This window comes from Beta vulgaris, chromosome 9 (assembly GCF_026745355.1).
Source record: "Beta vulgaris subsp. vulgaris cultivar EL10 chromosome 9, EL10.2, whole genome shotgun sequence".
Classification (NCBI taxonomy): Eukaryota; Viridiplantae; Streptophyta; class Magnoliopsida; order Caryophyllales; family Amaranthaceae; genus Beta; species Beta vulgaris.
In genome coordinates this window covers 37,909,023-38,053,201 of record NC_079210.1, presented here as the reverse complement: position 1 = coordinate 38,053,201, position 144,179 = coordinate 37,909,023, and the positions used below count along the sequence as shown (strand labels likewise).

General features: G+C 34.8%; 9 protein-coding genes and 1 long non-coding RNA gene across 14 annotated transcripts in view; 6 read left to right on the top strand and 4 right to left on the bottom strand.

Moving 5' to 3' along the window:
• Positions 1-3,015, top strand: part of LOC125493501 (uncharacterized) — a 3,023-nt gene extending 8 nt beyond the window's left edge. Inside the window, exons 1-2 of the mRNA XM_048636903.2 lie at positions 1-1,371; positions 1,828-3,015. The exon at positions 1-1,371 is cut by the window's left edge and continues 8 nt beyond it. Coding sequence (XP_048492860.1) covers positions 99-1,371; positions 1,828-1,886 — 1,332 coding nt within the window. The 5' untranslated portion in view covers positions 1-98 and the 3' untranslated portion in view covers positions 1,887-3,015. The remainder of the gene's footprint in view (positions 1,372-1,827) is intronic.
• A 12,047-nt stretch (positions 3,016-15,062) lies between these two features.
• On the top strand, positions 15,063-24,328 carry LOC104903688 (anoctamin-like protein At1g73020). Its single transcript, XM_010691779.4, has 16 exons — positions 15,063-15,646; positions 16,730-16,799; positions 17,043-17,158; positions 17,424-17,550; positions 17,622-17,722; positions 17,816-17,907; positions 17,999-18,103; positions 18,213-18,482; positions 20,993-21,125; positions 21,216-21,329; positions 21,420-21,490; positions 21,624-21,754; positions 21,903-21,985; positions 22,070-22,177; positions 23,694-23,852; positions 23,946-24,328. Exons 1-16 carry the CDS (start codon positions 15,464-15,466, stop codon positions 24,075-24,077), a joined length of 1,995 nt encoding a protein of 664 aa, XP_010690081.2. The 5' UTR covers positions 15,063-15,463; the 3' UTR covers positions 24,078-24,328.
• A 35,064-nt stretch (positions 24,329-59,392) lies between these two features.
• Positions 59,393-63,605, top strand: LOC104903687 (GTP-binding protein YPTM2). 2 transcript variants are annotated; one of them, XM_048635800.2, is made up of 8 exons: positions 59,393-59,552; positions 61,117-61,189; positions 61,947-61,994; positions 62,079-62,126; positions 62,203-62,274; positions 62,565-62,720; positions 62,798-62,915; positions 63,355-63,605. In XM_048635800.2, exons 1-7 carry the CDS (start codon positions 59,539-59,541, stop codon positions 62,888-62,890), a joined length of 504 nt encoding a protein of 167 aa, XP_048491757.1. In that variant the 5' UTR covers positions 59,393-59,538; the 3' UTR covers positions 62,891-62,915; positions 63,355-63,605. The 2 variants fall into 2 exon arrangements, with proteins under 2 accessions (XP_048491757.1, XP_010690080.1); XM_010691778.4 differs by having other exon boundaries at positions 59,394-59,552; positions 62,812-62,915.
• A 1,109-nt stretch (positions 63,606-64,714) lies between these two features.
• Positions 64,715-66,759, bottom strand: LOC104903686 (60S ribosomal protein L28-1). The gene is made up of 4 exons (XM_010691777.3): positions 66,602-66,759; positions 66,343-66,498; positions 65,559-65,719; positions 64,715-65,004 (listed from the first exon to the last, which is right to left on the bottom strand). The coding sequence occupies exons 2-4, from the start codon at positions 66,488-66,490 to the stop codon at positions 64,864-64,866; spliced, it is 450 nt and encodes a 149-aa protein (XP_010690079.1). The 5' UTR covers positions 66,491-66,498; positions 66,602-66,759; the 3' UTR covers positions 64,715-64,863.
• A 1,945-nt stretch (positions 66,760-68,704) lies between these two features.
• Positions 68,705-75,841, bottom strand: LOC104903685 (hypothetical protein). The gene is made up of 3 exons (XM_010691776.4): positions 74,797-75,841; positions 70,589-71,532; positions 68,705-70,096 (listed from the first exon to the last, which is right to left on the bottom strand). Exons 1-3 carry the CDS (start codon positions 74,994-74,996, stop codon positions 69,111-69,113), a joined length of 2,130 nt encoding a protein of 709 aa, XP_010690078.2. The 5' UTR covers positions 74,997-75,841; the 3' UTR covers positions 68,705-69,110.
• A 1,495-nt stretch (positions 75,842-77,336) lies between these two features.
• Positions 77,337-78,457, bottom strand: LOC125493208 (uncharacterized). Its single transcript, XR_007269725.2, has 2 exons — positions 78,011-78,457; positions 77,337-77,518 (listed from the first exon to the last, which is right to left on the bottom strand). It is a non-coding gene; the product is annotated as an uncharacterized LOC125493208 (long non-coding RNA).
• A 12,066-nt stretch (positions 78,458-90,523) lies between these two features.
• Positions 90,524-106,871, top strand: LOC104903684 (uncharacterized). Of its 4 annotated transcripts, none has more exons than XM_048636696.2 (12): positions 90,524-90,707; positions 90,996-91,061; positions 91,173-91,240; positions 92,769-92,802; positions 92,957-93,026; positions 95,388-95,445; positions 95,727-95,855; positions 99,839-99,930; positions 102,056-102,146; positions 104,091-104,169; positions 105,626-105,676; positions 106,613-106,871. In XM_048636696.2, exons 1-11 carry the CDS (start codon positions 90,701-90,703, stop codon positions 105,664-105,666), a joined length of 735 nt encoding a protein of 244 aa, XP_048492653.1. In that variant the 5' UTR covers positions 90,524-90,700; the 3' UTR covers positions 105,667-105,676; positions 106,613-106,871. The 4 variants fall into 4 exon arrangements, with proteins under 4 accessions (XP_048492653.1, XP_048492652.1, XP_010690077.2 ...); XM_048636695.2 differs by lacking the exon at positions 106,613-106,871 and adding an exon at positions 105,839-106,208; XM_010691775.4 differs by lacking the exon at positions 106,613-106,871 and adding an exon at positions 105,768-106,208.
• A 426-nt stretch (positions 106,872-107,297) lies between these two features.
• On the bottom strand, positions 107,298-112,440 carry LOC125493384 (uncharacterized). Its single transcript, XM_048636697.2, has 4 exons — positions 112,349-112,440; positions 111,750-111,830; positions 110,444-110,517; positions 107,298-107,833 (listed from the first exon to the last, which is right to left on the bottom strand). The coding sequence occupies exons 1-4, from the start codon at positions 112,430-112,432 to the stop codon at positions 107,758-107,760; spliced, it is 315 nt and encodes a 104-aa protein (XP_048492654.1). The 5' UTR covers positions 112,433-112,440; the 3' UTR covers positions 107,298-107,757.
• Positions 112,441-117,470: 5,030 nt separating this feature from the next.
• LOC104884961 (zinc finger BED domain-containing protein RICESLEEPER 2-like) lies at positions 117,471-119,812 on the top strand. The gene is made up of 3 exons (XM_048636824.2): positions 117,471-118,279; positions 118,441-119,672; positions 119,768-119,812. Exons 2-3 carry the CDS (start codon positions 118,761-118,763, stop codon positions 119,810-119,812), a joined length of 957 nt encoding a protein of 318 aa, XP_048492781.1. The 5' UTR covers positions 117,471-118,279; positions 118,441-118,760.
• A 6,602-nt stretch (positions 119,813-126,414) lies between these two features.
• LOC104903678 (uncharacterized) lies at positions 126,415-134,619 on the top strand. The gene is made up of 11 exons (XM_048636182.2): positions 126,415-126,504; positions 127,069-127,344; positions 127,459-127,542; positions 127,731-127,861; positions 127,948-128,045; positions 128,637-128,725; positions 128,811-128,907; positions 132,309-132,481; positions 132,589-132,659; positions 134,011-134,122; positions 134,290-134,619. Exons 2-11 carry the CDS (start codon positions 127,075-127,077, stop codon positions 134,437-134,439), a joined length of 1,275 nt encoding a protein of 424 aa, XP_048492139.1. The 5' UTR covers positions 126,415-126,504; positions 127,069-127,074; the 3' UTR covers positions 134,440-134,619.
• Positions 134,620-144,179: the final 9,560 nt, after the last annotated feature.

Here is a 144,179-nt window from a genome sequence, read left to right as displayed (position 1 = left end):
ATTCCTTTATCTTTTCAGCTTTACCATCTCAAAATATTTTCTTTTGTTCATCATTTCATCCAATCTATAACATTTAGTGTTATCTTCCCCTAAGAATAATGGCCATTTACAACTTGGAAGAAACTCCAGATCTTTTCATTACTCCAAAATTTTATGACAACGAGTTCGAATATCGAATGGAGCACATAAATGAGGAGGGAGATCGAAAGATAATTCGTTCCATAGACCTAAGGAAAGATAAGTTGATCATACATGGAACAGAAATTAAAGAAACTTGTTTTAAGAGATTGTATGATTCTCTAATTTTAAGGCCAAAGGCAGGAATTATATACGTAAACTGTGATGGAGCATGTTATTTTCTTATAACTGGGAAGGGTTGTCATAGGACCATTCATAATGTAATCTTTGATTGGTCTCCTTTTGGAGTAACGGTACCAAACTCTGTCAATAGTTCTTTAAAACAACAATTTGAGGAAAAAGAAAAGATAATTGATCTATTAAACCATCAACTTTCTTCTACTAAGGCTAATTTGAAATCATCAATGGAAGAAGTAGAGGAGCTCAAGGAACAAGTTTCAACTTGCAAGAAGGAACAAAAAGATATGGAAGTCAAATTGCAAGAGGCATGTCAACAAGTTGCTTTGGTTGATTTTGAGTTAGAACTTTACAAGATCGAGTTGGAGACATACAAAAAAAGTGAAGAAGAGTTGTTTGATCAATTATTTAGCTGTAAAGCTGAAAGCCGTAAAATAGAATTAGAATTACAAAAGACACGGGATCAACTTTCTTCAGTTGATTTAGAGTTACAATCTACTAAGATCGAGCTAGAAACCTCAACCAAAAGCGTAGGAGAATTCGCGAATCAACTTGCTACCTATAAAAAGGAAATTCAAGAATTAGAAAGAACCCTAAAGAGAGTAGAGGAAGAACATTCTTTAAATAACCTTGAGTTAAGGTCAACTAAGAATGAATTACAGTTATCAAACAAACATGTAAAAGATTTGGAGGAAATGCTTTCAACGTATAAAAGGGAAAATAAAAATATGGAAATAGAAATACAAAAGATACAAGATCAATTTTCTTTAACTAATGACGAATTAGAGTCCACTAAGACAATACTAGAGTCCTCAAGAAAACAAGTTAAGGAGCTGAGAGATAAATCTTATAGTCATATGAAAGAACAACAACATATGGAAGTAGAACTACAAAAGTTAATTGACCATCTTAGTACAATTAATTCTGAGATTATATCCACCGATCAAAAGTTGGACCAACTCTTAGTTTCTAAGCTATGGTTTGAAGTCAATGATTATCATCAATCTCAATCAAGCCCACAAGGTTCTCTGATTGTCAATTCTTCATTATTACAAGGTATGTAACATAATTGTTTTTCTTCGCCATTCAAAAAAAGAAATAACAAGATTTTACTTTTAGCTTTTTTTTTTTTACATCTAATCATTTTAGTTTTATTATTATTGCAATAATTCAAGAAATTTTTAATATATAGGAAAAATTAATATGAATAATCTTAAGTTTTACCGGTCTCCTTAACATAATAACAACTTGAGATTATTTCATAATAATCCCAACTTTTGAAGGTACCTTCTCAAAATAAGATAAATTATTCTCTATACTAATTCATTTTAGGTTTATAATTATATTGAAAATTAATAATTCGGATTATTTTGAGAAGGTCTACTCAAAAGTTGCGATAATTCTAGAATAATTCAAAATTAATATTATTTTGAGAAGAGTGGTAAAAGTTAGAATTATTTTATATCAATTTTTCTTTTATAAACGACTTACAAGTTTACACAATGTTAGAAGATGTTCAAGAAGAAATGCCGATTGATATTGCGGAAGAAGAAAATAATTACTATAGGTGATCGATCTTTGTTACGAGATGGCCACTGCACTAACTTATATGCACTTACATACTCTATTACAATAAATTAAAGCTTACGTTCTTTGAAACTTTTTATTTTGTTGATTTTCTTTTCGTGTAAAGTATTTGAAGATGCATGATGAACATGTAATAAACATATGTTTAATGATATATGGATGCGATCTTATGGCTTTGTTTGTAACTTTTTTTTTTTTTTTTGACATCTAATGTTTGTAACTTTTTGATCCTGTTTTTTCCTTAGCTTAAAAGTAGGAACTTTTCTTCTCTGATGTTATCATCAGAAATATAGTATAATATACATTTTTGTACCAAAAACATTATAAAGGTAGATGCAACATACATCATAACATGCATGCAAATAGTGCTAGATTAGGATGAGATAGTGGTTGTGTGAGAATTGAGATAGTAGTTTCTTATCCGAATTAGGTTCCTTCAAGTGATTTTTCCTCAAGCACCCATCTTTGGATTGCAATAATTATGATTTGAGCAAATCCTGACCGTTCGTGGTAGAATGAACTTCATACTTCCTTGTAAGAACTTGAAATAATCTCCCCTCATAAAAAAAAAATTAAAAAAAAATAAAAAAAACTTGAGATAATCTTGTTCCTCCCCACCCTTCCTCCTTTCTTTTCTCATTCTTGCATTATTGCTACCCCTCTCTTAATACTACCTAAACTCATCCTTATTATGAAATACTTATTCTTCTGACCGACTACATTGCTCTATATATATTACAAATGTCTTGGGTTTATCTGATATAAATTAGATAAGTTGTACCGATTGAATTTGATATTTGTACACCGAACAACAATAGTGTATTGATGCTGGCTTTTTGCTTGATTGATGAGTTTGTTTTCTTGTAAAATGATGTGTTTGCTTTCTTTGCCATCCTCAAGAAGAAAATGTGTAATAATGAAATAGGTCACTTAACGTCTTTAGAGTCATATTTATTTGGTCACCATAGAATGTCACAATTATGTATTCATCACAAATCTTTTTTTGGCTAAAATATTTGCAATTTCTAAACTATAATCAACAAAACATGTGGATAATTAATTACATATGAAATGCACTTGTCACTAGTTTACAATCAAAACTTAATTGCTCTAATCTGGTCTGTAATAATTGACATTAACGATTGGATGTTAGCTATTAAAGTTTGATGTCAAAATAGTTTTTAAAAAAATTATTTTTGCTAAAAAGAGTATATCTATCTCTATTATATAAGGAAAGGGGGAGCAATGATGTCCTCTTTTGAAATGCCTATTTTGCCCCTTTCCCTTTCCCTTTCTAAATTACAAAAGTAATGTCAAAATCATAATCGGCACTCAAAAAAAACTACCGAAAATTAATTTATAACACTCACTCACAAATCACTTAAAGAAGAAACTTTACAAATCACTCATATAATTGAGAAAATCACGTTATAAAAATCACACAAATCACTCAAATAATCAGGAAACTTTATTAAAAACTTAAAATTAGCATACAAACTAAAACTAATAACCTAGAATGTCAATACATACAAAAATATTTACTTACAAATCACTATTCTCAAGAACCATTCACAATTAATGGTGGGTCATGATAAAAAAAATAGAGGTGTATTTGTAGTGAAATTAAATTTAGAAATTAGACAAGGAAAAAAATTATTTACTTTTTTATAGTGTTCCCTATATATAATGAAACTTTTACATATATTTGGAACTTATTTTTTCTATTATATAATAGCGATTAATTATTAAGGTAAAAAGGTTTATGTAAAATATCATTCAAGAATTAAAGTACAACATATCTCTATTTTATAAGGGAAGGGGGTTGCTATGGTGTCCCCAAATGAAGAGACTATGTTACCCCCTTCCCATTCTAAATTACAAATTCACTTACAAATCAAAGGGGTTTCAAACAAAAATACAAAAAATATAATTATAACAATCATTCACAAGTCAACTAAAAAAATTGCATAATTTATGTTATGCAAATCACTAAAATGAGAAAACTTTACAAAAACTTAAAAATTCACTTACAATCTACAACCTATGAAAAAATTGACTTGAATCAAAGTGTCCACTTTCTTTACAATTTATGAACTACTGTACTTAATTCAAAAATCAACTAAAAAATAATAATATTGAAAATCATAAATAAATTCAATAAAATTTCTATATTGTCCATAGAATTTAATTTTGAAAAGTAAAAAAAAAAACAAAAAGATTGGTGTGAGACTTACGTGACAGAAACTAAACCAATCAAATTTTGCAACTAAAAACAATTATACTTAGTGTGTCTAATGTTCAAATTTTGACTTATGCCGAAGAAAATCAAGTTTCTATTTCGAAAAAATTCAAGCACGCATCGTGTGGAAAAAAATTCTAGTACATATATATTAAAAAGCATTATTAAGTAAGTCTACACGCCACGTGACATGGTCTTTTCAACATGTATAGTATTTGACCATATAACCTCAATTTAACACAATAAAGTTCTAACCAATGAATTATACAACATTATACTATTCTTTTGACATGAAAAGATAAATAACTCGAGGCATTATCCAAACCTAATAACTATTTATATGTTTAAAAGTTACTCTAATCGCCAATGTATAGGGTGTAAGCGGACTGTAAAAAGTCCAGAGTCCAGCACATGTCCAGTCCAAACTTGTCGGATTGGACTGGATTGAAACTTTTTTTTTACTGAACTCGGACTCAAATTTTCGGGTCCAAATATTTTCCCATTCTCTCGCAATAATACAAACTTTTGCCCGTTCTCTCGCAGTAATACAAACTTTTGATTATTTTTTAATAGTACAAACTTTAGGCCAAAATTCCTCCAGTAGGTCAAGCTGACTTGTAACCTATAAAACAGGTAAAAAAATTACAAAATGATATTTCTTCTTTCTCCCTCCTCCCCCAACCCCCCACCCACTTGAACCACATCAGCCCCACCCCACAACCACCACCCCCAAAAACCACCAAACCTAGCCACCCCCTCCCCCACCCCACAGCCACCACCGAAACCAACCCACAGCCACCCCCTCGAAACCAACCCACGTACCCCACCCCCGAAAACAACCAAACCGAGTCACCCCTCCCCCACCCACAACCACCACCCCCGAAACCCCCATAGACCCCACCCCCAAACCAACCCACATGCCCCACCTCGAAAACCACCAAACCCAGCCACACCCCCCACCCCCAAAAACCACCAGACCCAACCATCCCCCTCGAAAACCACCCCCCTCCACTTCTTCACCCTTGAAATACACAAAACCCAGCCACAACCACCATGAACCCCATCCACCAAACCCTATCAACACCTTTATTTTCCCTATCTCCACCTCGAATTTGGAATTAGGGGTAGTGCGACTAGGGGTAGTGTGAAGAATTAGGAGAAAAAATAGGGTGCTGGTGTCGGCAGCGTCAGAGACGTTCGCGTTGATGCTCGTTGGTGCTGGTGCGTCGTGAGGTGTGGTGGTGTGGTGTGGTGATGGTGTGTCGTGAGGTGAGGTGTGTTGGTGTGGTATAGACGTATGGTGCGGTGTAGTCGTGCAATGGTGTGGTATGATGCGATGTGTTGGTGGCAGTTGTGGTTTCAGGATGGGGAGGGGCTTCTGTGGAGGTGCTGGGGGTGACGAAGAGAGAAGGTTGGGCAGGGTCAGGGGTGGGTTCGGTGCGTGAGGGAGAAAGAAAAAAAAAGTTTTTTTTTGTTTTACAAATTTAAATAAAAAATTAAAAAATCAACCAATAAGCAAGCGACACGTGTCCTAGGAGAGTGCCAGTTTTACCTGCACCAACAAGTTAGGAACCGGTCATGACCTACTGGAGGAATGTTGGCCTAAAGTTTGTATTATTAAAAAATAATCAAAAGTTTGTATTATTGCAAGAGAACAGGCCAGAGTTTGTATTATTCCAGTTAAAAAATCCTAAATAGTATTTTATATATATATATATATGGTTGGGATCCAGTGAGAATGAGTCCTTATGTGAGAACAGATTTATGTTCAGAAATACACAACACTTTTTAGAACATATGCAATACTTTTTAGAGCATACTTATTTTTTTTGTTTTAGAACATATACAACACTTCTTAGAACATATGCGACATATTTTTAGAACAATAATTTATGAAATATATGCTATGATTTTTAGAACATGAACACGTCTTTTTACGTAAGAACCTAATCAACACATATACACATATTAATATATATACATGTTTTAAAATTTTCAAGCTTATGTCTTAAATTATTTCAAGTATGTTCTAAAATTATTTTAAGTCTGTTCTTAGTTTTTTCAAGTATGTTCTAAATTGTATTTAACATGTTCTAAATGATTATAGGTACATCCTAAATTAATTCCAATAAATTTTAGAGCATGTACACCATTTTGTAGAACATATACACTATATATCATATCATATATAATAACTTTTAGAACATATATAATACCACATATGCAAAATCACAATGTGAGGCAAATTCATCTTATCCCATCTCAACAAGCTTTGAATTTATTGCTACTTAGCAATAACTAATCATCTACCATATCAAATTATCAAAATCATGTATCATCAACACAATTATAGCAATTATTTTAGAACACGAATTTCCAAAGTTTAGAACATGAAATAAAAAAATTCTAGAACATGAAATTCAACCTAAATAAAATCGAACTTCAAAATTTTTGATAAACAATTCGTTAATCTTGGTAAGAACCTTTGTTGAATTCATGTCAATTTGCTGATTTATATATGAAGAACATTGTTGAATTTTATTTTGAATTTGGTTGAGTTTATTTGAGGAGAGCGAATAGATATTCTTGCGTAGTGAAAATGATCATCTTCAAAAAAGAGCACAAACATGAATTCAATCTCAATAAGTTGAATCTTTTATGAAAAATTTCATTGCACTTGTGAAAAACTTGATTGAAGTTGCACTTGGAGCTTCAACTAAGTCTACTTGAGGAATGATAATTAGTCTTTTAGAGGAGAGAGAGATGAAATAAATTCGTAGTTAATGAATGCGAGCTAAAAAGATTGAATTTCAAAAAAATTAATGAAGAATTTAGTAATATTTGTGAAGAACTAGGTTGATTTTGAGTTTGAGACTTGAATTGAAGATATAATTCAGAACATATCACTTAATTTAAAGAAAATAGGATGTTTTCTCACATAAGAAAGTTTTCTTACATAAAGGAGGTGTTCTCACAAGAGCCTTCCCACATATATATATATATATATATATATATATATATATATATATATATATATATATATATATATATATATATATATATATATATATATATATATATAGTTTAAGTTCATATTAGAACCACCTTATTATGGTGAGAATGTAACGCCCCGACAAATTTACATGACCTTAATCGTCAGCGGAAGCATAACCTAATCCTGTGGGTTATGACCCACAAATAAAGTAATAGCCTAAAATTGAAAATTCACTATACAAATACTCATCGTATAATAATACTTGTTTATCCATCATACAAAATATCCTAAAACCTCATAGAATCATACATAATCTCCATAATGCAGTCTATCAGTGATCCATAACTGTTCTTCCATACCTAAAACATAAAACAAAACGTCGTGAGCCAAGGCTCAGTAACATACTACTCTAACATCGTAAATTCATTTCACATCATTTTGGTTAAAATATAGGGAGGAGAGAATAAGTAAAACATTTCACAAATATATCATAGTAGGTTACATTATCTTCTTTATCATGTTCATCATCATATATCTTTTACTTTGGTAACTTGGCTAGTACAAGGGAAGGGACGTCTCCCCAGAACATAGTAACATCATATATGGAAGGCAGCCACCCGAGGACAAAAGCCCTCACTAACGGAAGGTGGCGTTATTTGCCCAGAATGCGCGGTGCCACCCGAGGACAATAACTCTCACTAAACGGAAGGTGGTTAACCGGCCAGAAGGTACGTGCACGACCCGGGATAACAGAATACTTGCCAAGAACCGTCTTTCACTTGAATTTATCATGTTTCATTGGTTTTAAGCATATCATCATCATCGTGAATAATTATATTCTTTCATTTCATAACATAACATCATCATCGTCATTTCATAACATAACATCATCATCGTCATTTCATTAAGGTCAAAGCGGTCATTATAACGTCGTAAAGTCCCCTTAAAGGTCATTTTTTCTTAATCGTTAATAACTTTGCTGAATTAAGGTGAGTCTTTAACAACCACTTAATGAAATAACTCATTTAGCTATATTTTTAGAATTAACGGAACATTAAAGTTATATTACTACATATTATATAACCTTTCGAAACATAACATTATTCTAGTTCATAGTTAATAACTAATTAGTCGTCCATTAATAAATTAATTAAGTTTAAGTTATAATAGCTCCATTAACATTAGTTTCATATTATTTAGTCATTTAAAACTAACAAGTCAAGTAACTAAATATTATAAGTAAACTTAAGAATTGGTGAAGTTCTCATAACTTAAACTCAATTATAAGCTTAATGAATTATTTTTAATTAGTTTTAAACAACTCAACTAGTTTAGAAATCATAAATTATAACCCAATAATAGATTTTAGTAAATAAGTTAGGTGGTTTAACAAAACTAACTAAATCAGTCCACTAAAACTTAATATATTAAAGCAACAAGATTAACTTAAATGACTTAGCTAAGTAAATCAGATTATAAGCCCAACATTATACTTAACTTAATAAATTAAACTAACATGACTTAATGAAATACTAAATCAGCTTTAGTTTAACTCCATTAGCCCAACATAATAAAATAAATTCAGATTTGTAAACACTTGAGTTTAGTCCAAAGATATTCTCCTAGGCCCAAACTAAATATTAACTAAATAAGAGAAATAAACTTAGGCTTGAATTAAAAGCTAAGGAAATCAGAAAAATAAAAAGAAACGTCACCTCTGCTACTAGGAGCAGGGAAGACAAAGCTGCCAGGCTCTGGCGAACGGGGGGGTTGACGGTGACGTCTGGCGGCGGCGGGAAACGACGGAAGCGACGGCGGAACGTCGGCGGTGATGCTGCACACAACCGCAAGCGACGCGCGAAGAGAAGAGCGCGAGGAGGAGAGAGAATGTGCGGGTGCTGGCGCCACGGATCTCCGGCGAGCTGCGCAGGTGGCCGGCGAACTACGGCGAGGCCAAGAGGAGGTGCAACGGATGGCCGGCGCAGGTCTGGCGTCGCCTGAGGTGGCCGACGGGGGGTGTCGAAACAGAGGAGAGAGAGAATAAATTTGGGGTTTTCTTTTGGGTTTCTTTTAGTTGCAATTTTTCCGGCAATTATAGACGGAATTTCTTATTAGAGAGAAGAGATGACGAAGGTTGTTGTTGGTGTGTTCTTGGTGTTGTATCCATGACTATTTATAGGGAAATTTGGAGTTAAAATCAGTGGTTGGGAGGAAGATGGTGAAGTAAATAATCTGATTTTGTGAACTTGAGGAAGCTTTGGTGAGGATTGGTGATAGATTTGTCTGAAGAAGAAGAAAGTTGTGATTGCATGAGTGACAAATGGACATGATGGAGTGAGGAAGAAGACACCATTAGGGGGGGATTGACCATAGCTTTGTTTTCTCTTTTCTCTTTTTATTTTGCAATTCAAAAATCAGAAATTTTTCCATACTAACACTCCTAAACGTGACTTAATGAAACTTTGGGTGAAATGTTCATTTTGTACTTTAAGTGAATTATCAACTATGTTAGCCTTCTTGTTTAACTCATGAAATCGTAAATTATAAATTATCGTCACTAGTATATTAATATTTTTAAGTTGGGAATTTTTATATTCGTTTTTATTAAACGTTACTTAATTAGTGAAACTTTAAGTAAAATATAATTTAACTACTAAAAAAAATTAATTATTTACTTAAACACGTTTAAGTTTCCAGGATATTACAGAGAACCGTGAGATTCTCTCATTTTTCCTCATTTTACGAAGATTTTGCTCATTTCACAATATTTTGGCTCATTTTATTTTTTTGCTCATTTAACATTTTTATGCTCATTTCGCAACATTTTTCTTCATTTTATGTTTTGCTCATTTTACATTTTTTCTCATTTAACTTTTTTATACGCATTTTACGTTTTTCTCCTGATACATTTTTGTTCATTCTACGTTTTTGATAATTTAATATTTTCTACTCATTTAATGTTTTTGTTCTTTTTTAACTTCTTTTTGCTCATTTTAGGAAGTTTTTGCTCATTTTAAATGTCTCATGATTCTCACCGTAAGAGGGCTATCACTATAACGCAACCCATATACATATATATATATATATATATATATATATATATATATATATATATATTATATATATATATATATATATATATATATATATATATATATTATATATATATATTATATTATATATATATATATATATATTACTCCCTCTGTGTTTTATAACAATCATTCACAAGTCAACTAAAAAAATTGCATAATTTATGTTAAGCAAATCACTAAAATGAGAAAACTTTACAAAAACTTAAAAATTCACTTACAAACTACAACCTATGAAAAAATTGACTTGAAATCAAAGTGTCCACTTTCTTTACCATTTATGAAGTATTGTACTTAATTCAAAAATCAACTAAAAAAAATAATATTAAAAATCATAAATAAATTCAATAAAATTTCTCTTTTGTCCATAGAATTTAATTTTGAAAAGTAAAAAAAACAAAAAGATTGGTGTGAGACTTACGTGACAGAAACTAAACCAATCAAATTTTGCAACTAAAAACAATTATACTTAGTATGTCTAATGTTCAAATTTTGACTTATGCCGAAGAAAATCAAGTTTGATCTATTTTGAAAAAAATTCAAGCACGCATCGCGTGCAAAAAAATTCTAGTAGTACTATAATGCAAGTGGGTCCTTTATAATTAAATAATAATATATCCAAAAAGAAGAAATACTTTACTGCACAACTTTACACTAAGGCAAAAAAAAAGGAGGGAAAAAGACGAAAGTTTGTACAGCAGCATGTACCCCATGAACTTATGAAAAGTAATGAAACTAAAAGTTTCATTTTCCTTCTAAACTTAAAATTCAGAAATCTCGACTACATATACCCCATGAACTAATCCCATACCACTTGCTGACTTAGAAGAAAAAAGAACATAAAAAATATTTTTTTTTTAAATATGGCATCATTGTCATTAGAGGCCTCATGGCTTGATGAAAATGTAGAAGGTGAAGACTGAAGCATCTGCCTTTGTAGTGTCTGCTCAACAACCACATCACGGGCCTAGGCACAGCAATGAAAAGTACCAAATCATAGCTAAATGGCTTCTAAGTCAGATAGTGGTTGGAAATCTTCCATGGGGGGCGAAGAAGAAAGCTGCACAGAAGATCAACGTTACCACAAGCACCATTTACAGCATCTGAAAAAAAAGCCATGAATCAAGTTGCTCAAGGGCAGCCCATCAATGTCAGAACCAACAAACACAAATGTGGAAGACAGAAGGCAAAGGTCACTCTTCATCAGGTATCCTATGTACCTTTATGTCAAATGACAAGTTTAAAAGTATTAGCTCAAGCACTTGATTTGCATTACACAACATTATGGAGGATAGTTAAAAGGGGAGATTAAGACCTCATACAAGTCCATTAAAACCAGATTTGGACATGAAGAAAAAGCTAAGAAGGTGTATGTGGATCACTAGTTTACTTCAAAGAAACACATTGTACACAAACCCCCACTTACATAAATATGAGAAATGTTGTTCATATAGATGAGAAATGATTCTATATGACACAAAAAAGGATCAGAGCATATCTACATCCAAAGGGAAAAACATCATGGAGGAAAAGTAAAAACAAAAACTTCATCCCAAAAGCTATGTTCATGGCTGCATTTGCAAGACCAAGGTGGAACCAAGATGGTTCTTGTGCATTTGATGGGAAGATTGACATATGGCCTTTCACAAAACAAGTTCCAGCACAAAGATCATACGATAATATGCCTAGGGGAACTCTAGAAACAAAGCCCATTGATGCAGTAATAAAAAATGTAATTAGAGACATGTTGATAAACAAAATCATTCCTGCCATATCATCCGAGAGAAATGGCCAAATGACCTTAGCAAGGTCATATACATACAAGAAGATAATACACCATGTCACATAACCAATGATGATCCAGTATTTCAGCAACACGGACTACTAGATGGATTTGATTTTAGGTTGATATAACAGCCACCAAACAACCCAGACATGAATATTTTGGATATAGGTTACTTTAGAGTACTTCAAACATTGCAATGCATAAAATCACCAAGAAAAATTGACCAACTAGTTGATGTTGTTAATGAGTCATGGGAAGAACTACATCCAAAGACAAGTAATGTATGGATGTCACTTCAATTCTATCTAAATGAAGTTATCAAAGTTTGTGGAAATAATAAATATGATGAACCCCAAACAAAGAAGTCACAACTTGAAGATTTAGGGCAACTGTAAGAAGAAGTTAGTCCATCTGTTGAAGATTTTCATAAAGCAATTCCATTTATTGCTGAACAAATGAATGACAAATGAATGCTAGAAAGTTTTTGTGAAGTAAGAAAGTTTTTGGGAAGGCAGAAAAGTTTTTGTGAAGCTTTTGTGAAGAAAATGTAGTAAGCTTCTGTGAAGAGAAAACACACAACTTTTCATAAACATTTTGAAAGCATATGCATATGGTATATATTCTGCTTGGGCTGTCACATTTTTATATTTACAAGTCCATCATGCATGTCTGTATTTATTGAAATCAAGTCATCATGTTACTTAAATATGGAGCATATCAATGATCAAATGAACCTCTCACATATTTGGTATAACACAAGCATAACCCACTTGACGAATCAAGCTTTATGCTATTGTGGTGGCTACTATGAGCAGCATCACAGAGCTACCCATAATTCTAAGTAGGATACACGCAGTTAGCCTTACTACATTTGATTAAAACAATAATGGCGATATGCAACTCATCATCATCGCAGGCACCAACATGGCTCTAATCGAAGACTACAAGCAGTCATAACCACATTCAATTTCATTTCAATAATGATACAAACATAAGTTCATTGAGAAACAGAGAAACACGAAAGCCCTAGATCAACTAATTAGCAAAAACTACATTCAATTTCATTTCAATCATCATACAAACATAAACACTAACTCTATAACATTTCCAACAAACAAAGATATGTATCACTACATCATGCAAACATACTCCCTCGAAAAAAACAAAAAAAAAACACAGAAAAAACACGAAAAAAGAACGAAAATAATATTAGCAGCAGCAAAACAGATAAAACAAAAAAACAGACATTCAATTTCATTTCAATCATGATACAAACATAAATTCATTGAAAAATTGAGAAACACGAAAGCCCTAGATCAACTAATTAGCAAAAACTACATTCAATTTCATTTCAATCATCATACAAACATAAACACTAACTCTATAACATTTCCAACAAACAAAGATATGTACTACTACATCATGCAAACATACTCCCTCGAAAAAAACAGAAAAAAACACGAGAAAAGAACGAAAATACTATCAGCAGCAGCAAAACAAAGAAAGCAAAACAAAAATAGACATTCAATTTCATTTCAATCATGATACAAACATAAATTCTTTGAAAAACAGAGAAACACGAAAACCCTAGATCAATTAATTAGCAAAAACTACATTCAGTTTCATTTCAATCATCATACAAACATAAATATTGACTCTATCACATTCCCAACAAACAAAGATATCTACCACTATATCATGCAAACATACTCCCTCGAAAAAAATAGAAAAAAACACAAATATGATAGTAGGGGAGAGGGTTGTGGGACTGCGGAGGAAAGGGAAGAGGAGGGGGGTTGTGGGACTGCGAGAAAGGGGAGAGGGAGGGGGTTGTGGGGGAAGGGGAGAGGGAGGGGGGCTTCGGTGGGTGGTGGGGAGGGGGTTGCTGAGGTGGGGCGACTGAATCCTTGAACTTAGGTGCGGGGGAAGGGGATGGAGGGTTGTGGGTTGTGGGTCAGTGGGGGAAGGGATGCGCGTCTACAGGTGGGGAGGGGGGCAGGTGGGATGGTGGTGGTGAGTGGGGTAGTGGAGGAAAGGGATGGGGTGGAGGAGGGATGGTGGTTGGGTGGTTAGGGTTAGGGTTAGGATATTAGGATTAGAATTAGGGTCAGGGTTAGGATATTAGGGTTAGAAATAAGATTAGGATTAGGGTTAGTTAACTTGGGTTAGGAGGGGATTAGGGGTTAGTGACTAACGGACGTTAACGATGTTAGTCATCAAGGGCAATTTGATGTATTTTTTTTAAAGTGGAGGGTATATGGTGAATTTGGAAACTTGAAAGGGTATATAGTGCAAAAAAAAAAATTTGTCATGGGTATATGGTGAAAAAACCGTAATTTAACTTATTTTTGTTGAAAATAACTTTTAATAAGTTGAACAAAACATAGCCTTAATTGAAAAAACTCTCAACTTAAACTATTATAGGACATTGCTACACAACCCACCGGGTAGACAACCCACTACTAATAGAGGATTAAAAAAATATTAATTATGTTGAGTTGGATTCCATTACCACAATCCTCAGCAAGTTTTTATTAATGGTGGGTAGTCTACCCGATGGGTAGACAAAGTTTTTTCCACTATTATAATGAGTTGTCACTGCATGTATTGCGTGCCTGTAAAACTAGCTACTCGACATTACGAAATATCACAATGAAAAAATTATCGTCGTACGCATTACGTGCTTAAAAAGCTAGTATAATATGAAAGATGTATGCGACTTATGTTATGGAATGTATATAATGAGCTTAATTTTTCAAATTCAATTACGAGAAAACGTTGTGAATCATTGAATCTAAATCGAAAAAGAAATATAATAATCGGACTGGATTAGATTCGAATTCGAGAAAAAATTATCCAATTAAACTAAATTCAAAAAATATTTAGATCAGTATTGAAAATTTGTTAAAAATCCACTCACACAGTCACACCCCCACCGCCTACTAACATGTACCTTGGTGGATGGACTGATGACTTAATAAGCATGGGAACTAAATTGCTGACTCTTTTGACTTGGAAGAATTATGGTCATTGCATGTTGCATCGCTAACTGTCTTCCCAGCAAAAAGGCCGTTGCACCATTAAAAAGCCACAGCCCCACCACGTGTCTTTCTTCCTTCTCCAGTCTCCACCTTCTTTTTTTTATGTGTCAAATTCAAACCCAAAATAACATCAATTTTCCAAAATTTATTCTTTTGCCGTTCCAAATCTCTTTTCCTACATCAAAATCTGTGCGTTTCAACAATTTTTCATGTTTATCTCAAACTTACCCACATTGCCCAATTATATATTCCATGCAAAATCTTCCTCAATTGATCCAAGATTTCGACACCCATTTTCTCATCAACCCCTTTAACAATATGTCATTTCCTCTATGATTTCTCCTTAAATAAAAAGATTCATTCTTGGAAATTAAATTTGGGATTTTCTGGGTTTTTGGGTTTTTGAAAATGAATGAGCTTAGCGAAGAAAAACAACCTGTTTTTGAGATTGCTTTAGTGTTTTCAAAGAAAGAAGAAAAAGATGAAGAATATGAAGATTATAATGAAGTTATGGAAGTTTTGGTTGATCAATTAAAGAAAACTGGTTTGTTGGTTGAGACTGTTCCTGGGCTTGCTCATGAGTTTATTAAGGTTAGTATTTTTCTTATGTTTTAATTTTGTATGATTCTTCATATATAACAACATTTTCTTTTTCTTTGGTGTATTCTTTTTTTTTTAATTTGTGTTCTTGTTTATTTTTATTTTAGTTGTAGTAGTTGACCTTTCTTGTTATTATGCACAAGTTTCGTCTTCAGTGTTTGATAGTTTTGTTTAATATAAAAAGGATTTATATATATATGCAGCCCTAAGGAATATGTTCTTGGTGTAGGAACTTAACACAAAATTACGCATCATGGTGTAATATATGATCCGAACTAACTATTGGGCAAATTAAGATAATCATGTTGTTGTGCCTAATTCCTCATATTCTTGAAAACTATTTTGTATAATGTTACTTCTATGGTTAATGGTATTATAGATTGGGATTTAGAATTGTTTATGAACTTGTAAATTGGCTTTTCTATGTGTTTTTGTGATATTGAAAGACTTTGAACAGTCTAGACTTTGCTCTATTGGCTGAGAAATGGTCTAAATGTCTGAATTTACGGCCCGTTTGGTAGTCGTTAATAAATTGCGGTAATGGGAATGAATTTTAAGTGTAATTTTATTAGGAAAGCACCCTTAAAATCTCCATGGGAAGGTATTTTTTCTCCATGGGCAAGCAATCTCACCCATAAACTTGTGTTTTTGTCTCCAAGGAGAAGCAATTTTCATTATCACTCATTACCACCTACAAGGTGGTATTGGATGGGAATGAAAATTCAAGAAGGAAAGTGGACACTTTAGGATAAATTAGCATTACCATGGGAATGGACAATGATATTTTTCACAAATTTACACACAAATTCATTCCCATTACCACCATTTATGACCAACTATCAAATGGGCCGTTAGGGTATTCAATATATACTAATAGTAGCGAGTTCTAAATCCGATATGGTTAGTATTGAGTAAGCACTAGTGTTTGAAAATGTTTGCAGAGACAATCTACAATGTGTTGCAATATTAGTTTCTAATTTTGATTATGAATGTGAATGCCTATGTATGTTCCTTGTATATCATTGGGAAATTAATTTGGCAAGGGTGTGTTAAAGTTGGATGTTACTGTCTCAGTTGGCAGCACCTTTGGAGGCCCTGGGTAAGGCTGCAGCAGAATTGCAGATAAGAAAACGAACAAATATCGGTATTAACCCTATCTAGTTTCTTGTTCCATTGTTACATGTTATCTTTTTTATATTTATATGTTCTTTTACCATTAGCAACTCTGAGTGACAGAAAAAATGAGGAGGGATGAAGTAAAGAACACTAACAATAAGTTACATTTCTTTCCCTACATCTTGCCTCAGCCACTGGATGGCTTTATATGGCTTTTTTCGTGCTCTGAGCAACACTACATGGTAATTTTGCTTTCTGATATGTTTCTCAGGAATGGACTTGGCTTTTGATTGGGATCAGGTTAAGGCCTTTGCAAGGCAGGCTGATGGCTCATTGTTTAGTTGGTGTGAACGACATCATTGCTATCATCATTTGATTCATGGAATAGTAAGCATTCTTCTGATCCCCGAACTCTTGTTTTTGTCTATGAGAATTCTATTCCTGGGGGCCTATTTTGCCGTTTGCTTAACCTTTTGGTTGATCTGGACGCGTTACTGTTTGCTAGTACTCAGAATTATCAATTATGGCTTATTAAGTGTGCTGAATTTGTCCTTCCATATAAGTGATGATCATTCAGCCTTTTGACCATGATTTCTTGTAAATATGAAGTAGTTGCTCTAGAAGTAATGGGTTACTATACCAATAATTGCAGGTCAATAGAAGTAAGTTGGCTGTACCCCTTAAATATGGCAGCAAAAAGTTCTACTGGGAACTCTGGGAGCCTCTTCTCCAGAGACTGGAAACAGAAGGCATTCTGAAAGAAGTATTTCCTTTGCATGGTATGATAAGTGCCTTTATTCCTGGATTTCTGCGTTTTCAGTTGAGCATGACACGACCTTTATGAAACCAGATGAACAGAAAAAGAAGGAGATGGTGAGCAGTTGGGCATTTAACATTTGGGATGTCACAAGGCAGCCAATTGATGACATATACTTATACTTTGGGACCAAGGCAAGTTGAAGTGACTCTAAAACTTGTGTAATTTACTTCAGGCTTTCCTTTTTCAGTTTTCTGAGATTCACCAACAGAGCCCACAATGTGCAGATAGCAATATATTTTGCTTTTCTTGGAATGTATACTCAATGGTTACTCTTTCCAGCAGTATTAGGGATCGTCTTGCATTCAGTTGACTTTGGGTGGGTGCCACTTTCGTAAATTATTGCCAAGTTATCAAGTCTTTCGTTACTTTTCGGCGGTTTTGCTAATAACTCTTGTGTCTTCTCTCAGATCGCTGCAGTTTCTGGCTCATCCAGTATTTTTCATAAGCATCATATCATGGGCTGTGTTCTTCTTCCAGTTCTGGAAACGGAAGAATTATGCTCTTATAACCAGGTAGGTTTTTACAATGATGGAGTGTCAAAAGCATTATCTTTATTTTCTACTTTCTAATGTATTTACTGCTTCAGAAGTATCACATCTTTACTGGTTCTTTATCATCCAGATGGAACATCAGTTACACAGTTGGAACAGGACCTGGACACAAGATACTTGGAATGGATCTAAACTCTAGGCAGCATCCCTTGGAATTTGCAAAGAAACTGGAAGCAGATAATGCTATAGAGAAAGAAGCATATCAAAGATATGAATGGAAAGGACGTCTAAAGAGGATCAGAAATGATGCTGTCATTATTTTGAGCATTATTTGTCTTCAGTTGCCATTTGAGCTAGCATATGCGCATCTTTATGAAATAATTGGATCGGATATCATAAAGTAAGTTTCCTTTGTCTTCTGTTTTGATGAATATTGAGTGCTAATAATTTGTAATCAAGGCAGTCTGCAAAGGCTTCATTACGCGTTGAGGTAGTACATGATAAGCTTAAAAGAATCGTAACTTGATGTGCACCAACCCTTTTTAATTTCTTCGATATATGTCTTCGAAATGTTTGTTGGGTCACGTCAAAAATCCAAATGCAGATCAACGAATAGTACATTGATTCTTAAGATTTACAAACAAAGGAAATAAGGATCCAAAACACACAAAACTATTAACTAAATACATGAAACTTAGTCCTATACTGTTAAATACATGGATTATTAGATATAAAGATAATAATAATAGCAGTCGTATCCACAACCTGGGGGTACAATTCATCTCCATCTTGGACATCCTTGCTTTCAAGTGTGCCTTGGTCCAACCTTCCCTCTTCATCATGGATTATCAATTTTGTTGGACCAATAGATATCAAATCGAACCATCGCCCAGTCCAAGAGGCTGGTGATACCCTTCAGTTTGATTTTGGACTGCTAAGCAGTCAGGTTAAAACTGAAATCTCGTGTGGTGCACAACTTGAGTTTCTAATCCGCTAAAATCTTTACAGCATGTTCCTTCCTCCAAAGTTGATACAAAATTATGATTTTTAAGCACCCTTCATGAATTTCAGACGTCTTCCTATTTATAGGGGAAAAAAATCAAATAAAACTAATCTTTAGAAACTTCGAAGTTAACAGTACAATAATATGTTGCTATCCCTAAAAAAAACCTTGCTGAAGGCCATACATTACCGTCAACAATGTTCATTCAGCAGCTGTTGCATGACGAAGCGTATACTTCTGATTACATATTGAGACATTAATCGATGTCCACGTTCTTGCTATTAGAATAACTGGTTTATGTTTCATAAAGAAGTTTGTGAGGCTTGATACCATAATGGAAGCCTTTATCATTGATGTGGAATTTCGTTTGTACCCACCGAGTGTCATTGTGAGGACTCGAAGGCTGGAGTTGTTCAGGAGGCAAGTAATGTTTATACATGGGGTCATTGATACTTTCTTCGATGAGAGGCAGAACAGGGGGTCCGGGGTGATGGTGTTTACTTTGAGCGAGAGTAGACATTTTTAGTAGAGGGAATGTATTAGGTAAGAAGAGAGAAAATAGGTAGAGAAGAAGACTAATAGGAGCAATAGGATTATGTTATTTGTATAGGCAAAGAGGAGACTAATGGGTGCAATCGCAGTTTGTGGAATTGTTGGAGCCTTGGAGGCAATAAAAGGAGACTAATGATGGATAGACAACAGGGGGAATTCTTTTTTCTAACAATTCATGAAGTTAAGATAGGTCCACTAATTCATAGACGATTAAACTTCATCACTTGCACATTGGGCTAAGGATCACAACTAAAGAGTTGTTGTCGAACACCCCCTGTTTTTGTCAAGATCGGTCCACTAATTCATAGACGATTAAACTTCATCACTTGCACATTGGGCTAAGGATCACAACTAAAGAGTTGTTGTCGAACACCCCCTGTTTTTGTCAAGTAATAATGAAACCATTGACTTAGAACATATGTATTCTACCGATAGAGAGTGGATTGTGAACACACACTTTAGCGCTGACTCCATGAATTGTGCATTATCCTACATGACATCAGTGACTATCACAGGCTTCCATCTAATACTTACTTTTGCTATGGTAGTTATTGATTATATGACATTGGTTCTTATTTAAGGAGCCGTAGTAGTCCCCTCCAAAGCACCCTTCAGTTTGTCTGTGAATAAATTTATCCAATGCTTTTCAGTCCGGTGCAAAAGCAGATTGATCTTTGGATACTGTACCAACTGAACAGAGTGAACAGACTCGGATCACAACTCGATGTCTGTATTTCCGATTGCTAAGTCAGGCCAGTCTCTCAACCTACCAAATTTCCAACAAGCAAGCAAGTCAAATCTGAACTATTGACATATATATATACCTCTGACCCTGCTGCTTTGTTGATGATGATTGCCTACTCATAGATCACCGACATCAGTACTGGTTTTAATTTATCGTATTACAGATGAAGCTTGAGGTTATCATAGATGAAGTATTTGTCACTAGAATGGGGCACCAAAAATACAATAACCTGCAAAATATACTTGTGCAAGTACTCCTGCAAAGAGACATGAGTGCATGATGTTTGCGTAATGCTACCGTAACAAGATATCACACATGTTTGATAGAGACTTCTCACCTTCTCTTTCCTCTTCTGATCTTTATGGAACTTTTGCATAATAAGTACTATTGCATGTTACTTTTTATTTTGAGTTATCTGTCATTCCTTGGACATTTCTCCACCTTGGAAATAGTTCTGGATTTGCTACTAGCTTTTTGTGGATAGAGTTGATTTTTGTTAAAAGAATTCTTTTATCCCTTTGACGTGTCATGTGGAGACATACTTTTTGCTAATAACAGCAATGTTGCCACTAGAGTATGTATATAATCGTTCTTCTTCTTAATCTTATAGGTTTGGGCTGACTGCTGTCTATCTACTTATTATCCAATATTTTACACGAATTGGGGGCAAAATATCTGCTGATCTCATAAAAAATGAAAACATCGACGACAAAGAGTATCGAGCCGATAGCTTGATTTACAAGGTGAGTGTGATTGATTATGCATCAGTATGTTTATTCACTTAGGGATACTGCTTCTTAATCGAGAATCCTTTGTTGCCAATTCTTTTGCAGTTGTTCGGACTTTATTTTATGCAGACATATATTGGAGTTTTCTATCATGCTCTGCTCCACCGCAATATTATGACACTTCGCAAAGTTTTGATCCAACGCCTAATTGTTTCAGAGGTTGACATATAAAGATATTCTGCAGCAAATATAATATTCGTCTTCCACTTGAAAGTTATGAATGTAATCATCCGGGTAACGTGTTTGCAGGTTTTTGAGAATCTGCTTGAAAACTCTCTCCCATATCTTAAGTACAGCTATAAGAAACATGGAGCAGTTAGGTGAGCTTTCATCTATCTCTTTCTAAAAGAGGAAGTTGTAGGTATCATCTTTGCAGTTACTTAAAAAGTAATTTAAATTAATGCTGCCATCAGCCTTTCGTTTTGATGATGCATCCCTGTTAATGTTATCAAGGTTCAAGAAGAAGCACGATAAGGGGTCATCAAAAGGGAAGGTAAAGGTCAATTCAAGAGTAGAGAAAGAGTACCTGAAATCTGCTTACTCTGCAAGCATTGGAGGAGAACTTGAAGATGGACTTTTTGATGGTAATACTTTCCCCTCATAATATTGGGTCAAAAATATATTTTTTCAAGCTTATCTTTTCAGTAGTTGATTGGCTTACTACCATAGCTTTCGAGGCATCTAGAGAAAATCTACTCTGATTGTAGGACTTGTACTGTAAACTTGATGCAGATTTCTTGGAGTTGGCTCTGCAGTTCGGAATGATTATGATGTTTGCAAGTGCATTTCCCCTCACATTTGCTTTTGCCGTTGTGGTGAGTAGCTTATAAATAATTAATTACATCAGTTCTAAGTTTGAGTATCTAGTTTGAAGATATGACCAGTTGTGGTTGTTGCAGAACAATATTATGGAGATCAGGACAGATGCGCTGAAGTTGCTTGTCATGCACAAAAGGCCTGTTCCTCGTGCTGCTGTTACAATTGGAGCGTGGCTGAATATATTTCAGGCAAGCCAGCAAATTTTCAACTCTTTTGTTTTTGCTAAACTGATCGATCCCCTTTAACCAATATTTTGGGGAATAACATTACTCCCTCTGTCCCTTATTGTTTTCCCCATTTCATCTTTGTACCTTTATAGGAGTTTGCTAAGCGGGTAGATAATTTTTTGTCTTTTTGCATATGGGATAGTAGATAGGGATTGTGAGGGCAAGAATCTTTAAAAAGGAAATGGAGCAATCATTTAGAAACAAACCATAATGGAAATTGGGCCTATCTTTTAGGGACACATGGATTAGTTTCCGTCTTCATTGCTTTTAAAGAGTGAGTTTGATGTATTTAAAGCCGCTAGTAAAAATCCGAAATAACTAGTTAGAATAGGCATGAAGGAGCTAAATAAGCCACTAAGTAAATAGCGGGGTTCAAAAATTAAATTGACTATGATCTTATATTAGATTCTTTATTTAGGAAAGAGAATTTGGTGTGAGCCACACAGTAGATAGAGCTCATGGTAAAATTCCTTTTGCCATTGTTGGATGTCTCATAATACTTCACTGTCTTTTTTTAGGTTGGGAGTTGGGACCACATCTCAATTATAAATTTATAATATATTAGTACTCAGTATCCTCGTTTACGTTTACCTTTCCCTCTTGTCAATAATAGATTTCCAATATTTTAAACCGTATCTACTTTTTTTGTCCTCTCCTCGATATGATATACTTATTCTGTTATGTCTGAGTTGCTACATTAAGGGAGGCACTTCAGCTAAGGTGAGGATAGAGAGACTGTGAGAGATATATAGGGCACCCATGTGATGAGGATAAATCTAGTAGAAAAATATCCAAAATAGGTGATGTTGCTATTGGATTGAAACATCAAAAAATAGGATGTCCCGCAACGAAAGAGAAGGGAGGAAATATCCTTCAAATGATTTAATATTCTACCTCGTAAAAAACTTTGTGCCTAAGCAAATGAATACTGAATTATGAAGGAGGGAGGATAATTTTATTGTGTGGACCCGTTCCAAATATGAAATTGGGTAGAATATATTGAAATAACCCAAATTAGAAATGGGTGAAGTTATTGAATATGGCAGGAGTAATACTTAAATCCTTGATAATCTTTCCGAGAAAGCTTCCAAGATGTGGGTGCCACACTTCTTCGAAACTATAAGAACGGATAACTCAAAAGCAGATCAAGAAGAAGATTAAGAAGGAAAACTGTTCTTTGATTGGTAATTGAAAATTGACAGTAAAATAAAGATAGTAATAGCTGCCCTTCCCAAAACTAAACTACTAAATCCTCCAATATTTTCTTGATATCCTCCTCTTCTCACCTCCTCTGCTTACAGTCTATTTGCCTTACTCCCCAAGCTGACATAATAACTAGTGTATATTACCAAGTACCCCTGCCCTTCCCCCCTAGGCTAGTCTATATACTAAATGAGTTTTTCTTCAGCTTAATTTGAATTTGTTTGTTTTCCATTGAGACGTAGTTTCTAATTGGATATAGTATCTGTAATTACAGTTTTTAATAGTGATGTCTATTTGCACCAACTGTGCACTTTTGGTTTGCCTATATGACGCGGAAGGGAAGTGGAAATTGGAGCCAGGGCTCGCTGCGATTCTGATCATTGAGCATATCCTCCTCCTGATAAAGTTTGGCTTTTCCCGTTTTGTCCCTGAGGTAATTTATGGTGATTTATGACTAATTTTGAGCAAAAGCATGAAAGCATAGGTTTATTAAGTAAAGAAACGCACATTTGTACAACTTCTGCAGGAGCCTGCGTGGGTAAGAGCACGTCGTGTGAAGAATGCAACGCACACTCAGGACGTGTCTAGACAACTATTGAGGACCATTTCTGGTGGTGAAAAGATGTTCAACCCGGCAGAAGCAATTAAGGAATCTTAGAAATGCTTGCTTTTGTACATTGGTATAGAAAAGTTTTGTTAGGTTCCCTTGTATATGGTACATAGTTTACAGAAATATCCCCGCCATTGTGTGCCGTCTCTGTATCATATGTTAGTATCTTACTTTCTTCCTGCCGTTTTTGCTGTGTGCTTGAAACTGTACTTGCTTCAAGTTGTATAGGTGGGTAGTCAATGTTCAGCTTTGCTCAAAATCTTAATGAGAATTACAGGCGCATATATGGTGAAGCCAAACACTAGAATTACAGTTACTCCCTCTCAAAAAAAAAAAAAACAATAGAATTACTCGCGGATCTTGCTTCAATTGTCTTGGGGTCTATACTAAACATTGTTCGTATGGTATTAAATTTTCAAAAAAGAATTTAGTATGATACGAACAATTTTTCATTTTTATCATGAGGGGTTGGGGGTTTGTTGGGCTTTTCGTTAGGACATTTATTAGGACAGTTAAGAGGAAAAAAAATTTACTAAGATGTTCCCCGAAGGAGACTCCATATAAAAGAAAGGGATTTGGTTTACCTAAAGTATAAATTCAGAGATTTATTTGCAACCAATGGTGGTGATAATTGTGGGTTTAAGATATTGTTTGCACATTTTTTAAATAAACAATCTTTCTAGTTACTATGAGACACTATCAAGTGAATTTCACTTTATGTATATCATAATATTTTTAGTTCAACTTAGACGTTGATTAAGTACATTTTATGTTAGTTCCCTCTAGGTTTCTTTGGGAGGGGTGGTCCAGGCATTTTAGGGTTCCTCTTTTAGAGGGTGATTCTCGAGGTCCCCTCGAGATTCGTGACCCACAATTAATAATGGTGTCCACCTCTCAATCATTGAATGATGACGACGTGCAAGTTTTTCAACCAGAATTTTTCAGTCAGCAATTGAACCAAAAAAATCAGCAAGAAAGTGTCGAATTATTGAAGCACGATGGTGGGGAAGAGACAATTGAATGGAATGATGATGGGGCTGAGGAGGAGGATGGTCGCATTAATTTAGGATTAGTAGGAAAAATATGGACAAAGCGCAACATCAACACGAATACGTTCATGTTTACTATGAAGAATATATGGCAACCGATGCACGGAGTGGACATAAGTAGCATTGGAGATAACACGTTCATGTTCCAATTCCACCATTGGCGTGATAAGAACAGTGTTGTCGAAGGACATCCGTGGCACTTCGACAAACATGATACTCTCTTCGACGACGTTCAAGGTAAACTCAAACAATCCGAGATGAACTTGTACCAGTTGCCTATGTGGGTTAGAATTTATAATCTACCCTTCAAAGGTCGTTAAATATTACAAAATGTTGAAGCTTTAGGAAAAGAAGATTGGAATGTATGTTAAGATGGATAGTTTAGGGTCTTTAGGGATTGATAAATCAATTAGGTTGAGAATAGAAGTAGATATTCGTAAGCCTTTAATGCAGAGAATAAAAGTGAAGATGAGAGGAGGTGAGGAGGACTTTTATGAGGTAAAGTATGAAAGACCACCTTTATTTTGTTATCATTGTGGTATGAGCCGGGCATGCCTTAAAAAATCGTATGGGGTGCAAGGAGGAAGATGAATCGAGCCTGAACTACGGAGGATGGCTGAAAGCTTCCCCTTGGAAGAGGAGTAATAGTGAAGATGATCAACGGAGGACAGTGGACTCGAGTAGTTGTGCGAGGGGTTTGTTTGTCACAAAACCAAAGCAGGTTGTTACGAGAGAAATAAAAAAATCTGGTCCATGAAGTGGCTGAGAAGGTAGACAAATGTGGTATAGAAGTGGAGAAGGAGGGCAGGAAGATTGCCTGAGAGGAAGGGTTTGAGGAAAGGGATAAAGAAAGTAGGGAGAGAGATGCATAAGTGGTGGGTAAAAGGGTACCAACTGGAGTACTTGGTGGAGGTGGTGTTCTAGCCGAGAAACCTGAGTGGAAGTAACAAAAGAAAGGAGGAGGGGTTGGAAAAGAGTGACCATGGAGGTAGGAGAGAATGGTAGGGAGCATCACAAATTAATAGGAAGTAGGAGGAAAGGAAGAGAGAATGAGATGATAAAAGGTGATCTGGAGGGGGTGAACTGTGGAATAAAGAAAAAAATTGGTTTAGATGCAAGTTACTTTTTGACACAAGATGATATAACTAATGTTGCTAATGTGGCGGGTCCCACAACATGGGCCCTCGGTGAACAATGAGTAGCACCCTTTCATGGAATTACCGGGGATTGGGGAGCATTCCGGCAATCAACGCGCTTAGGCGTGTTGTGATTAATGAACGACCCTGGTTAGTGTTTATTCAAGAGACCAAACTTCATCAAGCTGAGATGGAGCGTGTGCGAATGAAATTGAAGTGTAAAGGGATGATTGCAGTGGAGTGTGTAGGAGAAGGGATAAGAAGAAAGAGAGGGCTTGCATTACTATAGAAAGAGGGGTGAGACGTCACAATTATGTCTTATTTCTCTAATCACATTGATGATATGGTGCGAATGGATGGTGTTACTTGGCGCTTCACAGGTTTGTATGGGTACCCCAAGTCGGAAAATAAACCAAAAACGGGGGAGTTGCTTAAAGCGCTTTACAACGATGATGACCCTCCTTGGCTATGTGGGGGTGATTTGAATCTCATGCTATGGTCGAATGAGAAACAAGGAAGGAGTGATTTTAAGTTTGAAGAAGCGACAATCCTTAGAGAAGCTCTTGACCATTATAAGCTAGAGGATCTACATTTTATGGGTCACCCATTTACTTGGACGAATAATCAGGGTGGAGACAAAAATTTGCAGGAGCGGCTAGATAGTTTGTAGCAAATGCAGTGTGGCATCGTAAGTATGAGGGATCATACGTGGCTCACCTTGAAAAAAAGGCGCTCGGATCACTTACCTTTGCTGCTAAATATTCGGTCAAAACTGCCCCCTACCACTGAGAAGAAAAAGAATAAACTCTTTAGATTTGAAGAGATGTGGACAAAAGGAGGACGAATGTGGTGATGTTATTGAAGCAATGTCGAGAAAAGGCGAGGATACGGGCAGCAATATCTCCCGAATGGCCTGCGAACTAAAGTAGTGGAGCAAAAATAAATTTAGTGACTTCACCAAGGAGATGAGGACTTGTAAGAAACAAATGAGGCAATTGATGGAAAGTGAGCAAACGGTGGAAAACATTGCAAGGATGCGAGCCATAGATGAGAGGATGGATGAACTAGAGAGAAGAAAGGAGATGTTCTAGAAGCAGAGAAGCAGGCAAGAATGGCTAAGACATGGAGATTATAACACAAAATTTTTCCATGCTAAAGCAAAACAACGAGTTGCAAGAAATCACATCAAAAGGTTGAAAAATGAAGTTGACGAACTGTTTGAAAACGAAAATGATGTTGTTGTTGTACTTGTGCAACACTTTGAGAGCTTTTTTAGTGCCAATGAACATATTGATATGCTACCAGTCCTTCACAAGATCCATGAGTTGCTTACCCCCCCCCCCAAATGAGTCTTGTGATGAACGAAGCTTTTAGAAGAGAAGAGGTGGATGAAACTCTGAAACAGATGCACCCTACGACAGCCCCTGGCCCTGATGGTATGTGTGCTTTATTTTATCAGAAATATTGGTCTACCATTGGAAATGATGTATCTGCAAAAGTTCTTGACTTTTTGAATAATAATGCTGAAATTGGTTCTTTAAATCAGACTCACATTGTTTTAATTTCCAAAAAGAAAGAATGTGAGTCTCCAGTTGATTTTAGACCAATTAGTTTATGTAATGTCATTTATAAGATCATTTCTACTGTCCTGGCTAATAGGTTCAAAAAGTTCTCCCGAGTATCATTCATGAGTCTCAAAGTAGTTTTGTGTCGGGCGGAAGACTTATAACTGATAACATTCTGGTTTCTTATGAATGCTTTTATTTCCTGAGGAGAAAGAAGAAAGGGAAGGAAGGTTATATAGGGCTAAAGTTGGACATAAGCAAAGCATACGATAGAGTTGAGTGGCAATTTCTGAAACATATTATGCTAAAGATGGCATTTCCGGAGAGATTTGTGGGCCTCATTATGGGGTGTGTGACTTCTTCATCTTTTTCTATCTTATTGAATGGACAACCAACATGGTCCTTTGTTCCATCGCGAGGGCTCCGACAAGGAGATCTGCTCTCCCCTATTCTGTTCATTATATGTGTGGAAGGTCTATCAACCTTGTTGAGGGATGCAGAATTGAAAAAGGAGGTTCATGGTTTGAAAATTGGAAAAAAGGTGGATGCAATATCTCATTTGTTTTTTTTTTTTGTAGATGATAACTTGCTCTTCACCATAGCAAATGAAGAAGAGGTTGAAAAAGTGTTAGAGATTCTTACCACTTATGAAGCAGCTTCGGGGCAAAAGTTGAATATGGAAAAATCGGAGGTGTCGTTTAGCCGAAACATTGATCAAGAAAAGAAGAATTTGCTTCAGATGAAGTTACCTTTTAAGGTTGTTGACGATCATGAAAAATATGTCGGACTACCAACTTATGTTAGTGGATCCAAGAAGCAAGTTTCCAAATATATTCAAGAAAGAGTTCTGAAGAAGCTTAAGGGGTGGAAAGAAAGTCTCATGCAGGCAGAGAAGTTCTCATAAAAGCTATAGCTCAAGCAATCCCTACTTATGATATGCAATGTTTAACAATCCCACTTAGCATACTGAGGGAGGTGAAAAGTATGTATCAAGCCTTTTTTGGGGGGAAAAACAAAGAGGAGCGGATGATGGCTTGGGTGGCGTGGCACAAGCTTTATGAGTCTAAGAAAAATGGCAGCTTAGAAATGCAAAATCTCCCGATTTTCAATAAGGCCCTTCTTGCAAAACAAGCATGGAGAATTACAAATTTTCCAAATTCTATGTTGACTAAGACTTTGAAAAAATAAATATTTCCCGCACTCTTCTATCATGGAGATCAAGGTGAGTCCCATTGCTTGCTACACTTGGAGATCCATTCTATATGCTAGAGATTTGCTTCAATAGGGGCTTAAAAAGGTGGTGGGAGAAGGCACTACAGTCAGTATTTGGGAGGACCCGTGGGTCCCAACCCTTCCTAGCTTTCCAAGGGGAGAGCTTGGAGGATAATTCGTATGTAGTGACTGAACTGATGTTGAATAAATAGTTGAAGGTGTAGCTGCTGAAGCATTTATTCTCAAGATGGGAGGTTGAATCTATTACTAGCATTCCAATCGCCCAGTGCAAGTGTGAAGATAAATGGGCTTGGCATCTTACAAAAGATGGAAATTTTTCAGTGCGCAGTGCATACTATGTTGAGTTGAATGAGATGAGAAGGTGCAAAGCTACTTCGTCGGTGAAGCAGGTGAATGAGTTGTGGATTAATTTGTGGCTCTCAAATGTCCTAACCAAAGTTAAAATTTGGTTGGAGGGCCTTACATAATGGTGTTGCAGCCCTCCAAAATCTGAGTAAGCGAGGATGTGCGAATGATCAAGTATGCTCGATGTGTGGAGAGGGGGGTTGAATCAACCCATCATATGCTAGTGGATTGTGTGGAAGCTAGGAGAATATGGGGTATGTCCCCCCTTCGTGTGGAGGTCCGGGAGAACACAAATGGATCTTTCAAGGAGTGGTGCGAGAACTTTGTAAAACATGATACTCGATGGTGGGATATTTTCTTGTATATCATATGGAATGTCTGGCTGGGACGAAACTTATGGGTCTTTGAGAGAAGGAAGTTGCTGCCCCAAGTGGTATTAGCGAAGATAATGAGGAGCATGGAGGAATTAAATAATGCCGCTCAGGAGGCCTCACAAGCCCAGTTGAATAAGCCCTCGTCGGTACAGGTGGTTTGAAGACCACCAGAGGCAGACCAGTATAAGGTTAATACGGATGCTGTCGTATTTGAGGATGGAAAGATAGGATGTGGAGGGATTATGCGTGACTACTTAGGAGAGGTGATGGGAGAAACTTGTGTGAGCTTTGACGGAAATTTTGATGTTGATGTGGTTGAGGCTCTTGCGACTCGTCATTCATTGAAGATATCTATGGAAGCTGGACTAAGGAAGATCATCCTTGAGAGTGACAGCTTGAAGTTGACAATTCATGTGCAACGACAGAAGATGGAAAACTTTAGCTTTGGTAATATCATTGCAGATATCTTAGTCCTAGTAATGGAGTGTGATTCTTTTTCTTGTGTTCATGTAAGAGGGAAGGAAATAGAGTAGCACATAAATTAGCTCACTTGAGTCGAAATTATCCTGTAATGAGGGTGTGGCTGGAAGAAGTCCCTGTAGAGGTTCAACCTCTTGTAACTGCAGACCTTGAAATCTCTGAATAAAAGTGTGGCTCTTCCCCGTCAAAAAAAAAAGTACATTCTCTGTTTTAGTTTCCTTAATTGTCATGTTTCAGCTTTTTAAGATGCCGCATTTTTTTTTCCAACCTTTCTTTTAGATGGAGAACATTAATTGGATAAATTTTAGTTAACTAATACGCCATAGTGGCCCATTATTAGTCGTACTTGTTTTGATGCACTTTTTTCTGTACATTTTCGCTATTTGGACCCCCAAACTACTCAAGTGCAAAAGCAAATATTGCAACAAATCCCAAAACAAGGTGAGTAATAACATTTGAGAACATTGTCATATTATCTACAGTGCTCTATATTTGTTTAAGCACAAAGTCTTAGGTGTAATTGTTACACCATTTATGGTGTATTTGTTACACCATTTATGGTGTATTTGTTACACCATTTATGGTGTAACAATTACTTCACATGAGCTGGATTTCAATTTCTCGTTAGAATAGTTCCTTTTCCTTTTCTCTGTTGAGTATACATCCTAAGTCCTACATCGGAGAGATAAGAAGACGTCATCTAGTTTATAAGAGTTCACCAACTAAATTAGTAAATGGATTTTGGAAAGGAGCCCAGAAATAAATCTGTATGGGCTTGGCCCAAACCGGACAATATCATACTAATTGTGGAACTGTTGGTAGACTCGTGGGCCCAACAAATGGTATCAGAGCTAGGTTGAGTGAAGCAGGAGCAAGTGCCCGACCCGCGCACCGAAATTCCCGAGTCGGACATGTCGAGTGAAAATGGGAATTGATTTGGTTCGTGCGCCCAGGCCGCGCACTATAAACGCCTGACCCGCACACTATAAACGCCCGACCCGCGCACATCGAGTGGTTTTTTCGATCTCATTTAATCTCGTTCTTATAAATCCTAAACCTAGGGTAAACATGTTTAGATGTCGTTTTTCATCATTATTCACATAATCAAGAGAGAAAAAGCTTGAGAGAGATCTTAGAGAGCTTTGTAATCATCTTTTGAATATTTCATCGGTTCCTAGTGCATATTCGTGGTTTTTCTCCCAGTTCTTCGGTTTCCACGTTAAAAGTCTCTTGTGTCTTTTATTGCTTTCGTTCCTAACGTTGTTCTATTATTGTTTGTCATTACTTGCTAGATTGTTATTCAACTGGACATAAAATAGGTATCAAGAGCCAGGTTAGATTATTGTCTAGATCTAGAAGTAATTAACAACGGAGGATGCGAAGATCAGATTTGAGAAGTTCGATGGCACAGATTTTGGGTATTGGAAGATGCATATAGAAGACTTCCTATATTAGAAGAATCTGTATCAACCCTTGTCTAAGACGAAGTCGGATGTTATTGAAGAGGCATAGTGGAAGGTACTCAATAGGCAAGTACTAGCGGTGGTGCGATAAACATATGCTCGGACTGTGGCCTTTGATGTCAAGGATATTAAAACAACGGCGGGATTGATCAAAGCACTTTCAGATATGTATGAAAAGCCCTCGGCCATGAAGAAGGTATATCTGATGCGCCGTTTATTTGATTTAGAGATGAATAATGGTAGTTTTGCTACTGAACATATTAATGAATTTAATTCAATAATAAGTTAATTATCTTCGGTTGATATTGTCTTTGAAGATGAAGCGAAAGCCCTAATTTTGTTTTCCTCCTTACCTATTGCTTGGGAAACTGTAGTAACTGCTTTTAGTAATTCTTCTGGTAAAGAAAAATTGGTTTATGATGTTGTCCATGATCTGATTTTGAGTGAGAGTATTCGAAGGAAGGAGAGTGGAGTGAGAGTATTCGAAGGAAGGAGAGTGGAGAATCATCTGGACCATGGTATAAGGAGGGGGAAACAAAAGGGAAAATGGAGAATAACTTCCATGGAAGATCAAAGTCAAGGGGTCGGGGTAAGTCAAAAGGCAAGGCTAGTATTACCTGTTGGAAATGTGGTGAGAATGGTCATCCAAAGAGGGAGTGTCCACATCCCAAGAAGAATGGTGGAAAGTCTGACCATAATGATAAACAGGAGGATATTGATAACTCATCGATTTATTCTGCATTGAATGAGATTGAGGATTCTTTGGTCCTAAGTGTTGAGTCCCATAAAGTCGTGGATCCTAGATTTGGGGGCATCGTTTCACTCTTCAGATATGAGGGAGATGTTTCACGACTTCAAAGCAAATAAGTTGGGAAAAGTCTATCTTGCTAATGACAAGACCTTGGACATCATGGGAAGGGAGATGTGGTTGTCAGGACTACGAACGGGGAAACTTTAAATCTACAAGATGTTAGGTACATTCCAGGCCGACCAATGAATCTAATTTATGTGAGTCAATAGGACACATGTGGCTACAAGACTGTATTTTGTGAGGGGAAGTGGAAAATCTCCAAAGATTTTATGATCTTGGCTAGAGGTACCAAGATGGGAACTCTATAAACTACGCAAATAATTCCTAGATTAACAGTCACAAAAACTTAGCAAATAAATTATAATAAAAAAAAATGATTACTAGATCTGGATGTGTAATGGTGTTCGTTGTTGGTGCACGCGAGGAGATATTCCGGTTCGCAAAAAAACTGATGGTGTTCGTTCTTGGTTGTTGTGTTGTTCCCCGCTCCATCATCATTCATCAAACACCTTGATCGACCAACAATGATGACCACCTCCAATAGTCAAGAAATCAAACGCGCAAACCCTAGAATCCAACTTAGATTTCCCATTCCAACTCCAATCAGAGTAAGCCTTCACCGCTTCTCTTTCTCTCCTCCCTTCCTCATCTTCTTGTCACTAAGCAACCACCTCAATGAGCAATGGCAACTTTGTTCATTTGCAGAGTAAAGAGCTCGAAAAGCTCGATCAAGAGCAGAAAGACCGAGAATTCAGTGAAATTCAGGCCAAGAAATCAAGAGACGATCTCAATCGTCGAATTCACGACCAGAAACTTGCCGGAATTTTCGGGATGATTTTGGTAATGATTTCGAGAGGTTGTTTCAACTAAGGGGGAAAGGGTAGGGGTTAGCAACCGTGGGATGGGGGTTCGAATTTTTAGGCTACGAGGGAGAAGGATGGAGGGTGAGAGAGAAGATGGAGAAGGAGGCGTGAGATTGTGTTTAAAGGCCGCGCAATTTTATTAAAAAATTATAAAAAAAAAGCCCATAAAAGGTTGTGGTTAGCCCCAAAAACCGCAGCCCTTTATTACTTATAGGGCTAAGGGCTGCGGTTTTTGGTTAACCACAACCCTTCACTAAAAGGGATGCGGTTTTTGCATTGACCGAAGGGCTGCGATTTTTGGGCTAACTGCAGCTCTTCACTATTATGGGTTGCGTTTTTCAAAAAATGCAGTCCTTGCGTTTTTCAAAAAATGCAGTCCTTGTGTTTTTCAAAAAATGTAGCCCTTGTGTTTTTTCCACTAGTGTTGAAATTGAAAAAACATTGAATTCAGTTGCGAAGAAATCGAACCAGATTTTCGACCGCAAATGTCCTCCCTCCTCCTTCGGTGACATCCTTGCATCTATCTTCTCTCCTCCTTTTGCAACGTCCTTGTAGCTTTCTCTCTCTTCTCCTCCATGACGTTGTTGATTCGTAGATCGAAGAGTTGCGAAGTGGTTGTTCTTTGCATCTGATTGATGTTATTCCACCTTCTCCATCACCTAGCTCTCGCATCTGAATGCCGACGACCTGGTCAGAAGAGAGAGAAAAATACTCCCTCTGCTTTTATTATTTAATTGTTATACATTGTTGTTGTCTTCACTAGGTTTTAGGAGATGTCCCTTTCAATAATTTTTGGTGTACTTCTTAAAAGTAGTAAAAAAAAAATTATTGCTTAGAAAAGTACAAAACGTAATAAAAAATATTACTTTTTGGTGGTCAAGTCTCCAAATAAGAAAAGTTGAAACAATGTAGCAAGTAAGAAAAACAATCATTTAAGAAAAATATAGCAAGTAAAAAAAGAGGAGGGAGTTACACCTCTTTATCACCTCTTCTCACATCTAGTTGAAGATGTTGTTGTTCCCTCCTCTTCCATCACCGTCGAGGAGCATTCTTAGGGCGTGGACATGGCCGGACTTGTTGTGGGAGGTGGAAGTTATGGCTGACGGAGAAGGCGGGGAAGAGGAGGTAAGAGGAGGTTGGGGAACAGGTAAAAGGATAGAGAATGAGGTTATGTGTGAAGGGAACAAATAGTTAACGTTAATATGATCAAAATTAGTTTTAAAAAGATTCAAATTTCTTGAAAATTGATATACATTTAGGATTGAAAAAGGTAATTAAAAAAGGACATAAGATGGAACTAAAAAAATGACATAAAAATGATATAAGTTTGTTGAAAAATGACATAAAATGAACAATAATGATATAACATATAAAAAGTTGATAAATAATAATAAAATGGGGCAAAATGATACAAGTTTGATGGAAAATGAGTAATAATGATATGATACATAATGAGTAGACAGCTAATAATGATTAAAAAAAAAAGGTAAAATTATACAAGTTTGCTAAAAAAAATGAAATACAAATGTGTAATAATGATATATCACATAAGGAATTCACTATACAATAAAATAGGAGAAAATGATACAAGTTTGCTGAAAAATGACATAGAAATGAGTAAAAATGACATAGAACAGAGGAATAAGGATTTTGCTAAATAAAGAGTTGACAAATATTAATAAAATAGGGAGAAATGATATAAGTTTTGCTGAAAAATGACATAAAATGAGTAATTATGATATATAAATGAGTAATTATGATATAGTATATAAATAATCGGAAAATAATATCAAAATAAGGAAAAATGATACAAAGTATGCTAAAAAATGAGATAAAACTGAGTCTAAATCAAACAGAAATGAGTATAATGATATGGTACATAAGGTATTCACATATAATAATGAAAAACGGGAAAATGACATAAATCAACTCCAAAATGATATAAGTTTGCTTAAAAAGTGTCACAGAAGTCCGTAATAATGACATTAAAACAAATTTGTACAAAATGACATGAGACAACTCCAAAATGTTATGAGATACGTCAATAATGACATAAAAATGAGTAATAATGACATGAACCAATTCACACATGTGATATATCATCACACAATAATTACGGTGTAACATATTACAGTACCCACGAAGTACTATAAACATTAATAGGACATCAAAATAGAAGAAAAAATAATTTTAGTTGATACTCCCTCTGTATTTTTTTATCAGTAAAAATTATTACCCCACATGACTATTATTTTTCTTATATATCGAGAAAAATCTAAAAGATTCTCTTTAATTGTAAATAGTATCAAGATTAAGTGAGAAAGATAAAAAAAAAAAATAGAAAGGGTATAGCTTATTCACTTCATATGCTTGTTGTCAAACTATTTACAATCCCATATAAAAAAGAAACTATATACAATAATCTCTCAAATGGGAATAAATCAAATTCACGAACACATATACGGAAAAAGCTCAGTCAGATAGAGCAAAAATTTACTAATCTACTTATTTTCTTGTACCCAAAATTCGGGAATAATATACAAAGATGCAAAATTGTTTCTAAAATAGAACCAAAAAAAGACATGTACTTCCCCGGTTTCTTTTGCAAATCATCCATATATACATAATGTGCAATTTTGCAAGTCAACATTGCAAAAAAATACCTCCCACCAAACGCTCCCTTAATCGCCACCTTCAGTTTGCCTCATTGGGACAAATAGACAATATATATCGGGAGAAAATTCTATTCTTTATCAAAGATTATTTAGAAACTTTTCCCAAAATATCGTTATTGTGCTGAACACTAGAACAAGTGGTACTACATTGGTAATTTGCATATCTCACAACAGCTCTTGCCCACCTCTTAATATCCTCCTGAAACATAATTGAATCCATGGTGTTTATTGGAGGTAGTTTTCCATCTTGAAAGTTAGTTGAGATCTCCACGAAAGAAGAATTACTATTCATCTTACGGCGCTTAGTCGTCAACGACATCGGTTTTTCGACGCCGGGATCAATGGCTTCTTTCATAGACATGATGTACTTGGGATGCCGGGGGCTAGCTGCTTATTTTCTTATGACTTGATGATGAAGAATTGAAGAATAATAAGCCTGCAAATATATATGTAGGCTTTGATTTTTTATGATCGAGAAGACATAAGAATATTACTAGTTGACTGGACTTCCTAAGCCGTGTTATCTAGTACTTCATGTCGTAGACGTGGAGAAGTTCAAAGATGTATTTATAATCAAATACAACTTGGAGCTATTCGGATGTAGAGATTCTCTAGTGATAAAATAGATCCAAGGAAAAAGGTTTGAATTATTATTAATTTAAAGGGATATTTATACTATATTATATAAAATTTAAATTAAATAGAATTAGGAAAATTTATCTTAAACTAAATATAATATTTATAAATATTATCTCTAAATAAATACTTTTAGATAGATAGATTTAGAAAATACTGTACTTTTCACTTAATTCTAATCGACCAAACAATAAGATGGTTTTAGGGAAGTAGTCTCCCTGTTAGTGGTAGGGCTAAAGTGAGTATGTCCGTATAACGACCTAAACGAAATTGGTTGAATTGTAAAAAATGTAAGGTCAAATAAGATATTTCTTATCACCAAATAAATAAATTACGTTAAATTTATTTTTCTTGCTAAATTTTCCAATCGATTGGTAAATTGTTTAAAATTTTCAAAAGTAATAGATAATTTGTATCTATATTGATAGATAATTAGAGAGAGATGATAGCAATGTATGTTTTTTATTTAAAGTTTTTCAATTTAGCTCCTCGGGAAAAAAAAAATGCAAAATGACCTAACTTGGAAAGATGATCAGATGATGTACATTGTATACCCCTTCTTCAGCATTATCATTCCCTTTATTTTACAAAGAGTTTAGTAGGTATGAATGCCTCATAATAAATTTTAATTAGCATTTGTTGTTGTTTTTTTTATTTGGGTTTTTTTTTCCTCTCTTTCTCTCTCTTATTGCATGTGTGTACTTTTTCATTATTACATGTATTTTTCATTTTTCTTAGAGTCCGTTTTTGGTGAGACGCTCTACATTAGTGTTAACGTGAGACCGCTGATGTCATACTGACATCACGTGCGTGCATCAAACAGTAGTAGAATTAGTTAAGCGCTTGCACCTATTAGTTGTGCTAGCCTTAAATTGCTTCTGGGTGAATTAATTAAGCGCTGAAGTATATTAGTTACACGCTAAAGTATATTAGTTAAGTGCTAAAGCATATTAGTTTTATTATAAAATTAAGATTATAATGCATTTTATTGGCCATAATTTCAGTATCACGCATATATAATTCTCTCTTTCTCAAAAAAATTAACGCACTAATTCTCTCTTTCTTAAATAACTATCGCATCTTTACATTAGTTTTGCCAACCTCAAATAACCAATGCAAAAATAATATTTACTGCATACAATAAATAAAACTAACGACCTTAAAATCATAACTATTGATTGCCCATACTATCAACCCTCAAAGTATAATTGTTAACCAAATATCAAAACTATAATCATAAAACCATGCATCATTGTTACACATGATATTAATAAATAATTATTCATATGCTATAATTATAATCTTTCAATTATTTTCTAGATTGAAACTATTAGCCATAAAATCATAAATAAATAAAAAAGTCATAACTAATGTAAAAAAAAAAAATTAACTAAATACCCAAATATCATAACTATTTATCAGAAAACAGTAACTAATAGCCAGAATCACAACTATCAACCATAAAATCATAATTATTAACCACAAATTAATAACTAATAACCTAAAAATCATAACTATATATCTGAATTTCATAACTATTAAGAAAAAGCTAACTGTGAATCAAAAAACCATAACTAAGAGCCAAAAATATGTAACTAATTATTAAAATTCCTTAACTAATTGAAAAATTATAACTATAACTTGAAGACAAAATTAGAAAGAACAATTAAAGTTGGTTTTATAGGGAGAAGCCACAATTTTGGTTTGTTGTCAATTACTTATATCTCCTGTCAAAAAAAAATTACTTATACCTTCTCAACAAATAAAAACCCCATATTCATTCTTTCTCCCTCGAAAAAATTTCTCCTCCTCGTGTTGTAGCTGCTTCGTTGCTCTATGAGAGATAGGGCGGAGCTGTTCGTTGCCACCACTATTCCTCCTTGCTTCGCCATTGCTTCTGCTAGCACTCTGGTCCCTGTTTTTCTCTCTCGTTTGTCTTTGTCCTCCTGCGATGTCGTGTAGTGATGTCGCGGCTGCGTTGCATTGGTCACCATGGTTGGGTCATAGCTACCTATTCTGCTATACTTGCCGACGCTGACATCACCGCGTAACTTCGCCGCCAATCGAAAACCACTTGAGTCGCGCCTCCATCCCCCCCCCCCAACTCAATGTTGAACTTGGACAGTCTCACGTTAAGCTAACGTGAGACCGTCTTTTATAAGACTTTGCGTTTTTCTTAATATTTGTACCAAAAAATATAAAACACTTTACCAAAGAAATATATATATTAATTTGTGATTCAAACTAAATGTTTACTAGACAATAATTGAGAAAGTGCATAAATAATCACTTCTATGATACAAAAGTAATTATCAAATTGTTTCAACCTCTTATAATATATAAATATATATATATATATATATATATATATATATATATATATATATATATATATATATATATATATATATATATATATATATATGCACGCGATGCGTGCGTCAACAACCTTATGTAATTATATGTACGAATGAGATGTTTTTTCATTCTAAAATTATTTTGGTAGTAATTTCAATTATTGATGTTCTTTAAAAAAAATATTTTTTGACATTGAAGTTGACTGATTTTTAACTGTTTAACACCGTCACTGAAAAATTTGGTCGATGATTCAATAATACCTTGTTAGCGGTTTATTATAGTTCTTTAACGATTAAAAATATTAAAATGATATTAGTTGAACTTTGTAAATACGACTTAATATGTTTTCAGAATATATCACTAACTTAGATTTTAATTAATTTCGTGAATGATTGTATTAATGTATTTTGTCAAGCTATTAATGGTGATTGCACGTTTCATTTTTGACTTATTCTATATGACAAGTTTACATTAATTCTTATTTTTTATTTTAAAAAAAACGTTGTTTTAAATTATTAAAGGTTATTCTAGTAATTTTAGAGGGGGACACCACACCTCCTCCCTTGACTTATATATATATATATATTTATACTACCTCCGTTTCTTAATAAGTGCAACATTTCCCTTATTTGGAATAGTCACAATAAGTGCAACCAAGCTAAAAATGGTATAAAAAAAAGCTCAATATTATTACAAATATGCCACCAAAAAGCAAGAGGCCGGGGACCACAACTTTTTTGTTTCATCACTTGAATTACTCTACTTTATTGTGGTCCCAACTTTCTCTCTCTATATTCCTTGGTATTCCCCCACTTTCTCTATGTTGCACTTATTAAGAAACGGAGGAAGTATATGAGAATGCATACTTACATGAGAAATGAGAATGAATTTTTGGAGTTACATCACTTTTTCATAACTCTTATGAAAAAGTGATGTAACTCCAAAAAATGAATATTAGAAAAAAAAAAATGGGTTCAAAATTTTTTAGGAGGTATAACTCTAATGAACAAGTATTATAACTCTAATTAAATCATGTGGTTGAGATTTATTCTCATTTCTCATTTAAGAAGCATTTTCATGTGATCTTTCAAAATTGCAGAATCTTATAGTGGAATTATATGAGAAATAGCTAAGTCAATGTTACAATTATTTTCTGATGAGGTTCACGTTGTAAGTATAATTGAAAAGAATCAAGCAAGGACCAACAATGTGTAAATAAAAACATTGAGAAAAATGAAGAATATATAATCACCATTAGGTAAATGTTGATTTTCGCCATTACATAATGTTTCCGCGTAGAGATGATGTATTTGATTAAGTCAGATAGTTGCAGCCTGCGGGGTGCATCCATCAAATTAGAGAGTATAAGTTTCCAAATACTTGTTCTGGAAGAAAATTATTGGTCATTTGATAGAGTCGAATTCTGATTAACTAAATGAATTTACATGGTCAAGAACATTATTAATTATTCTCTTTATATACAAAAGTCAGTTGAATATGTACAGGAAATATATGGTTATTGACATGTCTTCTTCACCAAATATTTGTACAAATGTGATCAGCAACATATATGTGTAACAAAAACATAGGTTGGACGCACTCAAAATATTCCCTTTCTTTGACATCAAAACACATTGTTGTATATTCGGTGTTTTTTTTGGCATATTCCAACATATTACCTTGATAAATATTAGATTTGATACAAGATTATAAAGACACCATTTTTATAGTAAATACACAGAATATTTAGATCAGCTAACTCTCTTTCTCTCTCTTTTCATTCTCGGGGTTTCAACTCAAATTTAGAATCTTATGCAACCTCTTGTTACTCCAATTCTCCAAAGTGTTGCCAATTAATTAGCTCAAAGGGGTCTTTAGTTAAAGAGACCATAGTAATATAAAATGACTAATTGAGTATTTCTATGATTTAGTCTTTTTTTCATTAGTAAGCAATGATACATTAAAAAAAAGGTAACAACCTTTTATTGTAACTCTTAATTTCTATTAAAACAAAAAAAAAAGAAAATTTGAACGTGAGTTAGAATGTACTCCCTTCCTTTTCTTTTAATAGTTACACTTCTTTGTGGGAGAAAACTAAGAAAATAGTGCAAAAAACAAGGAGAAAGTACAAAAAGAAATTGTTTGGTTTTGAAAAATGTAAAAGAAGCAATATAATAATATAGGAGAAGGAAAAGTTGTTGATTAATAAAGTGAGAGGTGGGAGGGAGAGGCGGTAGCTCAGTGGAGTACTACTCTGAATTTCATAGCATTTTTCAGGGTTCGAATCATTATCCTAACAATATTTTGGGGTATTTACTTCTAGGTTATTTAGTCTTGTACTCAGCCTATGAGCTAGTGTACCCTGCAGGCTAGTAGCTTAGTAGGGATTGGTCTTCGGATCAATTATCTTTCCTAATTAAAAAAAAAGTGAGAGGTGGGGTATAAGAGGTAGAATAATAAAATTGGCCTCAAGATCCTGAACTATAGCTCGGGTGCACCCAACACCAACAACTATGACTAGTAGCCTAAACACCACCAACTATGCGGTGGGGTGCATTCCGTACCATAAATGAGGACGGAAGCCTCAAATGTTGTTGAATACGGTGGATTTTTATGATACAGACTGCACCCCACCTCGTAGTTGGTGGTACAGACTGCACCCTACCCCGTAGTTTACAAACTGCATCCCACCCCGTAGTTTACAGACTGTACCCCAACCCGTAGTTTACAGACTATACCCCATCCCGTAGTTGGTGGTGTTTAAGCTATTAGTCATAATTAGTGGTGCTAGGTGCACCCAAGCTATACTTCAAGGTGTTGAGGACTGGAGGCCAATTCTACCTTATAAGGCAAGAAGATAAATGCAACGATTAAAAATACGGTTCAAGAGGTAAGTGCATAAATTAAAAGAAAATAGAGGGAATAATTATTTTATTTTTTTAGAGAAAAAAACCGGAGTAGTATGTATGAAATGAAATCACAGTATAGCACTAGTTCATCTGGATCCGGAACGTACAATTACAAAACCAATTGTTCAATGAACTGCCATGCGGTCCTTAAATATGTGTTCAACTTAGTTATTACTTGCCATATAAGGCAAGCTAAAGAAACAACGGCAACCTTTTGCTTGTATCTCACCTCTACTTCAACTATAACTTGTAACAGATATCTTCATCATTCTCTTTTGGTAAACCAAAATACCAAATATATACTCCTCTAATCAAAAGATAATGTCATCTAGGCAATTTATTTTTCTTTAAAAAGAAAAATTAAACTAGTGGTGCATATGTATCAGGCTTGGCTATGTGGCAGCCTTATGGCTCTGAGCCACAATGGGCCAAATAGAATTTCTTGAACCAATTTGAATATGAAAAAACTAAATTTTTTCTTAAGAAATTTTGGATTTTTCAGTTTTTAAAAAATTGAACCAAATTGATTGTAATACAATTTATCAAATGTTTTTTAACCCACTTAGTATTATATCTCGATCCGCCAGCTTATGAGGCGGCTAAGCACAAGCCATAAAATTCATATGGGGTCTAACTGAGTCGAGCTCAACCGGAAATTTAAAATGTAGCTCATAATTCCACACTACGCTAACTGAAGTCGACTAATCTCCTTAGTTTTTTTGAAGTTCTAATGTTCTATTATTGATGAATTTGAGTAAGTTTCATGCAACACCGAGTCTCAAAATAACTTTATACACGAATAATAGCCTCTACGCCACGGTCCATGCCTCTCATATTTTCTCGAAGCAAGGGTCATGTGGAGCCTAGCACTTGTCCCATGTCCACCTGTGCAGGGGTGTCTTGAAAATTTTGGGGCCCCAGTTCTAACATGAAAATTGGGCCCTAATTTATAGAAAATAAAATTGGAAGGCTAGAGTTTTAAAGATGGAAAGTAGAAAATCTAAAGATAAATCATTAACATATTTATTAAGGGTGAGAAACAAGGGTAATTTCTTCAAATATGAAATAAAATTTTCAAAATAATATATTTTGAGGCCTTTATAATTTTGGGGGTCTTGTGCTGTTGGGCTCCTTGCGCACCCTCATCTACCCCTCTGAACCTGTGTCAATGCAACCCATATATATATATATATATAGCTAAATGCATGACAAGCATGCTAATACATGAGAACAAAAGAAAAAAAATCACTAATTAATTGCATGTCGATACATTTTATCGGAATTTCTACGTCAAGCATATATGCAATGAAATTGTGGACAGTCAATTGCAACCTAATCCACAAAATAATACTCTCTATGGACTAGCAGCAATGATTCAGGCGACTAGTCTTTGAGTTTAAGATTTTAGATCAGGTAATAATGAAAATGGCTAACCCAATAACAGATTTCACAACTGGCGTTGTTGGAACTAGTAGAGCAAATTATTGAACCAAAACTAGAGGTGAGAATATGTTGGGCTTGCCCATGTATCGACATTATGAGGCTCGGGCAAACATACTTCCTCCGTTTCTTTTTACTCGCTACACTTTCCATTATGGGAAGTTTCATATTACTTGCTACACTTCTTTTTTGGGCAATAAATTCTCTCTATCTCTCTCCTCCCACATGGGTGCCTTTTCTTTTTACTCTCTACCTCTCTCTTCTCCAAAAATTGCCTAGGAATCCGTGAAATGAGAAGTGTAGCGAGTAAAAAGAAACGGAGGAAGTATATGCCGTAAAACTTTGCATAAGTTAAATTGAGTCAATCCCAATTGGAAATTCAAAATGGATATCATGGTCTCGCATAGTACACAAGCTAAAACCATCCGTCTCTTGATAGATTTAAAAGTTTTGGATTGACTAAAATTTAGCAAACCTCATTCCTACTGAGCCTCAAGATCATTCAATGTATCCATAATGGTGTAGGTGTATTAGACTACCCCTCTTTTTTTGTAGCCTTAATCGAAGCAATTTGGACCCTCATGCTAACGCAAAACATGAGAAGCATTCTACATGAGAACAAAGGAAGAAAAACCCTAAAAGACTCTCCTCTCCAAGCCCCTAGTCTCACTAAAACACCTAACACTTACAACTCGCAAGAGCATATATCACTTGACAAGAGAATCCTCTTCTCCATTCCCCTTGTCTCACTAAAACACCTAACACTTACAAGAGAGCATATATCACTTAACAAGAGAATAGAGGTACAGAATATATGTGGACGAGATCACTCCATGTTGTAGGTATTGCAATATATAGAATGATCTGGATTACGAAGTATCTAGAATCATATCCTATTCCTACAAGGAATACCTTGACTTTCAATTGTTTGACTTCAGTCAAAGTGGTGGTTTCTGTAGATACACAAATTTATCTCCCCTTTTAGTAGTAATGAAACATATTATCGTCCTAATTATTGGTCCTGACTGAAGAATAGCAACCGACAACCTCGCCAAAATGTTTTGAGTCGAAAAATATTTTGAAGTCCATTTGAAAGAGAACCCAATTAAAAAGCCCAATCAATTATTCATCATAATTAATCTAATTTCCCAATAAATATTTTATTGAGCTAAATTCATAAAATCAGATTTTTATGATTTTAATTCATTATTATTTGATAATAGTTAATAAAAGATAAAACAAAAATCCTACAAAATCAAACGTGGAAGTCTGCGCTAGGTGCAAGTCTGTGCCCACGTGCAAACCAACGAAGGATAGTTGTTGTATAATATGAGCACTATAAGAGGGGGGGTGAATTATAGTGAGAGAATAAGCTCTACTTTTTGCGGAATTAAAAGTAAACTTGGGAACAAACAATGGGAACACGAGAGATTTTACGTGGAAAAACTTCCTCGGCCTAGTAGGAAGAAACAACCTCGACCACAAGGGATTTTAAACAACTTTCCACTATAATAGGCCAAAACAACTCTGATTACAACCTATTACTTTTCTCTCGATTCTCAACTTAAGTCACTCAACTCAAGTTCCCAACGACAGTTCCCAACAACTGACGTTTTCTCTCAAACTTCACTCGAAGTTCCTTTCTCTTTCTCTTTCTCTTTCTCTTGCTTCACTCAAAGCTTTCTCACACTTACAAGAGTTCACTCAAACCCTTTTTCTCAAAAGTACACTTTATAAAATAATGGAAGAGTAATAAACTCGATTAATGTAAGTATGAATTCTCTTAAGGAAAAGGCACTGACACTTTAGATAACTTAGGACAAATTAACTAAGTCAGACACCCTTTGGTGAGACTAATAAAAGTCAGACACAATTTTGCTCAAATGAATTAGGCACCTATTTATAGACAATTAAGACAAGACATGTTCTCCACTAACTTAGATCATTATCACATGTTCTCCATGATGTTTAATTAATTAATTAAATTAAATTAATTATTCCATGTCATATAAAGCATCCACTAATCCACTACTTCAATTCATAGAAGCAGTAACATATTACGTGGTTTTTGCAAAACTTGGAGAATAATTAAACTTATTTAATTTTAATTAAATACTTGGAGGATAATTAACTTAAGCCACTAAATCCACTAACTACATAAAACATGTAGCAGTAAACCTTAGGCGTGTAATCTAGATTTTAGGAAATAAATAAATAAAATACTTCAGCTAGTTTTTAGGAAAATATCTTTTTCAAAATCTTTTATAAAACCGGAAAACAGTTTTATAATTCAAAAATCCGAAACATTTTGAAAACCGGAAATAATAAATTTTTCGAAAACTAAATCTTTTAAATAAAATATAAAAGATAAAATATATATTTTAAAAAGATAATATTTGAAAATCAGTTAATTTAAAATAAGAAAATCTTTTTAAAATCTTTTCCTAACAAACTTAAACTAACTTCCTAAAATAATGGATCTTAGTCAAATTATCCCTAAAAACTCTAACAACTATATTAGACACACAATTATCTTAGACGCACAATATTAGTCACTTAGAAGTTCCTAAATTAGTTTTAAGTCTTGTTCCCTAATTATTAAGTCTTGTTCCTTAGCCTTGTTCCTATAGTGCCAGGTCTGTTCCTTTCATGGGAACAGAACCAAGTTCCTTTGAGAATTCACCACGAACTTAATAAAGCTTTTACTCTACCTTAACAAGAAGATTAATAAATACCCTAATGTATTCTAATCTTCATTCCATGCTTGATTCTTCATCTCTCGAACATCTTTACTTCGATCTTGATTAATTCTCCGCTTCAATCTTCAATCAAGTATTCTCTTAGCTCGAGCATGAATTACCTTGCAACACCATAAATAAAATACACTATGTCTTTTGTGGTTAGGTCATCTTCAAAACTCAAGGGTCAACAATTTTCCTCTTTTGAAGATGGCAACAAAAGGCATATACTAAAAAGAATACACATAAGTCATATAAAAATAATTTTAACAAAGTATGTAACCAAGTTAAATTAAGTATTATAGATTCGTTATTTTATTTTGTAAAGTCGAAATATGAGAACATAATTCATGACAAAAAAAAATTTACTCTGATTTGCCTTATCTTTCCCCCTTTGGCATCTTCAAAAACATAGTCCACGATTTCAAAAAGATGAATATTATTCACTAAACACATCACAGCACCAAACTTGTAAGAAATAAGTTGGTTAGTATAAGCAAATAAAGCATTCAACTCTCAAAAACCGCAATCCAAGAATATTAGCCATTCATTTAGACGCACACATGCAAAAAGATCAAACTTAGAATATAGCAAACCAATAAGTTCCATTATAGCATGATTAAGGAGAAGGATAGAAAAGTCAAATATTAAACAAAGTTCATGTTCCCACACAAAATAAAAACAAACGAAACGAGAAAAGTTTATGATTTAGGAGAGGGAGGTTGTTCTACTTCTTCCACCACATCATGAAGCTTTGCCATCACTTCTTGATGATTTTCGGCCAATGTATCATTTCCCTTGAGCACAATGTCTTCCAACTTCAACAATCTAGAGTTCATTGCTTGAATGGAGGAAGAAAGTTCACCAAGCCGAGCCATAATTTCTTGTTGTCCGTCCAAGGCTTTGTCAACTTTGTGCATAACCCCTTTTACCAACCCATTTAAATCCTTAGCTTCCGTAGCAAACTCCATCATTGCTTCCGAATGACCCATAACCAAGAAAAACAAAGAATCCAACCTTCTAGCATGAGCTAGAGTATATGTAGAACCAATGGTAGGATTTTGAGAAGACGAGGGAGCTGGAGAAGGATGGGGTGCATCTGTTTGTTCCTTAGGTTTGGGAACAGCATGTTGTTCCTCTAGAATGGGAACACCACCTGTTTTCTTAGCTTTAGGAACAGAACAGGAGGGTTTTGAGGTAGAGGGAGGGATAGGATCATTTTGTGGTGCTAGGGTAGAGGGTGAGGCAGATTTTTGTGGAGATGGAGGAAAAGGAGGATTGGTTTCCATGGGAACAGGAGTCGGTTCCCTAGAAGGAGGTAGGTTAGAGTCATAATCTTCCCTATCAATCACCTTTACTTCATCTTCCTCAAAACTTTCCTCGGCATCAAGCAAAGGAAAATTAAGCACTTTCATGTTTTGAACCCTTTGACTAGCTCTAGTGCTTTTCACAACCGGTTTCACCACCTCATCAACCACCTTCTTCCCTTTCTTCTTAGTTTCTTCTTTTTCTTTTTCAATTTTCTTTTCTTTTTGATTTTTCTTTTCCTTTTCTTTTTCGGCCTTTTCATTTTTCTTCTCTTCAACTTCTTTTTCTTCTTCTTCTTCTTCTTCCACTTCATCATCCTCATCATCATCCTCATCATCATCAAGGTTAGCACGTCCCTTGATAACTTCTCCATTCACAACACAAACATTCAAGTTATTCAAGGCACGCACATTTAGCATATTTCCTGTAGATACTCCAATGGACTGAGTTCCCGAAATTTTCACATTAAACTTAAGTAGAATTTCGGTTACTAAAGCTCCATATCCAACAACAAATCCATTTTCAATGCAATGACTCAAATGTTGAATCATTAAAGACGGAAAGTTTATGTGTTTGTGAGAGGCTAAACAATTAATGTAAATTAAATCCAACATGCTAACTTGAGCACGTTTGGAAAGACGAGGCAATAATGTAAATTAAATCCAACATGCTAACTTGAGCACGTTTGGAAAGACGAGGCAATAAAGCTTTCTTGAGGATGTGAAACAAAATTTTGTGATAAGGGGAAAGGAGATTATGATCAAGAAATGTTTTACCCTTTTGACCACCATACTTAACAATCAATTGATCAAAAGAGATATCCGAAAATGGATATGAACCACGTTGTTTCTTGAAATAAACATCAGTTCCTCTCTCGGGAACATCTTATTTCCCCTCACTAGTTGCATGAGCTTCTTCAACCTCCATTTCAACCGATTCTTCTATTTTCTTCCTTTTCCTTAGAATTCTAGATGAAGAATTGGGAAAAATATCCATGGGTGTTGGTGATTCAATTTTAGTGGATGAAGAAGAGGGTTTTTCGGCTTTGTGGGAGGAGAGAGAGTGAGAAGTGTTTTTGGTAGTCATGATTTGTGGAGAGTTTTTCGGTTTTATGAGAAGGAAGGAAAAAAAATTTGTTTTGGTTTAAGGAAAGAATAATATAAAACCGTGTATGTACACGTTTTTAAAAAATATCTTCAACTAACTTGAGAGATATAAGGAAAAATCAGATTTTTAGGAAATAAAATCTGAACAGAATATTTTTGGTTTTTCGAATTTTGAAAAAAAATATCTAAAGCGAATACGCTGGGAACAGCGTTTGGGAACAGTGAATGGAAACAATGAAATTTTGCTACTTTGGAACTCCATTAATTCTTTTAATCCTTTGTCATCACTTAAGGCATAGAATTGTCTTATGAACAATAAGGGGAATATTATTGGACATTGGTGAGCAGTTTTCAGACATTTTTACTTATACATATGAAATAATCATATAAGAATTGTGATGTATTTAAGCAAATAAAACATCAAAATGCACATCCAGACATAATGCCAAAGAATTAACACAAAGGGGAATATTGTAGCAATCATTTCAACTTGATTAAGCCAAGTTCAAGTCTCAATTTCTCAAACCTATCTCTATTTAAGGGCTTTGTAAGATGTCTGCAATTTGACGTTCAGTCTCACAGAATTCCATTTTAATAAGACCCTTTTCAACATTATCTTTCAGAAAGTGATGCCTAATATGGATGTGTTTGACTCTTGAATGATGCACGGGATCTTTAGAAATACTAATAGCACTAGTATTATCACAATAGATGGGAACACATTCAAAGTAGATTCCATAGTCACGTAGTTGTTGTTTTATCCATAGCATTTGGGAACAACATGCTGCTGCTGCAACATATTCAACCTCTGGTGTAGATAAAGCAACTGTGGATTCTTGGTGCTCCAAGAAACTAAACTATGACTAAGGAACTGAACCATACCTGATGTACTCTTCCTATTGACCAGATCTCCTGCATAGTCAGCATCCGCAAATCCTTTCAATTCAAAGGTATCACTCTCGAATAGAATAGGCTTAAATCATCTGTTCCCTTGAGGTATCTTAGGATTCTCTTCACACTGTGAGATGAGATTCCTTTGGATTGGCTTGAAACCTTGCACATAACCTACACTGAAAGCAATATCAGGACGACTTGCAGTTAGATATAGTAATGAGCCAATCATACCTCGATACTTGGTTTGATCCACACTTATTTCCTATAGAATCTTCATCCAATCGGTTGAATCCCATAGGTGTATGATTTACTTTGGATGCTTCCAAACCATACTTTTTCAATAGTTCCTTTATGTATTTTGTTGATGGATGTAGATTCCTTCTTCTGTTGCTTGATTTGCAACCCCAAGAAGAAGTTGAGCTCACCCATCATACTCATTTCAAATTCTTTACTCATGAGATTAGCAAAGTCCTTGCACAAAGATTCATTAGTGGCACCAAATATAATATCATCAACATATATTTGAACAACTAATAAATGTTTTCCTTTTGATTTTAAAAACAAGGTTCGATCCAATTTTCCTCTTTTAAACTCATTTTCAAGAAGGAACTTAGAAAGTCTTTCATACCATGCTCTTGGAGCTTGCTTTAACCCATAAAGAGCTTTGTCAAGCTTAAAGACATGATTAGGAAATTCTTTATTTCAAAACCTGGAGGTTGTTCTACAAATACCTCCTCATTAAGATAACCATTTAGAAAAGCACATTTTACATCCATTTGATACAATTTGAAACCCATGAAGGCAGCAAAAGCTATGAAGATTCTAATTGCTTCCAGTCTTGCAACTGGAGCAAAAGTTTCTTCATAATCAATGCCTTCCTGTTGATTGTATCCTTTCACAACTAACCTGGCCTTGTTTCTTATGATAGTTCCGAACTCATCTAATTTGTTTCGAAACACCCACTTTAAACCAATAACCTTGTTATGTTTAGGCTTAGGTTCAAGGTGCCAAACTTTGTTTCTTTCAAATTGATGAAGTTCATCCTGCATTGCTACGATCCAATCAGCATCAGTGAGAGCTTCTTCATGATTCCTAGGTTCCAACATAGAAAGAAAAGCATGAAAAGCAAAAAGTTTTTCAATTGAGATCTCGTTTGAGTTCCCTTATTTATGTCACTGATTATTAGTTCCACAGGATGGGAACGATGAGTTTTCCAAGGCTTTGGTTGGAAATCCTGGATGGAAACTTGGTTTCCTTGATCATCTTCATTTCCTGTACTTGGGAACCAGGTTCAACAATAGTGGATTCATTCACTAGTGATCATCACTTAGTTCTTCTTCTTCCTCATTGGGAACAGGAACAGGATGTTGTTCCCTTGGCTTTGTTCCCATGACTTCGTCTTCCAAAGTCTCATCAATAAGACTTAGATCTTTTGTCAATCCTATTTCGAAGTCATCTTCAACCTGTGTGCTTGCATCAAATTTATCTGTTTCATCAAAAATAACATGCACACTTTCTTCTACACACATAGACCTTTTATTATACACTCTATAAGCCTTGCTACTAGAAGAATATCCTAAGAATACAGCTTCTTCACTTCTAGCATCAAATTTTCCAATATTTTGTTTCCCATTATTATGAACAAAACATTTACATCCAAATGTTCTGAAATATGTAATATTGGGCTTTTTACCAAAATACAGCTCATAGGGCGTTTTATTTAATAAAGGTCTTACCATGGCTCGATTTATAATGTGACAAGCAGTATTCACAGCTTCTGCCCAAAAGTTTTTAGGAAGTCCACTAGCTATCACATAGTCCTAGCCATCTCTTCTAGTGTTCTATTCTTCCTTTCAACAACACCATTTTGTTGAGGTGTTCTAGGGGCTGAGAAATTGTGATCTAATCGTTGTCTCTGCGAAAGTCATCGAACTTAAAATTTTCAAACTCTTTACCATGGTCGGATCTAAGGTGAAGTAAATTATGACCACTCAAATTTTGTACTTTCTTTGCAAAGACAAGGAACTCATCATAAGTCTCGTCCTTGCTAGAAAGAAAAATAACCCAAGTAAATCTAGAGAAGTCATCTACAATTACTAACACATATTTCTTTCCACTCCTTCTTTGTATCCTCATAGGTCCACATAAATCCATATGTATTAACTCTAAAGGTCTTGTGGTACTCACCACATTCTTGGACTTGAAAGAGGACCTAACATGCTTGCCTTTTGCGCATGCATCACACACATGATCTAAATGAAACTTAGTAGAGGGTAAACCTAAAACTAGTTCTTTAGAACGCAGTTTGTCAAGCAAGGAAAAGCTAGCATGACCTAGACGCTTGTGCCATAAAATGAATCATCATCAATAACACTAAGGCATGTGAATTTGTTTTTGGGAACAAGGTTGAGATCCACAACATATGTGTTCCCTTTCCTTGTTCCTTCCAAAATGATATCCTTTGTGCTATTGTTGACAATCAAACATTTTTCACTATTAAACTTCACACAGTTCCCTCTATCACAGAATTGGGAAATACTTAACAAGTTATGCTTTAATCCATCAACTAGAAACACATTTCTATGGAATGTGACGATGACTTACCAACTTTGCCCATGGCAACTATGTTACCTTTCTTGTTGTCACCAAAAGTCACACTTCCACCATTATAGGCTGAGAGTGAGAGAAATCTTGATTTATCTCCAGTCATATGCTTAGAACAACCACTGTCTAGGTACCATGTGTTGTTCCCCCTCACTCCAACCTCAAGAGATTCAATCTCTTCATCAGATTCGGAATTGTCACGTGCCATAAGACAGAAGTTTGCAGTCTCCTCATTTGGTTGAGGATCATCTTCTTCCTCGGAGTCAAAGTCTCCCCATGCAGCAACCATAGCTTTCTTCATGTCAGATCGAGTATAGGAGTTTTTGTATTCCTTGTTCCTATCTCTGTTTCATTCCCTTCCTTTGCCTTTTTCTTATTCTCATTGGGGACAATCTTTGATGAAGTGCTCAGAACTGCCACACTTATGAGAAACAAGTTTGTTAGAATATATCTTATTCTAACCTTTGTAATCTCCATTCTTCATGTTCCTAAACATTCTTTTGAATTTTCGGACCATGAGAGCGGATTCTTCTTCATCAGTTTTTGAGTCTTCATCTTCATCAGCTTTTAAGGCAATCGATTTTTGCTTGGACATGTCTCCATTCTCATTGTCCAATTGCAACTCATGAGTCATGAGGGAACCAGCAAGTTGTTCCAAATTGAACTTAGTAAAGTCCTTAGTTTCCTGTAAGGCAGTTACCTTAGCCATCCAACGATCCCTAGGAAGGCTCCTTAGGACCTTTCGTACCTGTTCCTCAGATGTAATCACTTTACCAAGAGATGTTAGCTCATTAAAATATTAGTAAAGCGTGTAAACATGTCTTGGATAGACTCTTTTGATTTCATTTGAAAAAGTTCATATTGGTTCATCAAAAGATCTATTTTTGATCTCTTAACTTCACTCGTACCTTCATGAGTGACTTCAAAAGATCCCAAATTTGTTTTGCGGTTTTACATCCCATGACACGATTGTGTTCATGAGGTCCAAGACCACAATGAAGCAGTTTTATAGCAAGAGCATTAATTTCCATCTTTTCGAAATCAGCTTTATCAAAATCAGATATAGATTTAGGAATTACCTCATTTTTGTCATTAGTGGTAGTGACTTAAAATCACCTACCTCTATGACTCTCCATACCTGGTAATTGTCGGCTTTGATAAAGATCTCCATTCTGTTCTTCCAGTAAGTGTAAAACTTACCATTGAACATTGGTGGCCTCTGCGTAGAGTACCCTTCTTCTAGTTTCTCTCTAGTATTCATATTTTTTAAGATCTTGAACTCAACAGGGTTTCCTGAATATTAGAGTTCCCGCTCTGATACCAATTGTTGTATAATATGAGCACTATAAGAGGGGGGGTGAATTATAGTGAGAGAATAAGCTCTACTTTTTGCGGAATTAAAAGTAAACTTGGGAACAAACAATGGGAACACGAGAGATTTTACGAGGAAAAACTTCCTCGGCCTAGTAGGAAGAAACAACCTCGACCACAAGGGATTTTAAACAACTTTCCACTATAATAGGCCAAAACAACTCTGATTACAACCTATTACTTTTCTCTCGATTCTCAACTTAAGTCACTCAACTCAAGTTCCCAACGACAGTTCCCAACAACTGACGTTTTCTCTCAAACTTCACTCGAAGTTCCTTTCTCTTTCTCTTTCTCTTTCTCTTGCTTCACTCAAAGCTTTCTCACACTTACAAGAGTTCACTCAAACCCTTTTTCTCAAAAGTACACTTTATAAAATAATGGAAGAGTAATAAACTCGATTAATGTAAGTATGAATTCTCTTAAGGAAAAGGCACTGACACTTTAGATAACTTAGGACAAATTAACTAAGTCAGACACACGTTGGTGAGACTAATAAAAGTCAGACACAATTTTGCTCAAATGAATTAGGCGCCTATTTATAGACAATTAAGACAAGACATGTTCTCCACTAACTTAGATCATTATCACATGTTCTCCATGATGTTTAATTAATTAATTAAATTAAATTAATTATTCCATGTCATGTAAAGCATCCACTAATCCACTACTTCACTTCATAGAAGCAGTAACATATTACGTGGTTTTTGCAAAACTTGGAGAATAATTAAACTTATTTAATTTTAATTAAATACTTGGAGGATAATTAACTTAAGCCACTAAATCCACTAACTACATAAAACATGTAGCAGTAAACCTTAGGCGTGTAATCTAGATTTTAGGAAATAAATAAATAAAAATACTTCAGCTAGTTTTTAGGAAAATATCTTTTTCAAAATCTTTTATAAAACCGGAAAACAGTTTTTATAATTCAAAAATCCGAAACATTTTGAAAACCGGAAATAATAAATTTTTCGAAAACTAAATCTTTTAAATAAAATATAAAAGATAAAATATATATTTTAAAAAGATAATATTTGAAAATCAGTTAATTTAAAATAAGAAAATCTTTTTAAAATCTTTTCCTAACAAACTTAAACTAACTTCCTAAAATAATGGATCTTAGTCAAATTATCCCTAAAAACTCTAACAACTATATTAGACACCAATTTCTTAGGCGCACAATATTAGTCACTTAGAAGTTCCCAAATTAGTTTTAAGTCTTGTTCCCTAATTATTAAGTCTTGTTCCTTAGCCTTGTTCCTATAGTGCCAGGTCTGTTCCTTTCATGGGAACAGAACCAAGTTCCTTTGAGAATTCACCATGAACTTAATAAAGCTTTTACTCTACCTTAACAAGAAGATTAATAAATACCCTAATGTATTCTAATCTTCATTCCATGCTTGATTCTTCATCTCTCGAACATCTTTACTTCGATCTTAATTAATTCTCCGCTTCAATCTTCAATCAAGTATTCTCTTAGCTCGAGCATGAATTACCTTGCAACACCATAAATAAAATACACTATGTCTTTTGTGGTTAGGTCATCTTCAAAACTCAAGGGTCAACAATAGTGATTAGGGTCCTCGAACCCCGCGTGTCAAGGTGCCGCAAATTAGCCGGCGCTAACGCAACCATCTTCCACAGGCCTTTATGCACTGAGTGCAGGACTGCTCGCTAGTCGCATGGCATGTGCCTGCTATGGATGCTTTCTGTGCCATGCGCAACTTCATTTTATTCTTCGCGACGGATATTTTCATAACCCAACACTTTTCACCTTTTATTCAAAATTTCAACAACTCAAAACTCTTAAAACTCTCAAAAACTCTCCACAAGTACATTCAAATACACAAGCAAAGTTCTAACCACAAATTTTCAATCACTCTTCTTTTTTCAATGGTAAGGAGCCGACGTTCGCAATCTAAAATCTATGCGACAAAGATAAACCTCAGGTATCAGTTCCAATATAATTTCAGACAATATTTCAAAACTACTACAATACTCAAACTTCAAATATAACAAAGAAAAAGAATAATAACGATGAATATAATAATTAAAATAAATTCAAATTAAAAATGAAAAAGTCGAATGGTGAAATGCGTAAGGGAGTGAAATTGAAGAGAAAGAGACATAGTAGAGATGTGAGAAGTGAGAGAAGAAAGTCGTGAGTGTCTTAATCTGAGAGATTCAAATTAGGGATTTAGGGTTAGCAAGTTTGGGCTTAGGACTTAAGTTATCAAATAGCATTTTTGGAAATTCTGAAGCCCAAACTCTTTTATAATCACAACTTATTTATAATTCCCTCAAACGCATACCAGGTTTTGGAAACATTATACCGGGTCTATTTGGTACCCACCGAGTACCGAGACCAAAAAAAATTAAATTGATATCGATTATAATCGATTCTTTTTTCAATTAAAAAAATTTAAAATTAACTATGGTTAACTTAAGCATAATTTTAGATGTTGTATTTAGGCTTTTTTTTTGCTGTATATAGCACTTACGATTTTATATTAATTAAATAAGTCAAAAAGTACCCTCCAAAAAAGCTTGAAAATAAAATGACATTGCTTAAACTCTTGTGCAAAACACAATGTAGCAATTAAAAAAGCAGAGGGAGTAATACTCTTCGGTTTAGGATTTTTTTTTTGTAAATATTACTTGATTTGTTTTTGTTTTAGTGCAACACTTTGACTGTTGGCACTATTCACACACCTTATTTTGACTGTACTTTTTTACTAACATATAAAAACAAAAATGATCATGTAAAATGTTGTTGGATTTGTTTCAAAGAATATTTTCACAATATCAACAATTTATAACTTTTACAAATCCATAATTAGAAATTGATGATCAAAGTTGTGCATTGGCAAGCGTGAAAGTCAAAACATTGTACTTTCTTAGAAACGGGAGTTAGTATATTATTAGTTAGCTCTTGTAACACATTGAGGACTACTTTGTAACACGTACATGAACATCAATCGGAGAATACTCTAGTTAAGGAGTTTGTTCTCATAATCTAACATAGTATTACAGCTTAGTTTATCATAGCAACAGGGGAGTACATCATTAAAACTCGTCTACAAAAGGTAGATAGCTATTAAAAAATGTGTTATGTCATATGCAGCTCTTAGGGTTGCATATAAGAGATAAATACACTACTTAAAATGGAAATAAGTTGTGAATTTATGGAAAAATTTCGCATCAACTGATGAAATAAATGATCAATTATATAGGATATAGCTTCTTATATACAGTCCTTATGACTGCATATAGCTTTTCCTTTAAAATATCTCTCTAGTCTTATTTTTTTAGGTGAATCCGGCATAAATTAAGACTTAAACATAGTTTTGGCTAGAGAGCCTACAACAGTCCGATAATATAAGCTCCATACAATCATTAGGGGTTTGGGGAATAATCCTAACTTCATTTTGGGCCATGTTTTTCTTCCGACTTCCACGCGCAAGATAGTCCGCCACTTTGTTAAGTTCCCGCCTCACGAATACGAACTGGATGTCCTTGAACTCCGAGTACATTCCCTACATTTTTTCAACACATTACAATACAAGTCATTATGAATAATATCTTGGGACAGCATTTTGATAGCTTGTAAGCTATCCGAGTAGAGTAAAACATGTTCAAAGTGATTCATTCTTGCTAGGTATAGCCCTTCGATAATGCCCATGAATTTCGCCATGAGAACATCCGCCACATATATTTGCTTTTGGAAACCCCCTACCCACTTATCTTCATAGTTCCGCAACCATCCTCCAATACCTGCAGGAACCTGACTATCTACAAAAAAGGCAGCAACACATATAGCACACCACCTAGGGGCAGGGCCGTAGTTGCGGGTGTGCAAAGAGCCCCTCCACACAGGGCCCCAGGTCCAAAATATTTTGGTTTTATTTGAAAGGGCCCAATTTGAAAAATATCATGCTTTGTATAAACGGCAAACGCTTCACATCTTCGTCTTCGAACTCCATAATTCATGTTATCCCCTATCATCTTGCTCAATCTTTTTCACCAAAAATTCAACCTTCCATATCTTTAACTTTAGTATTGTCATCAATAATTTTTCATAATTATCAATAATAAAATCAATTCATCATCAATTAGTATTGATTCTTTCTACTCTCTAAGAAAAATTATGCTCCTAATCTATCACTAAGGGGAAAGAAAGGGCTCTATTTCCATTATGGAATAGGGCCCCGTAAATATCCAAGACGGCCCTGCCTAGGGGATATGATGCTTGGAGTAACCGAGGGTGGGGTTTTGTTTGATTGTGGTATGATGGGGGCAGAAGATATGAATTCAAGGGCAAGGTATAAAGCTTTTTTCAAGATATGATTCGGACTTGGGAGGTTTTTGTCTTCAAAGATCTTTTTGTTTCTTGTAATCTATAATTCATTACACACAAAGGGACATAGGGTAGGCCAAGGGATATTCTTACATATAAGCATGAATGTTATTATTAATCCAGTTTTTCCTATTACCCGTGAGTAGGGTTATTTCAATATTAGTGAGATCCCATACTTCCTTAGCAAAACTACATTCTCTAAGGGTGTGGAGGACACTTTTTTCTTCCAAATGACATATTACACACAAAGGGGATGGTCGAATTTTCCTTAACCAAAGCATTTTCTTCATGGGAAGCCTATCTAACCAACAAAGCCACAAGAAGAATTTTAATTTAGGGGGTAGCTGCCTTGCCAAATCCAAGAGAGGTCAGCCTTTGTATCAACTTTTTTAGAATTGTCTACATTATACGCTTTCTTTAGAGAAAAAATATTTTGCATAGCAAGAGACGAGAAGGGTGTGTCACTCTCATCTATTGGGGTCCAACACAAGCTTTTGAATCTCTCTTTTATTTCCGCAGGCAGCTCAAATGATAATCTACGCCCGTTCCACTCTCCATTGCTCCATACTTCTCTAACACACAGTTGGTTCTCAATCTTATTTAGAGGACCCATAATTAAGCTTCCTACATTACCACTCCCTAACCAATTGTCATTCCAAAAGGAAGCCACTTTGCCATCTTCTAGGGTCCAAACACAACTAGCTTCTAGTAACTCCCAACCTTTTCCTATGCTTTGCCATATTTGAGAAACACTTTGGAATTTTGTTATACCATTCTTACGGACATATTTTGACGTGATACACTCTTTTGCAAGATTTGGTGTCCCTTGGCACATACGCAATCCTAACTTGGCCATAAGAATCTTATTTAAAGTTCTATGATCTCTAATTCCAAGCCCCCCTTTAGCCTTAGGGAGAAACGTACACTCCTTAAAGACTAGATGCATTTTTTGTTTTCCCTCCTTACCTGAAAAGCCGTTTGTTCATCCACTCTACCAAAAAGTAATAAGTCGTCTGCATATAGTTTTTCCCTTAAAATATCTCTCTAGTCTCGTAAATAAAAGAAAAATTTTGTCAGAAACCACCTTTTATAATCACTTTTTTGTGAGAAACCGCCTTTTAAAAAAATTTGGTTAATTAGCCACCTTTTGGTTCATTTTTTTGTTGGAAGCCACCACTTGCCGGAATCCGGCGTTGACCTTGATTTTCCGGCGTTGACCATCATATTTTTGCTATTTTTTTCCAGATTTTCGTCATTTCTTCCACCTGAGATGTCGGGGGATGCGAGGAAGGAGATGGGCTTAGGGCTGGGAGGGTGGAGATGGTCGTGGGGGGTGTTTGTCGGCGGGTTACGAGGGAGGAGGGGGGTCGCCGGGGATGCGAGAGGGAGGGTGGGTTGTCGGGGATGCGATGGGGGGAGAGGGGAGAAAGATAAAAGGGGAAGAATGGCGAAAATCTAATGGTCAACGCTGGAAGATTGAAGTCAACGCCGGATTCCGGCAAGTGGTGGCTTCCAACCAAAAAAAAAAAGAACCAAAAAGGTGGCTAATTAACCAAATTTTTTTAAAAGATGGTTTCTCAAAAAAAAAAATGATTATAAAAATTGATTTCTGACAAATTTTATAATCCTTTGAGGAAAAAAAAGCACTCAAAATAATACGAGTAAAGTTGAAGCTGACGCGTATACCTGTTTAACTAACGAAAGATTAACTTCTTCTGCAGTTCTGCTCATTCAATCATTTGATCCTCCAAATAAACCCCCCTTTCTTTCTCTCTCCTCTTAACGCAAATTACGATGAATTCCGAATAGTAAGCTCTTCTTTTTACCTATATCTTAGTTTGTTCAATTCAATTTCAATCGATTAACTTTATTGTTGCTTGGTTTACTTCAGTTTATTCATCTGGTTCTATTTATTGTTAGTTTATTATCTTTTAAGAAACTTTGACCTTAATTGTTGCTGAATTTTTCTTGCTGGGTAGAATTATATATATTGATGTTGATTTTTGTTGAGGAGAATAATTGAAATTAGAATCTCTTAAGACTTACTTACTGTGTCTTACAAAGAAAAAAGACATGGTCATGTTTATATTTTAAAAAAAAAAATTAAAAGAAGAAAGACATGGTGATAACAAATTACGTGGATGAACAGCTGTAGTTGAGACCAATCTTTGATAGGAACTTTCTGGTACAACTATTGCGCTACGTAGCAATACAATCCTCTCACAACCCGGAAAAATAAGGGTTTCTGGGAATTAATGAAAAACAAAAATCTTTTAAAAGATTTTGATCGGTTAGGAACGATTTTGTTGTATCAGGTAGGATATACAACGGTTGTAAGAATATGTTCTAATTTTTTATTAAGCTGAATGGGTAGTTATTGAAGCTGAATTTTCATTTTGTGCTTTGGGATGAATGAGCGGATACCTCTAGAACTAGCTCAGTCGAAGCTTGGTAATTGAATAACTAAATAAAATAATCCCAAATTTTATCATTTAGGCTCAGGAAGAGCTTGTTCGTGTATACATAGACTATGATTTCATTCATGATCTTTGCAAATTTTTACGTACACCCTGGTGTACCTAGAATTAGGTAGGTCCATGGAAAAATGTATGAGAAAGGGGCTTTATTGACTTTATAGTAAGTGCTTCTAGATACCTAAATTGTTGTATTGGGTGTACTATTTCTAGGTATACCTGGGTGTCTAGTAGAAATGCTCGTGATCGTTTATAACACGTTCAATATTTGTTCAAACTTGGTGAAAAGATTAACCTTTGAGAAATTTGTTTGTGTTATCCAGAATGTCATGTATTTATCAATTTATAAATGAAACAAAATTTATACTTGGTATTTTCGGTTTCCCTTGTGTGTTTTTTGTACACTTAACACGGAGAAGGGAGAGTGCAATCTTATACATAGCAAGTGAACAATTTTGGGGCTATTCTATTGCATATGCACTTTCTATCCATTTTCATGGATGACAAAGAGTGTCGTCGTATGCATAGCAATTAGCAAGTGGACAGTACTGGTGACTTTTCTGTTACGTAAGCACTTCCTCTCCTTTTCTAACATGGATGACAAAGTGTGCAGTCGTATCCATGGATAACAAGTAAACATTTTTGGTGACTTTTCTGTTACATATGCGCTTACTGATTTGAAAAATATGTATGTATGACAGCCAGGTTAAACATCCATTAATAACTCCTGAAAATTGAAGCCTATACTTGAAATTTTCTTCACCAACCTAATATTTCTAGTCAGGGACATCTAACTTTAGCCTTTAAAGGACAATTATAGAAGTTAGATATGTTATTCTCTGGTATTAAGGCATCTCTTTCTCAAAATCTGAATTGTCTTTGTCTATACACTTTGCAGTGACTATCTCTTCAAGCTCTTACTTATTGGTGACTCTGGAGTGGGCAAATCATGTCTTTTACTCAGATTTGCTGTATGTCCATTCCATCTTTGTTCATATAATGTTTCAAAATACATTGTCGGATATCATATTGTGGCAAGTGCAACTTCTGCCAGATTAGCTTTGATCACTAAAATATGTCAATAATGAATTGAGTGTATCACTGTATTATGAAGTGAGTGTACCTAAGAGAAAGCTCTAAGGTTTTGCAATGCAAATGGTTCTTGTGGTATTCAAGGAATTGAATTATAAAGCCCATCACTATTTTTTTTCTTTCTTGATCATGTGAAATGTCTGTACTATTATCAAACAAATGCCCCTTTTTTCGAATTCCTGTCGAGGAAGGTAGTTGATCATAGGACTTCGAAGGTTTGGTGCATTTTGGTGTAATCTATTCATCCCGGGGATCTAGCATGATGGAAGTATTCTTTTCGGGAAATTGTCACTTAGCATTTTAAGCACTTCCTTAACATATTCTAGGCTTCCTTTCTATGCATCTATATACAGACAACAATACCGGTTTTCCTTCATAGTATAGATTTTTGCTTTGTTCTTTGCAATTTTCTTCCCAATATTTCTATCTTTGAGCCTTGAGGTCATAAAGTGTGCTGTCCTTTAGATACTTTTCCATCCGCTTTAGTTTCCTTTGTAGTTTGTAAATCTCTACTTTGTCAATCTCTACTTTGTCAATCTCTACCTATGTACCATAAAGTGGATCTACTTTATCGGGAGTATCCCTTGAACTTCTGTAGTTTTGGATTGCTGACTAATTTGTTGTATGAAAATGAAGGACGATTCATACCTCGATAGCTACATAAGCACCATTGGAGTCGACTTTGTGAGTAATGACATTATCCTTTGTGATCTGAACTGTACACTATTTCAGTAAATTGATCATCATACGTTATTCTTGTTGCTTTAGAAAATACGCACGGTGGACCAGGATGGAAAGACTATAAAACTACAGATTGTAAGTCTCTTTTCAATACTTATATACCAGCATATTGTAAGTCAACTTTCATATCTGTCTTTTGCTTGTTCTATAGTGGGATACTGCAGGCCAAGAACGTTTCCGGACAATCACAAGTAGCTATTATCGTGGTGCACATGGAATCATTGTAAGTTTGAGAGAATGTTTTCTTTTGTATGATTTGTAAAAGGTGGATATTAGTTTTCCGTTTGATAGAATTAATAGAGGCAAAGTCTTTTTGTTAGGGGAGACAACCCACAGGGACAAACAATATAAAACTAATTTACAGTTGTATTTTCCCTAGAAATTAATTTTTCATGCAAAATCATTATACATTGTAATTTTTTCCGTCCAACAAAACATAGCCTATGTCCATCAACCTTGTGTTTTTCCCAACAGATACATATTTAACTGTCTTTCCTTTTTTTTCTACTATAGGTTGTGTATGACATCACAGACCAAGAAAGCTTCAATAATGTGAAACAGTGGCTCAGTGAAATTGATCGTTATGCTAGCAATAATGTCAACAAGCTCTTAGTTGGAAATAAGAGCGACTTGACAGCCAATCGTGCAGTTTCTTATGAAACTGCTAAGGTAGTGTTCATTATTCTAATCATCTGGATTTTGTATAATCAATTTCAAAAGCATTATGTACTTGCTAACATTTCCAGAAAAAAATTTCAAGGCATATGCTGATGAAATTGGTATTCCCTTCCTGGAAACAAGTGCCAAAGATGCTACCAATGTTGAGCAGGCATTTCTGACCATGACGGAAGATATAAAAAAACGGTATGCTTAACATTTATACTTTGTTTAGTATGAGACTTATAATTGTTGGAAACGGAAACTAGAAACCATTTAGACCATGTTTAGTATGAGACTTATAATTGTTGGGAACGAAAACTAGAAACCATTTCGTTACGTCATTTGGTGTAAGGGGTTGAGTGATGTTTTCTTTTTTTTGAGGATAACTACTTCTAACCTATCATTAGCCTGACCAAACCTATGATAACACATTGTGTTACCCTGCTCAATCATAATAAAACCGAACACCCAATAAATGTAACAATGATTGCTTCCATCTCTTTCCCCAATTTGATTTCACTCCATTTCCATTTCATGAGTTGAACCAAACTTGTTAGTCTCACTTGATCTTTGTTTTATGGTATGGAATTAATGGAAGTATGAAGAAAATTGCAGATGATTCACCATTTTTTTTCCTGTGCAGAATGGCAACTCAACCAGGAGCAGGTGGTGACAAGCCTTCCACTGTGCAAATCCGCGGCCAACCTGTCAACCAAAGCTCGAGTTGCTGCTCTTAATTGACTAACTGAATAGCAGGGTTTTTGCTTGTACATAGAAAAAAGAAACTAAGGTTGATAATTGCCCAAACAATTGTTTGAACAGACCTTAAGACAACCATGATCTGTGATATATGAATAAATGTATTTGCCACCTTAAAAAATCGCTTTTGATACCTTTCCATGTGTTCTTTGTTCTTCTCTGTGTTTATTCCTTTTGCAATCAGATGTCCATAGGGAGCTGGGTTGATGGATCCTGGTGCAGATGTTAACAACATACTTATATCTCTCTTTTGAATGAGTCCGCTAATGAGAAATCTGGCACAGCTCTCTCTCTTTCCATCAAGACACTATAAGAGTACTACTTACGTATGGAATGGATGAAGTACTTTTTTCCTATACTGGCATGTTTGGTTCTACATTATTAAGCTTTCGGAAACAAAATCGATTACCAATCCCTTTCGTTCTATTTGGTTCACTCCCTCGTCAATTCATTACCAACCATTGGTGGTGATGAACTCCCCTCCCTAATCTATTACCTTCCTGTTCTTCTGAAGTGACAAATTTGTTGTCTTTATGTCAATGATTGTCGATCCCTTTCCATTACATGAGTTAACGTAAACAATCAATACAGGTAACAATTCCCCTCTTCTCAATTTCATTACCTTTCATTTCATGTCCGAAACCAAACAAGTATTTAAGACTTTGTTTGGTTGGACCAAAAACACTAGGGATCATTTGGTTCAAAATATGGAATGGAAAGGGAATGAAAAGAGAATGAAAACAAATGAGGAAAATGATAATAAAAATGGTTACTATTTGGTTCAAAGCCATCAACAAAAATAAAATGGTAACCATTAGGCATTACCACCAACTAATGAATTTTATTACTTGAGGAAGAGGAGAGGTAACAAATTGGGAAAGTCTATTACCAATTTACCACCAAGTAATAGTAATAGATTGACAAGGGGTTGGGCCAAACATAAAGAAAGGGAATCGGTAATTGATTCCATTTCTAGGACTCTAAAATTAGTGAACCAAACGGGGGGCTAAGGATGGAAGATGAATTCAAATGATTTGTCTAGAGACAAAAAATACCTCTGAAACAAAAACTCTGCTAACTGAAAATCAAACAAATTTTTGAAACCGATGTGGGTAAAACAGTCCATTTCCACAAGGAATATTATAGAGGTTCAACTATCCAAAAACAAGTGATGGTTGCAGGTATTTAACTTTCATAGATACCTCCATTCCACAAGTTACAAACTTCGGTAACAACAAACAATAGAAACCAAGCCGTCTATTTCTCATAAACTGAAAATAATACTGTCTCAAATCCAACAAAAACTACAAAAAGAGTAGGATATAAATTCAGATAGAAGAGTCGTCCAGAACACACTACTACTGGAGAGTATGACAAAATTTCAACACCTAATTCACTTCCTGCCGCGGAACTTAGGTGGCTGCCTGTTCCTCTTCTTCACACCGGATTTGGCAACTTGGAGACTCCTGTTCACGATGCTCAACCTAGCTAGGGCTGCTTGCTTCAAGTCAGGCCTGTAGTAATTATCACCGACCTGTGCAATGTACACACAATGTGATGTGAGTATTTTGCAATTATCAGAAGCCAGAATTCTTAAATAAATAAAATTTATCCCAAGAACCATGGATCATCTTTATTTCTCAAAACAAAATATATTAATTAAAAACCCATATCAAAATCTTAGTATTCAAATGTAAAGATGCACTTTAGGCAGATATATGAATTTGAGAAGTCCTGCTACACCTAAATATAAAACCACATAGTGCTGCAGCTGCAGGCTTATATTATTGTACAGCAACGTACACCAACACCCTCCATAATTCCATGGGATTAAACATGTACAAGCAACCGCTACAGATACTACACAATGCTGTACACTACATAAACTTCTCCACACATGAACTACAATCTTCTCTGGAAAAACACAGGTATAACATGAAAAAACAGGTGCATTAAGTAATTAATAAAAGATCCCTCCCTGATCCTATAAGTAACACTGGGGACTGAAGGAATACCAAGCTCAAACATTCAAGAAATCGAATTATCAATAAAGCAATCACAACTACCCAAAAACAAATGAATCTTCACCTGGTTCTCGACAGCCTTGACCATCCTGCGGAAGTCCTTCTTCATAACAGACTTGTGTTGTAGACTGGCGGGCTTGTTCTGCTTCCTAGTCTTAGTTGTAGTGAGGACAACAGAATCTTTGCCTGCTGGTTGGACAGCTACAGTCTTGGGGTTTGCGATCCCTACAACAACAATCACATAAGAAAAACTAATGCAAATCAATCTAACACTAGGGTCTTATTACAGAGGCGTCCAGCTATAGGTCCCAAACCCATCAGCAACATCAAGGTGAAACAAGATCAACAAATGCACCGCCATACGCTAAATTCATATACTGACTTTCTAACTAAAATTGCCAAGAAGAGATCAACTATAAAAGAAACAGCAAATTCCACTAATGTCTCCTTCATTCAGCACCTAAAATGTACAAGTTCACAACAATTTCTTCTCAATTAATAAGGTATTAATTACTCAACTCTAAACAAAAATACAAGTCCAATACTAGCATAAATTTAAATCGTTACATCAACTAGCCAAAAAAGTCAGCAAAAGCCAGTGCAAATTCACAGATTACATTTTGCTCAATTAAATCAAAAACCACAAAAAGCATCTAACATACTTAACCTTAACAAATAGATCTGCTCAATCTACAAGAAAAATAACATACATCCGCTCATTTTTTCATTACACTTTCCATTTCTAAGTAATCAAACACATCAACAAAACCCAGAAAAAAAATCCCCACATCATTTAAATCAAACATAACAAAACCCAATAAAAAAAAGATACAAGGAAAATAAAATACCAGAATATTTGTAGGAATGGGTGTTGTAAAGGTTGTTACTTTCCTTGCTAAATTGAACCTTAGCACTTCCATTACCAAATTCCTTTACCAAAAAACAGTTATTCTTCTTCACTATCTCCCAAATCAAAGCTCCTGGTACTGTCGCCATTTCTTCTCCTGCAATTTTTTCAAACCCACAACATAATCAATCAAAAATTAAAGTCAATCGTAAAAGATTGATTGAATTAAATCTGGAAAATTGATGGAGAAATGTACAAACCTAAGCTCCGAAGAGGAATTAGGGTTCTTGAGTATTTCAGAAATGTAGGAGAGAGATTAGAGAAAGAAGAGTAGGGGACGACAAATTAGGGTTTTATATCGTCGTCTCTGAATAAAACCCTAGGTTTTTGTTTATTCAAACGGGCTTTTCTTTGTATGTGATGAGTAAATCTTGTACTTGGGCCTTTTACGGGCCATTTTGAGGAATAACCTTACCTAGTATTGTTAAGGCGCATAAGTCATAAGTAATAGTAATGGTTTAGCAACCCCTTTTTAACTTACCTAAGGCCTGAGGGTAAATTTGTCCATAAAATTTTTTACTTTTTAAGTAGTTATTTTCTATATGTAATTTTTAGAACATGGTTATAATATATTTGGTTGATACTTAATAAGTTGTACTTTCCATGCATTGATGTGGGAGTTCTGGATGATCAAAGGGGGTGGGTGAATAAATTCTCGCATTTTGTGGAAAGTTCAATTTTCTGAGAAATTTTTATTGTCCCTATTTTTCCCACTTACGGTCAACCAAACAACTATTGAAATCAGAAAATTATGAGAATTTCTATTGCCTACATGATTTCATGTATACCAAACAACCACTAAGACTTTTTAGTAATATGAATTCTAGATTTTGGAAACTCAACCTTAATAATTCAGGGCCCGTTGTGTTCAACTTACTTACTTATTTTTGGAAAAAATAAGAATAATATAGAAAAATTACTAAATTAAAAAAAAAAAAGTGGAAAGCAGTTTTAAAAAGTCCAATAAAAACAAGTTGAAAAGAAGAGACCCTGAACACTTTATAATTTGAGTTTTCTAAAAATAAGGGTGTGAACTCAATGGATTAGATTGTCAACCCTAAATCATGTCTCCAATCATTTTGTAATTCATATTTTGAGTTCAAATCAAATGTAAAATGTTCAAGGTCAATTATACAATTAATGGAACAATGTATAATAATTACTGCTTTGACATGCATATATATGGTTTATTCTATCTATCCTGAATAGGCTATCTTTGTCAAATTTAATCCTTGAGGGAACATGCTATTAGAGATTAGGAACTATTTGCTCAATGTTATAGAACACGCATTTAGGATGCTTTGCACTTGTTTGCAGTCCTTCACATATATGGAGTAAAAGCGAAGGTTAGGACTTAGGACACCGTAATTAAACATAATGTCCAATGCTCAATAGCAACGAATTAATTAAAGAGAAAGTCATCAACTCTAACATTGTGTTCTAATTATAAACTACTTACAAATAAAAACACGTACTTTGAAAATCATATGAGACTACGTCATCTAACTCAGAATCACCAATTGCAACATAACTTGGATGGATATATTTAGTAACATTTTAAAGGAGACATCAACTTAGGGTGCGTATGGTTAGAGAATGAGGAAGGAAATCAAGAGAATGGGAGGAGGAAGGACGAGTGATGAGTTCCTCTAAAATTTTAAAGATTGTTAAAGAGATTAGTTTATCACAAACACAAAATGTGAAGGAATTCATCCTTGAATCCTCTCATCACTTGGTAGTTGGTATTCATATCGAGGAAAATCCATCCCTCTATTTCCCTTCCCTTCCTCTCCCTCCATTTCTTTCAATCAAAACGAATCGTAAATTTCATCTCATTTCTATTCGTGTGCTCTTTTTTTAAAAAAAAAAAATTCTATAATAGTTAAAAAAAATCAAATAAGATAAGCATAGAATAGATCTCAAACTAGTGGGCATTATCAACAATTATGTAAGAACCAAAACAATGTACTATTATTTAGATACAATAATTGACATTTTTTTATTAGGTATATGATTAACTTAGATTCGAAAAAAACCAATTAAAAACTAGTAATATGTACATTCTTTTTCTATTACAACAATTGAATTTTTAGATTATTCATCCACCATTTTGCACGATCTATTTTGATGTTTCCGTAAAGAAAAATAGTTATATGAAATCTAGTTGGATTTATCTCAAACTCTTGATATATACTTCCAAAATGGCAAATCTTTATAATATTTACTAAAAAATAATCAAAGATATTAATAATTAAAGTAGTGCATCTAAACACGTCAAGATTGTTACAATCGAAAACCAGAGGAAGTATAGACTACAGATATATATAATGTATCAAAATACAAGTATCTTACAAAATAAAAATAAATATTCCAGCAAAAGAAACGATGAATTCTACTTCTACCAGAATAACATTACATTTGGCTTATTTTAGCAAACTTGTCAGTTTCAAGTTTCAACTAGTGTTGCCAATAATGCAAGAAGTGTCATAACCAAGAAAAAAATGAAGCTCCTACTAATCAGACCGAATGTACAAATTAAAATTGATCATATTCGTTACACTTTGAATTGCTAAGCAGAAATTAGACTACCTCATAGATTCTACAATCTCTAAAATAGATAAATCCAGAGGCTAAAAAAAAGAAAAAAGTAAAAAGTAAAAATGTTTTCACCCCCAGCCTACTGTAAATTTGAACCTGGGGGGTTCACTGTCATGTGTTATTCAATGTCGCGGCACGGTGAGCTGATCGTGTTGAACCATTTAAAGCCTCATTTATCCTACTGAAAACTATCTTCAATGGAACACAAGCTAGTGTAGGACCTTTGGAAGTCTGTACCATAGGTTTTCTTTTTTCTGGGTTTAGCTTGTGAGGACCAGTTAGTGATGACAACTTCCTTGTTTTCTTTGATGAAGAACCATGTCTCTTTTTTGACTTGGAAGATTTACCTTTACCTTTACCTTTTTTACCTTTACCTCTACGCCGAGGGAAATGAGATTGGAGTTTGATGTGCTTTGTTTTGGGCTCAATTACGAAATCCATCTCTGTATCTTCATCATCTAACTCACAGCTTCCGCTCGCTGGGTAATCACAGGCCTGAAGATCACAAAACCCGTCTTCTAAAGCCTCGACTGCAACTGGATGACCCGTGATAGGTTTACCACTCAACTTGCTCATAAGAGATATATAAGGAACATGTTGCACCTGCGACCTGGTAGCTTCCACCGTGACTTCAACCTCATACAGTGTGAGTGATGGAACATCAGGCAACTCCAAACTGGAGGGAACTAAGAAACGGGAGTGAGACTGATGATATGAGAATGATCTCTGAGAAGAAATGTGTTTTCTCAGATCTGTGAACCCATTGATTAACCCATTTGAGCTTGGGCCTGGACTGTCAAGACCCATGCCATAAGCATCCGACTTATCATGACCAACATCTGGCTTCTTTTGGGAATTCATTTCATCATATTTACTCACATATCTTGCCTTTCTTTTTCCTTTCGATTGCCATTTAGAAGCGCTTTTCTCCACCTTCTGGCTGACATGGGAAGCACAGTAAATAGGACCAGGCTCATCAAGTGCCTCATGCTCAAGAAAAGAAGAGGCATGAACATGAAAATTGCGATTGAAATCCCCTTTCAAAGGACCAACAAGAGGCTTCAAGGAGGAGGAGGGTTTCCAGTCTGGCGAGAAACCTGATGAAGAAAGCACAACCTTACAATCAATAATCTATTTCAAGCACACGTAATCATAGATGAGCTATAGACAGGCAAAGAGTCCAAAGAAGCAGCTCAATCAAATCCTTAAAAGAAAGGGTGACTACATTCTAAACATATACTTTATGGTCTGTTCAGTTTCAGTTTCCAGTTTTTATCGGACTAAAAACATAAAATATGGAGAAAAAAAAAAGTGATAATCAGTAATCCATTGTCAGTTTTCAAAATAAACTAAAATCTTAAAACCAAAACTAGAAATGATAGTAAACAGACCCTTAGGTTGTCATTATTATTTATAAACATCCTGGACTTTCAACATGTATTCAAATTAGCATATTGTGACAAAACTGCCAATCCAAGAGAAGCATGCCTGGCCACTGACTAGTAAGCTATTAGAAAGCAACAAACTCCAACATAGGTGACATATGATGGTATGATGCCATGGTAGATAGAGCCACACTATAAACATACCAGAAGGTTGCAGTTCCTCGTCAATAAATGGGACCTCATATAGTACATCTGAAGAATCAACCTCAGGAAGAGGAAGGTGATGGTGTCTGTTCAACAGATGAGTAGTCTCCTTGGCCTTGGTACCATCTTCAAATTCATAAGTAGGAGATATAGCATCAGATCTCTCAAAAGGATTTGCAAATTCATCACAAATAATCCGAACAGGGACCATTGTTGTATTTTCCAAAACCTTAGTCAGTGGACGCCGGCGGTATTTCCTTTTCAAGAGCTCGTGTATATGAACCACTTGAGATCTCTTTTTCTTAAATGTCGGCAGAGCACCTCCATTCGCCACTGCTGTACAATTAGCAGCACGTGTACTACCATTAAGTGATACACTACTTGGTGGAGCTGGATTTGCCAATGCCAAAACTTGAATTTTCCGCTCTGAGCGCACCCCCAGGTCATTCAGTCCTTTCATACGCTTAAACCCTTCATTACCATCATCTTCCGAATCATTTGGAGTTTTCCTCCTCTTCCCTTTGATTTGCTGCCCCTTCAGACCAGTGGACCCATTAGTCTCTTCATATGAAATACCAGAATGAGACAGCTCCTGCGTTGAATTTGAATTTGAATTCTCTTCACGAGCACTTGCTGTTTCCTCTGAACTTGTTTCCTTGGAAGAACACTCGCTGTCTTTGGTAGGACGAGAAGTGGAGGCAGTACCATTTTCACGATTGACCGGTCTTCCATTATCTGGTTTGTCATTGAGGCTTGGGGCATCTTTGAACAGGCAGGTGTTTTCGATTTCTAGAGCCCGAATAATCGCAATTTCTCTTCGAGGATATTTCAATGATCTCTTCAAAAATTTAGGCCCAGAGATCTTTGCTTGCTCAATGCAGTTGTCATATTCTCCACAACGAAATGCCTTGATCCCTTTAGTTGTCTCAAGATCATACCAGTCCCTGGCAAAAGCCAAAACAAGCATTTAGAAAGTATAGATCAGAAAAAGCTCATAGATCCAAACTCCAAAAAGTCCCCTAAACATGGCAGTCCACAAGATGCACGAACAGTCTCCTTAAACAAACAGCACAAACATCCAATCAAATTGACATAAAACCTGAGCACACAGGAGTTTGAACTGCTAGCCTGTGCCTAAAAGGGCATACGATCTACAGGAAAAAAGAAAAAACAGCACAAGCCTTTACAAGTTGGACAATTCAGAAATACCACGTTCTCACACTCTAGAGTTGAAAGCCAACAGACACCCCAGAGAGAAATGTAAAACAGTACCCGTAATCCAGTTCCAGAACTGCAATAAAAAAAAATGGTTCCGAATCCTGCAAGCTGATGCTAAAGCAGTAAAATAACTCTGTCTTATCCTCACAATAGATTGACAGAATGAAACAGTACCAAAAAACCAAGCAAACATATAACATCAATCAAATTCCTCTCCTTTATCTTACAATACTTTTGCTATATAAGGCTCAAGGGACAAAGTGCCTATTTGAAGAACCTGAAGGCAAATGATCACCAAATGCCATTAATTTGCACCATGGTAATGACATCTTCTGTTTCCTGTAAGGCTATAATCAATCCAATTTTGTTCCTTTTCTTATAGTTCTTTTAAGACTTTATTTTGCTTCTTTTCTGAGTGTAAACCTACTATTAACCAAAAGCCAGAAATTATCAATTTCGAATTTGATGTGGCTCAGCCAGCAGTTAACCTACTTTTTGAGATCACACATAAGGACTTGCAACAATTGTACTCCACACATGGTCAGCTATTGAAAGCCAAGAAACCCAGCTTAACACCTTTAGCTAAAGCAAGAAGCCAATTCACCAGCTATTTTATATATTCATTACTAACACATAGGAAGTCAACATATTTCCCAATAAAGAAATCTCCAACATATATCCAGTTATCTCAGAACAAACAAAAAACAAAATCAGCCTGTAAAATCTAGATGAGGAAGATAAGGATGTAAGCAGTTTTCCATTGAACAACTTAAGTAATCAGCAGAGTTACAATCTCTCTAAGAAATAATCACAAAAATTCAAGTTTCGGCAAATTGGCAATACACCCAAATGAAGCTCTAAGATATGAAATGGCTAATCCACAAAAATCCAGAGGCAACAAGCCAATCTCATCAACTGGTTAAATTAAATCTTGAAATGGACAAGTTCTCGCACAGGAAGAAACTTACTCAATACAGAAGGACAGACCTACCTAGCTTCCATTACCCTTTTACTCCAAATACATGATGATGATCCCCACATATAAGATCCTACTTACTATAACACCCATCGGGTTGTTCATTAGACACAACATGGGAATATTTACTAACCTACAGGCAGCAGTAACAAAGGGTGTTGAATAGCCAAAAGTAAAAGTTGTCCATCAAGCAGCACCTATACTTTTACCAATGCGTTGACCTCTTTGAAGGCATGTATGCAGTGGATGCAGAAATATCCCACTCAAATGTCATTTTCATAAAGAAAATTTAAGGTACATAATGCATTCATGAGTTTACTCGCGGATGTGTGTGTGCTCTACATATTAGTAGACTATAAAAAGGCTGTCACAAAGGATGATGAGTGGCAGACTGACAGGTCATGGAGGTCTGTAAGTATCAGTTGCTAATCAATCCACACAAACTAACTATGCAAAAGGTACTAACAAAGATTGACCAACAGATCTCCATAAGCATTCTATAAAGTTACAACAGAGAACAGGCAATTCAGATGCCAAGCTAAAAGTGTAAATTTGCAATTGAATCATAGTTTATTTAACATATAAGGATTTAAGCACAAATATCTTCCTGGATAGAAGCAAGAGGTTTGTACTTCAGATAGAAAAATACGCAATGTATTTATCCTTGCAAAGACATGCATTTTCAATAGTTACATAGAACAACATCAACTTCATATATGAAGAAAACAAGATGTATTTGGCATCTTGTACGCAATGTATATAATCATGCCCGTAGGATTGAACCAAGAACAGTGATAAAGGAGATAAACTATCAAATCCCTCCTAACTCTCGATGATAAGAACATTCTGTGTAGCATCCATTTTCATTCATGAAATAACAATGCCCCCTCTCCCTTCCAAGTCTAACCCCAGAAAAAGGTCAACTACATTTATTATTAAAACTACATTGGCCTTTGAAAATCCCGAATGGCCTATTGATGCATTGCGCTCTCCCTTTTTTCCACTTCTCTAGCACACCAAGGCGCATTATAACCGACATAGAAGTCCACTAAAGCTTCAAACTAAAACACAAACAATGTTTATCAAAGTAAAAAACATGCTACTTACTCCCATATTAACAAACTTACTATATCGATAGTTCATTTTCCCTAAACTTTCTGTGCATTTCGTAATAGCTCCGCTACCGCTCCGTGGGATCAACGGTATTACATAATTTGCTATCTAATTCGCCAAAAATGAACCAAAACCGACCATAATTCGCTTTTCTCAATTCATGATTCGCGGGGGAATTAGGGAATTAGGTAACACTGGGTCAACATTATGATGCCAGCATATCCTCCTAGAATAAGCTAGGTCTGTTAACCTCATTAAATAGTCTTTTGACCACATTAAATAAGCAATGCAAATAATGTGGAAAATTAGCTTCACAGCTTCACCATATGCACTCACTACGAGTCTATGATGTCTTAACTGCTTATCTGTGTGGCCTATGCACTTTCAAAACTTAAATAAACCTCAATCACAGTCTCCATGATAAGACATCATAAAACCTAATTCTAACCCAAACTTTGGATAGCTATAGACATTTTCAATGCTATTCTGTCTTTGCCCTTAAGCCCTCCACAGCTCTACCTCAGTTCACAACTACACTGTGCTGAGAAGTACCACAAATACTTCTCTAACCAACAAACTCAATTTCAATAGCTAAATCAACGCCCAACAGTAAGGTCATTTATTGGGTTCTTGCAACATTTTTGATCCAATAGAGCATGAAGTAACACCAAACATTCCTCAAAAGTAGTACATAAACATACAAAAACACAAAACACATCCAAATGACAAGCAAACACCATACAGAGCAATACTTGCATTAATATATAACAGTATAACACCACAATGGGGCAGCACAAGATAAACTTTAGAAACCCACACACATATTATTCACATTATATATTCCACAAAAACAAACTAAAACAACAAAAACAAAGAGTAACATGTAAAAGAGGGGACTCACACACTTGAGTCATCTCGACCCAATAGCTTGACGGGTGTCCCAGATCTTGGAGAGCTCACACCATTCTCAGATAACTCATCTACACCCACAATCTGACCCGGCCACCATGACCCGTTTCGACGTCGAACCCAGACTAATCCTCCAACTGTCTCATCTAATCTCTTTCTACCTTCTTCCTCATTTGACCCACCACCCACCATATCTCTTCTCCTCTAAATCCAAAAATCCCAAAAAAAACAAAAAAAACAAAAAAAAAAAAAAGCTTAAGGAAGTTTTCAACAATTTCAAAGCCCTTGCTCAAGCAAGAGCCCTTCCACTTCCCCCCATTACACAAAACAAAACCCAACAAAAAAATCCCCCCCAAAAAAAAAATCAGCAAATTTGCCTTGGTTACAAAACCCAGATATTCATAAAACCCAGAAAAAAAAAAGAGCAAAAAAAAAAAAAAATCAAAAAACCCTATACTAGGAATAACAGGAAGAGTTTAAAAGGATCTGAAAAAACATATCTTTAATTTCTTTATTTCTGTTAAGTTGAGTTTCAAAAAAAACCCAGATGAGATTTGATGATGTCGGTTTATAATTTTTTTGGTTTGGTGACTTCATAACATCACTCCTCCCAGTAGAGGAGACTGGAGAAGATATGAGAGAGAAAGAAGAGGGTTTTTCATGAAAAACCCCACCTTTCTTCTACACTACTATTTCTGTGTTTCTACTTTCTAAGTTTCTAATATGTGAATAATACTTGTATTAACATTCTTTTTACCCTTGAGTTTGGATCGAACGTACAACCTCATTCAACACAAAAATAAACTTTTATGAATATATATCTTCTCTAAAAAACTCCTCCTCTTATTGCCAGAAGAGAGAGAAACAAAAGATACTCTCTTTTTTTTTCTTTTTTAGAGGGTCAATTCAATTGAAGGGAGGATGAGAGAGAAAATTGGAAGAAAAATAAAAAGGTTTTAAGGGTTGAAATGAATGTGATTAAGGATGAAAATTTTTATTATCTTAACACATGTCCCTCATGCATCATGGGTCCCATGGATGATCTACGGTTGATGACACGTTTGTGGGTCCCACTTAAGAAGAGTATTTGTGAAAATCTACGGTTTGTAATTGTTGTTGATTTTACTTACTCATATCATTTAGTAAGCATGTGACTGATGTCACTCTAATTGTTAGTGGACTATTTTGTGTGTGTTTAGTTTTTTTTTTTAACAATTGTGTATGTTTTAGTTCGATTTGTTCTTACTAAACTTAGATTATTTTTATTTGGTTGACTTTTTTTTGTTGAGAATTGATTTTTGTTTGATTAAAATTGGTTCTTATTGGTTTAAGATGGTTTCAATGTTTCTTTGTTGTATTGTAATATTTACTAGGCAAAATTGAATTCTTTTACTAATTTCTATTGATTTTTGCTTATTGAAACTAGTTTTTAGTGACTAATTGTAGTCATTTAGGGTGTTGTTCATGCATTTTTTTAGATTTTTGCTAAATTAGAATTGACGTTATAAATTTGTTTACTTTTTCACGTCATTGGCCTAATGTATTAATGTTTCATGTAAATAAAATAAAAACGAAAAATATAAATCTTGTAAGGGTGTAAGACATCAAGCACCAAATCAGCTTCAATTTTTTCCCTCTTTTTTTTCCCAAACAACCCCATCTTCATGCAATTATTTTTATATCAAATGCACATGCTCCATGTTTTATTGGAGATGAGTGCGATGGAGAGATGAAGGAGATAATGCAAACTTTGGAGGCTTGACGGTTAAAAACCAAAATGCAACTTTTATTAATTTACTAGTGGTTTGCTCGCGCGCTACGCGCGCGCATGGCTTGGAGTAGCTAGATTGGCACAATATTATCGGTCAACTGGGCTACAATTATTTCTAATTATTATAAAATTTGTTGACATGAGAAGCACATTTTTTTCTAAGAGTAATTAACCTCAATTGTTTCATCTGGTAATATATATTACTACTTTTAGTTTCAGCCAAGGAAGTTTCGTTTCCCCTCACATTTTTCACTCCACATACCAATCTATAACAATCAAATAGATTTTACTCCCCCTATGTTATTTCTCGTATTTGCTAGTGAATCTTCTTTAAACTATCAAGATGCAAACTTATTATATTTAGAAAAACTTTAACCCCTTTATATAAAATACCAAGTTTTGACAAAATAGCATTTTGAAATGGGACATGTCAAACAAGCTCCACATAAGTACACATATTATACAAAAGTGCTTTGACAAAGCTAAATTTTTTATGTTTGAACATTTCAATTTCAACTCAGTAACATGATTCATAGAGGAAGATGCGCACGTTACTCCAAAATGTCATATTAGTTACAATTAAGTGCCTCTATAATTGTTTGTTTGAACCACATGTTTTTCATGCTTCAAATTCGAACAAATAGTTTCTATTGATTGTATAGGGACAGACTAGACTACATGTTTACATTTTGATAGGTAATTTATAAGAATACAAGTACAAGCACACAATCTAAATAAAATGCACAACTATTTTTGTCCAGCAGACTGTTGCTATCCGAAGCCCATTGATTGACACAAGTGATCACGAGCCGATTAATCCCACCAAATGGATTTCGAATCCAGCATAGAACTTGGCTCCTTCAGAGTGAAGTTACATGACCTACTTGCATCACTATGTGTTTAGCGCCAATTCGTTATTAATAGTTTCCAAATCGAGAGTTCCCTGTAATGTAATTGTATACCTTTATGAGAAGCATAGACAATTTACCAATATTTATAGGTTTAAAAATTGTCTTGATAACATGTCTTTGTACAAACACCCGAGTAAATTAGGCTAAAATAACTATTACTATTATGACCGAGCAATCTTTGTAAGCATTAGTATTTGCATAGTGAAGTATCAAAAAAGGAAGGCAAATACAAAAAAGAGGAGCAAAAGACTGTGGTATTGATTTTTTTTATTAGACTTGGCAGTGAGTTATTGATCCCTGATCGTATATTTTTTTAAGCATGAACATGATAGCAGTAAAATCTATTTGATTTTTATAGATTAGTATATATGGAGGAAAACTTGGGCATACAAAAATGCTTCTTTTTTTTTATCAACTAATTGCAACGATGTTAACTATATAAAAAAGGGACCGCAAAAGTTCAAAAAATACAACATCCAAATGAAGCAAAGAAATGAAGGCAAGAAGAAAAAGAAAAAGATTACCTCGAGAATGGTCATTTCTTCTTTCTTTCCCATTTTCCTCTTTCTCTTGTCCCAAAGAAAGTAAAATGGAGATGTTGGGTAGCCGAACTCGATGGTTCCGGAACCAGAGTCATGGTGGTCAAATTAGACCACTAAATACCATATCATCAAGTACCTATAATACAAAACAATATTGAAGTTATAATTCAAAATTTTCAATTTGTTAATAAGAGATTATTGATGCGCGGTAAATTTGCTGACACACAGCAACATGCCAGGATACACCAAAATACATACAAAACTAGCAGAAACTGGTTCAAAGATAAACTTTATGTCATTATATTTAGCTTGTCATTTAATCTCTCCGGTCTTTATTAGTTTACATGTTTTGACTTTTGACACTATTTATATACATGACTTTGACTATCTCTTGTAATTTGTATTTGAGGAAAAATATATTCATGTGAGATCTTGTTGGATTCATCTCAATGTGTATTATCCAAATATCAACTTTTTGTAATTTTTGCTTATCGAAAATTAGAGATATTAAGGTTCAAATGAATGTCTCGACAAATGTGCCCAAAAAAAGAGGTAAACTAATAAAGTTCAAAGGGGATATATCTTTAAAATTAAGCGTCACTTTAATTGTACTCCCTTTGATTCAAACAAAGGATCACCTTAGCTTATAACACTAAAATATAAATCACACTATAATGACATGCGGAATTGATAACACTAAAATATCAAGAACTAAATTTGGTTAAATACTTCAAATATCAATGTCACTTCAAAGTACCAATGAAGTTTTTCCCAGAAATATAAACAACTGGCTAGTATATATGCAAGTTGATTTATTGTCTTTCATCCTCTAAAGTTCTAGATAATTATCAGACTATAAAGCCATTACCACAAAGTACGGCGTCATTTATGCTATTTTATGCACCACACATTTATATTGGTGCCACGCTTTGCACACGTTTAAGGTTGTGATGTTCCTTGCACTAGAGCCAAAGGTTGTGTTATTCTAACCAATTAACCTTTTTTTTTAGGGGAATACTTCTAAAGTTCAGAAAAAACACAACAAAATAAATTCTGTTGCGAGAACAGTGGAATGGTAAATTCCACTATTAAGCATAGTGAAGTCCACCTGACATGTATTTAATGCATATTGGGTGAATTTTCTCCCAGTCGCTGCAATTGTTGATTTTGTGCAAATTACACAGTGAAATTTGTATCTATAAATAGTGCCATTTGTAAGAAGTGGGTTTGCTCAATTCGTATACAATACACTCTTTTGATAAATTTCTATCAGTAACATTCCCTCTCTATATATTTCTCACAACACGTTATCAACACGAGTTTGCTACCGAAAAAAATTAAAAGTATCTTTAAAATCTTTACATCCATTCTGTTTCAAGTTCTATTTTTTTTCTCCAAGCCCAACCCTTTACTATCCGAACATGGATCAATAAAGTAATGGGATTAACATTGTTTTACACAATGTCTCTGTTTCGGGTGTTTACTTTCGGATAGAGCGAAAAAATGTGCCATTTACTACCAACCCAACGAGGGGATGTGTAAGATATCCCCAACCCAATAACCTTAACAACGGTACAAATACTTAGGGCCTGTTCTCCCCAACTTATTTTCACTTCAGTTCAGCTCCAATCAGTTCAATTCAATTCAGTTCAATTCAGCTCCAATCAGTTCAGTTCAGCTCCATTCTTTTATAACCATTTTGTTAAATATTATTATTATGTTGGTATAATTTATTTTACTAATTACTCTTATTATTATTATTATTATTATTATTATTATTTAAATATATATCATTATTATTAAGTATTATTATTATTGTTGTTTCTATATATTATTTTGTTTATTATAGCTTTACTCATTATTATTACTATTCTTATTAGGAGGAACATGGTTTAGGTCAAAGCACAAATAAACCCACTTTTTTTAGCTCATAAACCAATCAAATCGCGTCAAGACGGTTTATGATGTAATTTTCGCGGTCCAACCCAATCATTTTTTTTATTACTAAATATTCTTATATTATTAAATCTAATTATCAAAATAGTAATATTAATTTACTTCTTAGATATTATTGTTATTATATATCATCATCAAGTATTAATAAATTAATACAAATAATATAAAATAATTATTATTCATTATCATTAATTATTATTATTATTATTAATTTATGATCATTAATATTATTTATTTATAACTATCATTTAAAAAAAAAAATACTATTATTATTCATTATTATTACTTATCATTATAATTATTATTTAATATTCATATTATTATTGTTTAAAATATTATTTATATATTTATTACATTCAATTTAATTCAATTTAATTTAATTCAATTCAATTCAGTTTAGTTCAGTTCAGTTCAGTTTAGCTCCAATAAGTTCAGTTCAGTTCAGTTCAACTGTTTTATGCCGAAGAGAGCATACCCTTATACCAGAGAAAACCCACAAACCCGTGTTCCCAACACCATAACCCTCCTATACAACCAACTGAAAATCAACCCCCACCAAATAATAAAAGAGATAGAGATGAACAAAAAGAAACTAGTAGTAAACATTCCCATGCCGCTAACCCAGAAAATAAATGATTCGATAATAACGCCACCTTCATGGAGGGCAAGAATATCTTATTTACGTTATTTTTTTTTGCTCTTGAACTGCCTATATGGACAGGTTAATTTTTTTAAAAAAATTGCCGCCTATATGGACGGCCTAGTGAAGTTATAAAATTATTATCTTTTATATGTGCAATAATGTTATATGTATGCAGGAAACAAGTATTCAGAACACTATTATATATTATTGTCTCTAATCTTCTTTTTTTTTTTGCATTTTTTGTTACATATATTATATTACCATTTTACCAACATGCTCTAATATATATTTGCCAATCTTGAAATTTTATTACATTGTATATTTTTAATTGTAGATGAACTGCACAGTTAGGGATAACCCTCTATAAAAGCGGATTACCCATCTCCATTTTCACCACACATCCCTTATCTTCTTCCCATTTTTTAAAACTCACAATTTTTTTTTCTCTTCTTCCTCGGCCTTTCGGCCACCATGTTCCACGTTGACGTCAACCGTCCTCCACCCTCATCTTCTTCTTTTGAGGAGGATTTTAGGAAAATAAAAAACTCTATTTATTCCTTATAGCCGATTTCTTTTTCCTCCTCATGGCTTTAATGATATATCTTCTAATACATAAGTAGGAGACAAAAAAAAATTATCTCCCCAGAAGAATGACGAAAAATGCACATGAAATTCATTTTTTTTATGTCTTTAAATGCATTTTAGGAAGTTTTTTTTTCTTCACTTGTATTTTTTTTTTCTGTTTTTGGTATTTTTTCCTTGCTTCATTAATATTGTTTGCTATTTGAGTATTTTATTGTTTTTATTATTTATTGTATAATTATAATGATATAAATCAGGGGGAGATAATTTATGTGATTTATTATCATTTACTAATTTCAAATATTTACATGTTTGTAGTCAAAGAATGAGAGATCTAGTGAAAAGACAATTTAACATACTAAATCTATCCGAGCAAAAGTTTTTAGAATGGACGGTGGACGGCCAAATGAATTTAAAGGTCAAAGGACTGGAACATATAATTAAAGATGTGACAACCCAACAAGAGGATGCAACTACATCAGCCGCATCAATCAAAATTGCGAATGTACAAAAAAAGGTAAAAGCCTTAGTCCTCCTCAGACATCATTTACATGAAAGTTTAAAAACTGAATATCTATTTGTGGAGGATCCAACAGAACTATGTAATAGCCTAAATGAAAGATATGAGCATTACAAAAATGTGCTCCTCCCAAAGGCACATTATGACTAGACCAATTTGAGGTTCCAAGATTTTAAAATAGTCAGTTATTACAATTCAACATTGTTTAGAATTGTATCATTATTGAGATATTGTGATCATCCCATCACAAAAGAGCAAATGATAAATAAAATGCTCTCCACTTTCCACACTTCTAATATAATATTAGCAGAACAATACAAGTTTAGAGCTTTCAAAAAGTAATATGAGCTAATCTCTGTACTACCTGTGGCTGAACAAAATAATGATCTTCTGCTGAAAAATCATAATCTTTGACCTACGGGGTCGTCAATCACCCATGAGATAAATGCAATAGAAAGTTCTGATCCACCAGAAGCAAATGTTGTACATAGGGGTGGACACGCTAATTACAACGGTCGTGGAGAGGACGTGGTAATTACCGTGACAGAGGGTGTGGACGTGGTAGATGTCGATTTTCCCCAAGAAATAATAACTTAAAATTCTGATAAAAATTGGGGACAATCATCTGAAAATCAGAGGCAGACGTCCTATAAAGGAAATGACACTTGCCACAAATGTGGCATGACTGGGCCCTGGGGTCGCATATATCGTACTGCTAAACATTTGGTAGACCTATATCAAGCTTCAATAAAGAACAAAGGAAAAAATGCTGAAGCAAATTTTGTTAATGAAGCTACTACATCCATGTCCAGCCTTGATGTTTCAAATTTTTTTATGGATGATGCTGAAGCAGAAATAATTTGTTTAATATACAATCATTAATATGCTTAGTTATTTATTTACTTCAATATTCACTTTCATGTATTCCTTCCTTGATTATTATTAAAATATGTATTTTTCTTATACTGATCATCATATTTATTATTTATAAAGATATGAATTCATCAGAAGTTGGAACAAAGAACAATGTCTTCCTGATAGTGGAAACACACACCATATTGAAAAATAAAGAGTATTTTTCAAAGTACAATATTCCAAGCAAATGTTAGAACAATTTATGGGACAACCGAGTTAATTGAAGGCTCTAGAAAAGTCTGCATTGTATTCCCAAGTGGAACAAAATTGATAATCAGTGACACATTATATTCGAGCAATCTCGAAGAAACCTCATAAGTTTCAAAGATGTACGTCAGAATGGTTACCATTTGGAAACGATGACAGTGAGCCAAGAGGAATTTATATGACTCACGACAGAAAAATGCGGCAAGAAATACATCTATGAATAATTGCCAGCAATTTCCTTTGGACTATATCACATAGATATACATCCAATTGAAATTAATATGATATCTAACCAGAAGTTAGATAAAAAAAATCATTTACTCTATGGCATGACCGATAAGGCCATCCTGACACAGAATGATGCATAGAATCATTGAAAACTCAATTGGACATACTATAAAGAATGTCAAAATTCCTCAGTCAATGAATCTGCATGCTCACTTGGCAAATTGATAACCAGGCCATCTATAAATAAGATTGCCACAAAATCTCCAATGTCTTGAGAAAGAATACAAGGAGATATTTGTGGGCCTATTCACCCTGCATGCGGACTATTCCGATACTTCATGGTATTAATTGATGCATCTACTCGATGGTCACATGTGAGCCTTTTGTCAAGTAGAAATGTTGCATTTGCAAAACTTTTGACTCAAATAATTCGATTAAGAACTCAATTCCCATATCATACAATAAAGAGAATAAGATTAGACAATGTTGGGGAATTTATATCCCAAACTTTTAATGACTATTGCATGTCTATTGGGATTATTGTTGAGCACCCTGTACCTCAGGTACATACACAAAATGGTCTTGCTGAATCATTAATCAAGATATTACAATTAATTGTAAGACCATCAATAATGAGATCAAAATTGCCCTATACTACTTGGGGTCATGCTATATTACATGCAGCATCATTGATAAGATTAAGGCCGACAACCTATTACAAATTCTCACGGCTACAATTAGTATCAGGCCAAGAACCGAATGTCTCACATTTGAGAATTTTTGAGTGCATTGTACATGTACCTATTGCTCTGCCCCAACAGGCTAAAATGGGTTCACAAAGAAGGATGGGAATATATGTTGGATTTGAATCTCCATCAGTTATCAAATATTTAGAGCCAACAACTAGCAATTTATTTACGGCTCGATTTGCCAACTGTCATTTTAATGAGTTAGTATTCCCATCCTTGTGGGAGAGAGAAAGTGGACCCACAAAATATAAAAACAGAAATTACATGGAACGCGTCGCAAATGTCATTTCTGGACCCGTGAACAAATTCACCTGAACAAGAAGTCAAGAAATTGTTAATCTGCAAAGTATTGCAAACCAATTGCCACATGCATTCACAAATACTAAGAAAGTGACAAAGTCACATGTACCTACTGCGAATGCTCCGAAATGGATTGAAATAAGGCCATTGAAAATGAGTCAATAGCACGTCGAAAACGTGGCAGACCACCCACTTCTAAAGATTCAAAATCGAGAAAAATAAAAAATCAAGGTCAAACAACGAACAACATTAATATAAATTCTCAAGAGCATGAGAAATTCATAAGAAAAAATGAAGAAGCTGTTCCAGAAGAAAAGAACATGAAAGCATAGACAACAATACTTCAATTAATTATGTTTCTACAAAGAAACAATGGAATCGAAAAGATGTTGTCTTGAATGAAATTTTTGCTTAGTTCATAGCCGTTGAAATGATATAGAACTAAATTACAGGTGATGAATGTCGACGTAGAAAAGATTGGCCAAAATGAAAATAAGCAATTTAAGCAGAGTTGAAATCACTTGAAAAACGTGAAGTATTCGATCAAATAACCCAAATACCAAAAGGTATAAAACCAGTTGGGTACAAATGGGTATTCGTGAGAAAAATGAGATTACTAGATACAGGGCAAGATTAGTAGCCCAAGGCTTCTCGCAAATGCCAAGAATTGATTACGATGAGACATATTCTCTAATAGTCGATGCAACTACACTAAGATTTCTGGTAAGTTTATCAGTTTCGAAAGGATTGCAAATGAGATTGATGGATGTAGTGACCGCATATTTGTATGGCTCACTTGACACAAATATTTATATGAAAGTTCCTGAAGGACTAAAACTACAGAAAAGCATGCCCAAAGAGATGTTTTCAATAAAATTGAAAAATCACTCTATGGGTTAAAACAATCTGGAAGAATGTGTATAATCGTCTTAGTGAATACCTATTGAAAGAAGGATTCAAAAATAATCAAATCAGTCCCTGTTTTTCATTAAGCGATCTAAATCAGGATTCGCATCATTTGCTTATGTCGATGATTTGAACATTATGGAACTCCTAGAGAACTTGAAGGACTGCAAATACTTGATGAAAGAATTTGAGATGAAAGATCTCGGGAGACAAAATTTTGCCTTGGCTTGCAAATGAACATTAAGAAATGGATTTTTGTCCATAATCAAACTATACAGAAAAATTCTGAAACGGATTTTCATGGACAAAGCCCACCCAATAAGTGCTCTAATGATAGTGCATTCCCTGAATGTGAAAGATGATCCATTCAGACCACGAGAAGAAAACAAAGAAATTATTTGTCCTGAAGTGCCATATTTAAGTGCAATTGGTGGCTTAATGTACTTAGCTAACAATACTCGACTTGACATAGCTTTTTCAGTAAACTTATTAGCTAGATACAACAATGCACCAACAAAGAGACATTGAAATGGAGTCAAACACTTATTACGTTATCTTCGAGGAACACAAGACCTTGGATTATTCTGACAGTTGAAACCAAATGCATCACTCATTGGATATGCAGATGCTGTGTACCTATCAGATCCGCAAAAGGCTAAGTTCTCAATCCGGGTATCTATTCACTTATGGAGGTGCTGCAGTATCTTGGAAACCCACGAAGCAGACTTTGACGGCCACATCATCAAATCATGTAGAGCTAATTGCTCTTTATAAGCATAAGGAATGTGTATGGCTAAGGTCAATGATCAAGAATATCCAAGTAGAATGTGGACTGGAAACAATAACAACAAAAATCCAACTATCATCTACGGACAGTACTGCATGCATCACCCAAGTAAGCGAAGGGTACATCAAAGGAGACAGAACTAAACAGTTATCACCAAAGTTCTTCTTCACGCATGACCTCCAAAAGGAAGAGACGATAAACATCCAACAAATCTAATCATGTGAGAATCTTGTAGATTTATTCACCAAATCCCTTCCGGCGAAGAAATTTGAAGAATTAGTACGAAAAATTGAAATGCGTCATCTTTGTGATATATGCTAGATTCAGGGGGAGTATTGCTGCACTCTTTTTTTCTTCGATCAGGTTTTTATCCCACCAGGTTTTTTCCTGATAAGGTTTCTAATGAGGCAGTTAAATTTTAAGCATATAAGGATACATAATAGTTGCACACTTTTTCCTAGTTATTGATTTTTCTGACAAGATTTTTCCTAACAAGGTTCTAAATGAGACAACGTCTATTATGAGTTATCAGTGGACATTCAAGGGGGAGTGTACCTGACATGTATTTAATGCATATTGGATGAATTTTCTCCCAGTCGCTGCAATTATTGATTTTGTACAAATTATACACTGAAATTTATATCTATAAATAGTGTCATTTGTAAGAAGTGGGTTTGCTCAATAAAGATACAATACACTCTTCTGATAAATTTCTCACGACAATTTCCTATCTCTATTATATAAGCCAAGGGAGGAGGTGTGGTGTCCTCTTTTGAAGTGACTAAAATACCCTCTAATCATTTAAGTTTTTCTTTTATAAAAAAATTGAAAAATGATAATTAATGAAACTTGCCATATGAGTAGGTCAAAAATGGAATATGCAATACCATTAATATCTTGACAACCTAGATTGACACAATTAATTCACGAAATCAATTAGAATCTTCAACCAAAAAAAGTTAGCAACATATCGTGATAACATAATATTTCATATTTACAAAGTTCAAACAATATGGTTTATTAACATCTATAATTGTTAAAGAACTATACTAAAATCGCTGAAAAGAAAATTATTAAATCATCTATCAAATTTTACAGTGATGGTATTGAACAGTTAAACATCATTCACCTTTAATTTAAAAAGATAATAAGGTCTACAAAAGAACCTCAATAATTTACATCACTATCAAAATAACTTTAGATAAAAAAAAACATATCCATTTATATATAACTGCATAAGATTGTCGACGCACGCATCGCGTGCACATACAACTAGTATATATAAGATTAGGATTCGATGAGAATGAATCTTTATATGAGAACATATCTATATTCTATATGGGAGGAGGGGTAGGACACCAAAATATTAGAGATCCCATTTTACCCTCATTACCTTTATTCTAACTATTTACTTTAATTATAAAAAATAAAAATTTACAAATAAAAAGGAAACTACCTAATTAACTTTAAAAAATAAAAAAAGACATTACAAAAAGAAAACCATCAACAATTCAAATATCCTTAATTTATTAGATATAATTAACATTTAATTAATTTTCTACATCTCCTAAAAAAAATTAATTTTTTTACGTATTTTCGCACGCATCGCATGCATATAAAAACTAGTATCATATGTTATGTTTAAAATATACGCCAATACTTTTTAGAACATATGCAATACATTTTACAACATACTTAAATTTTTGTTTTTAGAACATATGCTATGATTTTTAGAACATGAATACATCTTTTTACGTAAGAACCTAATCAACACATATACAAATATTTATATATACATGTTTTAAAAATTCAAGCTTATGTCTAAATTACTTCAAGTATGTTCTAAAATATTTTTAAGTGTGTCGCAAATTATTTTAAGTATGTTCTAAATTATTTTTAACATGTTCCAAAGAAGAAAGCAAGTAATTTTCAAATGATTCCGAAAAATTTCGATGTGTTTTTGGTAATTTTCAGTTGATTTTTTATAATTCCAAAAATGCATAAATAAAGGATACAATACTATTCATATTTAATTTTTTCATAAATTTATAAATTAGGAACATCAAAACTCTGGTGCAATTATTTGGAACATGACAAGAACTATATAGAACACAACAAGAACTATTTATAACACAATAAGAACTATTTGGAACATAATAAGAACTATTTAGAACAGAACAAGGATTATTTATACACTAGAAGAACAATTTAGAACACTAGAACAACTATTTAGAACATATGTTTTACTATATTTAGGGCATAACAACAACCACGTAAATCATCCTTTTTTATTATCAACAAAATAATCACAAAATTAACATGGGAGAAAAATATGTTATGAAACATATGCTCTGGAATTTTAAGTATATACTCCTTTTGTATTTTTTTTATCTTTCCTACTTTGACATTGCACGTTTGTCAATGCACTTATTATCCATTAAATATCTGCTCTGGATTCTCTTAGGTTCTTGGCTTTTCCACTCAATTGGTTCCGATCCTACCCCGAGCTTATATAAAATATATAAAGCTCTCATGAGTTCGGCCTTAGGAATTTTATACCTCGACAACCATTGTCGTCTTGTCTTCTTTGCGATCTTTCCCGTAGTCTAGGAAAGATACTGAGCTACACTAGCTCAGCAAGGTTCAATGGTCATCTAAGATATATGTCTTCTTTTTCTTTTTTAAGTAAAGTTAGTATCTACCTTTTTCTTTTTCTCTTTAAGTAGCTGTAGTTATTGTAGTTATTGTCCTATCCGCCCGTACCATTTCTGCACTTTTATTACATATTAGTAAAATTATAATAATTGAATATTAATAAAGTACTCATTGAGATGAATCAAACAAGACTCCAGATGACTATTTTTCTTATATATTGAGAAAAATCTAAAAGATTCTCTCTATTTGTGAATAGTGTCCAAATTCTAAGTGAGAAAGATAAAAAAATACAAAGGGCGTACTTCCTCAAAAAAAAAAACTTAAGTATCTATCCTCAAAAATAAATATGTTGTTCTAAAAAGTGTTGCGTATGTTCTTATAATTTAAATTTGTTTCCTTAAAATAATTTAACTATGTTGCCTAAAACAATTATGTTGTTATTAAAAAGTTTTGCATATGTTCTAAAAATATAAGTATATTTCCTAAAAAAAAAGGAGTTAAGTATGTTGTTCTAAAACGTATTTACATATGATCTAAAAATATTCTCATAAAATATAAGAGATGTGTTCTCACAAGAGCGTTCCCTTATATATCTCTATTACATAAGGGAATGGGGGAGCAACGGTGTCCTTTTTTGAACTGACTATTTTTCCCCCTTCCCTTTCTAAATTACAAAAGAAATCTCAATACCAAAATGGGGGTCAAACGAAGCCACCGGAAATTAATTTTCAAAATCACTCAGAAATCGCTTATATGAGGAAACTTTACAAATCACTCAGAATTGAGAAAATCACGTTGTAAAAATCATGCAAACCACTCAAATGATCAGGAAACTTTACAAAAACTAAAAATTAACTTACAAACTAAAACTAATATACTAGGACGTCAATACATACATAAACATTCACAAAATTCACTTACAAATCATTGTTCTTAATAACCATTCACAATTACATACTCACAAAAATTACCTATAAACACAAATTTGAGAAAAACATAAGATTTTGACAGTGATATCACACATTCGTCCACTGGCGATTTGCGAACTTTCAAATAGGTACATAATTCTTTTAATCTTCAAATTAAAATTATTTCACATTAGTTGACTGTTATGTAGTTGAAAAAATGGAGATAATAGCAATTAGTTGAAAAGGGCTTTTATATAATTAGACTTAAATTTTATTCATTTTCATATAAAATCAGAAAGATGTGTATGAAATTTGATTCATTTATGACACTGATGAAAAAGTTACAAATTTAGTTTTTTTTTTTTAAATTCCAATATAAAAGTGTTGCCCAAAACTTTTGCACAATATCCATGTTCAGAAATAAATTTTGAAAAACAAAACAATATCAAACCTTTTTGCGAACAACTTTTGCAAAAATCCATTTTCAGAAAAAAAAAATTTACATTAATTTGCGAAAACCTTTTCATGCGAAATCATATTGTGTATGAAAAATTTGAAATTCCATTTCACCTATAACTGAAACTCAAAATGTTCAAATTTAGAAAAAAGGGAAAATATTAAAAATGACCATTTCATGTGCAATCAGATTGTGTATGAAAATTCCTTTCAAATATAATTGAAACTCAAAGTGTGAACATTTAGAAAAGGAGAAAAATTAAAATGATGAAAATTCTTAAATATCAATTTGTGAAATTAGAATTTAGAAGTTAGACAAGGAAAAAAAAACTGAAATTGCATTATACTTTTCGGTTACAATTTTGGGGTCATAGAGAAATTAGTGAAATCCATATCAAAAACTATTATAAATTACAAAAATGAATAAAACCAAAAATAAAAGAACATGACGATATTTAGTAAAGAACATCATAGTAGTACTGATTATAAAAGAACATGCGCATATTAGACTTGAGAAACAAAAAATTATTCAAAATCACAAAAATAAATAACAACATAAAAAGAACATGGAAGAATCTTATTCACAAAATGTAGGTGAACTTAAATACTAACTTGCATTTTCAGTTTGTTTACTACTTAGTATTAGGCCTAAAAATATCATCGCACGCATCGCGTGCACAAAAGACTAGTTTCCTCTAAAAAAAGAAATTCCTATTTTGGTTTCCATTCACCTCTCTCTCGTCTCTAGAACGTCTGCGCACTTCATTCTCTGCTAGCTCATTTCTAGGTTATAGAAGTATTTGGGGTTTGCACTCTGCAATTCAGCAATCCCAGAAGAAGAGACTATCTAGTGAGCAGCCATGACTGGTAAATAATCTTCTTCTTTTTTGTGAATTTTTTCTTTTTTCATGATTAGAGTATGATTGACGATTCAATTACTTTATACTTGATACTTCAATTTTTAGCAAGTTTAATTCCGAATTCGAGGAAATATGATGCGATAATTAATCGCTTAATTTGATGAAAAGAAAAGCAAATGTTATAATTAATCGGTTGATTCTACACATATTCAATTACTTTATTCTGCATATATTTGATTAATTAGACGCAAATATCTTAGAAAAGCAAATATTAAATCATTTTTGTTTGCTATAGACTATTTGCAGGAGCAGGAGATGGAAATTGAAGCTCTAGAGGCCATCCTTATGGATGATTTTAAAGGTTTGCGCTTTTAATGCAACTTCTTATTTTAGTTTGTTACCCCACATTGCTGAGGCTGTTATATTCTTAGTAGTAATTTGCTGTTTTTTTGGCCGTTTATGTTTGGTGCAGAAATTCACTCTGGAGAGAGTGGACTTAACACTTCTAATAAATGTTATCATATCACAATAACTCCACAGGTATTTGAGTATGTAGTTTTTGTTTCAATGATGTATCTCAATGTAAGCTGAAGGTTTAAGTTGCTTTATATTTATGTTGTAGGAGTACCTTCTAAAAGTTCATGCTGATTGAAGTTATCACTTTGGTTGATCTTTGTCAGGAGTTTATGGAATAGTAGGCATTGCTTATAGTTTTGTAGGGAAGTACCTTTTGTATACAACTTATTTTTGTGAAAAAACCACGTTTTAAAATTATATTTAAAAACAATTACCTATTATATACTTTTATTGATACCACCACCAATTGATGGAAACCATCCAATTTTTTGTTTGTTTGTGGGGTATTCCTTAATTCTTTCTTGCTCCTTTCCGTCTCTTTTCCCGCCCATTATTTCGATTTTACCATTAACGCTCCATTTATGTCAAATTTGCTTAAGATTTGACTAACCAATTTTAAGATTAGGGTTTTCAATTTTGGATGCATTTCGCTTAAAATTATTCACTTTTCACCATTACTCTTGTTATTAGGGTTTGGAATTGGTATATACTCTATATTATAGAAGGCTAATGATAAGGTCATGAGGACGTGCTTTGGCGAGCAATGCCAAAGTATGGTATGCCTTTTAGATGTATTGCCTTAGTTAAGAACATATTGGGGTATGAAAACAAATGTCATGGAGGTGTAACAATGGATTTCCTTATTACAATACAATTGCATGAGGGGTCTGAGTCCTTTCTTCTTTGCGGTTGCAACTTGCAATAGATGGAGTAACACGACAAATTCAAGATGAGATACATAAATGTATGTTGAATTTAGATGATATAGTATTTTATACCCAAGCTAGGGCCAACTTTGATGCTAAGTTGGTACGACGGAGAATAGCGGGGGTTTCAGCTAAGTCAAAGCAAAATAGAGATCATGGAGTGTAATTTTTGTAATGAGAGAGAGACAAATGTGGATGTGGTAACATTAGATGGAAAGAAGTTGCCCATTAGTGAGTGTTTTTAGTAGCTTGGGGTTGATCTTATATAGGTATGAGTGCGTTGTCCGAGGCTGCCGAGACGCGACTTAGAGGATTTAGTGTGGGTGGCCTAAACGGAGAAGGACAAGTGCTATTTTGTGCGACCTTAGTGTACCTCTAAGGATCAAAGGAAAATTCATAGGAAAATATTAGTCCATGTTATTTTGGTTTGAGTGTTGGGTTCCAAGGATCGATGATATTAGGGAGATGGTGTGAGCAAATATGTGCATGTTGAGATTAATGTGTGGGTCATGAAGAGGATATTCGAATGCGGGTTGGAGTTGCAGAAACTGAGAGTGAGATAAGGGAAAACCTGTATTTGGGCGTGTGACACGTTGTCTAGAGATTCACTAGTCAGGGTAGTGGAAGGTTAGGATGGGAGATTTCAGAAGAAGCAGGCGGAGACCTAAGATGAATCGGATAGAGAGCATTGAAAACAATATGGTGTTAGAATTTTCACTATTTTTTATGTGGAAGAATTTTTCCTTATATAAAGAGTCACTGCAACTAATATTGTTATGCTACAGGATGACGAAGAAGATGATTCAGCCTCAATGCCAGGTTAGCTGTCTTATCTGGTGCTATATTCTGAGCTTATCGAGATCTCTCATCTTGATATAATCCGTTGCTCATGGATATTTTTTTATCTGGTGTCTTTGTTTGATTAACTTTTCTTTTATCTTGAGAATTTAGCTGTGTTAAACTTGTTTTGCAGTTGAATTGGCGTTAATTTTCTCTCACACAGAAAATTATCCAGATGAACCTCCGCTACTTAATGTCTTAAGGTCAGATCTGCCAACAATATTCTGTGGTAGTTGTCTTCTATATTAAGATTGTGAAGATAATATTAGTGACTTGTTTCTGAGCTGGTTGGATAAGGCTTGCTTATGTACTTCAGAGTCATGATTGCTTCAATACTCCCTCTTATTTCTGAATACCTAAATCTACCAGGTTCATATCTTTGACTGGTTAACATAATAGTGCCTGACGTTCTGGGTACATTCTGGCATCTGTACTTTGTACAAGTGCAGGCATAGTTGTTCAGTCTCTGAAGCTGTTGGAAGTTCTGAATTTTGGTGATTTATTACGTGAATGATAGATCTTAAAATCAAGTCTCAAATGATAATTTAAACTGATTTATTATTTTCTAGGAAGCGTGTTGCCTTGATAAGTTATAAGGGATTATGTTAGAAAGACATCAAGGGGATGTCATTGATATAACAGAAGAGGGGTAAGGACAAAAAAAAAAAAGTCCCTTCAGCTACTGTGAAGAAGTTCATCAACAAAATTAAGATGTCATCCATATACAAAAGGAAGGTTAAGGATTAAAATATATTCCCCTCGAGCTATCGTGAAGAAATTCATGAACAAAATTAAGGAAGTCGAGCGACGGGTGACGCGCACAGGCTAATACTCGTGTCTAGGTATACCATATTGGCATATCCTCAAAAACTGGAACTTGGAACCTTGATGAGGAGAAGCTACAATCTCAATTTTTTTTCTTCAGGTGCACTGTCAAATTGCCAGAAACCATATTCCACGCTTGAGCAAGCCAATCATTTTTTGTCCTTCTCATCCAAGCAAAGGCGATATTTGACGGAACATAGACATTTACTTCTTTATCTTTTTTGTTACAACATTTTGCCATCACGCTCTCAAATGCACAGCTTCGACCATTAATATCTCGAATTATCTATTGATAAAATTATACTTTCTTTGTTTTGTAATAGTTGCAATGTTGATTTTCACACTTGCCAATACACAACTTTGACAATTAATATCTCTAATTATCTATTTGTGAAAGTTATAAAAAGTTGAAATCTTGTGGATATATGTCGAGATTACATGCTAAAGTTCATATTATATATAAGTTACAAGTTTGTCATTCAAAGTAAGTAAATAGATAGTGTTCAAATCAAAATGTTGCAACTATTAAAAACATAGGAAGTATTTAGTTGATATTTAGAAAATACACGTTGGGATAAATCCAACATTTCACAAAGTAAACTTTTTTATGATTTAGTAAAACAATTTGGTCGAAGTTAGCATATGAATAGTGAAAAGTCAAAGTGCTGCCAGCCTGCCACTAAAAAGATTTAGAGGAAGTATATAGGTAGATGGTGAAGTCTGACAGCTCACAGGAGGCACAATTGTTTGGGGAGGGTCTGACTGCTGCTTAGATATTACCACAAGTGTACAAACTATCTAATTAGGCTAAATTTTTTCCCTTCCAAAATATTCTGTATTGGATTTATTTAAATATATTCAATTCTTCCATGGCTTATTGGTTGGGTCAGCCTATTTTGTTACTATTTAGATGGTTTGGTTAAAGATAACTGATAGGATATTCCGAGACATGGTGTCTAATAATTCCTCTGTTGGAGAGAAGTGTAGATAGCATCCCTTTTGTTCTTATATGGGCTCTTGCTGAAATATCTGTCAGATTGGAATTTTGTTATGCCTTCATATTCTCTTGTGAACGAGATTCTAAATTTATTTATTTATTCATAAAATTTTCCTCTTCTATAAAGAAAGAACACGACTCTAAGTCTCTAATACATGATATTTACTCTATGTATCTAAACCATTCGCGTTGGACATAGAAAACTCCGGCAAGTGTATGGATTTTCTTTACCTCGACTCTCTCATATCCACCTTGACATTACATGTATCTGGATCTACATATACGCAGTGAAAATTTTAAAAAATGAGGGTAAGTGATGAGATTTTATGCTATAAATGCTTGAAAATCCGCTTGAGATAAGAATTTTAATTAGAGTTAGCAAACAACGCAATATTAATGTGTATACATGTATTTGTAATGTGAACAACCCAACAAGAGTCTTTTAGAGTTAGTAATTTGTTGCATAAATGTTAGTGTTCCCACACCGTGTCTGATAATATGACACGGATCATGTGTTCAAATTTTGAACCCCGGTGGGTCTCGCACTTGGATATGTAATATACCCAACACTCAAACCCATGTCTAAGTACTATAGCACTGCATGATCCTACGTGGGTTGGTATAGTCAGTTGCTCAGTGTATGTTGTGAATGAGTGCTTCTAGTTAGAGTGGACGGTAGTACTTTCTATGAGCTGTAATCTTTAATTTCTGGCATGGTCTGAGTCGTTTATGCACATTTCAGTATACGGGGAATACCTATCGAAGATCTCAGATTTTTGAAAGAAAAGCTCAAACAAGAGGTAAGTTACTTCTCTGTTAGATTTGCCTCACATGCTATGTTTTAGAGTAGTTACTGAAGAAGTTGAATGCAATACTAAAATTTATTATGATATTGTGAAACCGGGTGTTGATGCAGCATTGACAAAGTTCTGTTTCTTTCTTCGTTGTTATCCTGAGGACTGCTTTCCTCGAATTGTATTGTTCTTTGATTATAATAATTTTTCCTTTCCAAAACGAATGAATATATGAAAATGAATTCTTTACCTTGGTCTCATTCTTTTACTTTCTGCTGTTACAACAGGCAACTGAGAACCTTGGGATGGCTATGGTGTACACACTAGTTACATCTGCCAAAGAATGGCTGAGTGGAAGATTTGGTCAAGATGGTGCCAATGATGGTGCTGCAGATGACGAGCAGGCAAAAGATGAAGTATGATGTTCCTTATTATTTTCTTACTAAGTTTTCCATCTTTTAGCTGTTTTTTTTTTCTTTTCTAGACTTCTAATGCTGGGGAGGTAAAGGGAACTTATTGTTGGGCACAACAATAAAATCTATCGAGACTCTTTTCAGAACCAGGTGTCCAGGGTTTTGAAGGAAAGTAAATAGATCAACCTTTGATGAGTTTTTGTCAGCCGAATTATCCATTCTACTGTATGATAAAGAGTGATGGAAACCCTTTACATTTGTTGCCTTAATGTTATCAGCTATAGTCCTTCCAGTGGCTTGTTGGATATTCTTAATTCAAATAAAAGACCGGACTTGTGGCGTGTGTCATTTAAGGGTTCAAATTTATTATAACATAATACTTATTCCGTCCCTTAATAGATTTCCCATTTCTTATTTGAGGACTATTCATAGGTATAGAAAATCCTAAAAAAAAAATAACCAATGTATAAGAAAAAACATATTCATATGGGGTCTTGTTTGATTCGTCTCATTGCGTATATTAGAAAAATCAAACTTTTATAATTTTTACTAATATGTAACTAAAGATATTAACTATATAAAACGTGCAATGGAGAAATGAGAAATCTAGTAAAAACAGAAATGGAGCATTTTCAAATCCAAATATTTTCTATCTGTATTTTTTCTCTATATCCTTAATATTCTTTGTCCCTAAATTATTAGTGATAGGAATATTACACCACATGTCAATTAATTCGTCTTTATTTATGTTGTAATTATAAGCATAAGAGAATCCATCATTCTTATCTTCATAACAAAAAAAAATTATATGATAAATCATCATATCGCTAGTTTTTTTGAATTATTATTTTTCATCTGGCAAGACCAATAAATGGTTTTCAGAATTATTTGTATTGTTGGAATTAATTAATTGTTCTTTTTGATCTGAATTGTTTTTTTTTTTGGAAATTGCTATTTTTAGATGGAGTATATTTTTTTTTGTTGAAAAATATAATATTTTAGAATAAAATAATTATAAGAATTCATTAGAAAAAACAACAATCGATCATAAATTATGGAGGAGTGTTATGAAAATATTATAGTATATGGTTAGTACTTTCAACTACTTTCCATATTATTTGAAACAATTCTTATCTACTATGATCACGTAAATTTTGGAAAGAATGTAAATGGTGAGTAGTATCATATTTTTTCCATGTATATTATACTTCCTCTGTCTTTTTTAGATGCAATATTTGCCTTTTTGGTGGGTGGATTAAAATAATCAAATGTTGCGTCTAAAAAACAGTGTTAGTATATAGATAGGGGTATTTAGAAAAAACTGAAACCAAAAACCGTGTCCAAAAACTAGAAAGTCGGTGAAAATGGGAGGTTACTGTATCGAAAAAAAGGATTTAAATGGTTCAGTGACCGTTGCGGTAAAAATAATAACTCAACGGTACAGTTATGTTTTTTTTATAAAAGTGTTAACCAAAAAGTCGAATATTTTTATTCTATCTAATTATTCTTCAATTTTTTTTGTAGAAGTTTAGATTAAGTAGTTACTACTAAATGTTGTTTCATTTATAGAGATACTGTAAATCTATTTAAGTAGCTTAGTGTCATTATCCTACTACTACTATAACTCTATAAAAATTCATTTCTATATGTATTTTGTTAAAACCTTTTTACAATGTGGAAGTAGGCATTAGTTTAGTGTCTTTACGGTTTATTTAGATAATTTTGTATTAATGTTAAATGGTATATTCCCTTATGTCTAGAAAAAGTAAAAATCATACTTTATATATAAATTAAGTATAATAAATATTAAAAACTGAAGTAACAGTTAATGGCTAACCGGAAAACCGTACCGAAAAATTGGTTAACCGCTTAGGCAGTAACCGTTTATGGTTATGGTTAAACGGTGACGGTTGAACTGATTATGGTTCACAAAAATGGCAAATTGAAATATTCGATTACCGAACCGAAACACTGTTCCGGGTTGGTTCACCACCCATGAACACCCATATATATATATATATATATATAGGGGTAATATCACATGAGAATGCTCCTTATATGAGAAATTAGAGTGAATCTTAATCATACAATTGGATTAGAGTTGCAACACTTGTTCATTAGAGTTATACCCCCCTAAAAAATTTTGAGCTGAAAAAATAAAATTTCTTAATTTTTTTTTCTAATATTCTTTTTTTTGGAGTTACATCACTTTTTCATTAGAGTTATATCGTGTAAAATTCATTTTCATTTCTCATGTAAGTATGCATTCTCATATGAACTCACTTCTATATATATATATATATATATATATATATATATATATATATATATATATATATATATATATATATATATATATATATATATATATATATATATATATATACTTCCTCCGTTCCATAATAATTGAAACATAGAGATTGGACACAAGATTTAATAAATATCACTTTCAAAAGCCAAAAAATCATAAAATACCCTTTTCATTATCAAAAGGAGGAGAGAGAAAAGCAAACAATACAAGTTTGTGATGGGTACTCTTGTCATTTTGTCACTTTCTTTTTTTCATTTAAGGTATGTTTCACTTAATTTGAAACGTTCTAGAATAGTAAGTGTTTCACTTATTATAGAACAGAGGAAGTAAAGACTAAAAAGCCAATATGATGCATCTATCAAGAAACAGAGGAAGTACATAGTTAGTTATTTTAGGAAAAGACCAACTAATAACGTCTTGGAAGTTGGAGTTGATTGCAACTATTGTTTTTGTTGTAGAAGAATTATGTTTCAGCTAAGCATCCTAAATAACAAGATCTGTTCAAGGAACAGGGAAGTATTATGTAAATATGTGTTCATCCTATCCCCGGACTTATCACTATGAATTGCTTTGTTCTTATATATCTTCCAGATTCCGACCCCTTTCAGAAACTGTGACTTCTATCTTGTAAGAAGTGTTTGATATGCAAAAAGTTTTCCCATTCCCCAAAAACTTGTTGTGAAGTTAAGTGCTTTTACAGATTTCAGGGGCCATTCTTTTACGGCCCGTTTGGTAGTTGGTTATAAATGGTGGTAATGGGAATGAATTTGTGTGTAAATTTGTGAAAAATATCATTGTCCATTCCCATGGTAATGCTAATTTATCCTAAAGTGTCCACTTTCCTTCTTGAATTTTCATTCCCATCCAATACCACCTTGTAGGTTGGTAATGAGTGGTAATGAAAATTGCTTCCCCTTGGAGACAAAAACACAAGTTTATGGGTGAGATTGCTTGCCCATGGAGAAAAAATATCTCCCCATGGAGATTTTAAGGGTGCTTCCCTAATGAAATTACACTTAAAATTCATTCCCATTACCGCAATTTATTAACGACTACCAAACGAGCCGTTAGTGGATATGGAATGTTGTTCTTGCCGTTGTATGGTCATGTTTTTAGCATTTGTATGGAAGAATTCAATCTAATGAGAGATGGAGCAAGATTATCTAACTTTTTTTGGAATTTCTTTCTCTCGGAGGTTGAAAGGTGGGAGAGGGGGGTGGGGGGGGTGGGTTGGGTGTGGAGGCTTGCTTTGGGGTGAATGAAATTCCCAACAAAATAAAAATACCATCTCATTAGTTGATGGAACAAGATGAAAATACGGCGTTACAGTGCATTGATCATGTACGTGCATTAAAAAAAACTAATGTTGTACCTAGATGTTCTTATTTGATCCAAAGAATGTTTGTCACATTGTTGACATCTATTGCTCACGTACCTGGAAATATAATTATCTTATTATCTATTTAGTCCTAGTTGGATAAAAAAACTTGATGTTACACTGCTTTATCTATATGTTTTTTTTGGATTTAGCATCTTTTTCCTTTGTGTTTTTTTTTGGGCATGGATCCTAAATGTTTTTAGTTTCAATGGTAATTTTCTTATCATGATGCTTTATATAATTTGCTATTTTTTATGCTTGTGCTTATTGATAGACATCTTTATATCTTGTTATTAGGTTATAATACCACATGGAGAACCTGTTACTGTTGAAACTTTCCTGGCGTGGAGGGAAAGATATGAAGCAGAGTTGGCACTAGAGCGAGCCAAGTGAGTTCCTTTCAGCTGGCGTGTTTTGCATTTTCGTATATAATATGCCTTTCATCACTGATAAACAAGTCAATATATTGAACTACTTTTCAATGGGAGAATATGAACCTATCGAACAGATCTCTCTCTTAATATGTCTTCTCTTTCTCTCACTCTTGTTCTCTCTCTGTTACCCTTTTCTCTCTTCTTGCATGGCCCTTGCGGAGCCTTAGTGGTTCTTTACTGCAGATCGGAGGGTTGATCTTAGAAATTTTCAGAGAGGTCCAGGAGAAGGGGCGTTGGAAATGTCAGTAGGTGCTTGTGTCGGTAGGTAAGGGTTGCTGTATGAGGTTCGCCTTTTTTATAACCAGGTTGCATCAATTTCTCGAGGAGGATGATTTGGGAGATTTCTTGGATGTGTCAAAAATAAATCAAATTCCTAAGTTGGAGATTCTACTCCTGGAACAGGGTAAATAGTCAGCCATAGTCATATGTTCCATGGAAGCAGATATTCGTTCCTTAGATAGAGTTTAGGGTGGCACTTAATAGTTAATGGGGTGGCAGGTGATTTGATGAGGGTCTTCAGGATGCATGGGCCATGGCTAGATGATTGGCTATGAAGAGGTAGCAGTTAAAGGATGGAGTGGTCAGGGTGGTTTGCTGATTCAAATCATTGTAGACTATACCTAAGGCTTTAAGCACACAGAGATTCGTCATGCACAGGTGCTCGTGACGACGTGGGAGGTTCTGGGTGATGTGATGTGTGTCAGTGCCTTAGGAGCATATGGTGACTGAAGCCATGATTTTGATCACAAGTTGGTGTTTAAAAAGATTCAGAAAGTTAAAAAACAGTGAATAATGCAATTCAGGGTCAATCAAAAGTTATTCAATCAATATTTGCATTTATATGAGCAAAATTCTTCCATTATTTTGTAACAATGTGATTAACTCAAGAGGGTGTTGAACTAGGGAATAAAGTGGTGTAGCTGCATATTTTTTTTTCCTAATGATGAGAATATGGATGTAGAGGTGCAGAATGTGAATCTATCAGAAACAGGCATTATTTTGTAACAATCTGATTAACTCAAAACGGTGTTGAACTAGGGAATAAAGTGGTGTAGCTGCATATTTTTTTTTCCTAATGATGAGAATATGGATGTAGAGGTGCATAATGTGAATCTATCAGAAACAGGCTTCCTCTACCGAGGATTCAAAGTGCTAAGATTTTAGTTGGTGATGCTTGTGGAATGTTAGAAGAGAAAACATGTCGGTTTGTATTTTCTTTAAGCAGGTCCAAAAATTCTCTAGTGAAGAGATATGTGATGGTTCCTCTGCTGAGGTACAGACGTGGACTATATTAAATTGGAAATAACTAGTTTTTCCGTTGGTGTAAGCTATTGCATGATGTACATTGTGTGTAATCTTTTAAAGTCATTGTCATTAGTTGTTCAAGAATCAAATCTTACTGTATTTAAAAGCAGCCTTTGTTCCTAAATCAGTTTCTCCTTTTCATGAGGCATAAAAGTCTCATTAAAGGCTGAGCTAAGCTACAAGAGTTTTGTGAACAGTGATCTGTACTCGAAGCATGCTTTGTAGGCTTGTAGCTGGCATGCCTGCCGCTGTTCTGTTTTTATACTTTATTTCAAATCTAGATGCATGTGAAATTCTGCATGTATAGGTATCTCTTTTTTTAGCTAGTGAACTTCTAGTAAGAAAGGGTTAAAGCTTAGTTTGACCTTTTTCACGTCAAGCACTTTATATAGTTGGAGTTAAGCCCTCATCTGGTGCATAGCTTGACATTCTTTCCTTTATAGATTAGGTCATAACTCATAAGTGATTCATCAGCTTGAGGGTGTTGTTTTATGTCTGCCTGGCTTCTCTCTATTGCTTAGTGCGCCCTTGGAGGTTAGTGGTTTGATGATCTGGTCTCAGCCCTCCTTTTGCAAATCCCCCCCTCCCCCCTCTCCAAGTTCTATCATCTCTGCTACTTTATCTCCTCATTGCATAATAATAAATGGGCAGGTGTGACAATCTTTTTTCAAATTAATATAGATCTTTGATACACTGAATCTGATGTTACTATTTTTTTTTTATCTCCCTTGCAGCTTTTGCTTGCAAGACTGATTGACTTACTTTCTACTTTCAGATTGATGCCAGATTCCGCACTTACAACAACCAAGGAAAAGAGGCTCACCGGAAGGCAGTGGTTTGAAAGTGGACGAGCGGTTGCAGCAGCGGTAGTCATTTCTTTCCCTACTAATAATCCACTTCTTGTTTTTGTTATTTTCCTTTACTCGGGGTAATTCCTCACTTTATTTTACATTGTCTTAATCTTGCTATTGTCCGTAGTATTAGCAACCTCCCTAAAGAACCTACATGATGAATAAATAGAGAAATCTGATATGAGTTGTTATGATACAATGCCTAACACTTGTCTATTGACAATTTTGCCAAAGTGAAATGTTTAAGATGCAAATTGCAATTCTAAGGATCTTTGATATGACTTTATTCTGGATTATTGATGTTTCAGCTTCACAATCTATTAAACCAAGGGTCTTTCTATGAAGGTTAAATATGCATCTTTGGTATAAAATGGTCAGTGAACGTTTAAGGAATGAGAATCTCTTAATGAGTCATCACAACTTGGAACCATCACATATCTGTACCTCAGCAGAATTTAAAGATTATTGGACTTTTAGCAAGACAACTTACAAGTTACAACTCCATCATGTAAAACCTCACTTAGTGGTAACGGTAAAACCATGGAATAATCAACCTAAACCAGCCATTACAGATAAATGGAGTAATGGACTAAGGAGAATCAACAACTAGGCTACATAGCAAGGCAAGTCAAAAAGTGAGAAACTCTTGCTTAGATGCAAACAGTTTGAGTGCCATTGTGTTACACTATCCAATACAATAGGATCTTTTTATCCTCAAGAGCACGAAGTTCCTTTGCCATCATCTGGGTTTCTTGGGTGGGTACAATTTGAGATTATATTTTTTTTTTCTTCATGTTATGTTTGTGGTTATTTAGTGAAACCATTAGATTATTGGTGCTCTTCTCTTCCGATGGAAAGTTGATGCTGACTTACTATATAATATTAGGTAAGCAAAGTCTTAGGAAAGACGGTCAAACTGTCAATTAGTTAAGCTTAAATTATTAGAAGTTACAAAAAACAGGTAATACGTTGAATAAGTAAATAGTTAAATTTATGTAAATTTTTTTAAAAATTAAAACAGTTACAAAATATTACTCAAAGGTTAAGAAAAATAAGTTAAAAGTTCAATGGCCGTCTAATACAAGACTTGTTCTATTAGGTTAAAGTAAAGTGTAGACAGGTTAATGTTATTGTGATAATTCTTTTTAAACTATGATGGGGCATGTGCATGTTTAGATTTGATCTTTACCATTCAGTATTCACTATTTTTTGAAGCTCGATCTCTCCACCGGATGAACCATATAGCCAAGAGAAATCATGAACCGGAATAGGAACAATTACTGTGAATTTTCAACAGACCTAATTTAATTGCAATTGGTTATTGGCCCAGGCACTGGGATAGATCATCGTTATAATATGATACACTTAGAAATTTATTCTGGTTCCCATAAACACTAGTTATTAATATTTTTATTCTCATTTTTGATGTGAGAAGGGAAACAGATGTTATTTGTGTGAAGGGTAAGGAGTAGGATTGAATTTCTAAAGTCTTAAGCAATTTTCACGAATAGTTGTGATTTTTGGATAAGCTAAGCTTTAATAGTCTTTATCAAAAGTGGATAAGTCCTATTACCTTGCAGAGCTTTGTTTATAGATTGAGTGGTTGAGTCTTCATAGTTGACTTATTTGATGTGACTGACATGAAGAGCTCAATGCATGAAGAGAGGGGCTACATGACCGATGGACTTTCATGACGACTTATTATATACTTAGATTTGTAGCTAAGAAAAGGAGTGCAACTAGGTTAAGAAAAGTTAAAAGTGAAACTAGTTTCACCTCCCCAAATCAATACTGGAACAAGGCTGACAAATAATTTAACTAATTTTAGCTTTAACCTACCCTCACCTCAATGCAAACATTACAGTGTGATCTTCCCACCTCCTCGATAAGTGAAGAAACACGGTACTAACTTTAAAGAGATTTAGAGATTTTGGAATGTAACACGTAGTTGTTCTGCAGAGAGGTGCATTGACGAGCAAGGAAGAATCAGACGAAGAAGATGAAGAAGACATTGACTTTGACGATGACGACTTTGAAGGTGAGATTCTAAAGTTCAATATATTTTGTGTTCTATAGGAGAGAGATTTATATTGATGAGGCACGGCTGATTCTCGTATTAGATATGGCTCCCTTCCCCCAATATTCTCATGAATGTATTTCATGGATATATGAAATGACAATAGTTGCTGGTTGTCTGCCTTATTACAGGCAAAGCCACACTTTTAGATACATAACTTCTAATATTAGGCATGTATATGGTGTGTTATTAATCATGAAATTCAGGGACAGGGGGAGAGTTGGGGGGGGGGGAGAGGAAAACTTGAATTCGAAAAACATGTCAGGAAGCAGGTATGGGAGTGAAAGGTCAGCACGAGGGAAATAAATTATGCAAATTCTGTAGCCACTGCATTGCTTTTGTAGTTAGAACTCATATACATTACCTGCTATGCCAACATTCTACCCCCCCCCCCCCCCCCCCCCCAAGTGGGTAGGTTCTTGTGAGTGTCCACTTTTGTCTCTTCTCCATCACCCAATTCATGAAACTTTTTTTTCCAAATCAAATAGTTTCATCTTTTTGAAAGGAACACCATTTTGTTGTAAACTTCTCTTTTCTGGGTAGGTAGACCCCTTGTGGTGTTCTCCTTGTAAGTTAAGTAGACCTTGGCATTTATATAAATAAATGAAAGGTTGGGTCCCGGGGGGAGGGAATTGGAAAATTCATTCATATCGTCCAGTGAAGGCTTGAACTTAGCACACCAGAGGCTCCTAGCAATAAGTGAACCTTGGCATATGGGAAATGGAAGAGGGGGGGGGGGGATAGGGATAGGGATGGGTAAAACCCCTTCATATGGTCCATGGAGTCTTGAACTTGCGGCCTCATGATAATTTGGTGCCAAGTCAATGATTAGACTAATCATCTGTGTCGGAGTGGAAGTAAATCCCTAATTATGTAAACATATCCAAAATATACTTAGATGCAATATTTAGCGCATGCTTGTATTTGTGGTAATGGATTAAGGGGGTAATAAAAGTCAAACCACCCTCATAAAGGAAAAATGAAGGTGAATTGAGATGGTTGCAAGAGGATAATATGATTTTGTTGTGATGAGAAGGAAGGGAAGAAGTTATTACCCTCCAAATGAGGATAACAATTACTCTAGGGCGGTGCTGGGTAATTATTACCCTCACGAGAGTAACAATTTCCCTTATCCATTCCTTTTTCTTCTTACTATCACTAGCTTATCCCTTTTATCACAACTTCTCCCCCCTTCATAATCACTTCTAACCACCTTTCTTTTCTTAGTTTGACTTTTGTTACCCCTTAATGCATTACTCTCCATCCAAACGAGCCTTTAGGGTATAAAAAAGACACTATTATCACTGTATCAAGAAAGTCACTCCCTTGGAATGACGCAAGTAAGAAAAAAATATTCTCTGTTTCCTTTATCAGGATTGTATGTTTTATTAAAGGAATTGTTTTTGTGCTTTACCAGATGATGAAGACGACATGCTTGAGCATTATTTGGCTGCTTAACAAATGTTAGGTATAATGCATTACCTTTGCTCTTTTGTCTACATACTAAGCCAGTCAGACTTTTTGTGTTCTGTCTTCACACTGATCATCGGAGTATATAGGAGGCCATTGCCGTCGTTTGCCATTCTTCCATGCGCTCTCCATCTTATTTGTGTCGCTTGCATCCATGCAGAAAGGCAAGGTTGTAATCTTCCATTTGTTTGTATGGCTAATATATTACTCCGAATTACTATAAACCAAGAGTAGGTCCATTCGAGCTTCAGCATATTGTTTACCCAGCATATAGCGATATACCTTGAATTACTTTTATTTCTCTTTTACATCCCAATAATTTAAATTAGTGTTTGGCATGAATTCTTCTGCTTCTGAAAATGTACCAACTGCCAAAAGGACAGCAGCTGAATTTTCAGGCAATCAGAATCCATAGCTTATAATTCTGCTGTATAGTGTCTAATCATTGTTGGTAAAAATTGTAGAATCCAAAAACTTCATATCATTTTTCATTTTCGTCTAAGTTGATTAAAGCTAAAATCTCAATTTCAGCAACCTTGTACATTATCAGTTATGACTTGTAAATTGTCGCTCAACTATTTGTAGAACTTAAAACTACTTGTGTAAACAAAATGATTTTCTGAAGTAGCAATTTAACTACTACAACGTTGAAAGACATGATTTTTATCCTTTTTTAATATAGTTTTTGGCTGGTTAGTAGGATCTTATGATCATAAAATTGATTCCATCAATCCAAAGCTACCCCTTTCATTGATTTAAAGGATGTTGCTTCTCTAGTTGTTCAATTAGTAGAATCTCAGGAAAAATATCCGCTTAAGGACTTTGGGATTTATCGTTCTGTGAACAAAGAGTTCAACAAGATGGAAAGGGGCAATCTATCTCTGAAGATCATTTGGATCATCTTAACCGACTTTTTTTTTTTTTCTCTCACTAGATCTTTTTCGACAAGATACATTACCCAAGCCCACAAAAAAATCACTCAAGATAAGGTTCATTTGGATCGAATCAGCATCAAGTTTGTTTTTCTTACTAGAGAATGTAAGAGCGAATAAAGTTCATCTTAAAGTGTGTTGCTTTATGTTTCATGTTTAGTTGTAATAACATTAAGTTGTAATTTCATTTTCAATTAATGCAAATTTTTGCGATGTCAGGAAAAAAAAAAGAAAGTAGGATAATATGATTTTGATTGCTAATAGCCTTATAATCTATGTCTATTCCAATACTATAATTTTGATTGCTTTGTTATTTATGATTGCACCATCCAAATTGCGATATTTCAATTAGAAGCATAATTATGAAAAATGACAATTGTGATGTTTAATTTTTCCTTCCCCGATACTTTAAAGAGCTTGTATTAGCTCAAAAGCAAGAGTCAGATTGACTCAAGACTAGCAATGATATGCCCATTCTTGTGGATTCTTGTATTAGTATAAGATAAAGATGCTTTCCCATGGAGTACATGATTCTTGTGGATGCTTTAGGAAAATTAATCGGTGAAAATTAATGGTTTATTTCCCAAAACAACAATTTAGCAAATAAAAAAAGCGGAGGGAGGAAATATTAGGAGTGTCAAAGAACTACAAACCAAGAGTTGAGTTCTAAACAAATTACTATAGTAGTGAGAAAAAATGATCAACTAATTTCCATTCATCAGCTTTGATTTGTTTCAAGTATATTACATACAATATGTTTCTTTTTCCTGCACTAATGCAACTAATACCCAACAAGTACACATTTACCCATCAAGTAAACAGATGTATACGCATGCTCTCTACTATACTCACGGGAGAAACATCACCCATCTGATCATTTTTCAAGATCCTAATTCTACCTAAAGCTCATAGTCACGAAAATGATCAGTTAAACGTATGTTACAACATTTTGGGATTTTAGTACTGGAGTATTTGCTGCATCGTCATTACTTGATGTCCTTCCACTTTCTTCGAGAGTGGAAGAGTAACCTTTAAACCCTCCAGCAATTTATCAACAGGCGCAAGCAGAGACTACCATAATACGCACTATTATGGTTCAAACTGCAAATTCATCAGGAAGCAGCTGAAGCTCAGTTCTTATCTTCCTTTACACGCATCCCTGGTCAGTCATACCTTGAGCAACGGTTAGAAAAGCAGCAATGGCTGCTCCATACACCAAAACCCTAACAAGGACAAATAAGACATTAGAATAACACAATTTATTGTTAATTAACCTTTACCCCATGTATTAGAGATCAACTCAAACATAAATGAAGTAGCAGGTACAGTAATGATGGCATAGCTTATTATTCTTTTGACGAGGAAGCTAGGATTAGGGAAAGTGTTTTTTCCAATATAGATCCAACATATATTATGAATGCTACGGTGGATCCATGCAAAAACTAGATCCCTAGGTCACGAGATACACTAACTGGTGAATACGGAAAAAATCTGTACTGGTAATAAACAGAATTTGCACCAGCAATCCAGCATTGTAATCCAAATGAATCCAATTTTATTCTAGCAATTCAGCTACTAAATGCCCATATAATTAACGAATGTAGCAGAAATCTGTCAAAACGTTAAAAAAAAAAGAAGCTCTCCTCTTCCTGTCGAGATATGCTGTCCAAATTTGTAAGTTGATGATTTTTTTGGGCTTTGCTCTCTCTATTTCCACCTCCTTTGTTAACAATTCTAGATTACTAGGCGTGCTGAACCAAATCCCCCCCAGCCTCCCCTCAAGCCCAGCCCCCCCACCCCACCCACCACCCCCCCCCCCCCCCCCCCCACCCAAAACAAAAAAGGAACATTAAAAATAAACCTGAACATGCACCACAGGAGCATGATCTGCAGCTTGGCACCTAACACAATCTGATAGTTTCTACTCATAAGCATAAATCTAATGTGACCTGGTTTCAGCTACAGTTTCTACTCCTCCACTGCCAACAGAGTCTAGTGACCACCGAATTCCAGTAAGGAAAAGGCCGATGAGAACTTAACGATTATATTTCATCACCCAAATCGAATCGAAAACCAAATGAGAAGGGATTGAAGATGGGTTTTTAGGAGGCTAGAGCACGCTTTATGACAGAAAAAGACGGGACATCCAGAGGAAAATTGGGGCAAAAATTGTTTTCTAAAGGGAATGGCTATTTGGAGGGAGGGATTTGGATCTAGAGTTTCTAAATTTTAGGGGTTGGAGGATTATTCCAGAGTCCCTATTGACGTTCTTCATATGGGTGCTCACATGACATGACACCTACAGTATTTCAGAATATAGAGTCCGACATCTTACCTCAATTAATGAAAAGCAACATTCTTGACTTCAAATATTATAACCTAGACTGCTAGCTCAAACATGATACTAAATCAAACATAAAGGATGATATAACAATAAATGACATGTTCATTCAAAGAGAAGGATGATCACATGGAAATAATGAAAAAGCTATATCCAAATTGCTTGAGTAGGCAAGAATCACTTATTCGTGATGAGATGTAGTTCACAATATGTATGGTTAACATGATACAATGTGAACACATACACAACTAAGTAAACATAATTAAAATATTCACATATTTATGCATTTACTATCACACCCCTTCAACTGAAGTAGAAGGGAAGTAGACAATGAGACTATCGAAAATTCAAGAAGAGTGAAGACGGTTGACCCACAGTAAAGATATATGCATACTAATTTTGAGGTGAAACGTGTAGAAACACAAAGAAGTCGAACGACTTTCTCCCTAAGCCAACTTTACTCTTAGCAACTTCACATGAAGACCATGAATGCTCTGTATGAGAAGAGGTTTTTATGATGTGGAGAGTGAGAATGACATTGGAAAAGGAAAGAGTGTTGGGGTTCTAGTTTAGCCATGCCATAACCTACAACCAGCAAGTTATCCCATTGCCAGTCTAAGCAAAAGGAGAATCTAAGTTGGAAGCCAAATGAAAGGATGCACATTGTCTTCCATTGGTTGCAACGCCATACTAGTAAAAGCATGAGGGAGACTAGTAAGTTGCAAATCACGAGAAGCAACACCAGCACCAACGATTTAGGCTTACCAAAGCCGTGGACCAAGAACACACAAAGTATTGCTTACCATCTCAATTTCTCAATATACTTTACTTATTTCCTTATCTAGAATGGATTTACATGGTATAACCTTATCAACCTAGTGGCTCATTGTCAAACTCTCGTTTGAATAATTGATAATATTTTCTGTGTTTCTAGATAAATTCAACAACTTGACTTTTACGTTTGCCAATGCACAACTTTGACCTATTATCTATTATTATCCCAATAACTCTAAAGAGCCCCCTCCCCGCCTCCCCTCAAGCTCCACTTCTGCTAGGAAGAGAAAGGGTGGTCCACTAATTGGAAAAGAACATGCAACACTGTCACCATCTGCCTAAGGATTCAAGACGAGTATCAGCTAAAAGCTTCTAGGTCTTGTACAAACTCCGCATCCCAATAACTCTAGAGAGGCTCCAGGTCCATGGCAGGTAAGGGAGGGTTAATCATACACAAATTCAGCATTGTTGCTGCAATAACAAAAGTCTGTTCCCATCATCTGTTTCCTCCCTTCCTACCTCAAAGAAGTCCAGGACTGCATGAAGGCATACTCAACACGTCATCCAACCTCTCTAGGGAACAAGGGATGAACTACATCACCTTAAGGAAACACATTCTTTTTATTACTCTATTTATTGCCGAAGCTTAGCACCATTGACATACGCCAGAGAAACTGGAGGGAAAAAAGGGGTAATTGTAATTGGTATTGCAACTTACTCAGGACTTTCCTTTTCATATCCAAAGTCAGTCGCTGCTTTTAAAGCTCTCTGGTACGTCTGTTTCATGGCATCCTGCAAACATAGATTTAACATCTCACAAAGAATTTCAATCTCAGCTGAAAATGCAACAAGATATCAAACAGTAATTACATGCTCGAGGTTGGATTATAATTAGCTTAATAATATGTCTCACATAACGTTTTATTATCTGTGCAATATCAGGGAGTAAACCAGTCAAATTGTATGTAATTGAAGATCTCATAGGAGCCACCTCTTCACCGATAGCATCATTTGGGACACTAGATAATAGTTCAATACAGCATAGTACTTTCTTTTTATTTTCGCTTATGCGCAAAGCACGAACACACACAATCATGTAGAAGTGGATCAGCAAGAAACGCTATGAACGTTTACACATTCTTCCAACTAGAAATGAAATACGAAATTCAAAAAGTAATGACCATGATACAGACCATGCTATCCTACATTGAACATTCCCACATTTCACGAAAGCATTATTTGACCATCTTGTAGTCACTCAAGTTCAATATCCCCTAATCAAAAGAAACTAGGTACTCTTTGATAAACAATCGTAAATGGATGGAAGTTAACATACATTTTGGTTTTTACATGTGTTTTCTCGTGCCCAATTTCTTACTCCTTTTTTCCCGAGAGGAAGTTGTAACCACTTTCTAGTTAGAGGCCGCGAGATATTTCTTTGGAATTATGGTGTTCTTAACTATTGAACTCAATCTGAACCCTTTTTTGTGTTTGGGGACTAATTTGCATATTATTTTTTTTTCCCCTAAAAAAAATAATAATATGCAAATTAGTCCCCAAACACACAAAAAAAGTTCAGAGTGAGTTCAATAGTTAAGAACACCATAATTCCAAAGAAAGATCTCGCCTCTAACTAGAAAGTGGTTACAACCTCTCAGGAAAAAAAGAGTAAGAAATTGGGCACAAGAAAACACATGTAAAAACCAAAATCTGAGGCAGAAGAGAATTGCTTTGGATATAACTACAGATACGGACAACATGAAGCATTTATCTGGTGATTATAGAGTTCTCATAAGGTGGTTACACTTACAGTTTGGTCATTTTCTTGCAACAACTGCTCTAAGTATTCACATTCATCAATATTTAATAGCATAAATCGAGGTAACAAGAAAAACACAAAGAAAAGGAAAAGAAAAGGCGATAACCAAAGTCCAGATAAGCTGTTTGATAAAATTCTGTTTGGACTAAATAGAAATTACAAAAGGCATATCAAGAGGAATATAGCACACTATATATGGGCTGACCTGTAACTTAGATTCAAAGTCTTCAGGGGACCATTGCATTAGATTGAACTCATGGTTTAATTCAAGTTCTCCAGCAGCGACCTGCATGAAACATCAGTGTAATTTAACGCAGACAGAACTCACAAGCGTCAACGACATTTCTTTGTTGTTTTAAAAGATTTCACCTCTAGTAAAGACTCAATTCTTAGGCCTTGTTTGGTTGACAAAACAATTCATGGGAAGTGCAAATTCCTAGGAAGCAGAAGTATATGAAGTTGTTTGGTTGGCAAAACCATGGGAATTTGCACTTCTTAGGAAGTTCTACTTCCTCCAAAATGGAGGAAGTTATTTACCTAGGTCCCCCTAGGTAAGTAGAGCTTCCCATAGGAAGTTCTACTTCCCATTATCAACCAAATACAATTTTACACTTCCTATGAATTTCCAATACATGGAAAAAAATAACTTCCTAGGAAGTATGACTTCCTATATACAACCAAACAAGACCTAAATTTAGGGGAGAAACAAATAAGACAATATCTGAAATGAATTCTTTTATCAATGACTAACGTACTGACCAACACCAAGGCAAGTAAATTATTCATGCATTCTTACAGTCTTACCCCTCCTGCACCAGCAGCCATTGCTGGAGCAACTACAACATTGGCTTTCCTTAATACATCAACAGCTTCAGGGGTACAAGGCATGATGGAACCTGAGTACACCAGATAGATCAGTAACAGCAGGAATCACACATGATTAAAGATTTGACTTCAACAGAAGCGGTAGTATACTTTCAACTAGTAGATGACAACCAGAATTGACCAAACTAGTGGCTGTTTTGGCCTTCATAGATTAGAAACTCTATGAAAACTATTCACCAAGTAATGGCTTAAGGAAAACTAATAGTCTAGATATTGCAATTTCACAAATCAATCTGCTATCAGAAATCTTCTCCAAATCAAAATAAGATTCCAACCAAACTCTAAATAAAATACACAATCTGAAGATAAGCCCTCAAATTATCAACAACAACCCCAGAATTACTTCTAATTATTTATATTATTAAATTAAATGCACAAAACAATACATAAAAACATAAACCAAATTACAGATTTTACAAGATTTTACTTCGAATTTGTGTTTATAACAACCAAATAAACTACTACCAACATATAAAATCATCATAAACTGCATTTTTGAACAATTTTAACCAAAAATTTCAAGCAAATTAATGTACTTCAAATTCGAACAATTTCACACAAATTCACAACAATTTCGACCCATTTCAACCAAATACATAGCATTTTCGAACAATTTCAAGCAAATAAATGTACTTCATTTTCGAACAAATTCAAGCATACATACAACAATTTCGTTCCAACAATTCAATTGGTAAACCCGCACTCACAATTTCGAACCACCAAAATTCACCTTCTTCAGATATAAAGGGCTGCCTGCTTTCCACGACCTACTTCTGAACGCCACCAGCAGCAACGTCCTTCGCCAGCTCATTCTTAAACTAAAGAGATTTTATTTATAAAACCTTATTTTTATTGCAAACCATGAGAAAAACACGGCTTAGATGATAAAAACAAGAACCTACTCCCAAAGCTCTTATTGGCAAAGCTCTTGCCATGGATAATTTGTTGCATAATAGGCATAAAAGCGAAGTAGCTGAAAGGTGAAGATTAATAGAAAAAACAAGTTAAGAATAATTTTTTTTTAACAACAACAACGCCCCAATGCACATGTAAATTATTGTTCATAAGCCACCTTTCCCACTCTTAAAAGGGTAGGATGATGCATAGTTTATAGTACTACGTACATCTTTTTTAAGTTAATACTCCTTGCATTTATACAAACTTCAGTCCGCCTTTTTACGATCTCCAAACCATCATATTATTGTTTTTTATTAGTAACTGATAACATCTGCAACATAAGAAAGACTTAAACAACACATTTGAGTATGGAGGTATTCACTAGGGGAAAAAAACAGAAGGGCTGCGCTTGAAGGGCTGTGCTTTTATCAAAAGCGCTGCGCTTTTTAACTAGCGCAGCCCTTTTCACTGTAGGGCTGCGCTTTTTCAAAACTAGCGCAACCCTTCTCACTGTAGGGCTGCGCTTTTTTAAAACTAGCGCAGCCCTTCCTGAAAAATTTTGAAATTTCGAAACCGCGGGCTTTGAAATATTGAGCGGGGATTCAGATATATTATCCCTCATTCTCTCTCCTCTCTCACGTCCCTCATTATTCTTTTTCCTCCTTCTCTCACATCCCTCCTCCCTCTCCTCCTTCTCTCTAATCCTCTAAAAAACTCCCAGAAATGTTGCGACAAAAACGCTGAAATGATTTGCACGAATCATGCCGACGGAGTCCGATTGCCTATTGTGATACCTTTTCGGAAGCGGAACGAGCCAACGAGTCAAACTCACATATTCTTTAAAGGACCAAATCCACTTCTAAACTGATAGCAACAAATGATTACAATTTTTTGTTTATTCAAGAAACTATTTTTTTTAGCCATATTACCTATTTTTGTGATTGATAATCTTACTAATTAATCATATTGCTTTACATTATTGATTGAAATATTGTAGACAATATGATTAAATTATAATATAAGCATAAGCACATAAAAATTGACTTGTTTGACATTGTTACTGGAAGTAGCATTGTTGACTATTACTATTATCTACTAACCATTTTTCTAACATTGTTAAAAAGTTCCAACATGTCTTTATTTCATCTTTTTCAATAAATTAAAAACTAGCCTAATTACCCTCCAAAAAAAAAAGCCTAATTATAGAATACAAGGTTGACAAGATTTGTGATATACAAATTCTTTTTGGGAACTGATTTCAAATAGATCTATTTCTCCATGATCAATTTTTCCGCAATATGATGTGATTTATTTTAAATTCGGCAAGTAATCAATCTCAATTCCATGATCTGTTAATTTTTCTTTACTGAGTAATTATATATATAATAAACAAATACATGTCTAATAATTTTTTTTAACGAATTATTATAATGTACATAATTGGTAGAATTTGTGATTTAAATATTTTGTTAGCAACTGATTTCAAATCTATATATCTCTCCGTAATAAATAATTATTCATATCACATATATATAATTTATCAATATTTGTATCACATAACATAATTAAATTAAATTTTAAAATAATGATCACTTTTATTAGATGATTATCCAATACTTCATTTAATTGTATGTTTATCCATAATCATTTATTTTATTAATGTAGAGACAAATAATTCTTAGTTTAATTCAAATTTTTATTGATCATACGATCTATTAATTTTATTCTAACCTATGCAATTTAACTATTTAGCATAATAAAACTGATGCATATTATATAATCAATTAAAAATATAATTCTCATAATCGATATCTCGGAGATAGGGAAGAAGATGGAAGTATATAACATTACTCCCTCTAGTCTCTATTAATTTACCCATTTTTTTACATAAAGTTTAGCAGAAATAATATTGCGGACATCAAAGGAAAGAGAAACTATTATTTTATGTTAAAGTTGAGTGTCTATGTGATAGAAAGTTAAAAAATTATTAAAAAGAGACTGTCTAATTTTAATATAAAAATAGACATAGTCACTAAATGAATTAAACTAGTCATCGAAAGAAATTAACCTAGTCGTTACTGGGCTTATTCTCTTTTTAGTTTTGGGTTAATGATCTAATTTCAAAAATAAAAAACAATAGATAAATTAAAAAAAACACGAGTAAACTAATACTACATGAGGTAGTAGATATTAATAACGCTTAGAAACGAAGGGAGAGAATTTGAGGAACCCTAACTCCCTGCCACGAGCTGCTGTCCGCCGGATCGACGAGAAGATCCTAACTCCCTGACGCCCGCTGTGAGGAACGAACTACGAATGGAGGAGAAGGAACCCATCCCAGTACCCAGCCAAACGAAGGAAAGTGAGGAACGACGAAGGACGAACGAGCCGCCGGACGTGCGTCGCCAGCCCAGCTCCAGTCGGAGCTTTCCAGACGCGGTACGCTACCTGTCGGGCTGTCGCCACGCCAGTCGCACAGTCCAGTACTCACAGTGAGTCAGTGACTTGTTTTTTTTCTAAACCCCTAAGTTTTATTTTCATTTTTTTGAACAATGGGTAAATTATTAATGTTACAATTTGTAGATGCATATTGTTCACTTGTTCTAGTTTAATTCATCACATTAATGTGATTTCGAGTGTTGTTGCTGGAAATCAGGCCGCCTTTTCCCCGATAATCAATAAAAGCTCACAGCCCCGTTTCTGAGATTTTGGAGGCCCAAGGGCGAGCCTACATATTAGGGCCCTGTTTAAGTTCAAGTTTTTTGAACGTTTTATTTTTCGGTCTAGACCAAAAAATAAACAATTTTTTGGTCCGAAATTTTTGAAAGAGACGTTAAGATAAGGAGGTAAGTATTGATCAGTTAATATGTCAATCAGAAAACCCAAAAAAAAAATTGAAAAGATGCACAATTAAATGATTAATAAAGAAATTTCAAATAAAGTTACAACCATCGAAAGACTAAAGGCGGAAAAAATTTAACCTGGACCGAAATAAAGTGATAACATCTGCAACATAAGAAAGACTTAAACAACACATTTGCGTATGGAGGTAGGGGTGATAATGAGCCTGACAAGCTCGCGAGCAGCTCGGGCTCGGCTCGGTCAAAGCTCGGCTCGTTGAAGCTCGGCTCGAGACTTAAACGAGCCGAGCCGAGCTAGGCAAAGCTCGGCTCGTAAAGCTCGTGAGCAGCTCGTTTATTATTTTATATTAAAAAAAATATTTATATTAAAAAAATATTTTATATTAAAAAAAATATTTATATTAAAAAAATATTTTATATTAAAAATATTTTATATTAAAAATTATTTATATATATTAAAAATTATATTAAGTATTTCTTTTAACAATATTAACCAAGGTAAAAACAATTAAAAAGAAAAAGAAAACAAAAAATAGAGAAGAGAAAAGAAAACTAAAGTGGCGAGTAACCCTAGTGTCCCTAGTCTGTAACCGTTCATCTTTCTCACTCCCTTCTCAGTTCTCACTCCCTCCTCTGCGGCGCGGCGCCATTGATAACGCTCGAAGGCTCAGGCGCTCAGCTACGACGGCTACGACGGCCGACGACACTAGTCCACCCCTATTGTGAGCGGTGGTGCAGGTAAAATTCTATTGATTCATTTAGGTTTTCCCCCTATGTCTTAATACTTGGATTTTCTGTTGTGAGCCTGTGAAATCACATCATTGAGTTGATTTTGGTTAGTATTAAATTCAGATTTTGGATGAATAAAATAAAGAAACTTGATTTCGGCTCGGAGTATTAAATTCTGTAATACACCAAAGCTTTCAATGTCATTTTTACTCTCAGCAAGTAGCCTTTGTTCTTGTTTGATTGTGCTGCACCTTTCCATATAGTTTTGTTGGTATGGAGTATCTGTATCGGCCATGTTAAGTTTTGTTTGTTTCACCTGCTGCGTGCGGTTTGTTGGATCTAGTGTAACACGTGATTTAGAAGCTTGATCTTGCTTCTAGATTTGAAATTTTATATCAGAAGTTTAAGAAAAGCAGATGAAATCGTCTAGTATTGTTATGAGTTTATGACTTATGATATCAGTTCTATGCTTACCTCTTTGAAGAGAAATGCATCCATTAATTTGTCACATATGAACCACTGTTTTTATTGATTTTTTTTTGTTATGCTATTGTTAGATATGTCTAGTAGTACACAACCAATGTCATCAACACCTCATGGTTCAACTACTTCTCCCTTCATAGTAGAAGAGTTCTATGTCAATGACGATGATCGTGTGCCATATGTGAATTTGGAAAATGAGGAGGAAGAAAGTGAACCACCCCTTTCAAATGCAACTGGAAATGAGTCGGAGCCTTCAAAATGAAAGTCAACCATCAAAGAGATAGAGAGCAAAAGTATCTGAGGTTTGTAAAGACATGGAACCGGTTAAAAATATGAAAACAAGTGTATGCATTGTCATCAAGTGTTAAGTGCTTCAGGTACAACTAGTCACTTAAAGCGGCATCTTGAAAGTTGTTTGAAAAAAAAAATGAATCAAAAACAACAAAGTATGCTTAATTTTTTGCCTTCGAATCTAAATGAAGGTGATCCTAGTTTTAAGTTTGTTAGCGCTTTACATGATGGAAAGTTTGATATGATGGTAATGAGGGAAGGGATAGCACATTGGATTTTGATGCATGAATATGCTTTTTCCATTGTTGAAGAAGAAGGGTTTAATTTAATGTTAAAAAGGGGAATTCCACAATGGACTAGTGTGTCACGTCACACTATAAAAACTGATTCTTTTAAGGTTTATGAGGTGGAAAAAAAGAAATTGAAGGATTTGCTAAAAAGTGTGGAGAAAATTTCTCACTTTGTTGATAAAAATTGGAAGTTGCAAAATCGAGTTCTCAACTTTGTCCATATTCCTCCTCCTCGAAAAGGCAAGGACATAGCCAATTGCATTTTTAAATGTCTAAAGGAATGGGATATTGAGAGCAAAGTAAGTTATAGTTTTTTTTTTCTTCAAATTTATTTGAATTATGTAAGACTAACTTTTTATAATTAATTTCATATATATATATATATATATATATATATATATATATATATATATTATATATAATATATATATATATATATATATATATATTCTTTTTGTAGGTTTTCACGGTTTCGGTGGATAATGCTTCGGCAAATGATTCTTGCATAAGTATTATGAAAGATACTTTCTCACTAACAAAGAGGTTGATTTGTGGTGGAAATTGTTCCACGTCCGTTGTTGTGCACACATTTTGAACATTATGGTTCAACATGGCCTTAAGCAAGTTAAAACCATTGTTAAAAATGTGCATGACACCGTTGATTATCTTAATGGAAGTGAACATCGTTTAAAGAAGTTTGCCGAGATTGTCCAACAATTCAACTTGAAAGAAAGACGATTGATTCTTGAATGTAAGACAAGATGAAATTCAACTTTTGATATGTTAGTTTGTGCTCTCAAGTTTAAAGAGGTATTTTCTAGACTTGCTTTAGAAGATAGTGATTATGTTTTTTGTCCAAGTGTTGATGATTGGGATAAAATTGAGAAATTGGTTGATATCTTGGAAGTATTTTATGAAGCTACTATGATTATTTCGGGATCGGAGTACCCAACTTCTAATTTGTTTCTTGGGGAGGTTTATAGAGTCAAAAGGATGTTGGATAGTAAGTGTGATTCTAGTGATGTCTTTGTCAAAGAAATGGTGAAAAACATGAAAGAAAGGTTTGATAAATATTGGGGTGAATGTAATTTGTTGATGTCTATAGCTGTTGTGTTGGACCCTCAAATTAAATTGCAAAGTCTTGAAATAGTTTTCCCAACAATGTTTTCGGCCGATGTTGCTAGGGAGAACATTCATAAAGTTAAATCAACTTTGTATGAGCTTTATGATGAATATGTTCATTTGTATTCTTTTTCAACTACTCGTCATTGTGGAAGTACAACTAGTGCTAGTGATGGTGTTGGTGTTAGTACTGGTGGTGGGAAGAGGAAAACAGGAATGTTTGAGCTAATACAAGTTGCAAGGTCTCAAGGCATACCCGGGGTTAGAAAATCAGAAATTGAGTCATATCTTGAGCCACGGTGTTTTGTTGCGGAGTCTGAGGATCATGGTGCTTCGTTTGACATTTTGGGATGGTGGAAAGATAGAACTAGCGAATTTCCTATTTTATCTAGATTGGCAGCTGATATTTTAGCCGTTCCCATTACTACCGTAGCATCTGAGGCTACATTTAGTGCCGGTAGTCGACTGATTGACCCTTATAGGTCTTCCTTGAGTCCTAAAACCGTACAAATGTTAATTTGCACCGGAGATTGGTGTAGATCACTTCATGGGGTGAAGAGAAAAAATAAGGTAAATCTTTCACTAACTTGGTATATTTGCTATAGCGCATTAATTTTCATTTCATTTATAGTATATCTTAACTAACTTTATTATATATTTTTTAGGACAAGGCGGAACAACCTAAGGAAATTATTATTCCTATCGAATAGGTAATCATATGATGTTATGTTTTTTTTTAAAGAAAATTCCATATAATTTTTTTAGAACTTGACTAATCTTTTTTTTAAAACTTATGATTGTATGGTGTACCGGAAGTAGCATGGAGCGGACATTGGAGGCTTTGGAGCGTATGGGCGTATGGCAACTTACAAGAACTTACAAGAATGACATATTGTATTTGTGTTGGTTGTTATATTATTGTAGTTGAACTTTTGTTGTGAAACTTTTGTATTGTTTGTAATATGTGAAACTTTTGTATTGTTTTATTGGAATCGTCAATGATGATAGAATCATTGAACTCACTTTATACATATTTTTTGCAAAATAAATTTAACAAACGAGCTAAAGTCCATCAACGAGCTCGCAAGCGAGCCTAAACGGGCTCGCGAGCCGATCCTAAACGGGCTCGCGAGCCGATCCTAAACGGGCTCGCGAGCCGATCCTAAACGGCCTCGCGAGCCGAGCCTAAACGGGCCGCGAGCCGAGCTTAAACGGGCTCGCGAGCCGAGCCTAAACGGGCTCGTGAGCCGAGCTCGAGCCCCAAATTTCCCTCACGAGCCGAGCTCGAGCTCGCTCTCCCAAGCTCGGCGAGCTCACGAGCCGAGCCGAGCCTGGAAAAATTTAAACGAGCTCGAGCCGAGCCCAGTACTATTCGGGCTCGGCTCGCTCGATAAGCACCCCTATATGGAGGTATTCACTAGGGGAAAAAAACAGAAAAGCGCAGCCCTATGGTTGAAGGGCTGCGCCTTTTTGAAAAAGCGCAGCCCTACAAATAAGAAGGGCTGCACTTTTTCAAAAAAGCGCAACTCTTCAATTGGAAGGGATGCGCTTGTTAAAAAAGCGCAGCCCTTCACCTTGAGAAGGGCTGCGCTTGTGAAGGGCTGCGCTTTTTAACTAGCGCAGCCCTTCTCACTGTAGGGCTGCGCTTTTTCAAAACTAGCGCAACCCTTCTCACTGTAGGGCTGCGCTTTCTTAAAACTAGCGCAGCCCTTCCTGAAAAATTTTGAAATTTCGAAACCGCGGGCTTTGAAATATTGAGCGGGGATTCAGATATATTATCCCTCATTCTCTCTCCTCTCTCACGTCCCTCATTATTCTTTTTCCTCCTTCTCTCACATCCCTCCTCCCTCTCCTCCTTCTCTCTAATCCTCTCAAAAACTCCCAGAAATGTTGCGACAAAAACGCTGAAATGATTTGCACGAATCATGCCGACGGAGTCCGATTGCCCATTGTGATACCTTTTCGGAAGCGGAACGAGCCAACGAGTCAAACTCACATATTCTTTAAAGGACCAAATCCACTTCTAAACTGATAGCAACAAATGATTACAATTTTTTGTTTATTCAAGAAACTATTTTTTTTAGCCATATTTACCTATTTTTGTGATTGATAATCTTACTAATTAATCATATTGCTTTACATTATTGATTGAAATATTGTAGATAATATGATTAAATTATAATATAAGCATAAGCACATAAAAATTGACTTGTTTGACATTGTTACTGGAAGTAGCATTGTTGACTATTACTATTATCTACTAACCATTTTTCTAACATTGTTAAAAAGTTCCAACATGTCTTTATTTCATCTTTTTCAATAAATTAAAAACTAGCCTAATTACCCTCCAAAAAAAAAGCCTAATTATAGAATACAAGGTTGACAAGATTTGTGATATACATATTCTTTTTGGGAACTGATTTCAAATAGATCTATTTCTCCATGATCAATTTTTCCGCAATATGATGTGATTTATTTTAAATTCGGCAAGTAATCAATCTCAATTCCATGATCTGTTAATTTTTCTTTACTGAGTAAATTTTATATATAATAAACAAATACATGTCTAATAATTTTTTTTAACGAATTATTATAATGTACATAATTGGTAGAATTTGTGATTTAAATATTTTGTTAGCAACTGATTTCAAATCTATATATCTCTCGTAATAAATAATTATTCATATCACATATATATAATTTATCAATATTTGTATCACATAACATAATTAAATTAAATTTTAAAATAATGATCACTTTTATTAGATGATTATCCAATACTTCATTTAATTGTATGTTTATCCATAATCATTTATTTTATTAATGTAGAGACAAATAATTCTTAGTTTAATTCAAATTTTTATTGATCATACGATCTATTAATTTTATTCTAACCTATGCAATTTAACTATTTAGCATAATAAAACTGATGCATATTATATAATCAATTAAAAATATAATTCTCATAATCGATATCTCGGAGATAGGGAAGAAGATGGAAGTATATAACATTACTCCCTCTAGTCTCTATTAATTTACCATTTTTTTACATAAAGTTTAGCAGAAATAATATTGCGGACATCAAAGGAAAGAGAAACTATTATTTTATGTTAAAGTTGAGTGTCTATGTGATAGAAAGTTAAAAAATTATTAAAAAGAGACTGTCTAATTTTAATATAAAAATAGACATAGTCACTAAATGAATTAAACTAGTCATCGAAAGAAATTAACCTAGTCATTATTGGGCTTATTCTCTTTTTAGTTTTGGGTTAATGATCTAATTTCAAAAATAAAAAACAATAGATAAATTAAAAAAAACACGAGTAAACTAATACTACATGAGGTAGTAGATATTAATAACGCTTAGAAACGAAGGGAGAGAATTTGAGGAACCCTAACTCCCTGCCACGAGCTGCTGTCCGCCGGAGTCGACGAGAAGATCCTAACTCCCTGACGCCCGCTGTGAGGAACGAACTACGAATGGAGGAGAAGGAACCCACTACCCAGTACCCAGCCAAACGAAGGAAAGTGAGGAACGACGAAGGACGAACGACGCCGCCGACGTGCGTCGCCAGCCCAGCTCCAGTCGGAGCTTTCCAGACGTGGTACGCTACCTGTCGGGCTGTCGCCACGCCAGTCGCACAGTCCAGTAACTCACAGTGAGTCAGTGACTTGTTTTTTTTCTAAACCCCTAAGTTTTATTTTCATTTTTTAACAATGGGTAAATTATATTTGTTACAATTTGTAGATGCATATTGTTCACTTGTTCTAGTTTAATTCATCACATTAATGTGATTTCGAGTGTGTTTTGCTGGAAATCAGGCCGCCTTTTCCCCGATAATCAATAAAAGCTCACAGCTCGTTTCGAGATTTTGAGGCCCAAGGGCGAGCCACTCTACAAGGGCCCTGTTTAAGTTCAAGTTTTTTGAACGTTTTATTTTTCGGTCTAGACCAAAAAATAAACAATTTTTTGGTCCGAAATTTTTGAAAGAGACGTTAAGATAAGGAGGTAAGTATTGATCAGTTAATATGTCAAAGAAAACCCAAAAAAAAAATTGAAAGATGCACAATTAAATGATTAATAAAGAAATTTCAAATAAAGTTACAACCATCGAAAGACTAAAGGCGGAAAAAATTTAACCTGGACCGAAATAAAGTGATAACATCTGCAACATAAGAAAGACTTAAACAACACATTTGCGTATGGAGGTATTCACTAGGGGAAAAAAACAGAAGGGCTGCGCTTTTATCAAAAGCGCAGCCCTATGGTTGAAGGGCTGCGCCTTTTTGAAAAAGCGCAGCCCTACAAATAAGAAGGGCTGCGCTTTTTAAAAAAGCGCAGCCCTTCAATTGGAAGGGTTGCGCTTGTTAAAAAAGCGCAGCCCTTCACCTTGAGAAGGGTTGCGCTTGTGAAGGGCTGCGCTTTTTAACTAGCGCAGCCCTTCTTACTGTAGGGGTGCGCTTTTTTCAAAACTAGCGCAACCCTTCTCACTGTAGGGCTGCGCTTTTTTAAAACTAGCACAGCCCTTCCTGAAAAATTTTGAAATTTCGAAACCGCGGTTTGAAATATTTAGCGGGGATTCAGATATATTATCCCTCATTCTCTCTCCTCTCTCACGTCCCTCATTATTCCTTTCCTCCTTCTCTCACATCCCTCTCCCTTCCTCATCTCCTCTAATCCTCTCAAAAACTCCCAGAAATGTTGCGACAAAAACGCTGAAATGATTTGCACGAATCATGCCGACGGAGTCCGATTGCCTATTGTGATACCTTTTCGGAAGCGGAACGAGCCAACGAGTCAAACACACCGCTATGCCGTGACGTTTAGGCTTTTTAAGCCATCCGAGTTTGTTTACATCCGAGTTTGTTTAAGCCTCCAAATAGCCATTTTAAGTTTTTCCGAAATTTTTTTTCCCCTTAAATTATGTATTAGGGTTTTGTTTCATGTATTTAAACATTATTAGGTTAAAGTTGGAGGTAGTTCTTGTATTTTCAGATCTATAATGTTCTTGTATACTTCTCTTTGTTTATATATATATTTGATTAATGTTCTTGTATACTTCTCTTTGTTTTGATTAATGTTCTTGTAATACTTCTCTTGTTTTGATTATGTTCTGTTACTTCTCTTTGTTTATTTTGATTAATGTTCTTGTATACTTCTCTTTGTATATAATTTCTTGATTTTCATCTTTGTTTTGATTAATGTTCTTGTATACTTCTCTTTGTATATTAGTTTTTGTTCCTTTTTTTCATTTTCGTTTCATTCTTTTTTTTGTTTTGGGTTTCGTATTCGTTTCTCTTCTCTTCTGTTTAATTTCAGAAAATGTGAGATTATGAGTAAAAAAACGTCAAAAAAAAAATTTTTTTTTTTTTTTTTGGTAGGAAGGGTTGCGCTTGTTAGGAAAAAGCGCAACCCTTCTAGCTCAGAAGGGCTGCGCTTTTTCCTAACTAGCGCAACCCTTCTAAGCTAGAAGGGCTGCACTTTTTCCTAACTAGCGCAGCCCTTCTAGCTTAAGGGCTGCGCTTTTCTAGCGCAACCCTACTTAAAAAGTGAAGGGCTGCTACTGAAAGGGCTGTTGTAAAAAAGCGCAGCCCTACAGGCCTTTTTCAGCGCAATCCTTCTTCTTTTTTCCACTAGTGATTATCACTAGTCTAAACAAAAACTAATAAGAACAGTAGAGGAAAATAGAATCAGATAAAATAAATTGACAAAAATTTAGAAGTTTGCAAATTAATAACTATCATCAATGTTAAAAGGCATACGCACCTAAGGATTGCATCTACCAACTCCATATATCCGCCTAAGATTAGATAATTATAAGTAAGGTAAAAAATAAGATAAGAGTCGTAAAACTATTTCTAGAACCAAAATTATCCTTTTATGCATCAATCTGATTTATATGCCTCTCTTTTTGACTCTAACCATTTGACCTTCACCTGGAGAAATGGGAATCATTGGGATGTCCTTCTATAATACCCTCAGGGGGTGTTGTTTAGGGGGATTACGGGGTGGGAATGGATATTATATCCCCATGGGTAGATATCCCATGTTTGTTTGAGGGGATATCTAAATTCCATGTGAAGGGGAATGGGATTAAACCCCTCTTATCCCACCAAAATAAGACATGGGAGGGGGCAGGTATTAAGGAGGGGATTATTTCTAGTTATGTTAAAAGACGAATTTACCCTTCATTAAAATATACTTCACCAATATTGTTTGCTCTTATTTTTACTATCCTTCATTAAAATGGGTAAATTTGTAATTTAGCAATATATTCCCTACTTAAGTACCTCATACCAAACATGGGATAATAATATTCCCAACATAATCCCACTAACATACCAAACAAGGGATTGGGATATATTTAATGAATTCCCACCTTCTAACTCCCATTCCCAATCCCATCCTCTAATCCCCAAACTCCCAATCCCTCATACCAAACGCCCAGATTCACCAAACTCAGTAACAAACCAACTCATGGAGCCCGTCACAATGGGTTTTCCTTCACAATTCTTCAAAAAAACCTCAAGGATTAGATAACCACCTACAGGAATTGCACCCCTTAGATAGCAAACAACGGAAAATGAGAGGAAAAGGAAAACTAATTTTCATGGAAAATATTTTACACACTACCAAACGGAGCATGAATCCAACTGATTGAACTGAATTGAAAATAAGATGGAGAGAACAGGCTAGGAATAATAATCCTATTTATATGATAATATTTAGAATTCTAACAGATCATCGATGTACAATACGCTATTACTAGTCTCATATGCATAAATTTATGTTAATGTATAAGTTCTTACTTTTTAATTATTTGAAATTGCTTTAGTTAGATTAGTTTCATTTTCAATCAAAAATATCTCTTTTAAGCATATTATTTTGGAAAATATTTTATGTGTACATTATATCTTATTATAAATTAAACAATCTTAAGTTTCCTTATTAGTTATTACACATAATATAGATCAAGAAAGAATTGAATATTTTATGGTTAGCATTTTTTAATAAGTGAAGGGTAGAACAGTAATTTTACAAGACGACACCGTAGCTCATCACTTTGCTTATATAATAGAGATAAACTCGTCAATTTATGTTACATTTTCGGATGTTGTGCATAAAAAAAAAATGAGTTTTGCTATTTAACGCCCTAAATTTTTTACTAACGCCCTAAATACATTATATTTTTATACGGTATTTATATTTACCTTTTCTGTTCCTTACTCGCATATAGTCTTAAACTACATAGGTATATAGCCTATATGCGAGTAACACTCCAAAAACGCTCACGGTGCCGGTGCCCGCCAACTCATAAAAATTGAATTCCTTTAGAACCTCTGGAATCTGGAACCTCTCATATGTGATACGCAAAGCTCGAATTGCAGAAGCTCGTTCCAGGTTCTTGTTTTGTTCCTTAGATGAATCTACTTGTTTTGTTGCGGATTTTGGTGTGGAATTGCGATTTTTGAGATCTACTTCATGTGATTATTCATGCGATTGGTTTTATGCTATTTGTTTCATGAATTCAACTTATTTTTTCTTTCTCATACATGCTATCTCATGTTTTTAGTGATAATTTACATGTTATAAACTTATGACTCGAGTTTCTGGTTTAACTTCTATATCATCTTTGTTTCATGGAAGTAATGATAAGAAAATTTATGTTACAATTTGTAGATGCGCACATTTGTGTTCACTTGTTCTTGTTTAATTTCATGAGATTAATTTTTCAAGTGTTGTGGCTGGAAATCAGTAATGAATGACCTGTCATCCCCGGGCCCAGGGGCCTCTTGCCCTGGCTCAGGGACGGGCCTGAAAGCTCATATTTTACTTGCCCAGATTTGTTGTTTCTATGTTGAGGATTGAATTCCAGATGTCGAAATTAATTTGTAGTTCTAAACCAAATCTTATGACTGGGTTAGAATGGATAGCTTACACTTTTGTCCAATGTTTCTTGTGTAGTTGTAAATGAGTGGCAAAAGTGCTTTGTCAAACGTAAATATGCCATACCTTAATCACAAGCATGTTATCACACAAGAACTTGATGAGCCCTATAGTGATACTACCTCTGATGATTATGATGGGGAGGATGATGGTAGCAGTGTTGATACTGACCACGACGTTGATGTTGACAATACTGGAAATAAAGAAACAATGTGGCTTGGTTTTGTTGAAAAGCCAGAGAATAGGTCATCGCTTCTTCGCCATTCGTTTCCCAGCAAGGCTGGTGGAACACCGGTAAACCATCTCTTGATCTCAGCTTAAGTACTCTTTTCGTCTGAATATGTTAGTAAGATATTTATGATCTTCAATAACTTAGTTAGATTATTGTGATAAATTGTTTTTTCATAGGCATGGTTAGACCCACTTCATTTGCCAACAGGAAAGTCATATCTTTGTGACTTTTGTGAAGAGCCTCTACAATTTGTTCTTCAGGTATGCTGTTTCACTTTCCTGTTTCTCTCTAATTGCTTTGCTACATCTATACACTAAAAACCTTTTGTTTTATTTGGGGGTGTCATAGAAAATTCCAAGTGGATGCTGATATTGATGTTAGTTCAATTATTTAGTATTAAAGGCTCTCTTATGTTTATATTCTAGTTCGCCTACTTGTTGATCTTCAGGTTTATGCACCAATCAATATCGAATCTGCCCAACATCGAATGTTTTTTGTTTTTATGTGTCCATCAATGACTTGTCTACGTAAAGATCAACCTGAACAACTGAAAAAGGCTAATGAGGCAAGGTCTCGAAGGTATTTTGTTGTGTTCGTTTTGTTACATGCTTTTGAAACTCATTAAACAACATTTTGACATTTCATGTTTTACTTTTTTTTTGAAGTGTGAAAGTGTTTCGTTGCCAACTGCCTCTCTTAAATCCTTTCTACAAATTGAAGAACCATCATAACAATGGGAGTACTAGTCACTCACAGCTTGAAGGTAGGTTGTAATTGGCGTATTGAAAAAGATGTCACAATCTTTACAAAAATTCATTTTCAAAGTATCCTTCGCATTGGCTGGTAATCTTATTTTTACTTAAAATTGAAATCATAATTCCAAAATGCATGGTTCTGCCATCATTGTTGTGCTACATCTTTTATTTCTGTTATGCATGCAAATCATAATTTCATTGAAAATTTGGTAGTTTGATCACTGTTCATACTGATTGTAAAACCAACCCATACAATTTAAAACTTATGGTTTGGGACCAACGTTAGCAAAAGTGGTTGATAACACGAGTATTTGTACAAATGAAGAATATGGCATTTGTTAAGTCGGCATTCTTACCGAAAGAGCATTTCCGTACTTGGAGGCCCTCTTTTCTGATGCTTGATGATGAAGAGGTGATGTTTACTTTTTAGCTAAGCTTTAGGCTTTAATTTTTCATTGGTTGTATTTGTTCCTTACCAAACACATTTCACTATTTGATTGTGTATGGAATAAAAATTTGCTTTGGGTGCTTTGTTACATTCATCAGGTGGAAGTTTTTTTTTTGTTGCACTAATTGTCTTTGACATTTTCATGCTATAGCTCCACTTTGTTCATGGTGTGGTACATGGAAAGGAAATCAATTATGTAGTGGCTGTCGAAGGGTGTGCTACTGCTCCAAGAAACATCAGGTCAAAATTCTTTCATAAATCTCTAGTTTTCTCTTCATGGAATACAAGTTAGGTTGGGGATGCTTAGCATGTGTGTTTTGTGCAGATTCTCCACTGGCGTTCACATCATAAAGATGATTGCAATCAGTTGTCCAATTCTAGTTTGCATAATGGTAAATCTACCTTAGCAAAGATAGAAAGAGGTTGGTCAAGTTGGAAAATTTTATTATTATTAGTTCTTTTGAGAAAAATTGGTAGAAACCACCTTTTATAACTAATTTTTTTTTTTGTTAGAAACCACCTTTTATAAATTTTTTGGACACGAAACTACCATTCTTTGAATTTTTTTTTTTCTTGAAAAACCACCTCTTGCCGGATTCCGGACATTCAACCCCTTGTCTTCCCATTTCTTCCTCCTCACTTTTTGCACATTTGGTTAGTAATTTATAACCCTTATTGCGCATGTTTCGATTTTTATTCGAGTTTGACTATTATTTTCGGGTCAATTTTAACTTTCAAATCAATTAAGGGTTATTTTTTTTTTGGGTAGATTGCAAACAAGTTACAGATTTAGATAAGGTCTGTTAAATTTCGGGTCGAGAAATTTTTCACTCTGGTTAAAATTTTTGGATCGTTGGATGTCCAAATCTGTTTCTGCTCCGGGTCATAGTATGGGGGTAGCCAAATGCGGTTGTATTCGGTTGTTTATCGGTTTTGTTCGGATTCAGTTACATGTATAGTCGTGTAAGTTTCGGGTCCGAGTCGTTTAAGTCGGATCACAATTCAGGTTAAGTTAATGTTTTATCCCATTAAAAATTGTTCTGTCACCCATTCATGTTTTGGTTCGGCTCACAGATGGTTTGGGTCAGTTGACCCATCTTGAGCCAAATTTTTGGTAATATAGGGTCGGTTACAATTTTGAATTCTAGTTAAAAATCGGGTCTGTTTTGAAACCTCTAATCATTATACAGTAGAGAGATTTTATTGCTGGTATATCTGGTTCTCAAAGTAGAAAGCAAGAAATTACTTTAGCTATTACCTCTTTAAGCCACTTTATTCTAGACCATTGTTTCAAAGCCCCCCTCCTTTAGATGAATCCATTTAGGAAGATCCTTTATTCGTGCTGCTCACTATGTTGTAATCGAAGATCATCACAAGGGAGACGCCAACTGTGCTATATACCTTACAGATTACTTCTAGCCTGGCTGATCTTCTGTTGAATACCAGAAACCTCTTTTCTATGAAGCTTTTTAATCTGAGCCTTGATCTGTTTGGCATAGCTCATACCCTCTGCATATCATTACCAATCATGTTATTAGACCAGAATGTGAGTGATTAGCCATATAGTTGAAGAGCTTAAATGCCTTGCCGGATATCGTATACCAACTTCAAAGCGAATGATCAGAATTTATAAGGATTAAATAAATACAAACAAGAGAGACATGATAGATTAATCAGTGTAACATAATTCCCTAATCTCCCCGCGAATTGCGATCCGAAAAAGCGAATTATAGTCGGTTTTGGCCTATTTTTGACCCATATTGGGCAAACCGCGAACTGAAAAAAGCAAATCGTATAGCGAATTATGTGACACTCATATATTTCCGTTATCAATTTGTTTGTATTAAAAGCCTTGTCGATATCCAGTGAATTCTAGTTTCAAGACTCTTGCTAGACCATGAGTGATAAATTCCTGAAGTTCAGCAAAATATTGATTACCGACCAATTGTAGTTTCGACAAGGGTGAACATGGTTTCCATCATTCTTCTCATCAATTAACATGATAGCACTAAGATCCCCAATTATATGCCACTGATCTCTGTCACAAAGACTTTTTAGTCTCCATACTCCATAGCATGTTACCTTTACACAATCGTCAGCTTAAATTCATTAGTAATTTTAACATATGTGACATGGCAATGAATAAAATGCTCCCAACTCTCTATAACAGCAACATTCAACACATTAGGGCTCCACCTAACCCAAATTCTACCTTTGGTATAATTAGCACAATTATCGGACCACTTTTAGGAGGAATTACAGATCTTTATCTACGTTTGGAATTTTACTTGAGTTATTAACAAATTAGGGTGTGCCCCTAAAGCTAAAGGGAGGTTTTGTCGAACAACCATCTGATGAGCATTACAATATGGGTTAGAATGTTAGGCTTTTAGGAAGGATCATAGTAGGAAGATGGGGGTGGCCAAATGTGGATGCTTAGGTGGATGAGCGGATGTACCTTGAAAGACATAATTTGGAACGAGGGCATAAGAAAATGGTCTAGGACTTAGCAGATTTTAAGCATAAGATGAACGAGAATTGTCTTTGTTGATTTGGGCATATGCACTAGTAAGGATAGTGGAAAATTGGAACTTCATGGGAATAGACTATCCGACGAGAAGCGGAGTACTAAGATTTTGAACGAGGACGAGGAAGATCGAAGATAACTTGAATAGCAAGAGTGAAGAAGTTTATGAAGAATGTGGATTTACAGGTAGGAATGGATGGAAAAAGTGAATAGACACGGACGATTATGGGAACTCAAATCTTGGGTTAAGATGACCCCGGTCTTCTCGGATTCAGTCTTTGGCATTATTGTTGTACTTGCTTATGAGACGTAACTTTAGTCTATGTTACGTGGACTCGTATACCCATGTCTGACATGGGTACGTGTCAAGTGTCTGACTCGCCTATTCTATGTAAATTCTCAATGATTTTTGGCTTAAAATAAAGTGTCCAAGTGTCTGTGTCCATGTCCGAGTGTCAATGAATGATCTGACACGGGTACTTGAGGTAAATTGAAGAGTCCATGTAACTAAGACTTTAGTATTAAGAAGACCTATTAGATCTAAGCTATTTTGAACAAAAAATGCCTTTCACTAATTTTTTAGGGCCATTTAGTATTCCATACTACTTAGACACCTTAGGTAAAGGGTTTATATGAGGTAACCTTAATTTTAATTTTTTTTTTTTTTAAAAAAAAATCTTAATTTATAATTCATTTATGAGGTACTTAAGGTTAAGCTTTAATTTGTTTTTTTTTTTAATTTGAATGCTTTAATTGAAAATCTTCTTATTTATGTTAGAACCTTAATTTTGGTATTTTTTTTATTATCTTATATTTTTCTTTTATATGTTTACCTTCTCCATGTTGAGAACTCATAATGATAACTATCACTCGAAAGATTCATGGAAAAAAGAAATTTTAGTGAGCATGCATTCACCCGAGCTCACATTGGGCTCGAGTCGTGTTGAAAGTTTGAGTCCAACAAGCATCGAGCTTGAGCAGAACCTAGCCCTTACATTCGCCGGCCAATCTAGGCTCGATTTCGTTAACATCCCTAATCATGTTTTGGAATGAGAGATTGTGGCTTACTCATTTTTGTATTGCCAACGACCCAACATTGACCTTTGCCTTTGGGTTGAGTTTTCAACTCTTTATGGATGTTCTAGCATGCATCATTGGTGGTATGTGACAACTAGTTGATACAATGGCAACATACGTTGGTGGAACTTTTTTTTTTTTTTACTTGTTGGTCTTTTATTAAATCAAAGTTGTGACTTTTTGGTCTAAATTTTCTATATCATCATTTGTTTCTTGAAGCTAGCAATTCTTTGTGGCATGAATACGAGATTGTATTTGGAAGGCGCAAATTCGCAACACAAGTCTCCGAGTGTGGTAGTTCACTATTCTCCGAGTGTAATGAAACTGGTAATTCACTAATGTCCATTCAAGGAATGGATGGAAATATGAAGTCAACATTAGAAGACTTAGATGTAAGTATAATCATGGCAAAGAAATTTGACAAACCCTTCTTTTTTTTTCGATTTGATGTTTTTGGAAAATTTCTTGTTTATTAGATGTTCCACAATTTGATTTGCAGGTTGACAATGAGAAGAAGAGTTTGGCCTCTTTTGCAAAGCACATAAGCGAGGATCCTGCCCAAGTATTGAGGTGATTAGCTATCTTGAATATGAGGACGCAAATGTTTTATTGCTTATAACTCGTATTAGTGGTTTCAAATGTTTAGAGTTTGAGACACAAACTAAGAATATTTTACTAAAAAGCATTTTCAAGTATGGTGCCATTCACGATAACGAACGTAGTATTACAAGGAGTCAACAACACACCAGTATGTGATTTCCCATTATCTAATATTTTTTAGTGATCACCTACCCTCTATTATTGAAGTATAGGAGGCCTAAGGTTTTTTTCTTGCTCTTTTTGTCCCCTAAATAAAATGTAATGACACAACATAGCCCGGTGTCATGTGCTGACTCTTTCCCCTAGTTGTTGTATGCTGCCGAGTAGAAGACTATCAAGGCATCCAATGAACTTTGCTAAGCTAAGTGGCTATGAAAATGGCTAAGTGAGCAAGGTGGTTAGCAAGGGAGAGAGAGTTTCAAAGAAGTACTCTCAGATTACTTGATAGAGGATTTAATGCTGGTTGTTATGTACAAAAGAATGGGGATGCCTCTTTATAGGCCTCCATTCTACCTTCCCGTAAATCTTGAAAGTTACTAACCCCCTTAAAAAGAGTTCCACACAAGGTACACCGTACACCCTAGTACATTCTAGACACTCTACTAAACATTTGTACATCCAGGAATATCCTAGATACATTCGAGAAGCACCTGACACGTAGGATGTTCCACACAAGTGCACACAAGATTATACAAGGCACTTTTAGATCCTTCTGGTGCACCATCGAAAATGACCATGCACCATCTACTATTATGGGCCTCAAATCCAAAATGTGGCCTGATCGTTATCTGTAATGAACCACCATACATGACACAACTTAGTTCCTTAACCCTCAAGCTAACTCATAACAAACTAAGTTGCATTACCAAAGTTACCCTTCCCCCCTAGGCCAATCTATTACATTGTCTTCATTGGCCTAAAATATGGACTCCAAAATTTAAGCCCAATATCAAGCCCATTTGGGCCGCCAAACAGCACGTGATTATGTTCAATATGTGTTCACTTGGGTATAAGACTTCTCACAAGTATGGCCAACAACGCTTTTGGGGGTGTTGGATGCCGTCCGTGTCACGGGCTGATAAACTAAAAGATAAATAGTTATGTGTGGTGTTCTCTTTGTGATTTCTTCCATTTATACGCACCAATTAGAATAGCAGCATCATCACATCATATACCGGTGATTGTGTTCAAAGGCTTAAAAAAGTAAGACAGAGCACTTAGAGACTTGAGATACAGTGAACTATTATATAGTGATCAAACTTTTCAAAAGACTTCCTGTTTTCCGGCTTGTTAATTTATTGTAATTTGTACTGTTGTAAAGGTGTTGGGTAAGTGATGGTAAACCCTTATGGCCAGAGTCACACAGAAGTCCATCAACAGCAAACATTCCTCAGTGTGCCTACTGTAATGGCTCCCTAAGATTTGAATTTCAGGTTAGCCCTTGCAATGGTTTTTGTAAATTTTTATAGCCGCTGATCATGAGTTACTTTAAATTTATGATAAATTATTTTGATCTTCATGCCCTTTATAATTGCTAAGTTTTACTACTATGAACTTCTGTTGTAGTCATTCCTGACATCTTATTCCTTTGACACCACAGATAATGCCACAGCTGCTTTATTATTTTGGTGTTGAGAATGAGGTTGATTCCCTAGATTGGGCTACTATTGCTATCTACACATGCAACTCGTCTTGTGACTCTAATGTTGCTTATATGGAAGAGTTTCCTTTGGTTCAACTTTATTCATGAATGAATCATGATGTACTTTAGTTTTTCTTGATATTTTTAAAACCAACATTTGATTGGCACAAAGTAATTCCAAGGTAATAGTCCCTTTCCCTTGTGCTCTTTAAATGTGAACGTGATAATATGATTAATATTCAATGCATATCCTACTTACATCATGTATTGTAAGCTTTAGGACTCAAACGCATTAAGCTCCCGTGCAACTATATTGCTCATTTTGTTTGTATATGAATTTGAACTCGTGTGCATGAAGTCGTTTGTATGTCTACTTTTCTCGAGATAGATCGAATACTGCATAGTTTCTTAAAGTTTTGGAGATCAATTTTTCAGGGCGTGAAGAAAACAATTACTAAAATGCTGCACGGCTGGCTTAGTAGGAATACTTTAACACAAGTGCTTACTACACAAAATCCAGGAGTATATGTAGGTTCCAATAAGGAAAACTTAAGGACGATTAAGTACGAGTTCAGTTGGTAAGACTTTGGGGTGTTTGGGAGTGGGTTAGATGTGGTTTTACACTAAAAAAACGAAATTGCAATATACGGTTTGAAGTTTATCAGAGACAAATCAGAATTAATTATAATGCTTAAACAATATCAAATCGTGTTAGTATGATTTGGTATTAGGGGGTGTTTGGTTTGTTAAGAGGAAAGAGAAAGGGTTTGAGAAAGGTTACAAGAAGAATGAAAGGGGTTATCCTTTGATCTTCCAAGTTACTTGTTTAGATATACTAAATCTATTTTTTAATTGAAATATTTGATTATTTTAATACACACTAAAAGGTCATTTGTTGCAACTTAAAAAAACACAAAGAAAGTATCAAAGAACAATCCTAGTATTCCCACTACCACAACTTTTATCCTAGAACCACTACCGCCCTTGAACTACGAAATTCCAACTCCTTTTTAGTCGACCTTTTGCTCATCTATCATCTCCACTCTTCCCCTTCTCTGTTTCTTTTGCCGGCGGCTTCTTCTCAACCTCTAAGGTAATTTTTTCTCTCCTCATCTCTATTGTAGATCTAATGGTTCTTGGAAGGAGGGAGATATTTTTGGTGGATATGATGGCTTTTAGATGATCTGATGGATGTTTTGTTGGGTGGAGGGGTAGGGTTTTGTTGGGTGGGGCAGTTGTTTTAGGTGGGGTGGTTGTTTTTGTTGGCGGTGAGGTTGTTTCGGGTAAGGGTAAGGTTGTTTCCAGTGGTGGTGGGGTTATTTCAAGTGTATGGTGAGGTTGTTTAGGCGGTGGTGGGGTTGCTTCAAGTTGTGGTTTAGGTAGTTGAGTGGTGGTTTTAGGTGGGGGCTTGTGGTTCGCGGGGGAGGGGTGGTGATAAGGTGAAAAGGTAGTGGTGGTCATGGTGACCATGAAGTCCGTGGGGGGGGGGGGGGGGAATGTGGAGGAGTTTGGGGGGGGGGGTAACAAAGGGTTAAAAAGAAGATTTTTTGTCCACAAGTATCGTACTTACACACTTATTTGCGAGAAACTACTTTTTTTACAGAATGTCGTACAACTAACGTTTGTTATGTTATTGTTTGTTGACTACTACCTAAAAACTTTTCTCAACGTTGACTGTAGTTCATGTGCAGGTCACATGACTCGTCATTTTCCTTATTTAATAGTTGGAGAACCGTGATAGCCAACATGAACTTCTAGTATCGGTCCCATATCTGGAATAAAATTTTATATAGGTACAAGTATTTTTAGATACATGTTGAACTTTGAATAGGATTATGTCTAAACTAAGATATAAACACCAAAAATAAAATAAACTAATATATTACAATAAGGAATAAAATTATTCAAACAAATTACATCATATTTCACAGGGCAATCTTCCGCCTCAACTTTTCTTAAATCTAAATTTATTTTCCTTTTTTGGGTTTTACAATTCATGCAGGCAATATTTTTTCATCTTCAAAATTGCCATTAGCTAAGATAAAGGATATCTATACAAATATATTAAAAAGCGTGTGAAAGAACACTTATGTGCCACGTGGCATTCTCCTCAAATTTTTAATGCAAATGTTTTATGTCTATGTGTACTCCTCACTTTTAAAAAGAAGTGTACGTATAAGGTATCAAACACGTAACCTTTGAAATGAAAAGTAAGAGCTTAACCATTAATACACTATAACTTTGTTGTCTAATGTTTCAAATAGAATATGATGAAATCTTGTAATAATTATAGTTAATTAAAAAGACTTAAACAAGTATATACATCTCTAACAGTCTTACTACGTAACTTACAAGAGAATATTGATGTCATATTCTCTTACCACAGTTTCTTTTAAAGTATTGTTTTCAAACTCAAACCTTTCAAAAAAATTTTACTTATAATGTCGTGACGTGAATTTTTCAATTTCTTAATGGACAAAAAATACAAAAAGTAGCAAAATAAATGACACATAATAGGCAGGGAAAACTTGGCAAAGGAACTAATTATAAAATTTAAAGATAATAACATATTTGTTTATTATAACTGACCCGAGACATCGTCCAGGCAAAAAAACTAGTTTATATTATAAAATAGTTATCATTTGATATGCATCCAATTCAATTATTTGAAAATCAAATTCGAAAATATTATCCAATTCGAAAGTTTTGATATAAGAAAACGTATGGAATATTGATTTTTGGATTACTGAATACTTAGTATCCTAACGTGTGATCAGCTAATATTATTTGGATTTCCAATATCCAATCTAATATTTGAAACAATGGTTATATTTGACATATTCGCTTCATGTTCTTTTTTACTTTCTTGTAAAATAGTGCAAAATTAAACATTGCCAAAGTTTTTGGATATTGAATATCCTCAAAATTTTTAGATTTCAAAATTATCAAAATTTACGATTAGATAAATATTAATAATAATAATATGTATATTAGATATTGGCAATTTCAGAACTCAAATATAAAACCTTTATTTACCTTTTTCAGTCATCTCATTTGTATTGCTTCCAAATTTTGAAATATTAATTTGTTTTTCGCATGGTAAAATTTTCTTATCATCATATAGTAGTAGATGATAACAATATGGTAGTACTTTAAAGTTATATGTAATATCTTGAAAAATGTTTTACACCGATGTTCATGACAATACTTTTGAATTTTTTCCTTGAATAATGCAAAAGTGGGTTTTAATTCCCAAAATGTGTCCAAAAAAATTAAAATTCCCTGAGATTTTTTTTTTTTATAGTAAAACCGCTACTCGGAGTAGCGGTTTGCAAGTGTCCAGAAATTTTTTTTTTTTCAACTTAGGTAAAACCGCTACTCGGAGTAGCGGTTTATAAAAAAAAAAAAAAAAAAAAATTTTTTTTTTTTTTTTTTTTTTTTTTTTGTAAACCGCTACTCCGAGTAGCGGTTTACTATGCAAACTGATATCTGCTTACCATATTTTGCGCAGGTAAACCGCTACTAAGAGTAGCGGTTTATATTTATACACCGCTACTCAGAGTAGCGGTTTATATTTATAAACCGCTATTCAGAGTAGCGGTTTATATTTATAAACCGCTATTCAGAGTAGCGGTTTATATTTATAAACCGCTACTCAGAGTAGCGGTTTATTTTAAAATTAAACCGCTACTTTGAGTAGCGGTTTCCGTGGGTTAAAACAAAAAAAAAACAATTTTCTCGCGTGCCGTCCTACGTGGACGGTACGCAGGGAATTTTAATTTTTTTGGGCATATTTTGGGAATTAAAACCCACTTTTGCATTATCCAAGGAAAAAATTCCAATACTTTTTCACTCTCAAATATTATTTCTATTCATAAATTTCATTATTAATTTATGGTACATTACCACTCCACTATAATAAGAGTGGTGTTTAGTAATAATATAATGTCCTAGTGGAAAATGCATATTCTTGAGATGAGAGTTACGTTGTTGAGACTTTTCTTCAGAAAATTGCATATAAACTCTTTACTTCCTCCATTTATTATCACCTATCAAAAGGATCATTATTAGACAACAACAAAAAAAAAACTTAAGAAATATTCCTTAGACCAAGTGTGGAACCATTATTTTTTTTTATGAGTTGGACTAGATCTATATATACATGATCTAGATCACCTAGAATTGAGGGATACCAGGCAATTCAGATACCGGACAATTCATCAGGACAAACGTCTGGGGTACTCACGGACTACAGGAATATCCTCCAACTTCACTCCTTGGGACAAATCTTTAACTATACAGAGGAACACTTGCTCCCCTTTCTGACGGAACTTCTGCATTTTCAACGCAGAAAAGATCTTTACCCCTTTTTTCAGCACCACTCCACTATAAGAGATACGCTTACCACAAGGACTACGAAGAGTTACTTTTTGGTCACGACAATGGGTATGAGCATGGTATATAGATAACCAATCCGTACCCAAGATGACATCGAACTCAGACATAGAGAACTCTTTAAGATAAGCGGGAAGATTAGTACCCATAAGAGAAGACAGTACATTAAGATATTCGGAATGACAAGGGTAGTTTTCACCAGAAGGAAGAGAAATGAAAGTCCGCAAAGGAGAACTTTAGGATAAGCTAGCCCTCGTAATAAAAGAACTAGAAACAAAAGATACCGTAGCACCAGAATCAAACATCACAAAATTAAGCAGGTACAAAATTAACAAGACATGTACTAGTAATAACATCAGGTTGAGCATCAGCATCTAATTGAGTCATGCAATAGACACGGTTCTTAGGCGGAGCCGAAGAACTAGAATGACCGGAAGGAACAACAACAGAAGCAGCCCTCGGGTTATTATGACATTCAAATGTCTTGTGACCCTCCTTGTAGTAGAAACAGACGATTTTAGAACCGTCGCAGTTCTTCCCCGGATGGTATGGCTTATCACACCTTCGGCACTTAGAAGAGTCATAGTTCGGCTTAGCACTGCGATTCTGAAATCCACCCCGAGCACTAGGTTCAAACTTTGGCTTCTTTGCAGGAACCGAAGCATAGGAAGTAGCAAGCTTCCTCACAACAACAACCTTAGAGGCTTCTTCCTCCTTGATTGAGGCATGAATACTAAGAGCCATCTCAGAAGCTCCCTGAAACGTAACAACTCGAGAGCATAGAACATGAGTCCTCACCCTCGGATCCATTTTCTTGATGTACCTCTTTACTTTCTCAGCTTCAGTAGGCACAATAGAAGGAGCAAACCGGGACAGCTCGGTGAAACGGTCTGTGTACTCCTGAATGCTCAGATTTCCTAGAGACGAAGACAAGAATTCCTCCTGTTTCTGCTAGCGGAGCTCATCAGGATAAAATCACTCCTTCAGCTTAGCAGCAAAACGGGACCACTTGATAATGCTCCACCAATTATCGGCTTCCGTTTTTAGATAGTAGGAACTGATAGGTACCCGTTCAGCAGTAGGGCAATTAGTAGCAGCGAACAATTTCTCCATCTCACGAAGCCATTTCTCTAGAATTACAGGGTCAGCGGTACCCTCATTAGTCGGCGGTCTGTGACGATCAAAGCGATCAAAAGCTGATTGGCCATAAGAGGAATTAGAAGTCCTATTAGCCAAAAAAAAATGAAAGCACTTTCTACAGCTCGATGACGACAACATGCCGCTTCTCTTCGAACACTTCAGTGATGTTGTCGTGAATGCATTCTACAAAAAGGAAACCAAGTTAGTCAAGCCACACATGCGTTAGTAAACACTTAAAGTAGTCAAATAAATCAAAATGGTTCCCAAGGCTTTCTTCCTACCCAAGTAACTTTTACTAAGTACTTTACTTGAAGCCTAAGACACTAGTAATCTTAGTTACAATGACTACACATTTCTCATGAAATATGTAGCAACTCATTGAGAGCTTTTGGAACGTTTTGCTCTGATACCAACTGGAACACTCCGTCTTTTTAAGACTAATAATAAATTGCTAAAATAATAATAAATAACGAAACTATTAGATAAATAAAGCAGTGGCGGCGAAAATACCACTGAGACATAAAATGTTACTCTAAAGCAATATAAATAGTAATAAGTCCCAAACTAAATAACCTCGAAAGATAAGGAGATGAGGTCCCATACCCTCACTCAAAAAGTACTATTACAACTCAAAAATAAATATCCAGAAAACCATTATTAACTCCATGAAATCCATGAGGCAACTATCCATCAAAACTCTACTTAAGACCTACTAAGAAGGAAGTCTTAATCCTACTATCATAATGCTTATCTACCACTACAAGGATCAAATCCTTGCTCACTGGGCCGAGTCTCACCTTCCCAGTCCAAATAGTAACAATCCTAAACTTCTAGATCTGCAAAAGTATACAACAACATATCTGCAATCAGTGAGGAGTAACTAACAACTCTACCAGTTCAAATAGGATTCAATTAACAATTTAATAAACGAAGAATATTGTTTGAAAAAATACAAGACAATAATAATGCAGACAAAACAATGGACAACGTGCGAAATAAAAATAACAAAACTATAAATAAGACATAAAACAAGTGAACCAACACGATAATCCATCAATAAGCAATTAAACCATAATAATAAGGACAAGAGAGCGATAAATATATAATTAAAGAAAATAAAAGTCTTCAAAATTATATGTATAATTTAATATTATTGAGTGAGTTGAACATTAGTGACTGCAGCCCACTTCCTAAGAGTATGTCAGATCGCAACCTCTAGAACGGCTTATGGGTTACGTTTCATACCGAATGTGCCTAAAAATGGCCAAACTCTCGATGCGGGATAACATCGCAACGTTTCCCGTCCTCTCGGATGCAACATATCCTAAGTTTCTCCCATGAAGGGTAGCACCCTCCTCAGTGCCCCCGTCCTCTAGGAATGCATGTTCAAAACCTTCGGGATTCCAGATCCCTTAGACTACCCAACTCAAAATAAAACATTTCTAGACCAAGTGGAAAATATATAGATAGTAATCTTCAAGCATCAAATTATTCTTCAAGTATTCACGATCTCTCAAATAAACATAATTCCTCAAACCAATTCTTCAAAATAATACTTCAAAATAATAATAATATATATTTACTAAAAGTTATGCTTTGAAATAAACTCCTTCAAAACCCTTTTATTTAACCAAAAAATAAAAATACTAAACATGCTTCAACATAATAAACAAAGAATTCAGCATACATGAAATAATAAAATATAAATAAATTTCATGCTCAACACAACACAATAAAACGAAACAACAAGAAGTAGCAATCGGGTGGCGAGCACCGGTCGTGGTACACGACCAGCCCACTGCCGGCGGTCCCCGGCTGCCGTGGTGGTGTCACACCTTCCTCCTTTCCTCTTTCGTACTTAATTCACAATCTCCTATAGATATACATGCTAATTCAATACTTCAAGAAATTAAATAAAACATATATATCTTCCTTAAAGATTCCAACTATGAATAAATATAAACTACTCACCTTACTAAAATAATAGTAATATTGCTAACTTTTTTTTTTTTTTGCTAAATCAAAGAAATCTATTACCAAACTTTTCATAATTACAGACTAAAGAGAAGCCATGAGAAGACAAACCAACTAGGTTGGACTCCCTAACCCAAGGCCCTCTATTTCACTCTACTTACACACTTGAAGAGCTAAATCTCTAAGCCATGTTCTATTAGCTTCTGAAATCTTTTTGGGAATGACACTATAACACCTATCAATCACATCTTTCTGCACTCTATACACTGTATTATCTACAGAATGCACAACCTGATTCCAGTATACTTCATTTCGAATTCTCCAAATGTGGTACACCAAGGCTCCCAACACTACGTCATATACTTGTTTCTTAAATTTGGACTCCTTGCTCCTACTTATCTAGGGAATGAAATTCTGCTCATTCAGTTGGTTGTTTTGTATTCCCACCCACATCCTAATCCTCCTGAACACTGCATTGCTATAGAAGCACTCAAAAAAAAAAGTGTTCCTGATTTCCTTCCTTGTTCCACAAATTAAGCATAGGTTATTAGCTGCTATGCCCATATCATGTAATCTTTTTGTAGTCTGTAGTCTACCCATCATCATCAACCATAGGAAGAACCTATGTTTTGGACTGACCAGTCTATTCCACACATATTTATCCTAGTGAATCCTCACAAATCTCCAGTCATTATGTTGTAGATGGACTTGACTGAGTATTCAGGCATTGTCAGTAGCATGGATATATTCATCCTACTCTTTATGTCCTCCTTTACTTCATAGAGCTTCTTCTAGTACCAACTACATCCTTGAGCTGGTTGGTATCCCCACCAGTCAGTGTTCTTGACATATAACTCACTCACCCACTTTATCCATAGATTATCTTTCTTGTTTGCCAAAGCCCATGTATATCTGCCCATTGTAGCCATGTTCCAGGTCACTAGGTTTCTTATTCCCAAACCTCCTGCATTCTTAGGAATACAAACTTTATTCCATGCTACATAGCCCCCTCTGCAACTATAATAGTTTCCAGACCATAGATAAGCTCTACATATCCTCTGGATTTCATGAAGTATCTTCTTAGGTAAAACAAATACCTGGGACCAGTACACCTGTATGCTAAGAAGTACTGAATTAAGAGAGGTTTCGACTACTTCAGCATCTCACTCTTGCTGTCATCTTCTCCACAAGAAGCATACAATCCTTCACTCCCATCCTTTTGTGGTTGATTGGGACACCAAGGTATGTAAAAGGGAGCTTGCCTTGTTTGAAACCAGAAGCATTCAGAATCCTTTGCACTTCCTCAGTTTTCATTCCAGTAGCATATACTTCAAACTTATGTTCATTTACCTCTAAGCCTGACACATTTGAAAAATGTTTGAAACCTTACAGCAGTAAGTAAACAGATTTGAACTCCCCTTTGCTGCATAGAATTAGATCACCAGTAAAACATAGATGATTAAGTTTTACCCCTGAACATCTAGGATGATACTTAAATGTTGCATTCTCCCCTATCATCTTCATTAATATTACTAACTTACTTATGAATATGAACATTAAAATAAATATACCAACACCTATTATAATTTCACAACAACAACAAACGACTACGATACTTTCCAAAACTTTCAAAAATAATAGTAAGTTATATAAATTTGGTTTTCGAAAATATAGATATATATACATATACATATCCATTTATATATATATAATTTATAAAATAACATAAGAATATAATTAAATATAACACATACATAAATAAATTAACGCGCGAAATTTCTAGAGAAATTACGGGATGTTACATGATGGGGGTGGTGGGAAGGTGGGGTGGGGGGAGGGCAGCTACGGGGATGGGGGAGGGTAGAGGGGGGATGTGGTGGTTGGTTAGGGTTTAGGGTGGGGGTGAGGTGGTAGAGGGTTAGGGTTAGAGGGTTAATTAACCTTAATGACTAACGGGAACTTGACACCATTAGTCATTAAGGGCATTTCATAAATTTTACCCTTAAAGTAAGGGTACCTGGTGCATTTTTTAAAAAGCAGGGGTACCGCATGAATTTTGAAAAGCCACAGGAATACTTGGTGAAAAAACCATTAAAAAAATGTATCCACAATGAACTACCAATAACAAAATAAGAACGGAAACACCAACCTAAACCACCTGAAAGAACCCATCATCATTGCAAACTACAACAAAAATAGCTTGCTACAATAGGAGTTAGTAGTAGTGATCTGTGCTTACTCTGTGCTCAACACTAGGAAGATCACCAACATCTATTTTTTAGATTTCCTTTTAGGTCAACATGCTTACTGCACCTTAAAGGTTGGTTGAATTGTTCTAC

Bases quoted from the DNA above. Each gene is read 5' to 3' on its own strand.
- LOC104903688 (XM_010691779.4), top strand. From the start codon at position 15,464: ATGAATGAGCTTAGCGAAGAAAAACAACCTGTTTTTGAGATTGCTTTA. The intron at 17,723-17,815 runs GCAAGTTGAAGT...CACAATGTGCAG, and splicing joins ACTTATACTTTGGGACCAAG to ATAGCAATATATTTTGCTTT. The intron at 21,491-21,623 runs GTGAGCTTTCAT...AATGTTATCAAG, and splicing joins AAGAAACATGGAGCAGTTAG to GTTCAAGAAGAAGCACGATA.
- LOC104903687 (XM_010691778.4), top strand. The intron at 62,127-62,202 runs GTAAGTCTCTTT...CTTGTTCTATAG, and splicing joins AGACTATAAAACTACAGATT to TGGGATACTGCAGGCCAAGA. The intron at 62,275-62,564 runs GTAAGTTTGAGA...TTTCTACTATAG, and splicing joins GTGGTGCACATGGAATCATT to GTTGTGTATGACATCACAGA.
- LOC104903686 (XM_010691777.3), bottom strand. From the start codon at position 66,490: ATGGCGACAGTACCAGGAGCTTTGATTTGGGAGATAGTGAAGAAGAAT. The intron at 65,720-66,342 runs GTATTTTATTTT...TTGTTGTTGTAG, and splicing joins CCATTCCTACAAATATTCTG to GGATCGCAAACCCCAAGACT. The intron at 65,005-65,558 runs GTGAAGATTCAT...TACATTGCACAG, and splicing joins TCAAGGCTGTCGAGAACCAG to GTCGGTGATAATTACTACAG.
- LOC104903685 (XM_010691776.4), bottom strand. From the start codon at position 74,996: ATGGTGGGTGGTGGGTCAAATGAGGAAGAAGGTAGAAAGAGATTAGAT. The intron at 71,533-74,796 runs GTGAGTCCCCTC...GGCTTTTGCCAG, and splicing joins GGTCGAGATGACTCAAGTGT to GGACTGGTATGATCTTGAGA. The intron at 70,097-70,588 runs GTATGTTTATAG...TTTCTTCATCAG, and splicing joins CGAGGAACTGCAACCTTCTG to GTTTCTCGCCAGACTGGAAA.
- LOC104903684 (XM_048636696.2), top strand. The intron at 91,062-91,172 runs GTTTGCGCTTTT...TGTTTGGTGCAG, and splicing joins CCTTATGGATGATTTTAAAG to AAATTCACTCTGGAGAGAGT. The intron at 91,241-92,768 runs GTATTTGAGTAT...GTTATGCTACAG, and splicing joins ATATCACAATAACTCCACAG to GATGACGAAGAAGATGATTC.
- LOC125493384 (XM_048636697.2), bottom strand. From the start codon at position 112,432: ATGCCTTGTACCCCTGAAGCTGTTGATGTATTAAGGAAAGCCAATGTT. The intron at 111,831-112,348 runs GTAAGACTGTAA...TGTTTCATGCAG, and splicing joins TGGCTGCTGGTGCAGGAGGG to GTCGCTGCTGGAGAACTTGA. The intron at 110,518-111,749 runs GTCAGCCCATAT...CTATGTTTGCAG, and splicing joins ACTTTGAATCTAAGTTACAG to GATGCCATGAAACAGACGTA.
- LOC104884961 (XM_048636824.2), top strand. From the start codon at position 118,761: ATGTTAGTTTGTGCTCTCAAGTTTAAAGAGGTATTTTCTAGACTTGCT. The intron at 119,673-119,767 runs GTAAATCTTTCA...TATATTTTTTAG, and splicing joins GGGTGAAGAGAAAAAATAAG to GACAAGGCGGAACAACCTAA.
- LOC104903678 (XM_048636182.2), top strand. From the start codon at position 127,075: ATGAGTGGCAAAAGTGCTTTGTCAAACGTAAATATGCCATACCTTAAT. The intron at 127,345-127,458 runs GTAAACCATCTC...GTTTTTTCATAG, and splicing joins GCAAGGCTGGTGGAACACCG to GCATGGTTAGACCCACTTCA. The intron at 128,726-128,810 runs GTCAAAATTCTT...TGTTTTGTGCAG, and splicing joins ACTGCTCCAAGAAACATCAG to ATTCTCCACTGGCGTTCACA.